At 44.7% G+C, this 116668-nt stretch overlaps 6 protein-coding genes across 7 annotated transcripts; 2 read left to right on the forward strand and 4 right to left on the reverse strand.

Moving 5' to 3' along the window:
* The first annotated feature begins 224 nt into the window (after positions 1-224).
* On the forward strand, positions 225-33253 carry LOC128298834 (delta-type opioid receptor-like). The gene is made up of 7 exons (XM_053034634.1): positions 225-315; positions 21784-22382; positions 27841-28006; positions 28097-28229; positions 29246-29453; positions 29638-29852; positions 32236-33253. The coding sequence occupies exons 2-7, from the start codon at positions 21968-21970 to the stop codon at positions 32974-32976; spliced, it is 1878 nt and encodes a 625-aa protein (XP_052890594.1). The 5' UTR covers positions 225-315; positions 21784-21967; the 3' UTR covers positions 32977-33253.
* Positions 33100-37843, reverse strand: LOC128298833 (aminopeptidase A-like). Its single transcript, XM_053034633.1, has 4 exons — positions 36088-37843; positions 34119-35661; positions 33970-34049; positions 33100-33901 (listed from the first exon to the last, which is right to left on the reverse strand). Exons 1-4 carry the CDS (start codon positions 36927-36929, stop codon positions 33256-33258), a joined length of 3111 nt encoding a protein of 1036 aa, XP_052890593.1. The 5' UTR covers positions 36930-37843; the 3' UTR covers positions 33100-33255.
* A 5191-nt stretch (positions 37844-43034) lies between these two features.
* Positions 43035-47299, reverse strand: LOC128310839 (endoplasmic reticulum metallopeptidase 1-like). Its single transcript, XM_053047572.1, has 6 exons — positions 47188-47299; positions 46903-46963; positions 45373-46778; positions 44562-45298; positions 44206-44491; positions 43035-44124 (listed from the first exon to the last, which is right to left on the reverse strand). Exons 1-6 carry the CDS (start codon positions 47194-47196, stop codon positions 43957-43959), a joined length of 2667 nt encoding a protein of 888 aa, XP_052903532.1. The 5' UTR covers positions 47197-47299; the 3' UTR covers positions 43035-43956.
* A 4133-nt stretch (positions 47300-51432) lies between these two features.
* Positions 51433-80443, forward strand: LOC128297419 (uncharacterized). Its single transcript, XM_053033053.1, has 9 exons — positions 51433-51469; positions 52474-54091; positions 66512-66650; positions 75659-76347; positions 76757-77834; positions 77912-78065; positions 78146-78309; positions 78402-78837; positions 79262-80443. The coding sequence occupies exons 2-9, from the start codon at positions 54074-54076 to the stop codon at positions 79950-79952; spliced, it is 3369 nt and encodes a 1122-aa protein (XP_052889013.1). The 5' UTR covers positions 51433-51469; positions 52474-54073; the 3' UTR covers positions 79953-80443.
* A 7619-nt stretch (positions 80444-88062) lies between these two features.
* LOC128297687 (peroxisomal membrane protein 11C) lies at positions 88063-90408 on the reverse strand. Of its 2 annotated transcripts, none has more exons than XM_053033374.1 (4): positions 90117-90408; positions 89114-89478; positions 88765-88829; positions 88063-88661 (listed from the first exon to the last, which is right to left on the reverse strand). In XM_053033374.1, the coding sequence occupies exons 1-4, from the start codon at positions 90174-90176 to the stop codon at positions 88447-88449; spliced, it is 705 nt and encodes a 234-aa protein (XP_052889334.1). In that variant the 5' UTR covers positions 90177-90408; the 3' UTR covers positions 88063-88446. The 2 variants fall into 2 exon arrangements, with proteins under 2 accessions (XP_052889334.1, XP_052889333.1); XM_053033373.1 differs by having other exon boundaries at positions 88063-88666; positions 88761-88829.
* Positions 90409-92871: 2463 nt separating this feature from the next.
* Positions 92872-94200, reverse strand: LOC128299437 (lipase 1-like). The gene is made up of 3 exons (XM_053035406.1): positions 94102-94200; positions 93330-94046; positions 92872-93264 (listed from the first exon to the last, which is right to left on the reverse strand). Exons 1-3 carry the CDS (start codon positions 94198-94200, stop codon positions 92872-92874), a joined length of 1209 nt encoding a protein of 402 aa, XP_052891366.1.
* Between the last annotated feature and the right edge of the window lie 22468 nt (positions 94201-116668).

Consider the following 116668-nt stretch of genomic DNA (forward strand, 5'->3'; position numbering starts at 1 on the left):
TGGAAAATATTGCATTCATATGAGCAAGAATACAATTGCTGAAGGCGTAGCAGTAATGTGAAAATGCTGCGATGTAGCGCTGTGTAAACTGTAAGTGTTGATACTGTGTAACAAGGTTGTGCCGCTTCGGGTGTCTGGTGATACACCGAATGAAGGTGAAATCTTCCAAAAAGTTATGCTAAACCCTTGCCGGTGTGCGGCGTACATTGAAACGTTGCGGAATCGGAAGTTGTCGGCGTATCAGTAAGCGCATTAGTGTGGCAAAAGACATACATATACATATACTGGCCAAGGTCAGCGGTTCGCACATGAGTGGTAAGTAGTATTAATAGCGAATTTCTTCCGTTTACCGCAGCGGGCTCAACCGTTCCATTAACCACTCGATTGACAAGCGGGACGCAAATCCGGCTAGACTAGCACAACTTGCATTAACCGCACTCATTAGAGTCCACCCACAACTCCAGCGACTTTGACAGCCCGAAACACATCTAGGCGCAGAGTAGGTTTATCGAAAACCGACCCAATGTAATGTCGGTGATAATCACTTGACGGCCTACGCATCAGCCCGGGACAAAACTGTTTTCGGACGAAGTATTAACCACACCTAAGCGATTTGTTTGGCAAACGTCTGCTCAATATGCTGACGCTTTACAGTGGTGCTGCAAATGATTTGTAAAGGCGGTGAGGAAAATTCTACGAAATCCTTCCCGAAATGGTGAAACAAAATCGCCGAGCAGCGAGACTAAATGAGTTTTTTTTTGTTGTCTTTCCCACGTACGCCATAAACACCAAGCGCAATGATTACGATACCCAGAAGTGGTTATTTACGCTGATTATGGTAATATTCGGTTGCCCATGGAACAAAATGGTGGCCACATCTTGACAAGAATTCCTGACGTATGCTTATATATTCTGCATAATGCTGAAGTTTATTGCGATTCCAGGTCAATTATTTTGTTCTTATATGAAACCGAAAAACAGCTATTCCAACTCATGTTCATACATTACCATCCACCATCCACATTACCACACGCGTTGTGTCTTATCGTTATGGCAGGATGAAAGGCTGAGAAAGTTTCCATTCTGAGCTACTAATTGAAACAACGTACAACCGTATCCAACCTCCAACGAACCGTGCACTCTTATCATTCCAACTCTCTTTTCCCTTGCCCATTCTTGCCCCGCCAGAAGAGTGCAGTTAATCTTGGTTAGTACTTTTTGGGCTATGTTTTAGCCTACCGTGAAGTAATACTAACTTACCGGTCTCACCGTACCTGGCACGCGTCCAATGACAGGCGTTCGCCCGTCAAGGTGCATAATTTACGTGAAACGCTTACGGTTGGTGCTAACAAAGTGAAACGAATGTCAGACTTTCGCTAGAATTCGTTAGCACTATGGCGAGGACCTTTTTCGGTGCTGCTATAATTTACATCCTCATTTATGGTTCTGCGAAATCATTTCCCTTTAGAGATGCGCTCCAGCACAGCGGAATGCAGTTAGTGCTCTGCCCCATTAAACGCAAACGGACTCTCGGTGACGCTACTTTAAAGTTGCTCAAATCGTACATTGCAATACGGAGAGGCAAATGAACTTTATGGGGGAAAAAAACAATATCCTACCACAAAAACTCTACCATTGCATGCTGGAGAAAAGTTTGCTTTGTACAAAGTTTTACATAATCAAAACAAAGCTCATCAGAAAGGATTATTCGCATGCAGCGGTGGCATTAAAATAATCTGTCTGAATTCAAATTTATGCATAATTTGCCGCTGCCCAATAGGGTGGTTTTTATTTATGCACACTTTAAGGGTTTCGTTTTTTTGTTTTGGCGCAGTCTAAAAGTTGCTGGAAATTCATTTCAACTATTGGATTGGACAACGCATCATTATCTTATTTTTAAACGTTGAACAGCGCGTTGGCGTTGGAATCATGCATCGTGGAAAACCTTTCGTGTGCTAATGCTCTTACAGTGTCAGAAGTGTGTATTTTAGACATTGTGTAACCTACACATTGATGGAAACGTTTGTTTTATGTTTGAAAAATTCAACAGTGACAATAAATAGTGTCCCAAATAGTTAATGTTGAAAAATTAAATACGTTTTAAACACACAACGGGACCAATAATTTGTTGGGAAAGGTATTACTTTTTCACGCGAACATAGCATTAATTTGGTTCTGCAAGAAAAGTTTCCAGCGTTTTACGAAAGATGACGCCACCGGTCATTATCATTTATCAACTCTACGACATGACAGATGTCAATTACGGGTAATGTCTGATTGCGTTTATATTTATTGGTCGTGCATATATTAATTAGGGGCAGTCCGCGAAATACGCTATTAAAGCGGACCGCTATAACCCGGGAAAAATCCTCTGTATATCGAATTTCCACGTCGAAAACTGGTACAATTTCGTTTATGCTTAACAAACTACGGAATCGACTTCCTCCTCTGCACTTAATTTATTCATCGGGTCAGGTGATTCTTATAAACAAATGTTTTATATGACACAGAATACTATTTTGGACCAATTTTTCTTCTTTCTCTTTCCTCTCCTGCTTAGATTTTGTGCTATAAACTAACTCAGTTTAACTCACATTTCCAAATAACCACGTGTCTCCGAATCCGCGTATAAGAGGAACCTCGTATCTCGTGCACTGCTTGTACATTAAATCATTTTATTTGAACATTTTTATCGGTGCACGATTTTTGTGTTTTATTCTAGCGAAATCATGGATAAAATTTTCTTAAAAAACATAATTTCAGCGAGAGTTATTAATTTAGTAAGAAGAATAACGCGACAGAGGTCTATTGTTTGCTCCATTAAACATATGGGACAGAATGCATGATATTGTTAAACGCTTATTAAACAAACACAATCGTTATCAAAGAGAAATACTCCCTCACAGTGTCAAATACTACAAACTACTTCTAAGTGGATCGTCACAAATCATCACAGGGTATCGATACCAACCAGCGAGTATTAAAGGAAAATTTGCCAGAATGTGAGACTAGATGCCAGCAGTAGTGCTTCTTCACGACAACGCAATGACACGCGCTGAAATTTCGATCAAAAGCGATGGAAATTTACTTGCACACCCAATATTGATTTGTTGAGCTAACGGCCTCCGATGACGAGGAACTAAAACTTCTTGCTTTGGCACATTATTAAAGCCATTATTATTTTTCCTCGCGACGACTTTTGATTCCAAGACACTTTATGACATACATAGTTAAGAAACGACATGGAACGATGGAGGAAATCCATTTAAATCAAATGCCGATGTGGCGCAATTCCGTGGACATAAATGCAAAGTCGTAAAGCTCAAGTAAATTGACAAAAATATTATTCTTCATATCGGCGATCGGTGATCGTTTCGCTTCCGCTGTAAAGAAATTTGCCATTGTTGCAATATCGCTTAAGCTGTTAATGTGGATATAACAGTCTAGCGACACAAATTGTTATTGTATTGTTTCTGGGAAAGCTCTGGGTGCCGTTTCGCCGGTACCGTAACTATTAATACACTGATTTCCACCAAGCCTTGCTCAATACGATTGGCATTGACAGTGTTTTTACTCTATTTCGATGCCAAAAAGCAATAACAGTTAACGCTCTACAACGCTCCTTCTCTCGTTCTATCATCCCAAGTACAGAGTGTGCATTTCGAAAAAAAGATAAAATAACCAGCTAGGATATCCATAAATTCTTGGTATCTACCCAAATAACGATGTCACGCGTTACGCATTACGGCGCTTCCAGGCGCACCGTTCCTTCCATTATCCGTTTTGCAAACTCACCTGCCCTTTATGATGCAAAGCAACGAAACAAAAAAATCCTGGTAGGGCTCGGCTTATATATTTCCTGCAGCTATATTCCACCCAACCAATGTCCCATCCACAGGTGGCATTCCAGAGTTTTTGTCAAATCGATGTGATTCGTTCTGCTATTCGTTCATCGCTTCGCAACGGCATTTCGACATTCCCGAGCCGGATGACATTTTTACACCACCTTGTGATGCTGCCTCACGCACACATACATGTATTGCTGTTTGTTGGTGTGTGCTTTTTTTAAAGAGACAAAAAAATCCACCCACACAACACGCCTGTCGTACCGATTCACGGTACATTAGCAAATTGCACGAAACTAGACTCCATCGAAGGGTCTTTGCTTGGACATCATTGTCTCCAGCACGATGACGATGGGGCTTCCCGGAATTGTCGCTTACCTTTGTTGGGATGTTTTATTCAGTTTGATTCTCTTCTAACGCAGAATCAAACGCAAAAGCGTTGGTATGTATCCACGTGCCTTAGGTGACTATTTTACAACGTCGCACAGAGGTTCTTTAGCGTAATGGAATATAAAATAAAAAAATCTTTATTTTTTGTATTTCCTTATCAATACAAAATTTATCCTTTAAGGCAGCTCTTAACAATAATTTCAGCAACCAAATCCATCTCAGGTGTATAATTAATAATAAAATTAAATCTCTGCTGTTGAAACTTCCCAGCGAATAGGGAGCGGTAAACCTATTAGAAAATCCATGCTTATCGTTCCATTCCAAACTACCGACACCGCCCGCGTTTTGTACCGACGGTGGCTAATTAATCCTGCAACAGATCAGCTAAATTTGCATTCCACTTCTCAGATCTGCCTTTGCTCGGTTTAGTGTCCGTCCCATTGCTATCGACACGCTGAAAAGTTGATTATAATACAAACCTCTGCCTGTCCGGGTCGGTTTCGAGCATCGGGGTACGCGTGTACATAATCAGTTCAAAGCTCACTTTCTTCGCCGTAAAACGCTCAACCATCTTATGCCGCTTACGGGACACTGAGCTGTTGGATTAATTATGTGCCTTCATTTGGGACCACCGATACGAAGTGCGTTCATTCGAGCGTAGCTTCAACAAGCGCATGAGAGAGAGTTGATAAAGCGATATTGATGAACTATCATCATTAATTCGGAGAATTCAGGCGCATACACCCCGCGCAAAAAGGGGGCGTGAAAACAACAGTTCCGTACGACTAACCGGGCGCCTCCATCGTTTTGGGGCTCGAGCTCACACGATTCCTAGCGCGGGCCAAATAATTCTTGCGAAATTTATTTCCGCCCGGGATTTAACGGATCAACAGTGGCGCGATAAATCTTCGCAACGATTGACTGCATTCGGAAACTGCGTTAAGCAGTTGCCCCCTCCTTTTCCCACCCAATGCCCCCTGCAATAACAACCAACAAGTTGGTATTGGATTTTCACACCGAAACTTTATTTTTATTCGAACCCAAACGTAGAAATCAAAGCTCGGGGGTCGTATTATTGCTGCAGATTGTGTTGACCGGTTCAAGGAAGCTCTGAAATGAAAGTTATCGTGCAAAAAAAAAACCACATTCCCTATCCCTTTTTCGTGGGTGCGAGCGATGGGTTAAGCTGGCCACCACCGGACCAAAGGCTGACCAGAAATGTTATCCTTCTTTTAATGAGATTTTTTGTTATTTGCTTTGTCGCTTTCTTTAAGCTGTTCTGGGCTTGGGGCAAGAAAAAGTCAAGAATTAAAATGCTGGGCTTTGAAGCCACAGCACCAACAAAAAAAAGGGAACACGGTGCAAGAAAGCAATACAACAGCTTATATCCGTTTGCATGCTAAACCGTAAGCTAGGCTTTCCTCCAACAAACGATTATCCACATGGTGCAAGTGTATGTTCTTCCGTTGTGGCAAATTCCTTTGCTTGTGTTCTTCCGTTGTATGTTGTCTACTTATTTTTTTATGTTTGAATGTATTGTATTTTTTTTTTTTGGTTTTATTATGCCATCTACCAAATTGGAAAGTCCTAATCCCACTCGTAGACATGTCTTGTTTTATTCCAATATTGAATGTAGCCTGCGACAGAAAAAAAAGAACAAATGTGTTTGAAATCGTCCTGGAATTTATATTATTTTTCATTACAATTGTCAAATCACTCAGCTGGGAAAGTGTACCACAATCGGCCATGGTTATTTTTATCCGATGCCCTTTCGAGACATTAATCGAAAATGACTTCCGACACCGTTTGAAGAGGATCGGCATTGTTTGCTGGCAATTAGACAGCAGGAAATACGATCAAACACTCCCCCTCCCCGCCGATTCCGGATGGATCGAATATCCTTGTCAATCAATCGTTGTTGTTTTGTTAGAAAAAAAACAGCTTCATCGCTTCCGGTTGCAGCAACAAAGGACTTCATTATTTCGGCGCACCATCCACTAGTTGTCGTTTCGTTGTTTCGATTTATGATGACGTTTATTTTTTCACCATTTTGCTGCTTTAATCCACGCGCACGTACGGCACATAAATTAATAAGTGTCAATCAGGACCAAAACCATGGCCAACGCTTTCCATTCCTTTTCTTATCGTCGGCGGCCCGTGGTGTCTGTATGCATGCAACCGATAGTATAGCTCTCGTTAACAGCAATCGTTTGTGACTTCTGATTCTGACGCCCTGCAAAGCCATCTTTGCCGTATGGCCGTACCACATGGTGCTGAAAGATATAACTTCCCTTCCAAATGGGGCGAAATTTGTCACAGCATGGCATGGTGCGATGGCGTAGTGTTTATTACCATTTTTATGATACACTAGCTTGACTCTAATCAAGTCGGCTGACTGCGGTGTTTGTGTAGTCAATTTGGCCATCGGGGCAGCAAATTGTTTAATTTTCCAACACAAATAAAATATCACTCCGCGCCACGGATCGACTGTGTAACTGCACTTTTGACAGATTTTCATGGCCGCCTGAGAGCGTATCGTTGACCTACGGAACCGATGGGTTCGCATGATATTATTTGCCCATTTTGTTATGAATTTATTCATGAGCAAAAGAATACGAAGCACAAAAAGAGAGTGAATGAAAAGAGAGAGAGAGAGAGAGTTATGGATGGGTTTGAAAGCAGTTTTCCGAACGCAACGAGCGGCCAAAGAATAAGTGCTGCGTATATTTTGTTTTTCAATTTTTTTTCCGGCCAGTGGAAGAGTGTTGTATTTTCATTTGCGCAACCCCAATTTCATCTTGCTTCCGGTAGTAAGATAAACAAAACAAAATCAACATAATGTAGTATCCATTTTGTTAGTCAAATGTTATTTGACCTCCCCCAGGACGATCTAATTGGTTTTTTTTTATTTCGGGGAAATGTCTTTCTTTAGGTCATAATGTTTCCAATTTATCTTTGTTGGGAAGAAATGGGAAGAAATAGGAAGCTTTTTATTGTTTGTAGAGCTTCTTCTGAGTATTCTGAGTTCTGAAATTTTTGCAAGTAGTTTTACACGTATAAAGCGTTAAAAACAACATGGTTTTGTGCGCTTAAGGATATAAAAGCAACGTGAACATGGATTATTGAAGTAAACAAGAAAAATCTCATACTCCCGGCGTTTAACAACAAACTTTCTCACTGCCCTCCGTTACATAAACATCTTCTTGCATACCCATGGCTTCCCTGCCACCGGTGCCTTTGTGAACTTTGCCAGGTGTGATCCAAAGTACAAACCACGACAGAAACTAATACGAAACTTCTGCCGAAAATGGTTTATACTTTATGCGCACTAAAATCGCTGCACGGGATGCGATGCAGTTTTTATAGCGGTGCAGCGTAAACTTTCGTCCACCCGTAACCACGTTGGGCCCAAAACTCTGACCTCCGATTTGGACAAGGATTTAAACTTTAACCTTTCAACAGGCACACAGTGGTCGGGATGGCACGTTGCACTATGCCACAGACTGTTCACATATTGGTGCCCAAACTATGCACCGGTGTGCGGTAATTATGTGCTGGGAAGCGTAGCGTAGTCGTGCAGGTCTGTATCTCTGTACCCTATTCCGGTGCCGATGGTGGGAAAAAAAACGAAAAACCAACCCGTTTAATGTATTTCTGAGTACCATTACAACGTCCGTTACTTACATGCTGCGGCCCGTGCTACTAATCCATCATTCAACTCGCGACAATTTAATCTTCAGCAAATCTCTTCCTAGCTCGTATCGAAATTCTGGATAAATCTCCGACACTCGGCTGCTGGTTGTATAGGCATCAACTGTAGCCCGTATATTCCAACAACCCCACCATCCCCAACCGAATATCCCGGAGAAACGCGCGAAAGCTTCTTAACGCGGCGGGCTTCACTCGTAACGTCAAATATGCTCAAGTGAGCCATTTAATGGCTATCGGGCACTAAAAAACACTCTCACCCGTTTTTCAATGGAAGGCTATAAAATGGAAGCACCCTTACACTGGCATGGTTCCGCCAAAGACCACGAAACGATCCAGGTTTACGGCAAATAGTCCTGTGGCAATTTCATATCGTGCCGGTACCATTTCCTACATGCAAAAGGTCACCACCTTCTTGGCGCACGGAAACCATGTCGGAACCCCCGTCGGAAGGAAGTGTGTGCATATGTCTGCACAAGCAACAAGCAGCACCCGTACCCGTGAATTGGGAAACCAACGGAAATTCGTCGTTCTCGAGAATTTCTCAAACGAAAATCATAATTGCTTATTTGATCCACTCGCCTTCCGGTAAGCTTCTGCTCGCCCGTGTCGTGACTAACAAATCAGCAGCACTTTTAATGGAACCACTTAAGAATATTTATCAGTACACGCAACGCGTGTCTGCCGGCCGTTTTTTGGGGACCGATCCCTTTCCGACGCTTAAGCGCTGGTTCCGTCCAATTGAGAACCTTCATCGCTCCATTGATTCGTAATAGGGTCGGGTGAGAAACGATCGACCTTCCATCGAAAAATGGGAAAAACGGTTCCGAAAAGTGTGCTCGGTTTGCATTGATCATGTAATGTGGCATGAAGGGGCCAATCAGAAGTGCTACTTTCGCTTATTTTCGTTCGCTTCGTCTTGTTGGCTTTCCGAGATGAGTTTCTTCGTGCGCTGATCTGATGATTTTAGCCATGAAGGCTGTGATCGAGCAACTAGGGAAGCAACGCGGGTTGGGTCGGTCTAATACCTTACTTACAGAAGCTGGTTCCTTGCTGGTTCCTTGCCATGTACCAAGTGTATTCATATTTTTTGTCCTTCCCCGACATCGATTGATTCATCTTTTGTTCATCTTCTTTCATTTAATCATTTATTCGTCCTGCTGGTGGAAGTAATTCTATTCAAAGTCATAGCTCTACCATAGCCGCCACAGATTCAATCAAACCCAATGATTGGTAGCTTATTTCGGTCGGTCTTGTACTCTTGGCCAAAGCACAATGCCGGAATATGACCAACCTTTGTTGCAGCATCAGCTGTAATACTTCCCTGGAAGAATAATTGCCACGGAACATATTATGAATTTCATGGCCTACCTTCAAGCGTAGATTCGTCCGTAAGGATGGTTTAGCTAATATTCTCCTTACGGTGCTCTATTTGCCCGAAATCCGAAGGTTGAATGCGTGTGTTTGCATTTTACATTTCTTCCATTATACTTTGACGTCATTCGCGATTTGGCGCTCGCATGATTGGGGCAAATCAAAATTCCTTGATGTAGCCTTACCAGTGGGAGTAACCTGTGAACAAACGCACTTGTCAACAGAGTGGGAGCTATTTTAAGCATTAAACAATTCATGATTTTTATCCAATTTAACGAATCTTTCCTTGTTTTTTTTTTTTTTTTGCGGGGAGGTGGGAGTTTTGCTTACCTCACGCAACACTCCATCATGCCATCTCATCCCAAAACCCAACAGCAGAAACAAAAGTGAGACTTTTATCGCAAATAATGGCCAAAAGATGTTCAATGAGTGTGCCGTAATTTGATGGGAAACTTTGTTTCGGTGCGCTTTTGTCTAACCGCACGCAACCGCGGCAGCCGTTAATGAGTGGAAACAATAAAGATAACCAATGGATTCCATCCACCACAGCAAACATACCCCTTAGCGTGAAAGTGCCCAACGCGCGTGGCGCCGAACTTCGGGTGGAAGGAGCGCCGTCAACCAACGGTGGTTACTTGATTGCACCACGATCAAGCAGCAAGATGACGCAGAGAAATTGGGAATTTCGGTGACACCAGGGGTACTCGATGCTGAACAAACGTCCTTCGCTTTTTTTTTGGTCGGTCTAATCTGGTTAAATCGATTGGTGGAAACGAATTTCCTTTCCCATCAGCTTTCCCATGCCGCGATGTACTCAGCGATCCCAAGACCGGATATACCCTTCAGTCAACCTGCACAGACACACACACCCACACAATTGTGGTAAATTGTCGCACAATCCTCATCCAATATCCCGAACCTCGTTAGTCATCCTTTTGATGCTGGCCCGTTGTTCCAGGTGACGCCGTGGGCAAATGATGAAACTTCTCGAGACATTCAAGGCTACCCGACCCTCAAATGGTTCTTGGAACGGGTAGCAACGGACAACGAGCAAAAAATATATGTCTTCTCACCTAGAAAAGCTCTAATCATCTGTGAAAGTTAATTACAACATCATCTTTACGAGCCTTTTGGTAGGGTGCGAGCGAGAGAAGGACAGAAAAAAACGAGTGACAGCTTCCTTGCGGATGTTTTCCAAACGTTGGACCCTTTGGGAGGGCGTTAACTACATATCAGTGCGTTGTGTGTTTGTTTCATCTTGGTTTTGTTGTTATTGGTTCCTCTGTTTCCTCTTCTTCGTGTTTTGTTGATGAAAGTTATAATTGAATTTTCCACCTTTGAATCTTTCCTCCGGCAGGACCGTCAAAAGGCCACCTAGGATGAATAATTTTGTGTACCCTACGCTTGGTTGGTACCGTGCGGAACTATCTCAACCGCTCGCACCAATATCCGCCCCTACCGCGGGGGATAACTATCGATAAGCGTCCAGCGGGGCGTAAGAAACATCTGACTTTTATTGGTTCGCTTAGGTTTTGGCGCCCACATGTGCGCGTACGTACGCATGTGTGTCGGGAATTTCGCATAACCCACCCTCCTCATCACGAGGTCCCCAACGGGAAGGAACTATTAGCCGAACGTCAATGAATTGCTTAATTAATGGTTCACCAAGGAGCGAAGGATGTTCTGGGCAACCTGCTCTACTGCCGGTGCTGATCGAATCCAGCCATCCAGCGCTATATGGTATATGGTAATTGTGCGGTGAAATAAGGGACCCTTTGGGAAGTGGTCTGGACCAGAACAAAGCTAAACAACAACAACGAAAAAAAAGGAAGCGTGTTTGTGAGCTTTAGCTCCTTTGTGCACCGATGCGGCACCGAAAAGGCGAATCTGGTGGAACCCATACTGTCATAATGGGTTCCGGTAAAGTTTTACCCACCCTGCTAAGGGGGGAGTGGGAAAAGGCAAAATAAAAGTTTTATGTTATTATAGTAAGTAAATCATATTTCTCCACTGTTTACCGGTCACTAGGTTGGTGCGCGTGGGACGCTAGCTGTTTTGGGTCGTTAGTGCCGTGGATTATCGCGGTTACATGATAGTGTTGTGTAGATAGAGTGTTGAGCAACCGCGACGAACGACGGGTTTTCGGACACGTATGCAGCTGAATACGGGTTACGGGTTAATAGAGTTTCGAATTTCCTCACCAGTAACTTTACCGTTGTTTTTGGGGTGGGGGGTGGGCGGTTAGTAATTAGGGAGGAAATTCCTTACTTACTTTTGATTTATTATTACACCGTGTGTGCCAAAATAAACTGTTTGTTATTATGTTGGGCTGTAGGTAGGATATATTTTCACATACTTGGGCGATACGTAACGTAACGGTAACGTAACGCACAACAACTTTTTGGATTATAGCACCATCAATAACACGTAGCTGCGTGGGTATTTCTCTTCATTTAATGTCGATAAAGTCGAAAATTGCACGAAAGAAACACATCACGAATGATGTGGAGAAAAAAAGCATTTTTTTTAATTTAGCACAAAATTCGATATTTATATATCAAATATTCAAATATATATATCATATATATCAAATTATATATCAAATATCAAACACTGTTTTGTTGTTCATTTCAAATTTACACTAAAGAGTTAGCTCTGAATGTTCCGTTCCCAAAAATGCAAACGAAATTTAAATTCTAAGTGCACAAGAGCGTCACCCACACGAGAGTTCCTGGGAAACTTTTCGCGTCACCCACATTTGGATGACGCGATGCGGAACGTGTTATTTATCCATATCGAACAAACAAAATAATACATAAAGAAAGGATTTTCCATCTCGGATTTGAACACTTGGCTAGCGTATAATGCCATGTAAATTTAAAACAAAAAACTCGCATGTCACTTTAGCGGGAAGCAAACAGTCCCACACAATCAACGAACATTGAACGCTCATGGGTATGCTAGGGTATGCTGGGTTATCAGCCAAACATATTGCATTCAAAAGTTAAAACGAGACGTCCCTTCATGAGCGCACCAGGAAATGGTTCCCAAACTCCATTTACCAAGTTCATTTTCATCCCTTACCATCAGGCATCGGTGGCACGTGTTTGCTAACGTATCGACGATTTCTGGCACGCATCCTTTTCGCAAAGTACGCTTGTGAGCAATTACCGTCTTGCCTCGCATTCGTATCAGACTCCTCACTTGTACTGCGAGCGCGCAACGCCGTTGATAAACATTGCATTGCACGCAAACAGGAATGCCAGCCATAACATCGGTACTCCTATGATGGGTGGCACAATTTTAATCAACGTCACCAACACAGCAACACAGGCGTGTCAGCGACATTATCCACCCGACCGACGGGTTCGTTGGCGGTTTCCGTGCTGTTGTGGTGACAGTTCAGTCAGCTTTCCACTTCCGGCGGACGGAGGCAGGTTAAAGGGCACAGTGAATGACATATTATGAATGAATTCCACGCTTCAAATGCACAACGTTTGCATTGTGACGGATGGAAGCGAGAGCGCGACGAGATGGCCAACTTCATTAGCTTGAGTAATGGAGAAACGGATAAGTTTTCACACCACACCCAGAGTGCGCAAGGAGAAAGTTGTACTTTTGCATTACCGAAGAATTAAGAATGATTTCGAATGGGTTTGGTTTCACCGTACTTACTGGAGGAGTGTTTCAATGCACTGATTGAGCACAATAGTTGAATAAATGAATTGTTCAACTTGTGTTACATTGCATTAAAAAGTGCTCAATGTAATCTTTTTTTACTGTTTTCAATCGAGAATAATGAAACTTTTGCCACAAAAGTATGGACGATGAATCATCCTTACATCGACTTTCCATTCAGCAATGATCTCATTACGCAAGCATTCAATTTCTAACCCATTTTTGCGCACCATGCAATTTTTCGCTCTGGATCGCGTAGAACAAAAACATTCCACAACGGTGGAATTGAATAAATCCCCCCATGAAATAAACGATTATCTCTCTCGGTAATTAATAAATGCTTACTGGTGCACTTGGTATCATAAATTTGTACCGCTTCCGCCGGCCGGACGGTGTAACATTGCGTTCGTTTTGCTGCAAACGTATGAATTATCATTTACGATTTAAATGGTGAGCTTTTTTATGAACTTGTCGGGTGGTCGGCAGAGCGCCGATTTCTGGAAACAATTTATGGTCACACCGCGATGGCGCATTGGGAGGAGGAAAATAAAAGCGATATGGTTGCTTTGACCAGCGTGAATAGGGTGGTTGGATTTATGGGACTGTTCATGCTCATTGTATACGTGATGGAGCTTTTTAGTGGTGGTTGCTCTGCTCACCTGCTGAATCGGAAAATGGCAACCTGCTGGATGTTGTGGCAACAAAACTTCTTAAATAACTCTAGAGTTTTTGAATATAATTTCTAATGTTTTTAATACAATTTATTATCATCCACTTAGAATAGAAAAGCATGAAAATATTTTAATCAAAAGCAATGCGAGTGTCAGCTTGTGTTGCGTCCAGCAACGATGCCCTTTTCGTCGATTAAGAAAGCTAGAAGTTTCTTTAATATCTAGCTTTATTTTAAAACATTAAAAAATGTCCGAGTGTCGGTCAGTGATTGGAAATTATCGTAAATGGCGTGAAAAAAAAACAGTACAGGGCCTAACATAACTATATAGACATTTGTTTTTGTAATTTATTTAAAACACTTTTGGAGAGCTAGAAGATTGTTAAAACTTTTTAAAATTCAGTTTCATGTGTGTCATAATTTTTCAGCCATTATTTAAGAGGTTAATGCGAAGCCACGGGGTTTTGTCACTTAACGTAATTAGGATTGTAATTAATTAACCAGAACCAGATACCCGAATAATTATTTGAAGCACTGTAATAGTAGACCGAGGGATGCCATATACCCGGAGTGCATTTTCAATGATCCATCAATCTTTCTGTCCCAAATTTACTGATCCTGTAGCTGCTCGAATAGTATACCAACACACTTTTTTCCGAATAAATACTGAAAAAGGGACATATCTATGTTGTAACAACTATCAGTACAAACAATTATTACTGCACATAATTGGCGTTGCTTTATTACCAAACAGTACGAACCATTGCATCACCAGTTGCATTTTCAGAGTTGGTGAGCTAAAGCTCTTATACAACAAAATTGCGGATTAATCTCTTGGCGAATTTTGCTTCTTGTGAACTCAGTAGCATAAAAGCTTAGGCAATCAAATTAGTAGAAGGTAAAAACAATGCTTTTATCTTACAGCTTAAAAGTAACGTTTAATGCTACTTCATTTCAACTTCTTCTCTGTTCCCAATTAAAACAATGGTACGGTAGAGGTCATAGCGTCTTCAATTCGTTCAATGGCGTCAAAAGCACAGGGTCAAAATGAAGTAAATTAGTAGAAAGAATCATCAAACCTTGTACATTGGAAATGAAGAAATCTCAAACATACCTTCAACCCACACCCACATCAAGACGATAACATATCAAAACAAGCAATTGGAAAAGTTTGCAGTGCTCTTGGTCAACGACAGAAGGGTATCCCGTGTACGGTGCGACCAAATAACCGAAGTACTAGCATTCCTTACTTCAAACGCGACTCTAATTGCACGGGTAAAAGTACAACGTCCGATCATACTAGGCCCCATCCCCGCACAAAATGCAACCACCCTTACACGGTTTGCCACTGATCAATCAATTGCTGATTCTTGTTCGGGAAAATGTAATTACGGGAATCGCCCAGATACACAGAGATCGGGTACGCCAGTGCTCGGCACGAAAAAGAAACCCAACCAATTTCCACCAGCTCCATCATCTTGGATGACATTTCACTTCGGTACGGGTTAAGACTGCAAACAGCAACAAACTGACCTCGGCAAAACAAAAACGAAAAAAAACCTAGTTCGGGCCACCACCGTTATTGTGTTTTGATGTTGCCAAGCATGTTGGGGGGCTGCTTTGCGGTACCTGACAGCAGGGCGATCACGAAGTTCGAGGTCAACTTCAAGCCGGTTTGTGGGTCCGATCCACTCATGTTCAGCGGCTCCGTAAATACGCTCACCCCAGGAATGCTGGGTCACGCTGGGCCGTTCGGAAACAAAACAAAAAACAGCAAAAACGGACTTAGAAAGAGCTGTTTGCTCTTATTCGGTCTTTATTATTGGATTTAAACATAATAAAATCATTTTATTAACGTTATCACTGTGTTTTGTGTTTCTTCTCGAAAAAAGTGTGCATATTTTTTGCCCAACTATATTAACCTTCCTGCTCTGAACAATGAACCGAATGAACCCCCCGGAATGGATCCGTTCGTTCAGAGGCATGGCTACACCACCAAAGCATGCCACACCGTTCAACATTTCTCCTGGTGAATAGAAAAAACGCAGCATTCAAATGTCAAGAGCGTCAAAACCCAATGTGGGTGTTGCTATTTGCCGCTTGACACGAAAAAAAAAACGAAAACCGAATCCCCCGAAGTGAACTGACAGCATCCGTAACCTGGTAAAGTTGCGTGTATCTGCCAAAAGGTACATTTCATCTTCCGTCCAAGATTATGGGATAGCTTTTCGGTTCAACCCCGCTCGTACAATGCTTTCGGGGCCTGGCTGGCACCATCAACGCCATGCTGACAATAAGCCATCTTTCGGAGATTTGTGCTCCGAAAAGTGATGAATAAACATTCCCACAAACCGTTCCAGGAATGAAGGTTCCGGTATTGAAACCCGAAACCCACTTGCGTATTCGTGATGCTTTTTGTTTATGTTACGCTTATATTCTGAAAGTGTTCTAGCAAGCCCTCGGTCAGAACAGGAAGTGTGAGGTTAGTATACTGGGGAATTTAGCATTTTCCACTCTAAAGATGTTTGTTTTATTTGTAAAATCAAAACTGGGATTTTATGGTTTAACGATATTCATAATTTAAGCACATTCCGCAGCAAGCATACAGAATTGCAGACAAGCGTAACGTGGATAAAGCTTCCATAATCCCACCCGGTTGACAATCAACTAATAAATTATGCATCGATTGGTCTGACACTGACCAAGCTCAACGTCCAGCAGCTCGTTTGACACCGAACGGTCATTTAGCGAGTGCCATAAAAGTTACCCATCCGGTCTGGGTCGAGTATTCGTTTCTTCGGAGCTGAAGATAATATACAAAATCTAAAATACTTCATAAAGGCTCTGAAAATTTTAACATTCTGTTGATGAATTTTATGTCTAAGCCTCTTTGCTCTGTATTAATTAGTTCTTCTTCTAGTTGAATTTACATCGTAAGGATTAATGACACTTCTTCTAGAATAAGAGAACCTAGCGTCTGTAAGTGGCTGCTCAAAATTATCAAAAGCGCAAACTGTACGAAGTCACCTCCGCCTAATCTTGCTGGTTAATCCATGCTAAAAGGTTTGATACGCCATGGTCCTTTCGATGGGCAACTTTGTTGGAATCTTAACCCAACACCTGCCCAATGAATACCTTGATGGGTAACCGGTTTTTGTAAATGATATCATCTACTTACGTCGTAGTAGAAGCCGCTTTGTATTAACAGAATGGCTTTGCGACGGTACGCAGTGCCCGAATGGGGTCCGATAGGCCTGATTGAATTTTAATTTTTTTTGGCTTCCATTTTGCACTCAAAGTTTAAAGCTCATTATCGTAACGCTTCAGCTTCAGCGGATAGTAGATAAACCGGGCTAATGCAATGTGACACTCAATGTGATATGTTATTTGCCGGCTTTAGGCGCTTCGCGTTTAGTGTGCCGATGCACCCAGCAAGCGGTCCAGATACGATCGTTATGCTAAGCATCCGAATTCTTTTCCCAATGCTTCCGATATCAATCATCTGCTGCTTCGTTTTGCCCAATCAGCTTGGAATGGCTGCTCGCTGCAGGTGAGGAGTCATTCGAATTGGGCCACCATTTCACGAGAGATGTCAAAGTCCCGGTTCGTTCCCGTTACCGACACGAGCTCGCAGTCCGCTGTACAAACCAGGCTTTCCCTTGTGACGTGCTATCGTTCGATCGGCAAAGGAGTTTCGACCCTTTTGGTTGCGTTGTTCGCTGAGATCATCGCTGCTTTGGGTGGGTTGTTGTGCGAGCAGCACGCGCTACATAAATAATTCAAGCAAGCATCTCTCAACGTGCGCTCTGCGAGTTTGGTCAAAGAAATCGAATGACCTACAAGCGAAAAATCGTAAGATAGCTTTGTTTCAGACGCGCAAAGAGTAGCAAAAAGATCTTTCGGCTTATGAATTCGTTATCGCCCGAATATTCAAATGTGTGGCAGGTTTGGTTTTTTCTTTGCCTTTTTTACAGTGTGCCACGTGTCAGATAAGACGGGACTATTGGTTTGTTCCGGTTGATCAGAACGATTTGTTAAATATTTAAAAATAAAGCTCCACAAAAACACACAGCTTATCCCTCTCTCTCTCTCTCTGTCTCTGCCTATTGCCCCAACCAATCTCTTAGCAGCTGAATAAAGCATTATGGCACGCTTAGCTGGATGCTAATTTAAATTTACTCACTTTCTGCCAACGTTACGAATAGTTTCTAGCTAATGACACGTTCGACAGCCAAAACATGACAGGGACTGATGGATTATGTGCAGCAACAAACCGGTACAATAACAGGAACATCGTAAGAACTTACCGAAACAGCACGCCTAGTGACAGTGACAAATTTCATGCAATCACATTCCCAGTTCCAGCTCTAAGCCCCTCCCAAGCGAATGATCGGGCTATCAATTTATCCCGTTCGGAGATGACATTCTAAACGCTCGTACCGGATTACTTCACCGGGATATCTGGAATTCTGGGGCAGGAAAGTGATCCTGATTCACGGGACGAGTAATACAACGTTTCTGATGCGACTTATGGGAACAAATGTCGCTTGTTTCGTCGCCTTCCGTTCCATTGTCGTTGGACACAGTCACAGTCAGTTCAAGTGGAGTGATAAACCAAGCAATTCGCAGGTGGTCGACCAAAACTGTGTTCCGTACGGGAATTAGTACATTATTTTCAATCAACAACAACAAACGATTGTTTTAATGAGCGCATGGTTAGCAATTAGTGGAAGTGCTTCTCCGCGTCTGTTGTACTGTAGCGAGCTTGTATGAATTGCGTGCTACCATAAATAATCTTAAACCGCATTAGGATAGGCCGACAGGCGACAAACATTTGCCCGAAGCAGTCGTCCGGCGCAACAAGAACGATATCTGTACATTTAACCACAGATGGGTCTGAGAAGCGCGCGACGTTAATAAATGACATACAAGTGGCTCAACTGTTCCCAATTTACTTACTTTTGCCGACCATCGTTGACCGTTTCGCTCTTTGAATTTTGTTCATTTAAAAGATTTACGTGGTCCAGCGTAAAAAACATATAAACATTTTTCTATCCATGACTTATCGCTGTTATCGCACCACCAATAAGTCACACACAATAAATCTCTCACTAGCATCAGCAACAAACGTTCCGGTCAGGGACGCAGGAACAAAACTTGGTCTTTTTCCAGGTTTTGTTTTTTGTTTTTTGATTTATCTGCTACAGCCAAACGATTCGGCAAAACTGGACCAACCCAAGCGGGACAAACAAACACTTCGTGTGTGATGCCGGTGTGAGATATGGGATCGAAATATCATTTACACAAGTAAATCAATTTGTATTACTAACGGCTAATCGCGTATTCGTGAATCGATGATTTATGTGCAACCGTGCTTTGTCTCAACACCGATAGGAATGGGCCTTTGATTGATTATGTTGCGTTGTTTTGTTCTTTGTTAAAAAAGGGGTCTTTGCTGTTTAGAAAATAGCTCAAAGTTTCACTATTGCGTTTCGCGAAACTTGCCGATTGAAGCAGATTTGTACAATCATTTCGAAGCACACAAAAATCGCACACTTTAGCAAACAAGTGGAAAAATCGTTTCCAAACAACAGTAGGAGAAAAACTTTCGCCCCGTCAATGTGTGTCTATTTTCTGGGCGTTTATTTATTGCGCCTGCAGACGACACGAACTAGCGTGGCGAAATGAAACGAACAGATCAATACAAATCACCGGAAGCAGGGCGGACGTTTCCCTTGCACAGAGGCAGCAAAGAAATGCTGGAAATAAAAAATTCCCACCTGCAAATGGAACCGGAAATTGCCAAATCCGATTGGCGAACGGTGATCGGGATGACTTCGTAGTTCCTGACGCGAACGAATGGCTCATCTGAAGAATGGCGAAATCCAAGCGCCGTTTTGAGCGTTATGGAAGTTTGTGCGGAATGTTTAGACTTTTGATTCCACGGCACAAAGCACGCTACTGATGGCACCCGCATTAGGGGAACCGCTTCAAAAGTTTGTGCTGTGCGGTGTTGTGGGAAACACAATTTAACGAATTGGCCGCCGAACCCATCGTTCAAACCCATTGGCTAACAGAATGTCATCTTGATGGGAAATTTAATAACATCACGTTTACTTTTTGGATCTTTTGCTTTTTTTTTTGAGGGTGGATTGTTTAACTTGTAACTTTTTACCATTTTGCTTCACTTCAAAACTACTTCAGGTAATGAAGAACTCGTCTCACCAATTTTTCACGCGAACCACGGTGAACGTAAACATCGACCGTCAAAAAAAAAAATAAAGGTTAAACTTTGCGGTATCGGGGACCGAAAGATCATCGTTCGAGCATTAGATACACTTTGTCAAACGTTAGCGATAAAAAAGAGCCCCATGCCACTCCAATCAAAAAACCTGGACGTTGTCTTTACCAAATCACTTATGTTGACTCTTTCGTGTCTAGCTTCGTTTCGTAAGCTACGGTTTCCACCTGCTTCATCCATATCATGTACCGAAATCCACAAACCGCAGGAAGTATCACCCTTAACCAAGTAGGCTGTGGGTAAGATTCGCGGCAGATTATAGATTTTCGCCGCGCGCTTGATTGACAGGCGCGCCCACAACGACACACTGTCATCGTTTAAGACGCGCACAATGCGTATTTGGCACATATTAAGCACGGGCGAAAAACGCACACCCCCATCGTACACCACCACGTGCTGCGGTGGGGCCACGTGTTTTGTTCGGCGCAATTCGTTCGATTGCGCCAAACCCCAAGACAGCCGACAATCTTATCGTAATTTTATTTGCCAAGATGGATGATTGCGTGATTTTATTTCTTGAATATGCTAATGAGCTCGTATGACGGCGGGGGACACTTTTCAACGATGACAGCAAGTCGGTCGTATGATGGTGTTCCGTATCCCGTTTCCGATCTCACGTTGTGTTGAAATTCATGCAGTGCAAAGCATGAAAGCGTGTGATTGCCAATAATAAATAGGCTGTGTCTTTCGGGAGGGGAGAGCTTCAAATACTTTTGATTATTATCATAACGAAGAATTTTTAGCTTGGACGGCAGTTATGAGGGAGTGGAACCAAAGGAAGATATTTTTAACGTATAACTTTCAACTTTCAGCGTTCAAATGACTTTGAATTCGCAGTACTTCCACAGCATATAAATACAGTGCGTATCGTAATTGTTGCAGGCATGCGGAAAAAAAGCCAATGTAGAAAAGATTTAATACTGAGGTCCTGGAAAATTTTGAAGATTAAGAAACACTATAATTTTGGCATATTTATTTATTTATATTTTTATATTTATTTACATTGTACAAATTGGAATAAAGTGTTTCTGTGCGGTGACAGTCAATTTTATACATCACGGTGCAGGAATTATTTTATTCCTCCACATCTTGTGGGTTTCCCTGTGGAACTCCCTGAATAATCATTTTTACTTATCTTGTAATATGATTCGTTCCTCAAAAATGTTCACATATTTATGTTACGCACTGTAGATATGATGTGCGATATTTATTCTGGTGTTTTTTTGTTTTTTGTACCATAATTTGAAATAAAAGGTCTCCGATACAATTTCAAAATGAAAGCGTGTGATTGCCAATAGTAAATAGGCAATGTCTTTGGGGGAGGCAGCTTCAAATACTTTTGATTATTATCATAACGAAGAATTTTTATCTTGGGCGGCTGTTGGATTGAGTGGAACCAAATGTACTTCAGATAAAGATATTTTTAACGTGTAACATTAAACTTTCAATATGGAACTTTCAATTCGCAGAACTTCCACAAAATATAAATGCAGTGCGTAACAAAAATCTATAGACCAGGAGGAGCCCATTGCGAATTGTAATTGCCAAGTGAATGAATTCTTTGTTATTTTTACTGTAAAGTTACGTCGCTGTACGAATATTTTATGTAGAAAGTTAGCAATCATTTTAAGTTATCTTTTAATATGTTTCATTGGTTCGTTAAAAATGTTCTCATATTTATGTTACGCACTGTAGATATTATATGCGAAATTTATTCTGGAGCTTTTTTCTTTACCATAATTCGGAATAAAAGATTTCCGAAACAATGCACCTTTCAACAACGTTTAATACTGTTCGTTTTTACGTACATTTTTCAGATTCCAAGCACAGCGCGGTCACACGTACATTGCCTCGTCCTGATACCCGTGACACCGATGCAGATCCTTTTGATCGCTCACCCATGGCGCAGCACCGCTAGTAACGAACGGCACTATTGTGCTGCTGTCCCATCCCGTGCGGCCTGATTCAAACCCCTATCAACTCTCCCGGGAGCTACCAAACATGATGGAGCTTACACAGACAGCCGGCAGCAGCCTAATCGCGGCCATCATCACCAACAGCACCGGTGAGGGATTACCGGCCGATGTGCTCGGTGGACACCGTGCCCTGCAGTACCCTTCGCAGCACCAGCAGCATCAGTCGCAACATCCACACCACCACCACCAGCAGTACCAACCGCAGTACCTGTACGCGAACGATAGCGTGGCCGGGCATGCAGCCGAATCGCAGGGTTACGCGACGAACCCGATCTGCATCCTGCTGCCGATAACGATCTTCTACTGCTTCATCTTTGTGGCCGGCATTGTTGGCAACCTGTCCATTTGCATCGTAATCGCGAAGAACAAATCGATGCACACCGCCACCAACTACTATCTGTTCAATCTGGCCGTGTCGGATTTTTTGCTGCTGCTGTTCGGTAAGTTGTCACACGGTTGTCGTCAAACGCGGTAATCTGATTTACTGCTCCCGGGAGCATCAGCGCGGTGCTAGAACCGTGGCGCGCGCCTGGGCAGTTACTGCGTGATGGGTGATGCGCATCCGGTTGCCAGGGATGTTTTTCTCATTTCATGCTCGATGCTAATGAGGTGGAATCTGCTGTGGCGCTTTGGCGAGGATGATGGGCCGGCTGAAAATGCTTATGAAGCTTTGCTGGAACGAGATTTAGCGTCGGAATCCTTCGTCTTACGGGACGCACAGCTCATTACGTTGCTGGGAGGCAGTTCGTTTGTGTTTAGAGATAATTCTTACTTTGAATGCAAAAGCGTGAGGACCTAAACCATTGCAAGCCGTCTTCGGCAAGGCAGGACTAAGCTGCCTGTCAAATAAGTCTTAAAAACTCCAATGGTGAGATTTTAAAGAATTGTTAAAACCATGGAATATGGTACTAACGTAAATCCGTGACGTTGGAAGTTTAAAGACGAAAAATTAAATATCTTTCTATTTATTATGCTCGCAAGAATTACTCAAAGTAAGTAATACTGGCATCTAAATACACCACCACCTAGCTATTTCAGGTGTGAGCAAACCTCAAATTAACAGAGCTAAACATAACATTATGTGGTTACACTATTACGGTTCATTACGCTCAAATAATTACCATTCCTTTGCGATAATTTAGTAATCTTCACCTTTCACCCCCCCATTTCGGGCTGTGGTTTCGCATCTGCAAGCGATTATCACATCAACTCCATTTGGAATTGCAAAATAAAGGTCGATACTGCTGTATGCTAGTTGAAACATCTGCTTGACATCATTTCACCAACCGTAAACCGTATGGTGGAGACAGTCCTACCATGACCACTAATGGCGAAATATGTGTCCATTCACCTTGCCACATTGGTAGCAAAAAGTCTGGGGAGCTGTAAGTACTGCAAAGGTGCGATCAATTCCTTCCGCTCGGTATGGTTGAGATGGTAAGAAAAGGTTCAACCGCCTGGTGGACACAACAATTTGCGGTCCTGAAGAATTGAGTACACTGGACTGGCCCTTTTAAAATAAGTGTCAATTTGCTCATATTGTATCAATGCGACTCAGTGATTGTCATTGGAACTGATGATATGCCAGAAAGGGGTATTTACTGAAAAGTTTGCTTGTAAGTTCCCTTTTTTTGGGTTTATTTTTCAATAGAATTACTAATCAAAAAGAACTTAAATGATAGAGCAACCATTTTCTTTTCACCTTCCTTCTCGGAATGTTTTCTTCAAATTACGATAATAGATTCTTATGAACATATGAATTTCTTACGATCCATCAGATGCAAATGTGGAACAGTATCATGACACCCTGCTTTACAGGTCTTCCATATTTAAACCACCCGAAAAAAAACGACCAGCACTAGGACATAAGGTTAAACGATACCGTCGGGGTCACCATTATCCTTTCCTACCATTTCAATGAATATCCAATTTATATGCATGTGCCACGGAGCATACTGTCCGCCCTGTAAGTATCAAGAAACCGAACCAAGCAACACAAAAAAAAGCAGGGGGGAGAACTCTTGCGTATTCTACCAACTTCTAGCCTAGCAAACATTTTGACCACCGCAAGGTCACGTCTATGATCTTCAGCATTCTTCGGAACTTCCGAATTGTTTCCGAACAAACACAGAGCGACACCTGCCTAGGGGCGAAAAGGGCGCCCGTAAAACAAAGCAAAAACGAATTTAAATATTCTGCAACACCTACTGCCGCCGGGGGTGTTTCACGGTCCTTTCATCGTTTTGTTTTCCCAAACGTCATGTTCCAATGCTTTCCCTGCACAGCCATGCGAAAGGGAAAAGTTGCAACATTGTACACCGGTATTCACTTAGCTGGGGTAGTTCATATTGCTGTAGGATTTGCACATATGGATGCCAAATATCGCGCTCACCCCCGTTGGGAATCATCTGGAGCACCAGGCACAGACGTGCGCATCTAAGCAAAGGTGCATAAAAATGCAACGCAACCCGTCATCTGCATTAGCCGTGCACGTTCTAAACAGGAGTAGGGGGGCAGATGGGAGAGAACGTTTGTAACGTAAATAAACTGTATTTGCAGCATAAGTACACTCGAAGGGTCAAAGATGCCGTGTGCCCGTGCACTAGGAGGCGGCGCTTTGCTCCATCGTTACCGTCGCAAATTTTGTGGTTTTGCTGTCAACATGTGCTGCTTTGGCAATATGAATGCAATTTCATATTTCGTTTGGTTGCGCGCTTGGGATTCCAGATAAATGGGTCATTTAGTATGCAAACTATGTGGCAGCATTTAATAGCGTTCACTTGATCGTATCAAATGGTACACTTTATTGCACTCGATGCAGTAGAATGCAAAAAAATGGAGGAAAAACACACATTTTGGTTGGAAGTAATAGAAATATATCATCACGGGCTTTCTCATCACGTATCCCAGCCATCGTATATTTCGGACCTTGGCCATCGTCAGGATGTCTGCTCTGCCAAAACTGCTCAGCAAGCTCGTACTTCATTACTCGTAAACGGTAACAGGGTACGGAATATGCTGCTTTCCGCTTCTTGTTGGAGTCTTCTGGATCGTAGAAGTTTGTGAAGCTCGTAGTAGGCACGATTCTCCATTATAATGCTCCTCAAGCGGGCTCTATCACGGTTAGAGCCTCCAGCTCAGAAAACGAGCCGTCGTCGCATTGATCTTCAATCCTTCACGGCTTCACGTTTCAGCTAGTTGTACGCTTCGCACACCGCCGCAGATGTCCATCCGATGATGTCGATGACATTCGGTTACCAAGGAATTGAAGTTACCGAGTGGAAATCGTGCACAGGATATCGAAGCCTGCACTTCTTGTGACACCTTCCAGAGCTAGAAGTTCCGTGCGATTCGAACGGTTTCGACTAGTGTTGGGTAATTGAGATTAAGATCTCAATCTTTTAACTGAACGAATGCATCTGAATCTCTATTCCAAAAATTAATGTATCCTCAAAGAACTTAAACATCAGTTATCCTATTATCCCAGGTCGTATAGGTCTGGTACTCAGATTAAAATCAAAGTGGCTCGAATACTCTTAGGTATATTCGCGCCGTGTCTTGTGGTGTGCCTAGTCTAATGTGGCATTCTCTACGATGGCGCATCAATTGTCTCTAGTATTATACGATTTAAATAACTCCTCGTTGAAGATTCATTCTTCGCAAAAGATTCATTAAACACAACAATTGTTCCGACAACATGCTCGAGATTCTGTTTTATATGGGGTGTTTTGCATTATTGCACAAATGCCCTTCATAACTTTGTTTCCTAATCGAACTACATACTAATATAAGAGTAAACTAAAGATGAAAATACTATACTGTAACCGTTTATCAACGTTAAAAACGTAGTCTGTGTCACGCGCAAGCAATGCTACGAAAGTCCATGGTTTTGGCGAAAAGCCTCTCCTTGGCAGAGGGAATCCTTTCAAGAAATTGTTTTATGTCAGATGGATTCTGGTAAAAAGCTATCAAATCCCTAAAGCCTACACCAAGTAATTTCTGGAACAGTGTCTTACCGGTACCCCCGTTTAAATCGCAATCGAAAGTGATTTATTTGCCGAAAAGTGGATCCATGTTTATTTGGCTTCCAATTGTTATCGATCCACGGCATGATTTACCCACGGGTAATCAATTCTGCGTATCGAAGGAGTGGTATGGTTTGGACGAAATTTTCACAACTTTCGGTTAAGCCGTCATTGTGATCGTTTTTCGTTCGAGCTTTTCAGGGAGTTACACCTCCCCCCAGCGTCATTCCTATAACATGACCATTTTACAAATCTTACATTGATGGAATGGGAACTAGTGTAATGGTGAGATAATTTCGATCAAAAATCCTTCTCCCTATCTACTGCTCGAAGATGCGAAGAGTGCCAAGAAAATAAAGAATCTTAATCTGCAATTCCTCAAATCTCTGCCGTCTGGTTCAAACAGTTGCATAACTCTTCTGCTTCGTAGAACTTCAAATCATAATGTTTGACCACGGCTCCATTTTTGCTCTTCTCCTCTCTCATTTAAGATCACTTTTTTTCTGCCCTTCAACAATTTCTCCCAAAGTTCGCCTTCAAGTTAAGTTATAAACCTTTCAAATCTGTTAACACCTCTAACGTTCACACTTATTATCAGGATCGTAAAGTGCTAATAAATACTACTCTCTGCGAGCAACAACTAACTGCCCTTTGGAACAAATCACGCTCCCCAACCCCGATTCCCGGTCAAATCACCCTACTTGTGGTTTATTTTTACGTTAAAAATAGGATCAATTAGTGTAACCATGGTTGTAACTGGAAAGTTAAACTCATCTCATCAAACGGTCAGCGGAATGGTGGAGATGGAAGTACCTGCAAACGGATATGAAACCCAGCACACGCCCACCACACTCGGGGTCAACAAAATACGGCCATGAAATTTCTGCACCATCTCCTACCCTTTCCCCCCCCCCCCCACCTCCCTCACATCGCATTTTTTTTTCACCCATCAACCCAAAACCCGTAAAACGTTTCCAACCACCGCCGCCGGGTACGATCGATCGTTAATACACGCCTAGTAACGTAATGTAATAAAATCGTCTTGGCTTTATCAGACACTGGCCAGATGCTTCCGAGGGCCGCATGTTACTACGGGCAAATGGTTTCCCATTGCACTTGAACCTGCGGAAAAGCCAAATCCGTCTGCCCCATCCGTCGGGCAAAGGATGCCAACCGCAACCGGTCGGCCGTTGGCGTTCCTTAGCAATCGTGTCCGGCTACTGGCAACAGTTTACGATCATCAATTGCCACCCCCCACCTTGGGCAAATGGATGAGCTGGGGTGAGGGAAAAAGGAAGAGAGAGAGAGAGAGAGAGAGAGATGTATGATATTAAAGGTCGAGTTGTGCCTTACACGAGTTGTTGTTTCATGCCCTGGGTAGGGAAAGGATCCGTGATACAATACACAATTTCCTTTTCCACCTCCGAGCGATTTTGCGCCCTTTTGAACATTCCAATGCTCTTGTACACGGTGTTCGATTGACGATGTGCGCACTACTGCCAGGCAAACGCAAATGTGCACACATCTTGTCGAACACAAATACCACAAATGTTTCACCAGGCAGAACACGCGTCTTGAGGGAATGACTTATGAATATATCTTCTTCGGTGTTTCAAATACATAACTCACTCCCCACAACCCATGGGGGGCAAATTTTATTCTAACAATTCCTTTCACACTGTGCTCTCTCACGCTGCTGGTTGCAAGTAGATCGATCGATCAAGGTTTGATTTTCTGCACCCACCGGGGAATTTAGAAGATCAATTCATATCAATGATGTTTCTTGTAGTGAAATTTAAACTATTACACGACCATCATTTTTAAAACTCTCCACAACGTTCGTAACCTTATCGTTTTTCGTGCTCATCCGCAGGAATGCCACAGGAGCTGTACGGCACCTGGAATCCGTTCGCCTATCCCTTCAACCAGATAGCGTGCATCATTACGGGGCTGCTGTCGGAAACGGCTGCCAATGCGACGGTACTCACCATTACGTCCTTCACCGTCGAGCGGTACATCGCCATCTGTCATCCGTTCCGGTAAGAAGCCCTCCCCCGCATCGCTTCCCAGCAGATTGTTCATTATTATTTCCGGTTAACAAACCGTAAACTGGCTTCCTCTTCGTGCAGGTCCCACACCATGTCGAAGCTGTCGAGGGCGATAAAGTTTGTGATCGTCATCTGGCTGGTAGCGTTCGGGTTGGCCACACCGCAGGCACTCCAGTTCGGTATCGTGGAAACCGGTGACTCTCGGTTATGTACGGTAAGTGCATCCGTAGGTGGTACACATAATGATTCGGCATCGATTGATTTCCAATGGTTCTGCATACCATTTTCCACCACAACAAAACGTTGACCGGTTCGACCGTGTGGGACGCATGCCGTACAGCCGTACAGCTCTCGCATCACAGCAAAAAGGAGCAATGGACCGATTTTAATTAGCCTAACAGGGCAGCTGCATATGCATTCTTGTGCAAAATATGGTTAAACAAGGTGTAGTGCGGTGCGTGGGTCGGAGTGACCCGTAGGTACAAGTGGGTTCAGTAGGCACATGCTGCCCTAAGCGATTCCGACCCGTGCTTACGGCAAGTTCGAGTCGGAGTTGGACCTCGACCCAGAGAGGTTGAGTAGACCCAGTAGGTGCGATGATTCCGGTAGGTTAGGGCGCTGCCATAACCGGGTTTTGGGGGGCAAATTTGGGTAGCAAAAAATGATCTTAAATTGTTGGAAAAATTCACCTTTCATGGCCTCAGAAATACGCTTTGAGGTTATGTTTTTTTTTTTCGTTTGTGGTTGTATAAATTAGGCCACCAATGTACCATAAACTGACCAACTTTTTTGAACCCGTCGAGAATCGCGCTGTTTTGTTCTGAAGTTCCATGGACTAAAGTAGGGTTTCATACAAAATTGATTTGCTAAAAATAGGAACTTATTTTACTTATGGTAATTCTTAGGTGGTCTAAGGTACATTTAGAATTTTCCCCAGTTTTTATGGAGGTGTTCCTGAATTTTACCAATTTTAAGAAGAATCGTAAGGAGAGCTGGCATTCTTACAGACAGTATGTCAGGAAATGAATCGTGTGACCCACCACTAATACACAGTATGATTATTGCTAAAGAAAAGAATGGGCGCTACTAAGAACAATTTTATTACTGCTTTATATCCTTTATTTCCATCATTCAGTTTTACTAGCACACAATTAAGTACTTCTATTTGACGTAAAAAAATCTTTAATTCCGACCACTAAATTTATTCTACTTACTTTCGCCTCCTTCTAGATCAAAGATGAACACTTTGTGCACGCGTTCGAGGTATCCAGCTTCCTGTTCTTCGTCGGTCCGATGACGCTGATAGCGGTGCTGTACGTGCTGATTGGGATTAAGCTGCGAAAGAGCAAACTGCTGCAGGGCGTAAAACGGGCGTCATCTGATTACACTACACCGCCGCGAGGTGTCAGTGCCCAGAGCAGGGTGATTCGAATGTTAGGTAAAGCGAACAACACGCTGGCAAAATAGTTAATTGTACCGCCCGAAAAGCATCCCGGCTCCGGACCGATACCTGGCACCTCGGTAACTTCATAAGCAGTTATTTTTAATTTACATTTCATTTTTCCTCTCCCTCTCCAAAAACAAAACAACACCCCATGCACGCCAAACTTGGATATTGGCAGTGGCTGTTGTTGCAACGTTTTTCATCTGCTGGGCGCCGTTCCATGCGCAGCGTCTGATGGCCGTGTACGGTGTCTTTACCAAAACGGAGAGCGTGTTCTTCTACAAGGTGTACATGGTGCTGAACTACATCTCCGGCATACTGTACTTCCTGTCCACCTGCATTAACCCGCTGCTGTACAACATCATGAGCCACAAGTTCCGCGACGCATCCCGGGTAAGCGCACCGAAGCATTCGTTGATCGCACTGGCATTGGGCCGATGGATAACGTTGTGCGAATGTAGCCGACTGATAGTGGACACAGCATCAAACAGCATAATACTGTTAACGATTGGAGCTTATTATCGGTTAATCTTTAATGATGTCTTCTTTCTGTATAAATGAGGTAGTTATCACAGTGTGTTAATCTCGTTACTAGAAGTGAATTCCACAACAAGAAAGGATACCTAATTCGGTGAGGCATAAGCATGTAGCGTCTTCCAAACGAATCATGGCTATTGCATCCTTGTGGATACATTACATTTGTCGAAATGGTTAAGGGTTTCCATTAACTAACAAGTAGGTAAGAGAGGAACATCGTTCAGCCGTAGACGTATAGGCAACGGTTTTGAGGCACAAAATACAGCCATTATCATTTGATTGGCATAAATCAGGCTAGCAGAGGCATAAGACTGCCACTGTTTTCGGTAGGGCTCGTCTGGAACCAGCCGACTGCATGCTACCCGCACGCGAAAAGCTAACCCCAGGCGACGTTTGAGAAATTGCTTCCGAACGCAGGAAAACAAAACACATGAAAGCATCTTGGTTTAACGTTCTAATCAAGCATCTGCATGTGAAGGTCCTGTGTCAGATCATACGAAGTTATTAAACAGGTGTCTTGAACTGGGCACATGGAGCATAAGCTTATACGAAAAGCCTTTAAATCTGTTCTGGACTTGGTGCGGCCCAGTGGCCGCATGACAGAATCCCGAGATCCCGCTCCTCAAATGACTGTTCTCCGGTAGCATGACCTGACTATCGAAAATATATTTTGGACATACAGTTGCTCAGTTTGAAAAGCTTGAAGATAAATTAACTGGGAGATTAAATGTGTCCGCAAAACTTCAGCTGTAACGAGATGTTAAGGCATTTAACGATATTTGATACTGGAAACTAATTGGGCCAAGTCTTCCAACTAGCATTATTCACATCATCAGCAGTTGCCAGCAGAAATAGCAAACGTATAAGGTGTATGAATGAGCAACGTTCTGTCCAAAGACGCAACTCTTGCTTCACCAGACGTCCCTCATAAATGTATGCTAGTTCCTATACAACACACCCTTTTTTGTGGACCGTCCCATAGTTTTGATATACTTTTTAAATACAACTAAATCGGAATTACGTCGCTTGAGGAGAACCTTTTTTGTTCTACTCTGAGTGCTTGGATGTTGGTTGGTGAAACGAATTTCTCGGGAACTTCCCCAATTGCATGCCTGTGATTAAAGATACATCATAAGATGCTCATTCGAGGGAATTTGTCACAAACGAGGGAATATCCAAATTGTCTTGCAGGTGTTAAGTTTTTAGAGTTGTTACAATTTATGCGTGATCTCACCAGTTCCACCAGTGTGATTCGGCTTTGTCCACCTTTAAAGCATTTAAAGGTTCAATAGATAAGGTTTTTTTTCGATATGGTATACCAGCTGGACCAGCGTCTCAATTCGATTAACAGGTAAGAAATAGGAGAAAATTTTTCACAAATTCTTCGTCTCTTCGGCTTCTGTCCCTTATTATTATTTGGAAACATACGACCCACATTGGAGCAAAATCCTTACGCGTTTTCCCCAACCCGAAGCAATTTCGGACAAGGGCCGAGGATATGAAAAGTACAGCATGGATCCGGCTACAGTCGATACAATGCTTTGCATAGATTGAAATCATACAACAACTTTCCTTTAACCGTCGTACCCGCACAATACTGACACACCCATATCCAAATTGTGCTGATTGTGCTGCTTTTGCTTCTGTTCGCTCACTGGCGCAACGACACCCAACAGTTGGTGCCATAGTTATCGCAGTTTTTGAACAGATTTGTACACCGCTGCTTTCCGGAACATCCTTCGCCAGAAGCTAGGTTTTGAGCTGGCACAAGATTGTGCATAAATCACGTGCGGCTGTGGACAGTTTTATCGGACACGTAAGCACAACGCAAATTGTTTCCCGGTAGGATGGCCTGGTCAATAGATTATGTGGCGAACCTAATTTCGCAGAACTCCATCCATCGGTTGTGCTAATGGTGCAAACATTATACACCCAGTTTGGCTGGGTATCGCATTCGCAATCGCCCATCGAACGTCACCGCCATTCATCCATTTGATGGGGAGCGTCCGGGACGAGAGAAAGCGGTGATAAACGATTTCCTGGAGAGCGAAGCTGAAACTTTATCTTCCCATACGTTTCCCAACCTAACGTTACATTTGAAAGTTTTATAAGGAATACGCAAAATAAACCACTTCCTAAGACTTTTTTTTGACGAAACTTTTTCTACAGCGGCAGATGTATGGTAACGTCCCTCATGCATCATGTAATATTTGCTTTCCATTCTTCCATGCCCTTCCAGCACACGCTTAAGATGAGCCTCTGTGGTGCAAACCGAAACAAATCTGATGGCCAACAGCACACGTACAGTGCCGTCTCGCGGTACGGCGTTACCGGTGGCGGATCGTTCCGGGTAAATTCCAACAACATGGCATGCATCGGTACCGGCATCCCGATTGGTGGAGCGGCAGGAAACGGTACCGGGAAGCAGCCGGGAAATGAAAGCACCGGTAACCAACACCAACAGGAATCCAACCTTTCGCTGCTGACGAACGACCGGTCTAACCGCAGCACGATGCCCCCAATATCGATCCGGCCAACCTACACCCGTGCGGATTCGCACTGCATCTCGATCAGCAGTAGTCAATCGACTACCGGCACTAACATTAGCAGCAATGGCAAGCTAAGCCGTAGCTCGAACGGTTCACTCCGGCTCAGTGGCAATCCGCTCGAAGCGCACGAACCCACCAGTGGCCGTTTGTCGACGATCGCCGAAAAGCTTCGGCGGGGCACCAAGAAGGTGCTAGCGTTCAGCAAATCACCCAACAGTACGCCGTGCAAATCGAACTCACCGCCGGCTGGCAATGGGACCGGGGCGGATGTGGCCAGCGAGCGGCGAAAGGCGTACCGTAAGCGTAACAGTTGCGACAGTGTCGACACCAACACGATCAGCAACTCGAGCCTGAAGGAGTTCGACGAGGATGAGTTCAGTAGTGCCGAATTAGCACGCTTTATGGGCGAGGTTAATAGTGAGATACGCTAGTGGACATCAGAAGCAGGTGTCGGCCTAGACGGACTACCAACAGTACAAACAAAAAAAACCTAACCACTCAGCGATAGTGACTCGATGACCTCAAACCAGCCCAACAAAAAACCCCCAAAGAAAGCAGTGTACAAATGAGGAAATGACTGGGTAGACGCATGATACGGTGTACCTGCGATTTGATCTCCTAGAGCACAAATCGAGGAAGAAACTTTAATTCACTTACACGCCCCGACCTATCGGGGCTGGTAAATCCTCTCCCGGACAAAGCATCGAACTCTATACTCTATTTTCATTCAGCCAGTTGGCCACGTTCGCTTCGTTAAGCTGCAGCCAACGGATGTTGTTCTGGATGGTTTCGAGCGCTTGGCGGCGGGCGGCCGCACCAGCACCCGCTTCCGGATAGCGGGCGAAGAAGTCTTCCAGCTCGTTCAGTCGCGCCAGTGTCGTAAAGCGCCCGGTAATCGATGGAATCATCCGGCCGAGGTTACGCTCACCAATACCGAACCGTTCCACCAGACGGGGCCAGTTTTCGCGCACATGCTCCCAGGCCGCCTGTTCGCCGTGCCGATTCGCGGCAATGTACTGGATGCAGCTAAGCTGATCCTGCGTGCGGACCAACGCCGGCTCCCAGGACAGTTCCAAAAAGCGACGCATCGTGCGCTGATCGGGATAGGACGCTAAGGCAACCATAAGTTTCGTCTTCTCATTCGCATCGTTCTCCTGCCGGAAACGGTTCAGCACTTCGTCCCAGTCGGCCACGGATACGCCCGTCTGTATGCCGTACGTGTAGACAACGGAGCGTAAATCGGGATGAATAGTTTCGCCATTGTTCAACCAACCAAGGAAGAGACGGCTCGCTTCCGTCAGACAGCCAGGATGCCCGAAGGAACAGGCTAGATCGAGGATCGTCGTACGCAGTAGGCTGTGTAAGTGGAAAATTGAACACATTAAAGCACCATCCACGGGATCAAACTACAGAGAATGTCTTACTTTTTCATGTGTTCACCATCATCCGGTACAACCCAGCCGACAGATTGGACCGCTTCGCTAACTAACGTTCGGGTGTAGTTCTGCAATTGGAGAAAACACGACCGGGGGTCAGTACAACATTGGACGAGTACCAATAGCGCCCAACTTACCGTAATCTCATCGTACGAGTTGAAATTGTACAGCAGATTGCGGATCGTCTTCAGCTTGCTCGCAATGGCCGACCACGGCACATACTCACTTTCGTTGCTCAAGTAGCGCGTCAAGTCGAGCGCATTGTTGTACGGCAGCAATGTAGCATCCGCCAAAGCAAACGCATCGTTCAACAGTCCGGTACGATCACCGATCGTGAACGTGTTTACATCCTTGAGCAAAGCTTCACCAAACTGTTCCCACATTTCCACCGGATAGTTCACCCGATAGTACCCAATCTGGCGATAGTTCAGCTTAATCCAGTTGCTACCTGCCGGCTTATCGATCGTCACCATGTTTTGATCGTTCGGGAACCAAATCCGTTGCGGCTCAGCACCCGGAGCGGCGTTACTGGCTACGTATGTGATCGGTATGTACCAGCGATAACTGAACGGTGATTCTTCCGTCTCATTCGCGTCCTTATCGGCCAGGAAGCGTTGTTGCTGTAGCACGTACTGCAATGCGTTCACCGTGACCGTCACAACCGGGAAACCTTTCTGCTTCGTGAACGTATCCATCACGGTTGTAACGCTCACCGTATCCACCAGCTCGTCCAGCTCGCGCATCAGATCCTCCGATACACTGTTCGAGAAGGCCAGCTTCGTTAGGTAGCTCGTCACACCCTGCTGAAAGACGGCCGGTGTCACAAAGTCCTCCAGCATGCGTATAACCGATGCACCCTTGGAGTAGGTGATGGTGTCGAAAATTTCCGTGATTTGGTTCGGATTTTCCACCGACATTACGATCGGATGCGAACCGAGCGTTGCATCGAGCGTGAGCACACCGTGCAGATCGTCGATGATAAACTGCTCCTCGATGCCCCAATCCGGGGACGCCTCGTGCATGCCCTTGTATTCGATGTAGCTCGCGAAACCCTCGTTTAGCCACAGCTCGTTCCACCACTGCATCGTTACCAGGTTGCCGAACCACATGTGGGCCAGCTCGTGCGCAATCACGCCCGCCACCCGCTGCTTGTTGGCCGTACTGCTCGTGTCCTTGTTGTACAGGATTGACGTTTCACGGTACGTGACCAATCCCCACGTTTCCATCGCACCCGATACAAAGTCCGGTATAGCGGCCATATCCAGCTTGGGCAGTGGGTATGCGATACCGAAATATTTTACATAATACTGAATGATGGTACGTGCGGTGGCAAGCGCGAAGTCAACGTTCTCCTGCTGGAACCGGGTGGCGTATACGCGCAAAGGAAACGGATTGCCATGTTCCGGTGTGATCAGTACCTCCTTATAAAGGAAATCGCTCACGATAAACACCACGAGGTAGGTGCTCATCTTAACGCTTCGCTCGAACTTTGTTGTGCTTAACCCGGTCGAAGGATCGTTCGCTACCGTTTCGGCGATGTTCATGTTGGACAGTGCCTCGTAACCATCGCCGGACGGGTGAACCAAATGGATCGTATATTCGGCCTTCAGATGCGGCTCGTCGAAGCATGGGAACGCTTGCCGAGCGAACGTTGGCTCAAACTTGGATGTTGCAATTTTTCTGCAAATAATGGGGAAAGAAACAGAAAATGTAGCGTTAGATGCGTACGTTGCAAAATATTTAACTCTCGTTGATCTTGAAGTAAAATCGTTGCCGTTGCTAGAAGTAAAATAAAAATATAGTTTATTTTTACAAAAAGAAAAAAAACAAACACGTAAACAGTATTAAGATTTGGTTCTTTTCCTTTGCTAAAAATGCCGAAATATTTGGTTGGCGTTTGCTCGTCTTCGCTTGGAAGTATGAGGCAGCATTGTCTGTATCTGCGGAGATAAGCTAGATAGAGTCGTCCCCTATTGCGGTACACAAAGCTCTCCTCATCCATCATCGTGACACGTGGCTAATCGCAGCAAGGTATCACCAAGTACAATACAATCACCAATTTACTCATCCTCCCCATCCAACTACCCCATTGCAACCGGCATTTACCTCGTTTGGTTCGTGGTCTTGTCGAGGTACTTGCTGCTGTAGAACCCGATGATACGGTCCGCCAAGCTGCCATTAAATTGCACACTTAACCGATAAGCACCGGCCCCTATTTCGCTCTGCGTTTCGATGATCCAGTAATCATGCTCCGGTATTTCATACGCCCGGGATATGTTGATTTCACGCTCCGGTCGCTCATTGCTGCTCCTCAGCTCACGCAGCACCGTTTCCGTGATGGTTAGCAGCTTGCTGTGCAGCACAATATAGTTCGTCGACTCGGACACATTCAGCTCGATGCCAACGCGCCCGGCGAATGTTTCACGCTGCAAATCCGGATGTAACCACAGCTCGTAATGCACCGGTGCAATGTGCCGCGGTAACCGGAAGCCTAACTTGTCCACCACCTGCGTACCCATCTTAAACACCCGATTCATTCGACCGGCCGCCTCTGACCGAGTTGCTGTTGGTGTCACTGTAGAAAATACCGAGTTCGGTAGGAAGATAGTGCTACGGTTGTACTGGCCACCGGTGCCGTTATCACTGGACGCCGTTTCACCGTCGTGCGATACAATGTTGTTGTTGACAAATAAATGCGTATCATCGGTAGCAGCTGTCAGATCGGAATGACTGCCAGCATCGGATGACAGATTGCGCCCGACCATCACCAGTGCTGTCAGTAGGCAGAGTGACAGCACGAACAGGAACGCACAAGCGGCCAGTAGCGAAAGTATCACGATCGAGCGGCGCCGCTGTTCGCGTTCGGATGCATTTTGCGCGAAATGTGCAGCCGGTCGGACGGTCATCCCGGAACCAATTACAACCGCCGTTACCGGTTTCACCGTCATCCGGAGATAAAGATACTACGTGTGTTGTGTGGTTTACTAACGTCTAATCTTACAATGCTGCTGCTGAGCTTGCCGGTCAAACCGTACAAGCGAAGATCCACTTTTGGAACCGTGTACTATGGTGAACTATTTTGCTTTGCAGCGTTTCTCTATCAGCAACCGTTTCATATACAATCAGCTCGCAACTAAATGGTTACAGCGGTGTATGCGCAGCATGCCCAATTTGCTACCCGTCGTCACTTGCCTATTGCGATTGCCTTGCACCACACCTCCACCGAAGCGGGACAGTAAAAGCTAGAAATAAGTAAGCACAAGGTCGTCTAGTCACGCGATTGCAGCATCGTAACAGGTGATAGCTTAATTTATCACTAGAACCAGCAAGGTGCCGCACTTGATCAAATGTCGTCTGCACACAGAGTCAACAATTCATGCTGGTTCCAAAAGCGCGTATCGAATGCTACTCCACAATTAGTCACACCACGGCTCACACCAACTCTTTTTTCTTGTGCTTTTAGGAACGAAAGCTATTACACACTTGACCAAACTTGATGGTGGATCGTCATCGTAGTGATGATTTTCAATGAGAACACAATGCTAATAACACGCGACCGTAAGCAGGTTTGGGAATTGTTTCACTCACTGCAAGTGGCAACACCAACAACGGGACAGGGTAATAGAAACCGAAGGGGGAGGAAACCTTGGTCGGTTGAATTTGGAAAATGAACCCTCGTACGCATGCTACGCACGTACCAGCCAAAGACGAGCCCTTTCGATACAGGCTTTGCGAGCGCGCCAAACTGTGCCATCTCCACCGTTTCCATGCCACAGAGCTAGTACTCGACTAGGGGGGGAAATTGGTGGCGATTTTGTGTGGGCATTTTTTCGTTTGCTTTGGATTTTGATTGTTTGTTATTTTTGGGAGAACTTTCCAAAACAAAACAGCGCCAAACCTCCCCGCTAGGCGGTACGATGTATCGAAGTATGTCATGGGAGAAACGATGACGGTATTGAACAGCATGGGCCTATTTGGCGCGTGCTAAGCTGGCTAAAACTGGATTATATTTCCATTTGAACGCACAACAGTAGTTAAGTTATGGTAACGATTACGCAACTATAGCACCCACAACACGCACTAAAACGCTGGCATTTAGTATCTATAAGCAGTTGCGCGCCAAAATGAGTACCCCGTTCACTATAAAAGCGTATAATAACACGATTGACCTTTTGGGAAGAAGATTTTGCCCAATACTTTCCATTGCACCCACGCATATTCGCGTTTGTCACAGTGGGTACGCGACACCAGATTTGATTCAAAATTGCAACACTCCTTCATTGACCTTTCTTCAATTCAAGGCTTTGATTGAATGATGTCTCGCGAGCTTTTTGCCTTACATTTTGTGCATTCTACGCAAAACTAGCAATAGACAGTTGTCGTAAAATCGCTAATAGTTAGACTAACTGGTTTCGGAAGTAATTCCATATCCAGATACACATTACGTAGGTAATTTGAAGGGAAACAAAGCGAAACCTTTCTAACCATCACGCAAAACTGCTACCGCATTGCCAAACAGTATGTGATTTATCAAATTATACCGATATCTCTGGTTCTTTCTCTTCACGATCGACGAGACAATTGAACAAAATTGGCATGCAAACCGAACCGTACCATTTTGGTGCTGCTCTCTGTTCGGTTTGCGATCGTATCGAGCGATCCACCAAAAACTGGTGTTAAAGCGTGCTGTTGGTTTGAGCGTTTCTTTTCAGCTGCTGGGGTTCTTCCTGTTCTCCCCGTTTCATCAAGGGAAGAAGTTCTGCTCTTTTTGCTCCCAAAAAAAAGAAAACCTGTTTTTGGCCAAAAAATTAAAAATTCCTTTACTCCCAGATCTGGTTCGCGAGAAGGGGGCTTCCTTGTTCTGAAGGCATCTCGTTTTTTCCTCTAATAATTTGGAACTTTCTAGTTTTGTGTCCCGTTTTCTTCGTCCTGCACGCAGTGACACAGTTTGAAGGGGGATAATATAATTCCCGTTCTTCACAGGACACCATGTTTTATTTTGCGTTACACACTGCAACACCGGTGCCCACTTGTACTGGGGATATTGATAAATGGCGCACACTGCTGGCAGTTGATGTTCGCTTGCTTGTATTTCAATTAAGTTTACACAGAGAACGGTTTGTACGAAGTTTTGCAGTATTTGCACACTTGTCACTAACGTTGCACAGGAATAATTTATCGTACTAAACACAATCACAACCACACATCGAATTACGCTGTATCCGTTGACAAATTGTCGCTTTGCCTATTTGGAGCTTGTGTTACGCACGCCCGCCCTAAACACGCAGTCCGAACCGAACGAAGGCAAACATTCGTCTGTATCGCGTACGATCGTCTCATAAATGTATGCGCCACTAGTCAGGCAAGGGAACGCACAGTGGAACACTTGAGCAAATTGAGCTAAGAAAGGTACTTTTTGAATTTAACATAAATTATTTCCCTTTTTATTTTTCAACAATAACCGGAACGATCTTTCATAGATTTGCTTCTTTCAGTATATTTTTTTAAAAATAAGATATTTAATCTTTCATACTGCCCATAGTGTGTGTAAATTTGTTGCTTTCATATATTAGATATCGTGTCAAGGAAGGAAAGGGTGGCAAAGGTAAGGCAAGAAACCATAACCAACAGCTTCAGCAGCATCCATCATCGCCCATCATTCACAGGCACCTTGAGTTTGGTCAGTTCGCACGCTCAATAGATCATCACCGATCGCTTAAGTGGCGTTGTAAAGCACTATACGCACTTACTTAGAAAGGCCTGGAGATAGTGTATGCGAGACACACGCGGCTGGTAGCTTATTACCTTGATGAAGCAAAATTAGCCACACACATACATTTTCAATACAAAACGCTTCCCTGCTGTTGTACATAGCAGCACAAATGCTGACGGTGTACTCCACAACACCATACGAGACAAATCTGGGAGGACCACCCGAAACAGAGTTGTCATCTTCCGTTGGGTTACTACACTAAAGTGCGCACCATTAAACGGCCTGGCTAGTAGCTGTGAAGATCATCACGCTGTGCGAATTTCCAATCGGTGACATCTTAATGACACTCGAGTTTAACTATACTCTTCAACACGAGCGTTAGCTTTGGATGCACCCCACCACAATCATCGATTGCACTTCAACGTAGCTTTGACATAAAAAATCAAATTCATTAATTACCGACTTTGTGAATCACGTGTTGTGTTTGCGCAACAACAAAAAAACACACACACACACAGAAATGTTTCCACCGGCAAAAAGGGTGATCAATGACTGTTCCATACACCCGGAGACAGAGCCAGTTTTGCAACCAGCATAATCTACATTCCATTCGGTTACGTTGGATAGCCCTCATCACCTGGTTTACGCTAGATCCGAACCGCTGTAGGCTCTCTCGTCACCCGGGACGAAAGCGAAAGCGAAGAAGAAACGTGAGTAAGGTTTGCATCAGCAGTACGACGTTTCGTCTGGGTCTTTCGGAAGTAACCGAAGTACTTCTGGTAAAGCAGAGCATTCGCCTCCAGCACACATCCGCATCCCGTGCAGACAAAACCGGTTGACGGTGGCGCCAACGGTGTAATAGATGGCAGCAAAATTAATGTTAGTGTGTATCTCGTCCAGTGTGGACATATTGGGTAAGAAAGTAGGAAAACGGATATTTATAGCTAGTGCATTGCACGACTCCGCTTACAATGCCGCTTTCATCAGCGGTGGGTATATGCACCTGTTAGTTGTAAGTGCGCCGCACTAGCGTATAGGAAGCACTTTTACTTACGTGTTCACACCAGCTGCGTCCGTGTACGAGCTGCCGTAGAATCCAACAATTCCTGCATCCAGCCTGCCACTGAAGTTGATCGTTACCTCCGACACGTAGTCCTGCGGTATCGCTTTGTTGAGGTTTAGCTTCAGGAAGTCCAGCTTGTCATCGTAGTTACTATTCTGTCATGATGGCAGGTGGAAAGTAGACAATTTGACGATCACGAGATCATGCGGATGCGGATAACAGGTCAATACTTACGATGTATGTGTAGGAGGAATCATTCAGACATCTGAACCTTATCTGATCCAATTGCAGCAGATGGCTGTGCAGTACAACCTGCTCGTTGGCACGTACCGTCTGTATGGTGATCGTAACCGTACCAGAAAACGTGTCCTTCTCCAAATCTGGATGCAGTTTCAAGTCATAGTGCAGCGGTATATTGTCCCCGGGAAGGCGATAGTTGATGACTCCCGGCTCTGCGGTAGTGGTCGGCACAATGGTGGTAGTCGTCACCTCGGGAAGCTGCGATGTTTCCATCGAAATCTGAGTGGTTGTGGTACCGTCCTCCGTTTCGGTGCTTGCCGTTTGCTGCTGGGTTGTGTCGGTCGTCGTTGCCTGCGTACTGGTTAAGCCCATCAGCACGTCGACTTCCGCTACGCATTCTTCCAGATCGCTGGCATTGTTGTTGTTCGATACGGCTAGTGCAATCGTGGTGATGACCATAGCGAACAGTGCCACGGAAAGGAAGGTGGCGACTTTGTTCGCTAAAATCCAGTCTGGAAAACAGAACGGCCCCGAACAGGCAGATAACATGTGAAGCAGTTGTAGACATGCGCCCAAACAACGGTATAGCATCATGATTCGTCAGGTTAATCTGACCACGCACAAACCGGCGAAGAAGTGGGTGTATGGTTGCTGCCCTTCCAACCGATCGGTTTCACTGCTAATATCTCTTTCACTGATAAACGTATTTTCATTATTGCCTGTCACAATGTCGTGCCACTATTATCGATCATCGGGAAGTGCGCTTCTATCTCTATTGAAGACGAAACCCTGAATCTCACCGTATCTCACCTATTGTACTGCTGCACACGCAACATGATTCGCTCAATAGGAGTGATGTTACCGCTTACCTTTCGACTGTTGTAACATTTGATTGACCATGTTTATTATCGCGTTCAATGACACTCTCGCTCGCACTAGTCACTGCTGCTATCAATGAATTCTGCCGCAACCGTGCCTAAAATGCACGCCGGGAAGGTAGTTTTGAAGTTCCGTCTCGCGCGACGGATGAGAGTGAACTGTCGGGGTGTTAGGCCGTGCTATAGCTATTACAAAGGGACATCCAGAAATACGGAGCGATACGAGTCACCTATCGCTGAGATAAGTCTTCTTAATGTCTCGAGCATTTTTTTTTGTTATTCCCCACAAAACGACGATAAGGATGACGTCGAGTAGCTGGTTGTGTCAATTGATTATTGTTGGACGGTTAGTTTATTGCTGTGTGGAATGAGATGGGTTTTTTGCTATCGTTTTACCTTCCAAATGCATTAAGAATGTCCGCAGAGAGTTGATACAACTTGAGAATTCGGAAAATGTGTATATGCGCTAGCCACTGTTTCGTTTCCCCTGTTCTTGTCGTTTAACGAACAGATAACAACACTTTATCGCTGTAACTCTTCAGTTACAGTGTAATTAGTGTTGTGGAAGCATTTATCACCTTTTACGCTTTGTGCACGCCGTGCTCCACAAGAATTGTACTGAAATATAGTTACACGATTGGTAGTCCCATGATTCTGCAATAGATGGCGCCACAGTAAACAGCAAGGAACTTCACGACCGCACAGCCAATTCAAATATTTCCGTATCAACACTGCAACTATCGAAATTTTGGCACGTGTTTATTGGAAGCTACTTCCAAGGCAGTAAATACAAATTGGGATTACGTTATGATGATGTTTAACGTTCGTACTATAGCAAAGATGTGTGTGAAAAGATGATCCCCCAAAATGCATATGATGGAATGGAAAGTACCTTGGTACGATAGTTCCAATGTTATTACGAAAAATGTAAGGTTGTTGCGAATAAAACATTAAGAATAAACTCCGAACTACAACGTATTCTACGATTCCTTAAAAAAATACTGACATTAATTAATTAGTTAATTGTTCAACGGGCAAGTACAAAATGACCAATGAATATTTTCGGTTGGCTGAGGCATAAACTTCGTTTCAGATGTAATTGTAAGCGTCAACCACGGGGTACACTCGTTATGTATTTAAAGCGTTTTGTTTATTGGTTCTATTGCTTTTATGAAAGAAACAATTCAATTAACGTTACCATTCGCAATCGCACCAACTAATCAACTGAAGGTAACTCGATAACTTGCATGCACGCGATTTTAAAGCTTTGTTGTTGTTGTTTTTTTTTGTTTTATCGCTCAAATTAACCAATCGTCGCATACCAAAAATTCCATCTAGCGTAAGCGTAAGGAAGAGATAAAATTCTCCATAAAACTGTTTGATGTTCTAACTCTCATTTGTGCTGTATTTAGAACTTCCTGCACAGCGTACACTGCTGCAGAAGGAACATTATGTACTATCATTTACTGAGCAGGGGTAAATGTTGTTTTTAAGATTCGTCCATACAATTCGCGAGTTTTATTATTGCTTAAACCCTTCACCTATGCTTGGATTCTGACTGGGTGTATAATTGTGAGAATCGAAACCCCCCTACCGTCAAATGGTAAGTCGAACGATAAACTAAGTCTTTTCCGCTTCTAATATCATCGATGTACGATAGATAGTTTTATATTACTAAGATCGAAAGTTCAGTAATAGAGAGCAACTGGTAACAGAAAACACACACTCACACACAGTGGAAGAAATATCTTTGGTATCAATAAAATGTTCAAGAAACCCACCACAGTCGTAGTACAATTGTAATGATTAATAATGAGAAACTGTAGAGTTACTTGCTGTGCAACAACTTTCTACAAGCGTGAGAATCGTCTAATATCTAATTATTGCTTTCGCCAAAACGAATTGGAGGGGGCGTTGTAGATTCGTAACAGTATTATAAGGCAATAGTATGTAGAAGTAGCTAGAATGTGTTCAAAGTGAGAAAGCTTTACGTTTTGCCGTAATATCATTTGGTAAGAGTGAAACGCGCAACGCGTGCAGGGCTCCAGCTAGCGCGGAGCAGAACAGAACAAGCGCTAATTCTAGTAGGTATAACTATTGACGGCAGCTACGGAGGGAACGACGTGTGCCCAGCTTGGTACACGCGCCAGAAGGCGATTGAACACAGGCGTGTGTTCCTTTTGGTACTCCCAATGTGTCGTTGTAACAAGTAGATCGACCAGCGGACCGTCGTATTTCTTCAGCTCGTGCTAAGGCGATAAATAGAATGGATATAATGCTTTGAACCGATGCTTAAACGATGGTATGTGCCCCGTAAAACAAACACTTACGCGTACATCTAACGTGATGTTCATTGGTTCACTCTCAACACCGGCCGTCAGCAGCACAAAATGTCCTCGCTGACCGTTAAATTCGATCGGAGCCGGTATTTCACTCAATAAGCTCCAGCGCTTTAAGGTTGTGCCCGCTTTCGGTCCAATTATAAGTGACGATTGAAAGCTTCCCTTCAGCACGAGATGCAACCGATGTTCGTGTTCGTTCAATTGTTCCTTTTCCCTGAGTGAAACGGTAACCGACTGTCGCACCACCGGTGCCGGTCCAGGCAGCCAATAGTTCCTAAAACATTAAGCGAGATGAATTTAGTCACAGTACACCAAACATGAAAATCCGCTTGAAATATTCTTACTCGAATAAAACCTGATGCCATATCGAGTAGAAAGGTATGGCGCAGAACAGTTCCTTCTCGCAGGCCGGTATCTCGCGCATCGGCGTCACCACGTCCGGCATCGCAATACCCTCGATCGTTTTTTTCGCATTGCGATCGAGTTCTTGCAGCAGGAAGCCCGAATCCGTGTACCGCTCGCCGCCATTATAATCGTAGAACTTACGCACCGTGTGTGTGATGTAGTGGCGCTGGACGGCCGGCACCTTGACGGCATCATCACGGTACGGGAAGCCAACGTGTGTGGACGATGCAAGCACCAGCGCAATCAGCGTTATGGCCACCAGCTCCCCAATAAGCTTATCGGTTTTTTTGAGCAAAAACAGCAACGGGGTCAGATAGCTGCAGCTAAACAGCGTAGTAAAGGTGGCCAGCGTGCCGATAATGACGTCCGGATTAATGGACGAACCGATACGACCAGTAATGGGGACGAACATATTCATCAGAATGTGGTAGAATTGAGTGCTCCAGGCGAGGGCAACAATTTGGAAGAACATATGCATGAGCAACCATTTGTGGACTGTGTTTTGTAGCCCAAGCATCGAAATCAGTGTGCTAGAGCAGAGCGAGCACAGGATCAGTACCATGAAGATGTACGCTAGCCGATAGCCGGTGAACGTTATGCCGAGCGTTATCATGCCCCAGAAGAGGTTCACACCATTTAGCCGCGCTTGTACTTTGAGTGCGAGACTCAGAGGTGTCTGGAAGCGATCGTAAGGATATATATTACATTTGGTACAGCGTAACAGGAATTGAACTATAACAAAATACTAACCGTTTTGCTACCAAACAAACGATCGCACAGCAAATGTACTATGCACTGGCACAGCAAAGCCGGACAACAGTAAACACCAAGGATAAGGTTGGTCGATGAGTACCACGACATGGACCGGCCAATCGTATCGAGCTGCAAACCGACGAAGAAGCAGAGCACACCGCTCGCTCCGGCGCCAAGAAACGTTGCCAGAAACCCGGTCATCGTCTCCGAACGGATCTGCTTCCCATGCGTACCGCTAGTGGAGCGAGCTAGCGAAAGGAATGGTATGATGATGGACAGCAGCACCACGGACAAATTGATCATCAGCCCTACATCGGCCGAGTAGGATACGAAGAATAGGCCAAGAAAATCGTAAAACACCATGTAACCTTGTGCGTACCGTTCCGTACTACCCAGCTCGTCCCCATTTGCAATTTCCTTTGTCAGCGCAAGAATATTATCACCCGTACGCTGGAGCACCGGCAACGGAATATAATCGATCGAATCGTACCGCGTATGGTAACGGTATCCGTTAGCTGTGTGAGCAAAATCCATCCCTGGAATGCGACCAACATCACGAAACACCCGAAAATCAGTATCCGAAGGTATGACACCAGACTGAAAGATTTCTTCCGCAGCCGCTTGTGCGTACGGGTAAGGAACGGCCTTCGCGTACGCTTCTATCAGCCACGGATGTTTCGGGCCGCTTTGAAATAACATTTCTTTGCCGCCGGAACCGGCCGACTCCAGATTGATAAACGCCCGTACATCCCCAGCCCACGGATGCTTCGTGATGAAGCCGTGCGACGCCTGCAGCGGTGTTTCCTCAGCCCCATTAAACAGAAAGATGATCGAATACCGGTTCACCTCCGATTGGCGGGATAGTACGCGCAAAATTTCCAACATCACCGCACAACTGCCAGAATCATCGCTTGCACCCGGTGATCCGGCCACCGAGTCGAAGTGACAGTTCAGTAGCAGTGCATACCGATTGGAGGTTTCGCTCCGGCCTACCAGCTTTACAACGACGTTCTGCACGTTACGGTACACGTTGGCGGCCGATTTGTTCATGTACACACCGACGTACCCACCCGATACGATCTGATTTTGCACGATCAGCTGCTGGTTGCGGTTTTTTAGCTGGTCGATGTAGGATATTTCGCGATTGAGAAAATCGACCGCTAGCACCTCGTTCGTGTACGTGCCGGTAGGTTTCGGTCCGAAATCGTTCAAAATCTTCAGATCCTTCCAGGCGCGTTCGGCTATGAAGGCGTTCGGGAAATGGGTGAGGTGCGCATTCCGAAGTCCATCCGGGAGGTGTGAATTGGTGTAGTTAGTGATGTTGCCGATGAAGAGGACAATAAATATACCACCAATTCCCCACCATGACGATATGCTATGGACGCTTTTCACCTTCGAATAATCTGGCGCACGAAAGAAATGAAGAGTAATCAGTCGAAAGTTGTGTTACTTAATAGATATTCTCTTCTCCATATTTTTCTGCTTTCGTTTCCCAAGGAGAATAAACTGTTTTCCTCCGTAACATACCTATGTCCGGATCTAGCACCTTCACTTTCGGGTGCTTCTGTTTCGACGATTGACCGGATGGCTAATGGGGGTTGGTAAACAGCAGCGCGAACCCCATGGGAAGCATGAAAGCAAAACGTTAATAAATAAAAAATGAACTTTCCAACCAGAAACATGCATGCATGAAAACTTTATCGATATCCTGGCAACCGGCACTTCGGCTAGCGCGCACCACCCGCTGGAATATTTATGTAACCCCTCCACATTTAAACCCTGAACTCCGAACGCACATGTGTGGTTGCTTACCTGAAACATTGCCTCAATTTATTGATTGATTTCCGTCGGCTATGGCACTGGCTGTTTCATTTATCGTTCGTCGACCAAAAACCGAGAACCAAGTTTTGTTGCAGATTTGACGCTAAATATTGCTTCACTTTTATAACCGGCTACAGCACTTGTCCACCGCAATTTATATAAAAAATGCCCTTTGCCTATTAGGGTCTCCGCAGTATCGATTGAGGTCACTAACCGGCTAAACTCATCATGGGTCACTGATGTGTTGTAGAACGAAAACAACACCGCGTAACAAAATACTGCTTCAATTGCACTTGTTTATCTATTACTAATCATCCGCTGTGTATTTCAATAGATTCGCACAGATAATAGTGTCCATTTTACTGCCTATATCCCGCAACAAAAGCTACTCCGTTGCAGCTGTACGGTGCCACGAAATAGAACATCAAAATTTGGGCAGTAATGCGATTGCTTCGAATGCACTGATGGAGTTGGGCGGTGTTGTTATCAGCGTATTTACGTTGTTGCCACTACCGTTATTGTGCTACCAGTACAGCCATGCGGTAAAGGGGCCGTTTTTCACCTGTCGACATGCCGAAACATCCGGACAACCCGAAATTAGCAACCAGATTGCACCGTGAAGAAGAATGTTTTTGCGTCAAAAGTCTTCTATTGCGGTAAATAAACAAACGTACACAAGAACATTTTGACAGCCAGCGAACAGTGGAACTGCCTCGTACCAAACGCATGCTTATTTTATGTCTATAACTTTTTTATATCTGTCGCAAGAAAAAGATAACAAAATTCAAATTTTCTCGCTAAGAAATGCTTTCAACAATAGAGTTGTAACAATAAATTAGCTATGAGAAAATTCAACTGCTCTACGATACCGCGTAATTCAAACGCCACCTGTATTTGAAGTGACGGTTTGTGATTACTCAATTTCATCTTAAATCAAAATTACCTTATTTTCTCGTGATTTGGTGCCCTTGTTTGCCTATTTTCTGCGTTTCTCATGCAAGTCTCTTATTCTCAACGATAAAACTTTCTGTACATCTTATTAATCACATCGGAATACGGGTATCCATCCAATGCAATGGGTGGACAGACGACAATACTATTTTTGATGATGATGATGATGATAGAGTGCCTAGAGTGTTTTCATGATTTATATGACGAATAAAGTTATTTTCTTACTGAATTTTTGGTTTGTTTTATTACGAAGAACATTTATTTAACACTGCACAGAATTAGTACAAATAGTTACAATAAAAGAGAAAATTTCACTAAAAGATTTGTTAATGAGTATCCAGCTTTTTTAAACTAAAAGCTTATTATTGTTGTATAAGCATTAAGCGTTTAGTTAAGTGCACATCAAATCCTTATGTTTCGGTATCATAATGAAAAAAACTATACTACGTTAAGTTCACACAAATCTGAAGACATTTTCACAAGAACAACCTTCCTGGTGTAGCACGCTCACAGTTCTAAACATACGGAGGACTGTTGGAAAGAAAACTACATCGTTAGCGATCGAAATCGGGGCGCTTAATGAGCATAACAGACGGTGAGACATGTGGTTACAAACAGACCTTCGTCAGAAGTGGTTGCTCGTCGATCAGCTGGAATTGTGACCGAGGCTGCTGGTTATGAACTTTTGCACCGTACAATCAAGCACGATTTTTTTTTTCCCATAATTAATTTCACAATCTTTTCAAACAGGTTTTCAAAACATTGTCTAAACTCTTTCTTTACAAAAAAACAACAGGAGCAAATAAAACGATACACAAAGAGCACGTGCTAGATAAGATAAAAAACAAAAGGTCGCCACGTGGTTGACGATGCGAGATGTTCTGTCTCGAAATAAAGCAAAACTTACTCTCGATACGCATCTCACTTTCGTGAGAGTTTTACATTCTCATATCGAAAAAATAGTACCACAATCTCGCTGGAAATGTTTTGAAGAGAGTAAAAAAAACATTGCGGTCAAGACTTTTGCTATTGGGCCTCCCACTTGCTGGAGCGAAAAGGGTATCCTTTCCGTATGACTTCACACGCCACAGTGCGCGAGAGTCTCTCCGCTTGCATGCGCGTGTGTGCTGGTCGTGTTAGTGCACGAAAGCACACAAAAGAAAGAACGAACGCGGCAGAGGTGGGATGTGAGTCAAACGGCACACACTAGTCAGCTGTGGGGTGATGCGGTTATAGCTTTCTGATAATTCGTTGCTGGCGTGTGTATGCGCCGGCTTTTTCGTAGCATGTATTTTACCGGTTGGCCGATGTGTGAGTGAAATGTGTGATGAACAGAAATGGAAGATAGAGCCATATTTTGATTCGCAAGGATGGTTATACGGTTTAAAATCAGTAATCAGTAAGTCACTCTCGCTCTCTCGTATTTTTTGTTCTGCACATTGACCCCGAGCACGTAAAACATATGATTTCTGGAACATTAACAAACGATTTAGTTCGTAAATTCTTCTTTTAAGATATCCTGTTCCATCATTTGACGAGAAATTACCATCATTTTTTTAAATAGCAAAGGGTATTTGTTTCTGAAATAATGTATCCACGTTAAAAAAAATGCCAATTAATGACCAATTAATCCAATTAGTTACTAATTGTATCCACCTCAATTGATTTTGACCAAATTCCCATCATCTTATTCCACTGTGCATCACTCCAACCCGGCACGTTCTGGGTGTGCGTTCACTGGATGGATGCGGATATATCACAGCGTGCATGGGCACGCTATCGTAGTGTGCGGTGGCGATGGCGTAGTGTGCTGCTACATGTGGTGTAACTGTATTGTACAGCAGCAGCAGCCTGATCAAACTCGTCGTTAGTTCGTCCTCCCGCAGTGAAATAGTCGTGCAGATTGTTTCAGTACCTCCGGAAGGTAACATCGCAAACGTTGACGAGCGCTGAATATCGTGTGACTTCCGGTTAAAGTGCCTACTATTCATGTATGATAGTGCTATTATTTTTCATTGTGTGTATCTCTGTTCACTACCACTTCCGGATGGATGATCCTCCGAAATTCGCGTTTGTGTCACTGCAGATCGTGAAGGTTGGGAACAATTCGTCGCATTAACAATAGGAACGTGACGGTTTTGTAGTGAAACACCTACCGGATGCAGTGTTCGCTCTTGTGTAGGTAGAAAGTGAAGAAGATAGTGTGTGATGTGTGATAACTTTGCATTAGAATGTATGCTTAGTGAGGTTTACCACTAAAGCTTGGAACGCCCTTTCACTTGGTGAATAATGTCCAATATCTGCTTTGATTCGAAGCAAGATTTTTTAGTTGCCATTCTGTACTAACTAAGCAAGGGATTGCGTTGAGAAAATGTGAATGCGTTGTTCTGCTATTCATCCTTGTTATATGATTATGCTCGCTAATGCTGGAAATGCTAAAGCGTACACAAGTCAACTGATGAATAATATTCCCAATTTGTCCCCCCTGAGGTGATTGTGCTGAGTGAAAGAGGCCTACCTACATTATGCCCATTTGAGGACTTTCTTCCTATTCTTCACAGGGTGTGGTGCATCCAGGATAATACTCTTATCGGTGTGTTGTGTCGGCATCCCGGCATGTGCAGTGTGTGTTCGGGTTTTCGTTGCGAATCCTTCCTACCGGTGTGCATCAGCATCATCGAAGTTCGTTCCCTCATACTCCAGCATACATCGTTCCTTCTTCTCTCTTGTTGGTAATATTGCGGCAAAGTGAAGGACCTTTTCATCCGATTTTATTTTCCACCAAATGCCTGTTGAAATTGTATCCCCAGGCTCTGTAAAGCAAAGCTCTATATGCTGCCATTTTACGTAGCAAAGGGATACGACTAACGTCCTATATGTTGGTGCGTTTTCTAACCTTATAAAATATATTTATGTAAAAGGTTTGAACTGAACTATTCTCGAAGATCTAGAATTTCCTCGACCTTCCGAGAATAAATCTACTGTCCGAGAAAAGCATGGATGGAGTAAAATGTGTGGCGCGTTTAATACAACACCCATACGATCACAGTGATCAACGAAGGCGGCCTGAAGCTAACATCGAACTGAAGCAAACGCATACTTATACGAATTAGCTAGAAAAGTAGGCTTTGTATGCGGTTCGATCGGAACGCGCCCGTACATAGTTTCCTTTTGTTTCGTTCGGGTTGGTGTGTTAGTGATCGTTGGAAAATGGTAGTCCCGTTATCCCCGTCGTCACCGGCAACTGGTTGGACGTTGGACTCCGCCAGTCGAACTATCTGTCTCGTTGTAGCTGCATGGTACTGTCGTCGTTCGAAAAGTTGTAAGATTACTGTAATTCTATTGCTTTGTTAGTGTTTTCTATAATTCTAACAGTTGGAAAATGAGTTCATCTCATAAATGTTCTACCGAAAATTTGTTTTCTGGCACGATCAAGCTCTTATGGCTTGTGGGACGAAGTTCTGATCGTCTCGCTGTGGTTCCTTTTTTTGATCGTCCTCCATTTTGTTTGTAATCTAGAACAAATAGGCGCGCGTGTGTGATAAATATCATCGTTAAAGTGCTTAATTAATGTTATAATTTTTGGATGTGCGTTGGGTGCTTTGCAGTAGCAAAAAATATTGAATAATAATCGTAATAATTGCTCCTTTTTCCACTTTTAATATAATGGCAGTTCATGTTTGGTTTTCCATTGGTTTTTATTTTAAGTACTCATGATTTGTATGAAGTAAAATTCGTATTCCTACAAGTAATTGAATATTTATTGGCGAATGTAAAAAAAGTTAGCTAAGCCTATATATCTCCCCGTTAACACGTTTGCACAGCTGAAACCATTTTGTCTCATGCAGATTCTCTCTCTCTCTCAAAGTTTTTTTTGGTTCTCGTTTTAACAAACCGGCATTTGTGCTGCTGCTCCTGTGTTCTGCACACGCAAACTCGGTGAGTTGGTGGGGAAAGCACATCCTTGCTGTGTGTGATTTCGGTGTAGTATTTATCGAATCGCACCGAGTCCGAAAGGCAATCCTTATTGCCGTGCTGTGCGTCGCCTGCTTCGGTTCGTTGGTGATGATGGTAAAGTTTCGGTAGAAAATTGTCTGTGGTTAGGCTTCATTCGAAGGACAACAGCACTCGCGCGGCACACAAATTAGGTACATACTTCTGCATGTGCACACAGTTTATTCAACGTAATATTTTTTATTTTTTAAATGGGCTTAACATATTATTTAATGATTTGTTTGTGTTAAATTTTACCTCGTTGGGTTTTGTGTACTAGTTTTTTGTCCTTATAAATGTTTTCTTTATTTTATTTTCATGTCATCAACAAAGATACATCATTAGCCGGTAGTTCCTGAATCGTGGATGCATTATCGTTTCGTGTTTCAGCCTTCCTATTCTCGGTGCGTGCCAAAAATTGTCGGTTAATCCGTTGAATTCAGCGTATGCCGCTTACGGAAGAGGCGATTCGGTGTGTACACCACGACCCATGATACACCAGAATATGCTGTGCTAGCTGGAAAGTGCTACGTGATATTAGCGCCAAATAGAGGAGGTTTCATCCCAGCAACGATTGAAAATAAGTTGAAGTAGGCTGCGAAGAAAAAAAATATTACAAAAGTGTGAAAAAAGGACACAATCGACAAAAAGCAATATCGCGAATGTTCAATGCGTTTGCTGTGTTAGCAGCCGTGAATCCGAATGCGCGGGATAGGACGATAGAAGAGACGACGGTCACACGAACTATGAATACTTAATTCCTGGTACGCCCCATTTGTCGTACTCACCAGCCTCTGCCGATTGTGTGTAACGGACAGTAATACCAGAGTCAGTAGCCAGTTTTAAAAGTAATTTTTCTCATCTCTTTTGGTAGCCATACGTATTGATTGAAAGATGTACACTTCTTGTCTTGTGCGTTTATCGTTTTTTTTCATAAGTGCATGTTTTTTTTTTATTATCTCTTCTGTTCCGTAAGTGGACATTACGTGAGTGCGTACTTTTTTGAGCCAGTGGTGTTTGTTTTTATGTGTTTGCGAAAAAGAAGCAAATATTAGTGAAACTTATGATACGAAAGATCTATTCGTAGCGAAGAACTGTACGAGATACATGATTAGCATCTGTTGTCATCATGTACTTCTGAATTGTGCGATTTTCCGTATTTCAAACGTAAGCTGGTAAACGTTAATTTATTTATTTATTTTGTTTTGAACGTACAATTGCGCCACGTTACAAAAGTAAGATTCGTATAAAAAGGTATACCGGCAATCACAAACTGCTTCCGTAAAGCTTGACGAGCTTTTTTTAAGCTTGGCCCGCTCGATAGAAAGATCCCCTTGGTTGTCATCATCATCTGGTTTCCGGCTGCTGCTGCCTGTGCTAACAACGGGAGAGTGGGGGAGTATTTCGCAACGAAAAATACTACCAAATTTGCTGTGCAAAGGGCAAACCCGAAAAACGAACGCTAGGTTATTTCTTTCCGCGAGTGTCAGAGAAAGGAACGCACGCTTCATTACGACCCCATAGGCGTTTTGTTCTTTCGACCGCATTGTTCGTATGAGTGTGTGTGATTGGCGATAGGCAGCGGTCATGACTTATACCACTACTACCACGCCCAAGCACTACTAAAATCGACTACATCCAACGGATCTGTTCAACACCACACCGGGTTTTGTGTGCAGAGTATACAGACGACGACGCCGCATGCTCTTGGTGTGCTATCTACGGAAAAAACGGAATATTCATCTCCCCTGCATGCATTGATTCTATCGTTTTCACTCTCGTGTGCGAGCAAAAGTTTCTATCGAACACACAGAAGCACAAAGCAGCGCACATCGCAGCTTCATTGAAGGGACCAAAAGCGACAAACCGAACAGAAAAAGCAAGGACCGATTCCGATTTCTCTCCCGAGAGTGTGCAACAAACCGACGAAGGGATGCCTTCCCTGCAACAGGTGAGTGTTTACTCATGCTCTTCCCCGAGTCTCGGATTATCCGTTTCCGGAAATGGCATTAGATCGTAACGCCGGTATGTTTTCCACAGTAATACTGTGGTTTGATTTTGTTTTTTTTTTTAGCTAACCTCGTGTATCCGCCCTGAAGTGTCCTTACATGTTTACCTTCGTCCTGCGTATATTTCATAAAACCCTAGTTGGTGTTTTAGTTTGATGTTAAGTTTCAGGTAATAAACAATTTGTGGGGTCTCAACACGTCCGATTGAATGTCAAAACATATTCCAATGTCCTGAAATCCTCCAGATCCTCTGGTATCTGAATATATGTAAGCCTTGAATCAAAAAATTAGTTTAATAATCCATTTAATGACACACATGACGCAGTAACATTGTTTACTGCCAAGAAGAGGCTGCCATTAAAAACATTTTACATGAAAGTTGAAAAAAATGTTTCTAGTTTGAGGATTGTTGTTGATTGATTTGTTGATTGTTGATTGATTTTTTCGCCTTATAATGCCTCTAACTAAAAAGAAAGAGAGCTTTTTAGTTTGTAGATAATTTTCTTGACGATGCACACATTGCACGATTGTTATACTAAGTTGCAAATTCATCATTTCTGAAATATTAGAACGCATGTCAATCATAAATGCGATGTGATTAATGCGTTTTTTCTTGGTCCGGTCATAATGTGTTACACCAGGAGGGAGGAAACATATGGTTTGAAATGAATTGGTTTGATGAAATCAAACTTTGTTTACGCTCCATTGATAAGGAATTGTTTAATGCAGAGTTAAATGGTTTTGAGGAGAACAGATGGGTGGGGTATTATTGGTAATTTAAAAAAAAATACAATTCTTGTAAATCATGTCTAGGAAATTTGATTTGTTTAGAGCATATAGGCTATTTTCTGAACAATTGGTACAGTAAATGAAAATGTGACATAAACAGGTGTGATAGGCTTTTCTGTAGCGTTAACTTCTTGTTTTGCTCGTTGGTTTCATTCACCTTTCGCGCATACATTACCATAATACGCCATCACTGATTCCGAGCACTAATGAAATCATTTTGGAAGCAGCCTTACGTATTGATATAAATGAAGCACACACACCCCGTGTAAGAGAATGTGTTGACGTCGGTCGGCCACAATACACGACCAACTGTGACGTATTGTTATCGCTTGTATGAGGGTTTTTCCAAATGTTGCACCAAATTGTTAATCTTTTTTTTATAAAATACAAGATTTGTATCTTACTGCTACGTTGTGCGTATTGATACGACTGCTGTTGATTTGTTCCAGCATATATATTGTTATTGAGATGCATTCGTTATTATTAAAAAGAATTTCATTAAATTTCAACTAAGTTTAGCCTCTTCCAAAAATGTAACGTAGCAGATGTTTGAAAATATTGGCTTAATAGTGTTGAAAAAGGGAATCAATTCTTGTTGAATATATTTCGAATTGGTATGCGTTGTGTCGAGCTTCCAAATGTATACTTTCCCTTAGAAAAAAATGCCATAACCAGATTTGAAGGTGCAGATTACAACAGATTTCGTATGATGCGTTACTACCGGCGTCACAGATCCCTTTCCGTATGTGTGTATATTTCATTTAATTGGGGGTGAAATGAAATTGTAGAAAACTTTGGGCATGGGTTTTTTGTGCCTGCCTGGCTTACGGTAATTTTTCCCAATTTTCACCTCGCTTCGCGCACTATTTCCCACTATTTGTTAAACTTTTGCGTCGCGAAAAATTTACCGTGTTTCGTTCGTCTTTGTCTCTACCCTGTAAGGGGGGAGGTGTGTGCCATATGTGTGTGGAAGGGCGATCAACTTCGACATCATCCCGACCCAACGGCAACGAACCACGGAGTAAAGTAAAAGTGTGTGTACACTTAATGCGTGCTCTGGTCGACGCAACAGCGTGTGAATTATAGCGTCCTCCTCCGATTTAATGATATGGGATCTAGGGGTAGATAGTGAGTACGAGTGAGTGAGTGAGTTGAAACGTACTAGTGAATGAGTTGCACTCATTCGCAACGGGGAGTTTTAAAGAAAGTTTTCTTCGTTTTATAAAATACTTCATAAGTTATAGATACCACTTATATGATATTTTCATATGTCCTCTTCGAAATCGTATTGAAATTATTTAAGAGCAAGCATTGCAAGTTGTGTCCAAGTATTTACAAAATTTTGCTGCAAAACGCTGGTATTGAGTGAGTAAAATAAATGACCCACTTCTTATTTGTTTGTGCTGTAAGGCTTGTGCTGTACCATTTTTTATATGACTCCCAAGTGAGTCGTTAAACGAGTTGGATCATTATAACGACTCATCCATTTTGAGTCAACTCACCAAACATAGTCGTTATTATCAACTTTAGTTAGATCGCGCGAGTCTTAATGGCAGAGCGGCGAAAAGTGTCTCTTTATTAAGTCAGCAGCGCCAAGAGAGAGGTGGGACCATTAAAAAAAGCACGTCAAAATAAATTAATAAAAAGCTAGTAAAGTGCGCGTGGGTGATTCGGTCAAGATACGGATGAGAAGACCGCTAGAGTGAGGTTTTTTTGTGTTGTATATTATGGTACACACGGAACACATTCACCTAACGGTGGTTTAACTTTCTTCAAGTTTGGGAATTACACATGGCAGAAAAACGTGTTTTCGATGTTAGTAAAACAATGATTGCAGCCAGCGGCAGTTCCGGGTCAGATAAGAAATGGCGAAACAAAAATGCTGGAGAAAGCTATTTTAGTAACGCCAGGGCGTGATCAAATCGTGATCAAATGTGAAAAGTAATTGATGCGCTAAATGCTGTAATTATTTCGGGATGAACGAAAAGTTTGAAAGCTCAATTGTATTAACAAATAATTGAAACGCAACTTATGTAAAATGTAAAGCAAAGAGTTGTTGCTTACCTGTATCATTGCACTGGAGTAGTGAAGATTTGCGACCCCATTCAATATGTCAATTTATTTCAATCATGTTTTCATGTATTTTCCAAAGTAACTATCAGAGCGTGAAAATCCTCCGGTAGTTCTAGTGTAAAAGGATATTTCGCAACAGGTGAGAGGCAACGGTTATGTATGCGTCAGTAGCATAAAGTTATTATCAATGCATGTGCAGCATCAATTACCAGTGCACCGTTTGTTATCATCCCACATGCGTTACCATTCTGCACGGAAGTGTTCGTCATTTGGCGAGAGTCATCCTGACATTACAGTAACAACCTTCATGAACGGGGTAAACCCCATCTAACCGGTGGCAGAAGATATTCGTTCACATTCTTGGATGATTTTTCCCTGTAGAAATCGGTCGAAAATGCATGCATATCATCTTTCTGCCTGGTGGAAAACATGTAAATGTCATGAAATCAGTAGCTTCACTACACTCTAGCGAATCGGTAATGTCCCACTCCTTCTTTCAATTCCTCTTCTTTAGTCCTTCTCGTTTCCGTCACACGTGTACGTGTGGGATGATGCAGTTTTATGTGCAGCAAGTTCCCCATTACCATCCCTCGCCAGTAAGTTCCAAAGGATGGCACTTCTCACCACACTTATTAAGTTAATAGAAATATTCTCACCTGTCAGCTAACAGTGTCGAGCAGCGCAGCGCGCGCCGTGTTGGAAGCGAGTAACCAGCCGTGATGATGGCGTGTTTGTTGGATATTGTTGCAATGCAGACATTCATTTCCCCTCCTGTGTGTTCGGCTTACATTTCTGACACTACTGGGACTCTATATGCTATGTGTACGTATGTGTTCCATCGTTTGGACTTTGCATTGCCGGGAATCAAATGCCACGGCATTCATCTAACAATGTGGCCGCAACAGGACGATGTAAGAGTGGGTTTTGCTAAACGGGATATGCACTTCCTGCGTCTTTAAGTGACCGCCATTTAAAACAGCAACACCTTCCTTATCCATCACTTGGGTGGGGAGTGTGTGTGTGTGTGTGTTTGTATTAAAAAAATGGGGTGAAATGTTTGACATGCTGCAATTGATTGACCGATAGTTGACGCTGACCTTTTCTACGATGGTTACATCACACTAACAATGTATGATGCGTAGTTTTGTTTGAGTGTTTTTATAACATTAATATGTTGAGAGGATTTATTTTATGTTTAATAATATTAAAGGATGATTGAGATGCGCATTATATAGCATTTCAATTTCTGTTTTACTTTTTTATTTGTTTAAAAGAAATGCAATAAACAAATTTAATTTTTAAACGAAACAACGAACGACACAACCATTCTTCCATATGATAGGAAATGCATGTTGATGATTGTTGGTTGCCTTTTCTCTGTTGGGATGTGTGTATTAAAGCTTTGGCCTGGCCTACTCTCTATTCGACACACACTCGCTGCTCGAGTGAAGGTTCACCTCAAAGCCGCCATAGATGCAGTTTCCTCTTTAATCACGCTGATACAACAGCGCACCATTATTCGTTGTTCGTTTCTACCCCCGTCTTTGGCGATCGTTAGTTTTCGTTCGTTGTTTTTATCCCGAAAGCGTGTCTCGGGCGCCGCGGTTAGACAGCAGTGTGTGTATATATATATTGACGGTATCATCATCGTCATCGTCATCCTACATCCAACAGGATGCAAACGGGAAAGAAGCACTTCCGACTGTTGAACATCCTGTTGCACATCCTTCGAAGCGATGCTCTTCGTGTGCTCTGTTTTGCTTTGTTTTAAGCGTGTCGGACCCTGGCTTGGGTGTTGGTGGTGGTATCTCTCACTCGACATTACGGCAACGCGGCGGCAACTGTTCTGTGTGTGCTCGTCCCTCTACATTCCTGTCCCCCATTCTATCGTAAAACGGCTGACAGGAATTGTTTCTGCGCCTACTACTGGGGGAAAAGACACAAAGCTATCAGTTGAGGTGGATGCTCTCGTGTGTATTTTCCGTTCGTTGTTGCTGTGCGTGGGTTAGTTTAGGCGTGTATGTATGTACAGACGGCATGATAGGCATTTTACGATTCGAGAACAATCAGTATGTTCCACTTGTCAGTAATGCGAGTGATAGCTCCATGAATGTAAGGACGCAAGCAGGAGGACCCAGGAGCAAGGCATTCGTGTCCTTAAAGCCTTTTTGCCACCATTATGAATAGTATAGTTCGGCAAGTTGGCAGTCGCTTACGGGGTTGAAAGAACAAATAAATCGCATATACGCGAGCGCCACAGTGTGCTACAACTTTTACCTGCGTAGAAAGGGTAGAATAGATACGGTAATAGAAGCACTCGCAGGCGTCGGCGGTTAACTAGTGAATTGCTTAGACAGAAAGGCGAAGTGTTCTCTCGATTTATGTGTCCTTCACTAGTCTGTGTTATCTAGGCTGAAAGACAGATTATGTGAAGAAACCATAAAGAGAAAAGAAGTACTGGTAATGCTGTTACCGCACAGAAACCGGAAGTGTTGGGCGTGGCAGATGCTTCTATTTTAATCACATTAATACGGTAGATAAGCAATCAAAATAATCAGACATAAAGAGAGCTAGGAAAGATACATAAGCAGTATAGTACATGTGAAAAGAAAGTACAATTCGATTTCCTTCAAAATAACTATGAAAATCTCAACAGAAAAGATGTTTTTTTTGTTGGTATTGGAATTTAAACAATCACATCCCAACTAGATTAATCGTTGTTTTATAAACAACATGACACAGTTTATTTAATTCATTATTGCATTTTATGTTCTGTTTTATATGTCCAATACACATAAGCCGTTTATTACTTGCATGATTTTACCATGCAATCGTGAATAAGCCACCAGGCGCCTCCATTGTAGGGAGTTTTTCTTACGCGGACACGGCTTGATGTAAATTAATCATACATATTAGTCTGTATTCTTTCGAAAGTCAGTAACAAATATAAACATTGTGAGCACATGATTTGCCCTTTATTCTCATCTACGTCAGAACTGCGTCGTTTTACATTTAGGTTGTTTTCCCTTCTAGCTGCACTTTAATCAGCATCCGGTTTGTGCGTTAAAAGCATCTTGTTAAGTTAATTTGACGTCCATTTTACTACATCCTTGGTTTGTCAATTTCCAACGTGTATCGTTTCAATTCTCGAGTCTTGGGTGTGTTCAGTCTTGTTCAACGAGACTTTTGGATCGAAGCTTCTTTAAACGTTGTAGTAAGTCTATTCGACTTCAAATTAATAGGTCTATTAAGTTTTGTAATTGGTATTTAAAAAAACGATGCACTATGTTTTGAAATCCTAAAATTTTTGCCTGATGAAGTTTTACAATACGAATCCTAATTCCGTTGCGAATGCTATTTATTTGTTCGATTATACAAAATTGAGTGCTCTTTACATACATTGTGCTATTTACTTGTTTTACTGGTAGTTTGCAGTTACAACATTGGGTTCATATGAAATAGAAAATCTTCCTTGTTAGGACATTAAACAAGTTTTCAAGATTCACCGTGAAATATTCCATTGTCATTTAGCTGTGCCCCCGGAGAGAAGTTCTGCATGTGGTATGAGACAAGACGAAAAATCCACACTACAGACAACGAACTATTTGTGGAAAGGAAAGCAGAGAAACTTACCCTAACAGCGATAGAAAAAATCGTGTGGAGGTTGAACTTTTACGACATTCAGAACTCTACGGACAGCATCTTAACACGTATGAGTGGATGTCTCTGCATTCGTGTACACCGACGGAGCTTCCATATCCTTCTCTCTACTCTGTCCAGACGTCATGGTAATTTTCCATAGCATTTTAGTGTGTTTCGCGTGTTCTATCAGTAAGCAAAAGTTTTCTCTTGCGCTGTTTACAATGATGAAATGATAATCAAGTTCTTAAATTTTCTGCAATCGTGTAGAAATTGTTAGGCTTTATTGGTTATTAAGACAAATTCTGTCCGTTTGAATAGCAGACATTGCTTTCTATTTTGTTGTTAGTGCAGGTTGAAAACAATTTAATATTGTCGTTTATTCTGTGTTGAGCCAACTCTTGAAGGGATTTTTTTTGACAACCGGTGAATATTTGTGATATAGTCACGCATCCGGATTGCGTACAAGAGTTTGAAGAGAAAGAGAGGTGTGATTGTCGAGTATCTACCAGTGATAGAAATCCGGGTGAACGATGCGGTGATATCTGGGCGATAAGGAAAGCGTGGAAGAAGCGGGGTAAGGTTATGTGGAAAACATTGGAATGACATTGTGGCGCCTCATTTGATGCTGCGTTGTTGTGTTGTTGCTGCTGCTGCTCTGCTGCGTATGTTCACTTGCGTTTACATACAAACAACGCATGAGGGAGCGAGGTACTTCACCACTATTGGGGAACAATGTAGGCTTCTATGGTGCCCCCTGGCCACTGGCGGTAGTACTGTGTAAGCAAGAGCTTTCGAGAAAAGAATAAATGCAATCGGTAGCCAAACAGAGCGAGAAAAAGCTTTGCATAACACACGCTACACCGGGGAATACAAACAAAAGCGAGATGCCAAACCTGCGCTATAGAACAACTGTCTCTCCGACGGGTTCACTTCCGCCGTTGTTACTGCGCCCCATGCTTCGAGTCCGTTCAGTTTTTGCAGCCTTTACAGCACTTGTGGTTTTTGTTTTTGGTTCCATTCTACTTTCGTGTCCTTTAATCATCCCTGTAATCAGGCTCCAGCACTTCGGGCCAATATCGTTACACAGACCTCAACACCAAAGAGTTGTTCTCGGTGGCAAACCGCCGCAGTGTGTTCGCATCTCACACACGCGCTTAGCACACGAGTGTGTGTGGTGTGTAGTACGAAAGCAAGTGAGACGAGAGGGATACATATGAAGGTCGACTCGAAAGATATATCCGTGATTTTGCTTGTTCGCTTGCTGGCAGCAATCTCTATTTGATGTTCTATTTGTATGTTGAACATTTGATGGAATTGTGGAACGTACAGTAATATCAACTGGAATGAGTGGCTGATATGATAGTTGGCTGTCAGGTCTGTGAACTTTCGCATAATTTGAATGTTTAGTTTTGTGAAAATAAACACACTCGTACTTTTATGTATTAAAGTAATATCTTAAGCTTTAAAGACACCAGAGCAACGTTTCCAAGGGTTTTAGTTTATCTATTTCCCTTTCTCCATTGTTGTGACCGTTCCCGAACGCGTTCTGTTCCCTTTACCATCCAAGTTGTCTAATTCAATTCGTTCATCGTCCTCAAAGGAATGCTGATTCGAAATCAAGCACAAAAAGGTACGACACATTTCCCGCGAGTTCACTCACTATCTCTCCACCTGTTGCGCGCATACATCCCGACGGGATAGGACCACAGCCGGCATGAATGAGAAGAGAACCCCCTTAGAAAAAGGGAGTTTGTGGCACAGGGATGCGAATGGGGAAAAGCTCTCGTCCGTCTTCTCCATCAACACTGTATTTGCTCTGTCCCCATCGGTTTCATCGGTGGCAGTAACTTTAGCTACTATTTACCACCACAATCGCACCGGTATCCTTTTATCCTTTCCCAATATACATACACGCGTGCACCGGGAACGCTATCACACACATTCGCATATCCGGTTGTCGTCAGGATTCCCTTTGGTAGGTAGTGGCTGTTGATTATAGGAGCCGTACAGTTTTGCAATGCATGTATCCTGCTGGTTAACGGCGATGGAGTGGGGTGGTGTTCGTTCGTTCGTTCGTTCCTATCCCAATGGAACGTTGGCCCATAGCACAAGGCAAGCTGTCAATGGCCGTGTTCTGAAGTTATCCCACCACTATAGGAGGACTGCTTAGTACACTACTACGGTGATGAAAAAAAAGAAGAATAAACGTATATTAAACGCATTTGTTTTCGTGTGTGTGAGTGTCGGCCCGGCTGCTGGGAAATGTATGGTTTGTTTTTCATTTTATATTTAAAGCAATTCGGGCTTGAAAAGGCCGTGCGCTTGTGCGCCTTCCTTTTGAGTTTTTAAAGCTGGCTTCGCTTGTTTTGTGTGTGGGACCATTTAATGTGCTGCTGTTTTTCCATCATTGGGGAAATTTTGGGTCATGACGACGTGGGAAAATCCTGATAAGAGGGAAAACCCATTCAGTGGAAGGCTAATGCGTGACGACACGTAAAAAGCCCTTAACCCTCTGATCGTTGGGTGGAGAGTGATTCGGCAAGGGAAGGGTTGGTCTCTTGCGTCATTTCAGTCGTATTTTTACTCCATAGTATATTACGTGTTAGTGAGTGATTAACTGTGGATGAACAGATAAAAGTCCCCTTCTCGTTCCCTCCACGCACTTCGTGCTCCCGATGGGAAAATGAGTGGAAAAGGATGCTTTTTCTGGAAGGGCAGAGGGGAGGGTTTCCATTGCCAGGAAAGGCTTGTTATTGTGACCAAAGAGGCGACAGGATCGTCTGTTATTGGGTTTGCTAAATACAACAAACCTTTTCGTGTGATATTTCGTCCATTCATCCATTCAAGCGTGTAGCGGGGCGGTTTTCATCAAAGCGCGCTTTGCATCATTTTTGAAATGTAAAAGACGTTTATTTTTTATGCATATCGGTAAGAGTGAGTTTTGAGTTAATTATATTTTAACAATGAATTTAGGGATACGATTGTTATCGTATGCATTGTATAAAGTTGTCGTCTAATGTCACGAATCAATGCTTATTGAAGTATTTGATTTAAGAAAACTTATTTTAGATAAATAGAGATAATGCATGTCGCGATCTGTTTTCTTAATAGTTCGTCGTTATGTCTTTTGGAGATACCTCCTAATATGGACTTGGTTTATGCTGAGATTCAATTCGAGGTCTTCGTTGTACTAAGAACTTTTGACTCCAAAACTTATCTATAATCATTTACATTGGAAGTTACGGAATTCACGGTAAGTCAGCTACACACACTCGCTTGCATTGGAGTATCCAGCTGCTAGTTACCATGAAGATGACGTTATTTTTTTCTTCCAATTCACCCACCACCCCGGGTGCACATGCAAATATGGCCCAATTTTGTGAAATACTTGCCTATTGTTTTCTCCCAGCAGGAAAAGGAGAAAACAGCTCTTTCGGGTTTTGCAGCAGTTATTGTGTTCCTACCATTTTTGTGTTATTCAAGAGTCCGGCAATGTTGACGTCTTCTCGCGGTCGACGTCGTCATAGCCATCGAACGTTCAGCAGCGCAGCCCCCGACATTCCAAACAACTGCCGTAACAAATCTTTCGGACATTTGCTCTCAAGCTGTTCGGTTCTGTCTAGTGGAAGTTTTTATTTGTCTTTCTTCTAGCTTACGGTTTTTCTTCATGTAAAAATCGTTTCGCGCTTTTCTACGATTTCAATGCAATCAGAAAAAAAGGAAACGAGACCATCATCCATCGCCGCCCCCCTACTCGTTAGGCGGAGGAGTATCTTGTTCAGTTCAGTTCGTGTCAGAAGTTATGACTTCACGGGACGATCAGCCCATTCATTCTGCTTACGCCTTAATGGTGGAATTCGTTCATTCTGAGGGTGAAAAGAGAAACTATCAACCCATTTTTTTTCTCAAGTCTGTCCACCCTAGGTCCATCAAGGGGGAAGAGAAAAGCATGGTTAAATGCTAGATAAAGAACCAGTTCGAACGCATACCAAATCCAGAAATTTTAAGCTACGATAATCACAAAAATCATATTCTCCTGTGGCCGTGACGTCGAGTCCGGCTGCACCTTTCTTGGACATGATTTGCATTGTTGGGGGAGATGGCTATTTGCAGTCTATTTTTTATATTATTTTTTTTTTGTTAAACTCAATCCCCCCTCCCCTCCCCCCCCCCTCCGTCCCTCGACATAGTGTCACGTTTTGCTTCCTGCTGCGGCTCTTATCAGAAGGAGGCAGGCGGCACTGCAACAATGTCAGCGATGCTCGCATAATTGTCGTTGGGTCAGTGCAACTGCGCGAATACTTCAGCTCTGTAGGCCGGAAACGATTGTTAGTCGATGCATAAATTCAGAAGCAAACGCATGGAACATTCATTTCTTGTTTAAAAAGAATAAAACTAAAGAACGAAACAGTTTATTGACAATAATACGACAAAAGCCGTCTTATTGGAATAATAAATATAAACTAAAAATATATTGATTCATTCGTCCCCATTCAGACTTTTTGTGCCAGCTTATGAAGGACTAATTTCTGTTGCGTGGTATAATTTGTGTTTGTATTTTAAGTATGAAACCTTTCTGGTTTCTTATGAAAATTTGTTTCCATCCGTTAGGTAGTAACATTCTCCAGCGTCTACGGGTTGGTGGTTAAGTGTACAGGTTGATTTGGTTGGGTACTGCTGAGGCACCTTCATTAGTTAAAACGAGCAAATTGCATTTCATTCTTGTGCGGGGTAGAGATGAGTTACGAGTTTACTGGAGCCATTCATCCGGTCGCACAGCTTCCAATTGCATTTTCCCAATGCGACGTAAACGGACGTCGACGTCATTGTGACAGTGACCGGGGAAATGACTCACGTACGCGGAGTTTGTGTGTGGTGGGCGCTGCCATAAATGAGTGATTTGCTACGAAACGTACTTTTTTTTCCTCGTGTATTTTCTCTACTCCCGCTTTCAAGCGCCCATCACACGAACGTTCGTTAGTGTGAACATCCGCCGGAACATCCTTCGGTATTTCCTTTCGGGAAATTAAAATAACAAATAGAGTGAAACCGCACTGTGCACTTGTGGGGGGAAAGCTTGAATGCCTGGAAAGAGGTCTTTAGCGGGTAAGGCTTTTGAGTGCTCTCATTTCTCGTCACACTGGAGGCAATGTGGAATGAAACAAAGCAAACAAAAACAAATCCGAAAAGACTGCTAAAGGTTGTGTCGATGATCCTGCATATGAAAGGTTGAGCGCTATCCTCTAGCGCGTAATTGCTCTGCGGTAATGAAAAAAAAAGGACCAACCGCCCCGGTCGAAAGCTTCCGGATCGGAAAGAAGGAAAACTCTTCAGAGCTTTGGAGAATTTTTCACTTCCGCGCTATAGTGCGTATCAAAGGGCGCCCATCATCGCTAATTTCTTCGACGTTTTTCATGCAAACCTCGTTGATATCACTTATCATCATCTCGACTGCTTGAGGCTTTTTTTTTATTATACTGCCTGGCAGACAACGTTGATTGTGTGAAGGTGTGAATGAATGGATGGATAAAAGAATATCATTAGCGGATGAATAGGCTTTGTTTTATTTTATTGCTTTCATTTGCAAAGCTCCTGTTCGTAACAAGGAAGGGTCGCGAATCCTTATTTCGCATTTGCCAATTAAAAAATCATCAGTTTTGCGAAGTATATGTGGTCTGAAAATATGTTTATTTTTTTTTTTAAGACGTATGCAGATTGTACAAAACAAATATTTTTATATCTCTATAAATTGATAACCTTGTACGGTAGGAAAATCCCTCCGAGTGTCAGTATTCGACATGCTTGTTTCTTCGTTATTTTTTCTTACGTTTCTATACTTAAATTCTTCCCACCCACAGACCACCTTCAAGGATTTTCCCAGCCCGGACATCGCCAGATCACTGACGGGGCCAGACATCCTGCAGAAGCATTCCATCAACTCGTTGCTGCTGGAGCACAATGAGATCATTTCCCGGGGATTGCCGTCACCGATCGAAGGTAAATGTTATACATTGAAATATGTACGTATGGCAAAAGAAAGGCTTTCTTGGAATTTCCTTTTCCAGCCCTGGATGCGTTGGGGGGAGCGTGTTCAATGCGTGTGATGGCTTGATTTTTCGAGAATGGACAATTGTTTTGTACGTATTGTTTATTGCAAGCACTGAAACAGTTGGGGTAGAGTGTGTTTGAATGCTAAAAATTGTTCTGTTTTCACCTGCATCATCCACGCACGCTTCCAGCATTCATGTTTCGTCCTTGCGTGTTGGTAACAGCGTGTGACAATGCTGCTTCCTGCGTTGGACTGCGATTATTAAAACAAAAGCCTAGTGCATCGTGGGACTCACAATCCTACCCCTCTCCCCCAGTCATGTGCAGTTTACGCGAAGTAGGCCTTTTTAAGAGTGCAATTGTGTGCCACCATCAACAATTGTGCATGCGCTGGGGAAGAGAAAGCCAAACGAAAAGGAAAACTCCGTCATACGCGCGCAATATTGTTTCCAGAATGTAAAGGATTCCCAGATTCCCATGGGGAAAAGCTAACTGACAGTCAAATAATAGCTTTGAACACAACGAGAATATGTGTGGAGAGTTAAGTGTGGAGCAGAGCACACGGGTGGTCGATGTTTGCAGATGAAAAAAGGTGCCTTTTTTTAAAGACTTGACTCTATGTCTCACAACGTTCTCGCCATAAAAAGAAAGACGCGCGATGGTGGTGTCCGACGGTAGAATTGTCTTTCTTTTCTTTCTTCACCGCGCACGGTCTGCCGCGGAATTGTGTAGTGTGCCGCGCTTGGGGGGACGAGTCGATTTTATTATTCATGAAAATGCCTGTGCCACCACATTTATCTCCGTTTAGCGACGAACGATATTCTAAGCTGCCAGTGATGTGTTAGAAGACTGCTGCACTGCTATATGTGTGTGCACCCAAGTGTCTCGCAAAGCCCCTACATCCGTGGAAAGGATCTTGCGCAGGACAAAAGAGGAAGGAAAGAGGATACACATGACACCCTCCTCTTTACGTCCGCATTATTTTGCAGGAATGAGTATGTGACTTAGTGCTTTAGCGTTCTAACGCCGCTCTGGTTTTCACTGTACTCGACGAATACGCAAGATGTTACAAAAGGAGTTTGGAAAAATACGCCAAGGATACAAGCGGTCGGCAGCAGGACGATTTCTTCGGCAATCGTCGTCGGGCCGAAACGAGTTCGATCTTTTGGCGTTCCAAAATGCTCTGATGGTTTCCGTCCGTCCGTCAAGGTCGAGAAAAAATAATACAGAGTTGTGTGAAGTTCTAGCGGGCAGAAAGTTGAGCCATTCCTGAATGTCAAAATGTTTGAAGCCTGTGTTAAATCTTCAACAATTACGTCAAGGAGTAGTTTTTTAGTGTATTAAGAAAAAGCTCGTACTTGATTCTGGTCTAGTCTGATCATTTAGTAATTAGTATGTATTCCATCAGTACTGATCAGTACGATTAGAATTTGAGACAATTTTTTCCAACTATCGGTTGTATTCACGTACTTTCTTCGGTTTGTAGGAGAAAGTATGAGATTAAGAAACTCTAAATATGTGGTGGTAGCTATGCGAAGAATTATCGAAATTATAAAATGAATAAGAATGTGTCGACACGCAGACGCGACACCCCGAAAGGCTAAAAGCGACGTGACGTTGTGAATTGTCTTGCTAGCGATTTCTGTAGTTTTATGCATCCACAGCAGCAATTTCTGTGCTTAGTAGCTGTTTGTGTGTTATTTAATTTTCGCTAATGAAATGCAGCAAGTCATTAACAGTTTGGTCTTCTTCCGATAGTTCCACCAGCCATAAGCTGGGTCATGTGGTGAGGTTTTTCTCTGTCTTTAATGTAAAAGTATCAATGCATTCGGCAAAGGCCGTTGTGTTTATGTACATCAAGAGACGAATGTGATAAAACAAGGATTCACGATGCGGCATGATGTACATATGTCGGTGTAGTATTTAATTATTTAACTATTTAATATAAAGATATACTAAGACTGTGTTACTTATCAGCAGGCTGTAAATTAATAACTTGATTCTGCTTTCTCGAAAACTCGTAATAAAGTTTTAAAGTATCTTTCTTACAACTTTGGGAATAATCTCATTTTCGGTATTCGATACCAAGTTAAAGCCATTTGGCAATAGTTTTAGTATATTTTTCGTTAATTTTGGCTGAAGTAAAGCAATGTTATGTTACGTTTTGTTAGTTAAAGCATGCATTAGTATAATAAAGCATACTCGAGCACGTTGTTGTGTGTTTGCATGTCTAATAGAGGCTTTGATTCCAAGCGAATTATTTCATCCGCTTACAGTCGCAGCACGTGCTACACCTTATATGCCGTATATTTATGCGCACACGACACACGACGCATGCATCGCCAGTAAGCCATTCATTGAGCTTAAAGTATGCCACAATATTTCATCTTTGCGATGCGAAGCACTTTTCACACATCTTCCTCCAGCAGCAGTGCATGAAGTCATCGGACTGGGTGAACACTGCTGGTCAAAACAATCTTTATCCACGGCAGTGGACCGGCACATTTGTAACTGTTACTAGTAAAGCATAATAATAGCCTATGCGAGACTATGCGAATCGAACTTCTAAGCGAAATAATAGGGTTAACAGTTGTTTACAAGAATCGGCTGTTCTAGTACTAAGCAATGAATGTTTTTTTAGTAGAAAATATAGAATTATCTGTCGCAATACAGAATTCGTATGATGTAAGAAGAGGAAATTATTATGAAATAGGAAAGTATCTCAAAACTGCAAATCAAACGTTGCAGGCGCTGTTTTGCGCTCATTTTTCTATTAGAAACGGGAATTGTGCTTCCTTCCCGCCAGTGCCCTGTTCGTTCCCTGCACTACTTAAGACACTTATTCACCCAGTTAAAGGGGGAAGAGAATAAAAAGTGCGTTAATTGGTCCGAGAGCATAAGTTACGCTTCGTCGCATTAGCGCAATAATTGAGTCTTGCTGAAGTAGCATCGATTTGAAAAAGGTAGGAAAGCATTAAAATAATGCTTACGCGGATCACAAACCAAAGTTTTGTATAATTTGTTAAATTTCTTTTCTCTACAAACATCACCCCCCCTTTTTTATAGGTATGGATAGTGATATTAGGTAGTGTGTGGTATGCTCTTATCTTCAAGATCAATTTGTAACCAAGCCTGTGACCGTTCGGTCCACAATTCCCCTGCAGTGGCACCTGGTTCAAAGATTTATAACGCTTGACTGCTGCCAAAGGGCAAAAAGCGAAAGAGAGTCAATGAAATATAGTGAAACATATGAAGATAGTTGGGGTTGGGATCCCCGTGGACGTTGAGAAGAAACCGTACCGTTGTTGGAGCGAAAATCTCACTGGTGATGGATTTCACGCGTTGTTGATTATTCATATCAACACACTGCGTAAAAGGTTAATTCGCCTACGAAAAATGTCTTTTATAATGTACGCGAAGCAGAAAGAGGAGAGGGATGTGGGGTGTCTGTCGGCCCCAATCCCCCCCAAGGTGTGTGGTAAGTGAGGTTGGGCGTTGATGAAGGTGTTTTCTTGAAGGAAAAAAAATCCCTCCAAAAGAGAGGTCGGTTTTTATATGTTATAATTTGGTTCGTTTCTTTTTTCCCGTTTTCTAACGCCCAAATTTACAGTTGTTTCATAAATATTTGTGAAAGCTTGACACGGGGCCATGATCTTCCGCGATCAAGATTTTCACGTGCTTCGGCTAACGAGAGAAAATGGTATTTTTTGTGCTATGTTTGCTGGTGTTGTATGGGTGGGTGAAACGGGCTTTGCTCTGTACAGTTTTTCAATTTTTCTATGTGCCATTTATATGTAGTAATTGTTCAAAATTTTTCAAACTTCCTTATTCTGTATTCCAAAGTTTTGGTATATTCATATACCACCACAACGACTAGTTTTTGAAAACCACTAGCAAAAGTGTCTATGGTTGTGGTACAACAATTAAACTCTTTAAAAACGATTATTATTTTTTTGGTTTTATGATGTACCGGATGTATCGAAAATAGCCTTTCCCTGACTGGGAAGCAATGTTGCAGGCGAAAAATGACAATAAAATGTTATGGAGCAAAACAAAAAAGAACTACATTGATGGATTCCACAAAAAAATCATGATAATTAATTGATATTTGCTAATATTATTGAAGTAATGCTACAGATCTTTTATTGCATTGATAACGTTTCTTCTTTCAACGTTGAATGGTGTAACCAGTAAAAATCGAACATGTTTCGATGCAGTAGTTTTAAGAATGGCGGTATGTTCTACCCATCCCGTTGCATCTCGTGTATGAAATTGAAGAAGTTGAATATCTACCCAAGTGCGCCTTAATGAGCCCTCTTGAATGTTTGTATTTGCTGTTGAAGGCCAAACACCGGCCAGGCCGGGCGAGGGAAATATAATCAGGAAGTGACAGCGGAATGGGGCACAATCGACAGGGAAAACTTGCATGTAAGAATTTCTTTGCATCGAGTGTGGTGGGATCACGTGTATGTTCTGGTGAACGGTGGAAACTAGCAATATTGAGCCGTCTAGTCGAACGTTGAAGCGGGATAATGTTTACTTCGTTTTGTGCCCACTCTCCTTTCTTCGATGAGTTCCGGATGAACCGTCCCGTATCAGATTGTGAACGGCGGTGAAAACGAGGAAGCTATATGAAGGGGGGGGGGGGGGGGAAGCATTGTAGAACAAGCTTTTCATTTCCATTGCTCTGTTTGGATGTGTTTGTTGGGTTGTTTAAGGGAAGGTAAAAGGATGGGGAAGGGATCGCTTTTGCGCTTGCCGCTAGTTTTCTTTTCGTCACAGTGCTTGGCTGATAAAGTTTTGTGGAAAAAACTCATCGATAATATGGAATCTATCCGCCGCTGCTGTGGTGTGGTATCTTACGGAACGAGAACAGGAAGTGGCAACGCAGACAAAATTGAAGTTCAAGTACATTTACGAGACACAAGAGTTGTGTGTTAAAGAGCGGGAAGAAATGGAAGTTACCGTGTGAGCTCACTGGCGGGTCTGCACATTGCAACTTGCATGCTTGCATGCTCGAGAATGAGCTAAGTAGAAGTAAGTGATAGTAGCATAGAGCGAAAGAATGTAGCGTGTGTGTATGGTGGAAATGTACAACCAGTGGTCAATGGCACATAATCAACGCTCAACTAACCGTAAATAAGCGAGAAGTATGTTTGATTGAGTTTTGCCTGTCCCCACCAATATAGGATCCAGAAGGGGGGGCAGTATTCCGTTCGTTTCTGTGGAGCGTCTGGAAGGGACAGCCTGCGATGATATGGTGAATGTTGTTACAGTCGTGTTTGTATGCAACAGTTTGTAATTACTTACTATTACTACTGGTCCCAGCTACAGCAGTTTATAAGTTCTTTAGTTGGTTGAACATGTTTAAATGTCTACTAAATATGAAAAATACTATATGATCCTGTTACAAATGGCAGAATTTCTATATTAGATGCTGACTGGTTTGTTTGTGTTACGTTATTTAATGCTACAGAACATCGGAATTTCAGGACGATTCAATATTCAATTTGTTAACGCTTGTTTAAACCTCAAGACTGTAAAAACTCTAGTTCGAAGATTTTGAAATCTTCCATCTGACGGGTACGTGACAGTCGACAACGCGCGAAAGATCGTAGACATCTTCTCCAACGTCATATTGCGAATGGTGATTATATTCATGGAATATACATGAAATAAATTTGTTTAAAATTATCTTATGACCGACGAATTGCATCACTTTCTCTGTTCGAGGTTTGGAAAAGTATTCTCAAAAGTTATATCCGCCGCAACTGAGTATTACTGGCTAATTATTGGTGAATTTTGATAAATCGTTTTCATTCTTCGTAATTCTCGGCACGAAGTAATTACGGCGTGCAATTTCCGGCTTTCTTTGATCTTATTTACTCGTAGCTGGATAGTCGATTCCTGCGTAGGGAGGATTAGTCTGCATGGGATTTTGTCACGGTCTTTTCATGTGAAGACCGGCGCCGCTATCAAATACATTGTAGCATCATAGTGTATGAGGTGTAAGATTCACTGTCGTCAACATTATTTCCTTCCAATTTTCTGTGAAGCTGTACGCTAAGTTTATGTACCAAGAATGGTTATTTCGAGTGGCTAGTGTAATGGAGCGAAACAAAGTATAAGTGGCCCGATTGAAGATAACTCCTACAGCGTGTAATCTGTACGAAGATATTATTTGTTTTGCATTGCTTGCTTCCAATGTGCGGGCTTCATGTGTTGCAAAATGCTGCTGTGCCACAAGCGCTGTATGTAACGTGTACGGAGGAAACATTTACCCAGCTACACCCCTCTGAACGATGCCAATCTATTAGGATAGTTTATTTTTTAGGTACGCATTTCCCAAGCTAATCGCACCGTTAACTCGCAGAAAGCCCCCACGATATTTCGATGGTTAAGTATTGTAAAAGGGAAGCGCACAACCCTATTGACTTGGAATGAGGTTCAGGTCACGCATGAACTGATTTGCTTGGCTAGCTCGTGCAATTCACCTACCTTCCTCCCTACAAATCCTGCTATTCCCCGATATCATCCCCACACTGGTGCTTACCTATCAGAGTCATGTTTTGGCGTTAAAAAATCCCTTTCCGGAACCCCGACTGGAACAGAAAAGTAAACACATGAAGGGAGAGAAGCGGACAACATCTATCCACCATTCCCAGATCATCGCGTTACGGATACGCGAGGTGATTTCCGCATCAAAACGCGGGTGAGCCCAGCGGCAGTGGCGCGCGTCTCCAGTCAAGCGCTTCGACAAGCCACTTCTCGAGCTTGTGGTGCGCGGAGCTCTGGCACGCGTTGGTCGGTGTAAATCACCGTATGGTGCAACAGGTGGTGGAACACACAACCTGTGTGTATGAGTGTGTTGCGTGGTCATCATTCGGTACCACAGCCACAGGAGCAGGCGCCGACACAGCAGCACCTAATTACGTTGAACCTCATAACGTCTTCGAGCGGTTGGATTGCTTTCTTGGTCGGAATGAATGCTCTCCTAGGGTGAGATGTGCTGTTGACCGTAGTCAACCCATCCACACCTGCTTCGCTCGTGTCCGGCTTGCACACGACGCTCAGTGGCCAGGGCGGTGTTATGATGGTTGCGTTATTAGGATACACGCATCGTTGGACACGACATCATCTTCGCGGACCCCTGGTGTATGCCGAAGGAGCAGGGTGGTAAGGTTTCTGTTCGAAGTGCAGCGAAGAAGTCGGGAAGATAATAGTAAAAGAAGAATTGGGTACAACTTACAGAAGGCGCACGTAAGTGTGAGCGTGGAGGGAAGTGGCCAGTGAGTCTGGCACTCTCATATCGTTACGTGACGTTTACTGGTGAAATAGATTTCAATCGCGTAGCTAATTTCTGATGAAGACTTACGCATCGACAATGTTTTTTTGTTTTGCTTTATTTTAGCTACAATATTTGGACACTGTGCAATGAACCACTTCCCAGACGCATCTCTCGAACAAAAGCCCCTCCCGACCTCCAGGAATATGGCCATTATAAAAGACATGAGTCCCCCATCTTGATGGTAGTAGTTCCAGTTGTTCGACGGGAGGAAGTGTGGAAGCCAGCTCTGCTGTTCGTCTAATTTATTACGAATTATATTACTTGGAACGCAGACAAATTGAGGCACGCTCATAAGTCTTTACTACCGCAAACCGCGCCCTCTCCTCTCCAATACTGTTACTGTCCGTATTGGTAGTTCTTACTTGCGCCTAACAATATCTTACGACGGAATGGTGTAATTTATGTTTAAAATATAAACACGTATTATTTTGTGGCACTCTGTGTTTGTGTGTTCCAAAAGCACCACCCATTTCCTTCAGATGTCCGATAGATGCGGCCATAATTTGCAGCTTTCCTCCTATACATCATTTAATCGTTGAGACAAACATCAAATGTGAAGGGATATAAAGAGGGATGATTTTTCGCGTTTCGTATTTGGCGCAACAATTGTCCAACAGCAGCAACTGAGCGGCAAAAAGAAATAAAAAAGGAGTGCAAACTGTCAGGACCGCCAAGCTTCCGATTGTACTTTTTATAGTTATTAGGGAAAAGTTTAACATTCGCCAAGGACATTCCACGTTATAATGTGGATCCTTGGTTTCACCCAATGTGTTATTTAATGAACTCTCCATCGAACTGCTCTGGATCTACACCAGAAGAAGCATGAGCAATACGTCGTGCTCTACAGAGGAGGACAGTACATCCGAGGATAGTGTTTTTTTTCTGATAGTATCATTATTATTTTGCGCTTGAATTGGAGCCAAATAAGTTAAAACTAGTGACGCTTCCAGCCAATTTTGTCCTGCATAAGCTTCTAGCTGCTAGTGTTTTCCGTTCCATATGGTGTCCTGCACTGTTTGGAATGTAGCAAATGATACAATGTTATGTGCCTAACCGCGCTTAATGACAAAGGAATAGAACATTTGTGGACCAATGATGTACACTTAATATGTATCTGTAGTTCCCAAAAATGGCACAGTGATCTTGACCCCTAAATCGCGTACCAATAGCATGATATTTGTAACATGTATGTTGTAGCCGGAAATTTTTATATTGGCCTTCAAGAAATGGATTAATTATTTGAATGTACCACAACATTATGTATCTGCAGGTTTGTCTTTTGAACAGCATTCCTGTGTCTTATTTATTTTGGAAGCATTCCTTAGTGTGGTTATATTATATTCTTAGCGTTACGTTCATTACAACAGTTTCATAAAAATACTATTAAAGTCAAACAGATTTCTATTTTAAACGTTTGGCTCTATGCTTTACTATTTTCATCAACGATCAGATGAATAACGATATAGAGTCTATCTTGTTTTATGTACAGTACTCTTAACGGTGAAGTCTTATTTTTAACTTTGAAAATCACATCGCAACTATTTCTACAGTCAATTATCAAACTTACCGGATCATTTTTTCTCCCACTTCTCTTTTCGACATGTGCTAGATAACATGTCTTTGGCAGATCTTCTAGGTGGTTCACAGCCATCCTCACCGACGTCGGCGTCTGCTTCGCTGGTAACAAACTCCTCCTCCGGTATGACGGGTAAAGGTAGCGGAGGTACAAGTCACCATCAGAACAGTATTGCCCTAGTGCAGCACTCCCATCACCACTCGCTCCTCGGCAGTCAGCATCAACAACAGCGACAGAACCACCAACAACATCATGCCTCGCTTGGGTCATTCGCGACGCTTGGTTCGTCCCTAGGGAGCAACGCCGTGGTGGGAACGACAATATGCGATGACAGTGCAAGCAGCATCCTTAGCTCAGGTGGTGGAAATAGTGCGACGAGTGGCAGTGGATCCGTTTCGTCGAATCCGTTTAACTTCGCCAGTTTGCGAATTCCGAGCCCGTCGCTCAATTCGCCAGATTTACTGATGAGCGGTGGTTTGATAGGCGGTGGTATCGTCGGTAGTAGCAGTAGCAGCAGCAGCAGCAGCAGTGGAATCAGTTGTGGAGAGGTAGGAAGTGCCGGTAGTGGCCAATCGCCTACCTCTACACACTCGTTTTATTCGAGCTTGCTGCCTCAGATGCTGCATCAGCCGGGAAGCAGCGGAAGCTCCGGAACCACAACCGATGCCTTAATGTCAGCTTCAACAAACAGCAGTGCTGGTGGCGCGTACGATAGATTTCGGGTGAGAAACATGTCTATTATTTAGCAATCATTTTCATCCGTATTATCGTTTACGAATCAATGAAGAAATAATCAATTAAACCAGCTGAAAATAGTATTGCTCCTTGGTCAGAGATTAGCGGTAAGGTGTTGGTATATGAACAAGTGTTTAATTGAGTGAAGTCATAACTTGTTTTTTGGCACAAAACATACATCCAAGTCGAAATAGGGGATGAAGTAGCAACAGCAACTGGACTCTCGGAGCAGCGATCCTATCGACATTTTTTTATCGCTTTACGAATAAGTTTGGCTAAATGCCAGGTGGTCATGCTTCATACTGTTTAGTTGAGCCTTGGTTGTTAACTGTTTCCGCGTTTACAAATTTATTTTTGTCCAAATTCTATTTTCGTTTTCATTATGTCATCTTCCAGTTTGATTTGATGCTTGGTTGCGGAAGCGAGGGAATCACGTCCCAAAATGGATTGACCACAGAAACGTTGAAACAAAGACGACGAAACATTAGTTTTGACTGTTCCTCGCCGACTAATGGTCCTTCTTCATCCGGCGAAGTAACGTCTCCCTCTCTTACTCTTCTGTGTCCCAATAACGGACGGAATTACCGGAACGGTAGCTTTTCGCAACCTCAACAAAGCACCATATCTCATCCTCATCAGCAACAATCAACGAGCGTACAGCAGTACGAAATTCTATCTGGGAGCAATGGTGGAACGAGCGGCAACAGCGGAGGGATTATCACACCCAATAATGCAAGCGTGGCGATGGGCGATTTCGATTCCATCGGTGCCAACAACAGTTCGCTGTTACCGTTTGATACCGGAAGCGTGGCAATGTCCCGTTCGCATACTCCGCCAGATCATTCGGACACCAGCACCCTGCTGACGACTTTGGAAACCACCAGCATCATGGATATGCTTAACCTATTTCAGAGTACGAATTCATTGACAGGACATCTTCTTAGTCAAACGCAACAACAACAGCAGTCCCAAAATCAGTTTACGCCGTACACGTCGTCTCCAACATCGACGTATCAACAATCTACTGCATCGGGAACGTACGGTGGTGTCAACAGCAGCAACAATGGCAGCTTAGCTAGCCTTGCGTCTTTAAGGCTTGGCAGCTCCGAATTCGATAGCGATTATGACCGTATGCAAAAAATTCAAGTCTATAACAACACGTTGCGGATTTTGCAACAACATTCCCAGCAAAAGTCTCTACTACTACAAGAGCTTCAGTACAACCAGTCGCTGCTATCGGCATTTGGAAGTGGTAGTAATATTTCAACGAATACCACCGGTGGTGCTATGGGCAGCAACAACAGTAACAACTACAGTGGTAGTGGCTTACAAGGGAGAAATTGGTTCTCATCGTCACATCAGCAACATCACCAGGGCTCCTCATCTCCTTCACTGAACGTTGGTTCTGGTGGTGGTAATGGATACACCGATGTAAATCTCGATCGTATTGCAAAGATTTATCGATCCTCTGCAGGTATGTTATTAGAAACAATTATATTGTTCCCATTTTTTTTTAATTCCAAAATGTATGTATCACCCTGTATTACACAGCCCATTACGATGCTACTTGCACGTGGAGTGGCGTTTTGCCACCTCGTTCAAATCGTTTGGTGACGTATTCGTCGAAAATATTCCTCGGTGGCATGCCGTGGGATATTAGCGAACAATCGTTGGTCCAAATTTTCAAACCATTCGGCACGATAAAGTAAGTCTTGGAGGAAAAAAGAAACTTGATAAAGATTATAATCTCCAATTCATGTTAATTATCCTCGGTCCGTCATATAGGGTCGAATGGCCTGGCAAGGAACAACAAGCGACACAACCTAAAGGCTATGTATACATAATTTTCGAATCGGACAAACAGGTCAAGGCACTGTTGCAGGCATGTACTTATACTTCCTCTACCAACAATGGTAGCATCCACGGTAATCATGGTGGAATAAGCGCAGGTAAATAACAATTCTTACCGAGATATACGTCCCGTGTGTTTTTTCTAAGATGATGTTGCTAATTCACTACATCGCTGGAAATTCCGATACAGGTACGAAGATTAACTTCAAGATATCTTCGAAGCGCATCAAATCGAAGGATGTCGAAGTGATTCCGTGGAACATTGCAGATTCCAACTACGTAAAGTCCTCTTCGCAAAAATTAGACCCGACGAAAACAGTGTTTGTAGGAGCACTGCACGGTCAATTGACAGCCGAGGGCTTAGCGATAATTATGAACGATCTCTTCGAAGGCGTCGTGTATGTAGGCATCGATACAGACAAGTACAAGTATCCGCTCGGATCGGCTCGCGTAACGTTCAGCAACGCTCGATCGTACATGAAGGCGGTATCGGCTGCATTCATCGAAATTCGTACCTCGAAATTCACCAAGAAACTGCAGGTGGATCCCTATCTGGAGGATTCTCTTTGTTCAATATGCACTCTACAACACGGACCATACTTTTGCCGCGAAAGCATATGCTTCAGGTATGTTTTATTCATATATTCATAGCCGGTTTATTGTTATTTACGATTTCATGCTCGGGAGCTATGGCACATTTGGGATATTATTTATTTATTATTGTACGGCACTTAAAACTCTTCGCTTTATTATCAGCATTATGTAGGCTAAAGAGAGAACAATTTTCTCAAGGCATTTCCTTGGAATTTTCCTTGTATATTTGGGGTGTTATTACAGAAAAAAAAACAAATCATATACATTCATTTTATCTGATTCCTTTAGAGGGATTGTTATGATACACCTAAAATAATGTAAACATTCGGAATTAAGATTCTTCACTGTGTTTGAGACATACGAACTTATAATATTGAGCTGGAATGGAAAGACTGTTTTATATGAGAACGCGAAGCACTGGAGTTAAATTGTGATTTTACTTATGCCGCTCTTTAGATATTATTGTCGTTCCTGCTGGCAAGATCAACACAGCCGAGGAGTATATCTTCAAAATCATAAACCCCTTACGCGGAATTCCAAGTTCACTGCAATTATCGGCGTTGGTCCTCAACAGCAGCCACAGCATGCTGCAACCGGTAGCAACAGCAGCAACCATCACATGCAGCAACACTCGTATGACCACAGCTCATACTACAATGGGCATCAACATCATCACCATCACCATAACGGGTCTGGCAGTCATACGTACAATCAATATCATCACCACAACAACAATACCCATCATCATCAACAATCGGGTAATCGTTTAGGCCAGCTACAGCAGCAACAGCAGCAGTATCGTGTCCTCGCAAAGTCTCCATCACCGTCGACATGCAGTGGTACTGAAAGTTCTAGTATTGCAAGCAATGGCAACATGAGCTACCCTAGCAGCAATAGTTCTAGCCCTGTTGGTGGTGGAAATAACACCCGTAACAATAATTCAACCAACTGCATCAACAATAATAGCCTTAATGGCAATAATAACGTCAACAGCAACAATACTGGCAACAACAACAGTGTCAATAGTGGTGAGCACGCGTCCTCTTGTATTGGATCGTCGTTGAACTTACAACAACATAACTATGTTGCTGGGAGTGTTGGTAATGGTAGTGGTAACGGTAGCGGTGGTAGTGGTTTGCACATTTAATTATTGAAGTTTTTTTGTTTTGCAATTCCATATCACATTTTGACTAAATGAGGGAATTCAAATTATTTATATTTTTTCTTTTGATACTGATCAATATTGTTTTTCTTTTCAATTGCGATGTTTACGCTCCTGGCCTTCTCATCACTAGAGTTTATTTCAGTAGCGTATTGTTTTTTTCTTTTCTTTTTGATTAATTCTAACTTTACTCGAGGCTGGTTTTTTATATTATTTTGTGTTGTTTTTGGTGTTCTTTGTACGAATCTTGCTTTGCTTCCTTGTTTCGATTTCAATTTTGCCGGCTTGTATTGTTTTTATTTCAAAATATCCAACCCTCAACCGATGCTAAACTAAACAGGGACGTTGGAAACGAATTTCCTAGATTGAAATTTACAGTTTACCTTACGTCGTAGAAAATTCTCCTGTTTTGTTAGCAATCGGTAAAGCAATGAACGAAACATGCAGAGATCGCCTCTTCTCGTGTGCGAATTTTTGTTGCTTGTTTGTTGTATCAAAATGGATACTTTTGAAAAGAGTGGAGGATCGCTTATGTAACGTGTTTAATTCGTTAATTTTACCCAATAGTATTTTAGTTTTTCATTTTCCGCTTTTTGAAACTATTGCCGTGTTTAAGTTAGCGCACAGAACTGGGGGATAGATACTTCGTGAAGCAGATGTTATTCTAGCTAGTTACACGCACTAGCGAATTAGAATTGATGCAGCTATGTATGGAACTATCATCCATTATAAAAGAGAGTTTGCAAACGGGTGATTTTTGCACACTTTTTGGTGGCCATGGCAAAGCGATCCTCCATTTTTGAAGCAAACACACAGTTGATTTTTTGTCCTTTTTTCTGGGTGATTTTATAATGTGCAATGCCGAACGGATCAAAATCGATAACATTGAGGAATCAGATGCCAATATGGTCTTAATTTCTCTAAAGTGAAGCAAGATTTGTAAAAAAAAACTCCACTGTTTTCGATAATTTTGCTTAAGATTGTTAAATGTTATTAAATTATTAGCACGAGCATCGGTGCCCTACCATTATCATTACTCCTACACCATTACACATCTCCTAGCACACTGGCTACGATTAGCTAGTCTAGAGCCTTACGATCGATCGCATGCGATCAACATCATGTGTGTTGTAGTTATGATTCCATTTTTTTAAAACGCACATCACACAATTTTGTGTTGCTATTTTGAATCATAATTCCTATATCGAATCAGAAATCAAAACTCCCCATTTGCACAGGCGCACGTCAAAGTTGCCTAAAAAACTAATGGCGATGAAATGATGTGAGAAGTCGCGAAGTTTTGGTGTTTTATTGGAAAGCGTATGAAGCAGATCTACAATTGGTAGATTACATAAGATTTTCGAGCATTAAGCGAGACATCCATTGTTGGTAGTTGGTGCCCAGGGGTAATAGACTTTCATTAAATTATTTTTTAATGGCAGAAATGCTTTTCTTTTGCGATGCAATGCGAGTTTTAGGTAAAAGCTAATATCTAGAGAGAGACACATTCCTCGGTAGAAAGCGCAAGGTTTAATATGTTTATTTAATGGATTGTTGTTAAAGCACGTATTGAGGCAGGGGGAGTTACCGGTAGGTTGAAAGCACAAAAACACTAAGGACGAGGAATTCTTAACGGATTTGTTTATACTGAATTTCAAAATTGTTATCTATTTATGCCGTTATTTATTTGGCGCAATCGTTCTTAAATGTTTATTTATTCGTATTTATATCAGGGCGTATATCATATATTGTCATCATTTTCTGCGTTATAACTTTACACTATTTGGTGTTTACTTTCGATACAATGATTGAACTGTACACAAACTAATGTTAAGTATATCTTTCAGCGATACTTGAAACAACACGTGTATTAATTTACAAGCATATTTTTTCTGTTTAATATCGAATTGCAATTCCGTGTATTTTCTATTGTTTGTTTATTTTTTGGATCACTAATCATAGTTTTTTTTTGCATTATTTTACTAACTGATTTTAAAATTTGCATAAGCTTTCTTAGTAACGTACATAATTTTTATACAAACATTAAGCAATATTTGAAAAACATGATATCGACCAAAATCATTAACACAGTTTTAAAGGGAACAGTAAAACATAATTATACTTTTGCACCGGGTTTAATACATTGCCGTATCAAAATCGTGCAAGTCGTTTTTCAATTGCCCGAATTCGATGCTATGTTGCTGCGGCGTTGAACGTTTTACTCATATAGAACGTCACCAATTTTTACTCAATTTTGACATTAGTACATTATGCGTTTGCAATTGCTGAATTATTTTATTTCCAATCAAATTTAATATAAACCATTAAAATATTGTTTTATAAAATCGCATTAATTTGAAAAACACCCTAACCGAGGGTTTGATGTTCGATACGCGATGTTTTGATAACAATGAGTTCATTACACTGAAGCTTGAAACAAACGCGATCTTAGATTACTTTAAAGGCGTCTAGGATCGACAATGACTCCTGTTGAAAGCGTTGAGTGTAAACTGAAGTATATTTTAAAATGTAACTAACTAACCACGCTAACTAAGCAAAAAGAAATCTGCTCACACGCATGCTGGTGCAGGGGAGGGGACCGCAAAACCGCAAAAAATGCAGAAAGAAATCACAACCACACGTTCATATGCCAAATCAACTTAAAATTCATAATTTTAAGAACATTATGCGAATATGAACGTTATTTAGAGGCATATAAACGATATACAAATGTCTATATTTTTTTACAAAACAATTGTGGAAGCGTTACAAACCATAACTCGCAAAACAATTGTACGATAATGTTTACAATTTACAATGCATGCAAAGCAAACAAACATATAAATCGAATACAAATGCGGTATCTTAATAAAATAATTGAATTTGTTACAAACCGCTGAGCAGCTGGTAATATGAATATAGTTACTTATGGTGAGACAATAATTGTGTGGAATCCCAACATACAAACTTTATTTGGTTTATCCTCCAATAACGGCTAATTTTCTTCCGAAGATTTTCAACGTACTCTGCGTAGTATTTAGTTGTAAATCTCGGCACATCCACACGGCCCAATCTGTCGTTCGACTTGAATCATTGAATTCAATTTTTTAGTCATGAATTATATTGATATGTTGTACTGTTTTTTTTTGTCATGCACTAATCTTTTAAACTAAGACCAATTACACCAGAAATGAGCTGAACATAATTGTCGTAAAAAATAAATACAATACTAATCGTTCATAGGCTACTGAAAAATGTATAAGGTAAAATATCGAGCTTCAATTATTTAATGGACGATTTAATGCATGGTTAATACCGTATTTTGAAAACTGTTGATTGTTTGGTAGAATTTGTATCTACCCCGATGAATATAACGAAGAAAAGAGGGCAAGAGTACACAAAAACAATTCACATAATAATGTGGAACTATTATTATAAATTTCGCAGAAACGCATGGACGCACCTTTTATTGTGAATGTAATAATAACATTTATAATTTTGTCCTTATTATCTCTAGACAGCAAATTGAATTTATTCCCGCAACAGGATTTCATTCACATTCGGAAGCATTTTTATGCCTGTGTGCGTGTTTTTGTGGTCGGTTTTAAATATGGGCTGCATAGGTTACACATTCAATCAAATTGGGCATTATCTTAACTGAACTTCTCAAGATACTTGATAAATGGAAGGTGCGTTATACATGCGGAAAAATAGTTTTTAGTCATCAATTTGCAAAAAGTTTATCAAATATATAACAAAATGTGCCTGGCAATGTTAGAAGCTATTTCATTAACATCAAGCGTATGTTAAAGCATAGTGTGATTAAAATCCGCATACGGTTCGTAAAAAGAAAGACAACTACGTCGATTTAATAAACGTATAGATAAGGAGTTGTTTCGAGTTGTTTGAACGAAGAGAGAATGGGTTTTACGATTGAAACATTGATACACACTACTTTAGCACAAGAAAGCAAAAATTTACAATTGTTTTCAAATTCTCTTCTTTTGTTAATGAAAATTGTTTGATCCTTCCCCGATCGGAAAATCCTCTCTGTACGGTTCGCGAAATTATTAATGCTATTTAATCCTTACATAAGTAAGAATATTAAAATCGTCGTTAATCCTTTACGTTAGATGAATATAGATTCAGCAGTTTTTACTCGCTGGTTAATCATAATTGTTTTTAAATACAACAAATGTAATATTCACAGACCGCGCATAACTTTAATTTGTACGTAGAAAATGAACTTTTCTACTTTAACAGCACTTCGGGAAATATGCAGAAAACATAAAAGCATGCCAGATTGGTGTGGCGTAAACTGAGTAGCTTAGTAATGACGAAAATAGTAACTTAATTTGACTGACTCCATATTATTCACGCTGATTGCACTTGGAAAGTAAAGCTGGTAATGAGATGAATTAATTGAACCGTTTAAAATTCTACGTTGAGTGTCAGAACGACATTTCAGTTCGAAATATTTAATTTTTATTTAATTTCGTTGTATTATTCTTTACGTACAGTCTCATAACTCTATTTCTGCGAGGTAATTATTACTTTCGTGTGGTGTTGTGTAGTATGATTATTCAGTTTGAAAATAATTTAAAAAAGTTTTTGACGTTGGTGTTCAGATTGTCTCTCTCACTTGTCACCCGGTGACGTGGTTTCAGGTGTGTTTGAGTTGTATACCTTTATAATATTACCTCCTAGAAAATGCGCATTTTAACTTTATCTAAAATATTAAATAATCGGCTGACATGTTGCTTTTTATGGAATGATGCCAAAATAAAAAAAAATACGAGGAAGCTGCATGCGCCACATGATCGTTAAAAACAAAGCATGTGAACATATTACACCACTTTGGGAAGTTGGTTAATTTTTGAATCGTGTACTAATTTATGGCCAAATTACGGTGCAACATTTTAACTAAAATGCAACCTGTGGTTGTGTACATTTTAAAAAAACGTTTCATTTTCGATTGGTAAGCAATGGTGTGCAATTTGCTAGAAACATAAGAAACAACCTTTCTAAGAAGCGAGAAAGGAAGGAACGCTTAAATGATACAGTATATTCGAAAACCCCCTCACTACACGATGCAAGTGAGAGTTGTCAATATTTTCATTAATTTGTGTTTTATTGCCTAAACATGTGCACGATTTGTAAACTCAAGTGCACGACACACACGCACACGTACACGCTTTGTTGTAGTATTGGACATTGCACCGGATTGATAGTGTTTTAAAAATCAAACCTTGTTTTAATATTGCTGTTTTATTCTAATTCTCAAATCTTTCACTATATATTCATGGAAACGGGAGCACCCAGTAATTAGCAAACCCATATATAAAACGGTGCAAACGTGTATCTGACTTTTGATGGATGTTTTTAAAAAGCGGTGCTCACAAAATTGAGCAGTTGACACGTGCATGGCGGCAGAACGAGGTCGTGTATGCAGTTTGATCGTCAGTTTTATATATTTTATCCAACTGCCTCGTGTGTGTGTGTGTGCTTTATGTAGGTAAATAATTTTTAACAGTTGCATTTCAATTCTTCATTTTGTCTCGTTATTTACTAATTTAAAAGGAAAAATTTGTGAGTTTTGAAAACGGTGTGCGAAAGTGTTTTTAAATGTAATGTATGTGTTTTTATCTACCTTATATATTAGTGTTGTTTTTGTTTGTTATTCATGCATGATGGTGCTACAAAAAAACGAAGAAATGTTGTTTTGTTTTACAAAAACGGACATAAAAACGAAAGAGAAAGAGAGAACATGGAGGAAACAATTTTTATAATACGGTAATTTGTGCTCAATTTTAATTACAACAAATCTAATGAGAGCGGGTTCTTGATGTTAATCAATCAATACACACACCACTATGGGGATACGAAGCAGAAGGAGGCATGAAATTTTATTTCAAATCAAGGAACTGAATGCGCTAGCAAAGCAAAGAAACAAAATCGGGACTGAAGCGAACAGTGCGAATTATAGTTCGATGGGGATGTGCAAAGTGTTACACACACGCGCGTGCACGGCACCTAAACAAGCAATAAGTAATTTAATGATAATGGTGCATTATGTGAATCGTGCGATCATAACATATACGCTTTGACTTCATATAGGCCCCAGCTATCGTGGTACACACATTGCACAGAAAGAGCGTACGTGGAAAGCCATGAATAAGAAGTTATGCCTTCATTGAGAAAACAAATATCGGTAACAATCATTTAAACATATACGATGCAGAACAGAACAGTGTCGCGATAAAAGCAAATAGATTGATTCACTGAGTAAGAAATAAATCCTTTGCTGCATCTGGCACAGAGGCAAATCCGTAGGACCAAACTATATTAATCCATGATACATTTAGCACATCCTAACCTCCGCTGCTGCTTAAATAATCTGATCATCTATAACAAACCTAAGATATTGACCTTTTTCGCAACAGCGCATATTAATGGCCCCCCGTCAAATAGTGGAAAATATCTTCCTTATTTCGATGCAATTTACTGCATTCGAATATAAACAATGCTTGGATAATCATTATACTCTTACAAATGAAAGAAGCAAATAAAAACATCAAAACAAAATTAAAATTAAATATTAAAACTGAAACTGCTTGGTCACACGAAATCTACTTACTGCAAGATTGTAACCACAGAGGTTAGGAATAGTTTTAAATTTTAGCTAAACCTTATTCGGTTCGGTTGAGATATTTACATACGTTCTGACTAGTTTCGAAATTTTGCATAGAAAATGGGTGTAACAGTATTGAACATGTCTACTTTTGATGATAGGATGACAGGTCATTATAATTACATGCTGCAAATGTTACTACGTAAAGGTTAAAAACACAAAAAGTACATTTTATCAACTATTAAATCATGCTAGGTATAGAACGTAATAATGTAAACCTGAATGCTCTTTCCGATACACGGTACTGCGATCGTTTGAACAGGTACTTTGGCACGTAACAATCGTTAGCACAGTTTATCACATTAATACAAAACTTACGTTTGAATACTTGTACGGAATAGTGAGTATTATCGAAAATACTACACTACTGATCGCGATTATTCACTATATTGTTCAACGAGCAGTAAATAAAGCCTGTAAAACGGTTAAATTTTGTAATCATTTGCATCTGGCAGGCTACATACAGAACGGAGCGCGAAATACACCAATGACCTCCGCTGATCCAACCAATACAGTTAGTGTAGTAACCTTAATGCGATCCAATCAAATGCTACCCTTGCTTCTTCTGCAGAAGGTGGGAATGAAAAATTCAAACCAAAAACTAAACAATAGCAATCCATGTGCTAACCAAACACCCTTACAGTGATCACCCGCCAGATAAATGGACAATATGAAAGACATACAGAAAGGAAAGCTTATGCAGAAATAAAGGTAGTAACGGTGGTGGCAGGAAAAAGAATACGAAGCGCCAACCCAGCGGGATGCATTGCAGATATACATTACTCAATGCAATCGATCTCGAGCGGAAGAACATTAGCAAAAGAAGTACACGATAGGCTTCCAGGTGTAGGTTTGCGTATGAAAAGTTACTAGCCGCCACGAAGTTAAGGGATTATTAAAAATGTATGCTTTGCCAGGCAGTTCGAAATCGATAAGACCAAAAGCCATTAAGGGCGCGCACAATAGTTGATGGGAACAGAAGAATAGACCATGCATCATTGCAATGGATGATTTTTAGACATGAATGTAACGCAAAACACTGTCATCAACTGCCCTCTTTTTGTGCAGGTGACACTACAAACTGTTTGTGAATTGATGAACGCTCTAGTAGAAGGAGAAGAAGTGTAAGGAGGAGGAGGAGTATACGCAGAACTGATCAAAATGGACTTTATATTAACGCAAAACAATAATAACATAAACAATAACAAACTACAAAACTACTATTTACTCCAACAAACAAGAAGCCTCCCTCCCTTACCGAAAAACGTTTCAGTGCCCCAAACATGTAAAAGAAAATCAATAAAAACATACAGATTTCATCGAATATACTGGTGGTGATAATGGTTGTCTGCTTTTTGGATCTATTGGATAATTAAGAGAAATTGTTATTTAACTTGTTTTATATTGTGTGACGTTTATCACATTTACTTCAGAAACAATTTATTTACATGTCAAATTATTGACTAGATGATTTTGTGACATTTTTTTTACAAAAACCATTTAACATAGGAAAGAATACAACAAATCGTAACGAATATCAACTTTCAATTGACCCGTGTGCGAACTGCATCTCGAACGGCGCGTTATATGCTAAGCTAAATGATCCGTGATCAACCAAATAGAGTAATGGGGCTACTCTCTAATCGCTTTTCGATAGAATTTACTTCTAGAGTAAATCTCGCGAGCAACCCGATTTATTTATGCAAATAAACCAAAATATATGCTAACTATTGTGCTGCGGAAATTTGCAATTGAGTCGAATAAGTGGGCGTACGATTTTGTATTGCACTAGGAACTCTGCTTAACGATTCGCTTCTTAGCGACGTATTGGTAGAGACCCAGCAGTGACGAAATGCTTCCAATCAGTCCTACGTGCCAAGTCTGGAAACGACCACCCCAAAGCATGCCCTTCGGCAGTGTGCTGCCGGCATGGATCAAATCCAGGGACAACCGCAATATCGATATGGCCTCCATGCGCTGCTTAATCAGCAACATACGGAACGCTTGGCTAAAATCACGCAAACAGAGATCCAAATGTTGTTTGTTATCATGAGTTTATCATTTCTTAGTAACAACAGCAATGTCTCCAGTGTAGAAATTACCTGCTTTCGTTTTCCTGTTTGTCGATGCATGATTTATGCTGTTCCATCACAGTGAAGCTCCGGATGGTTCTGCAATGGGGACGAAAATAAAACCATAAATCAAATTAGTATGAAGCGGATCCAGATCGGAGCGGATATGGACCCAGTTAATCCAATGCCGATGGAATGTGATTAGGCTATGCGGGGGTAGCAAAACCGAAACGGCAATATCTTCGGTTTTTTAATAGCTAAAATCCGACTTAAGATACGATAGGATAACGAAACGTGACACCGGAACACGTTGCCCAAATTTTCTATAACCTACTATTCCGGGGTGTGCAAATGGTTGCCTCCAGGTGTATCAGTATACTTACTTCATCAGATTAAGATAAATCGATGCAACCCAAAGCAGTGAATTGATCGTGTCCCAACGAGTAGGGTTCTCAACATTCAGCAGATTGTGCTCGATCAGCCAACAGATCTTGTCCACTGGATAGTATGCATGATCGATCAAATTGGTGACGAAGCCAATCAACCCCATCCAGCGGTCCGGTTCTTTGCTGCCGTACCCGTAGCTCAGACTGTACGCCAGCATAGGCAAATCGTCAAATAGACGCAGCGTAGCACGTGTTTGGGACATCTTCGAACTAAATATAGCCAGTTTTTTCGACCTTTTGGGATCCGATTGAGCGTAAAGTCCAGACGCCAGCTTGGTAGTGTAACATAGTGTGCGAATTATCTAGGAAAGAAAATAAAAATAAGGAGTACAAGATAGCAAATGATTCCCTATTTAGTCATTTTATAAAACAACTTCAAAACATAATTATGTAGCTCATAGTGTCCTTGCGAGAACGATAAGAACCAATTGTTCCTATTTGTTCAATAAAAATGTGAAATGATCTATCAATTTTACATGATCACGAATAGGAAGAATGAATTTCTGTTATAGTACGCCAAATCCCGTGCACTGAAACACCTCTTTTATTGTGCCGCGTAGAAGTAAACAAACCGGTCTGGCGTTTAAAATGTGCCTTGTTTTTGAATAGCTATTCTTGTGTCGCCATATCGATCGCGTGTTTCTAGCTTTGAGAAACGTGTTTTAAATACGTTTATATACACTTTTTAAACCCTCGCACTTTGCAACCCATACGTACGCTTTTATCGTATGCTCTACAATCGCGCCACAACAGCAACCGTAGAAACAACATAACGCATTGTTGCATGAGCCAGAATAAAAGTGAAAGTTGTTTCCAATACACAACGCTAACGGCACAGCTGTACAATTTATTCGACGTGGAACTTTGGGTGCTCCGTCTTCCGGCTTTCGACGGTCGATCGGTGTTCGCCAATTCCGGTGGGTATTCGTATCATACGCACCTTATCCCTGCCGGTGTATCCATCCAGCATATCACAGATTTCGTTTAGCATTTTGCTCATCTCGTACAGACACCTGTGCTGGCCTGCACTAGCAGAGAATATACAACTTGTCTGATAAAATGATATTTGTCCACTGATTTAGGATTCGCGAACTCAGGAAGGTGTTTCTTATCAAAGAAGCATACTTATCACTTTGAACAACTGCTTAGTAATCTTATCACCTAATCCTACTACGGTGGCAAATGAAGATAGGTCGAATAGGTTAAAAATAAGGACAATTATACACTGGAACTGGAAGGGTTTCGTTGCCTATCGCGATCAAAACTGTTTTGGATGTTGCTGCCGCTGCAAACAAATTTCAATAAACAGTGCCGCTGTAAACACGCTGTCACTGTTCGACGATACCCAAGCAACACGCAATGTCAAATGTTACTTGGATTATAGCAAAATAAAAGAATCACAAAACTGATTACAGGCAGTCCCCGAGATACGCTATTATAGCGGACCGCTATAACCCGGGAAAAATCCGCGCAACTCGAATTTCCGCGTAAGTCGAATGCTGGTGCAATTTCGTTTATACTTCAAAATCACAGAGTCGACTTCCTGCTCTGGACCTAATTTATTCAACGATTCAGTCGGTTTTAAGAAAGTTTACATTAAAATAAGCTAGAAAGAAATGTTTTATGTGAGAAAAAAAGTTGAGCTTTTTGCTTAGATTTTGTGCTATAAACATGCTCATCTGTCAAATTTGCAAAAACTGCGTAACTCCGAATTCGCGAATAAGAGGAACCGCGTATCTCGGGAACTGCCTGTATAAGTGGAACCGCGTGTCTCGGGAACTGCTTGTACATTAAAAAACCCTACGTATATCTGTTATTCGATTAGTCAGCGCGCTGTCAGTCCTCGAACAAGATAAAACAGACCACACGACAAGACCAAACCCGTGTAATCATATGGAGGTGCGCTGTCAACTTGTATCGAACATCCCACACAAACAATACATAAAAAAACTCGCTTGGTTTTGTCTGGGATGTTTTTGTCATACCCTAAGACTATCTATGCCTTGGCAATCCGCATGGAACAGGCACAGTGGGCGAATGCAGGTTGCTTTTTCCGTGTCAATCGAGCCAGAAAACTCGCCAAAAATGACCAGTTTTTCAAGCTCCTGATACCAGGAGAGCATCCCTCGCAGGAGGATGCATTTTCTGTGTCGATCGAGACAGAAAACGCGCCAAAAATGACCAGTTTTTCAAGCTGCTGATACCAGGAGCGAATCGAACGCAGGAGGATGCATTTTCTGTGTCGATCGAGACAGAAAACGCGCCAAAAATGACCAGTTTTTCAAGCTGCTGATACCAGGAGCGAATCGAACGCAGGAGGATGCTTTTCCGTGTCAATCGAGCCAGAAAACGCGCCAAAAATGACCAGTTTTTCAAGCTCTGATACCAGGAGAGCATTCAATGCAGGAGGATGCTTTTTTCGTGTCAATCGAGCCAGAAAACGCGCCAAAACTGACCAGTTTTTCAAGCTGCTGATACCAGGAGAGCATCCAACGCAGAAGGATGCTTTTTCCGTGTCGATCGAGCCAGAAAACTCGCCAAAAATGACCAGTTTTTCAAGCTGCTGATACCAGGAGAGCATCCAACGCAGAAGAATGCTTTTTCCGCCCTGGTGAACGTCGAGAATAGCATTGCCCGCTACGCTGCGCCAGCGTGGGGACGGAAGCTTCTACAAAGGAACACTCACCGCACCACAGTCCAGAGGTCTCATCGCACCGGAGTGCTTCGAGTGGCCAGCGCATTCCAAACGGTTTCATACGACGCCGTCTGCGTGGTTGCAAGCATCATCCAGTTAGTTCTCCTCCTAGAGGAGGACATCCGCTGCCACGACGAAAAGGCAGCGCGGGGAGGTCCAGCACCAGACATACGGAAGCGGCAGCGAGAAGAGACCATGGAGTGCTGGCAACGCCAGTGAGCAGCCGGCGCAGAGCAGCAGAGTTCGCCAGGTTTGAAGACAAGGAGGCTGATCCCGAACATCAGTTCATGGGTTGGCCGCAAGCACGGGGAAATAGATTTCTATCTTACCCAAGTCCTAACGGGACACGGACCCACCCGAGAGTGGCGGCCACGGACGGGTGGATTCGGAACAACAGCAGCAGCAGCAGACCGAAGACACGAAGCGGCAGCAGCAGCGAGGACAACCAGGAAGGACGACGCAGCAGTGCGCAAAAGCAAGGGTGCTACGCACACACGACCCCGCATGGAGTACTATGCACATCAGCGCTAGATCGAGCCAGAAAACTCGCCAAAAATAACCAGTTTTTCAAGCTCCTAATACCAGGAGAGCATGCAACGCAGGAGGATGCTTTTTCGTGTCAATCGAGCCAGAAAACTCGCCAAAAATGACCAGTTTTTCAAGCTCTTGATACCAGGAGAGCATCCCTCGCAGGAGGATGCTTTTTCCGTGTCGATCGAGACAGAAAACGCGCCAAAAATGACCAGTTTCAAGCTCTGATACCAGGAGAGCATCCAACGCAGGAGGATGTATTTTCCGTGTCGATCGAGCCAGAAAACTCGCCAAAAATGACCAGTTTGTCAAGCTCTTTGGTTTTCTCTAGGCGTGTTATTTGGTCCTGGTACTTTTTTGATTTTCGGGTTAAAATTTCCGTCCGATCGAAGTGTTTGATCACGGGTGATAAACATGCTAAAGTTGGTTTGAAAATTAAAAAAATGTCCACTTTATTTTCAAATAAGAGTTAACTAACGTTTTCGAATTTTTCCGGAAGTGCACGTGTATCGTTCTGCAGGTTGGTAATAATTTTACTATAAACTATTGCCTTGACGCGTTTAGCAATTATAAAATCTATGTGTGTAAATTTCTTACCACCAACAGCACGAATCTCGCGAACGTTTGGTAACAGTGTTGCAAATTGTCGCACATTCCGCGGATGAACAATCCAGTCGTTCACGCCGTAGTAAATGTGCACCGGCACGTTGGATGCGCTGAGATTGTACGGTTTCACGATACGGGCCGTGTAGTCCTCTTGGTATGGTCGAAAGATACCGCTCTGTATAATCTGGTTGAAATGCTTTAGCTCCTTCAGGGAAGCTCCGGCCGGTAAGTGGCCCATGAGTGCTTGTAGTGCATTCTAGGGTTAGGGGAATGGACGTTAATTTTAAAATTTTAATTCTACAGCAAGGCATGCAAACTCACCATGTCAATCGCTTGCGGATTGGGTCCAAATAGGTTTTCAAACATCACGATGCATGGATTCCTTCTTGCGTACGGGGGACACAAGCTTTGAACGAAACCATTTTGCTGCTCCGACCATTTAAACATCTCGCCCATATTAGCGCTTTGTGCAACGGGAAGCAGCAACGCTGAGTTATCGGCCAATGTAAGTATCAGTGGACTGCGCACGCCATCTAACAGAACCGCTGGCGCCAATGCATGGGCCAACCGGATCTTGGCGTTTTGCTTCGGTAGATTGCTGGTCATTGTGAAGTACGCCGTAGTGCCTTCGGAATACCCTATGTAGTAGATCTGCTGGGAGGGATGCTGCGTTTGGTTCAATACAAAGTCGATCATGGCCGGTAAATCGTGCATGCCCTTTTCGTGCCAGGTAAAGTTCCAAAATTCTACATCGTCCGGTGACATGCGCTCATGCTCACGAGAGTAGCGATTCCCGCGGGTATTACCAAGCCACACGTCATAGCCAACGTTGGCCAGCTGATAGGCGAGCGCATCGTCCGGTCCGAGCAGAACCCATTCCGCCGAACTGCCCAACAAACCGTGCACAATTAGTATTGGCAGCAGCTTTGGATCAGCGCCTTGCTTTCGTCCCAATCGATGCACTCCTAGTCGGTATCCATCGGACGTCGTTACCGTGTAGGTTTGACCACGGTAACCGTACTTGTTTATAAGTTCCATCTAGAAATAGGCAACACTGATTAACAGAAGTTTCGTGTGCAGATGTTATACTTACCGTAGTAAGCTGCCCATCGATTTTGTCTATGGAAAATTTGCCCACGGCAATACTGGTTAGCATCCAAAGCTTAAGTAACAGGTTGTACATTTGAGCCATTTCAAATACGTCTGAGAATTTCGTTAGGCTGAAATTCCGTCAAAACACGCACGGGAATGATGAAGACATTTTCACTCTTATCGTTCTCTGCATCGGTAATTAAACCGAGACTGTAACAATGATTTCGATTTAATTGTCGAACCACAGTAATTAACTATGTGGGTAGTGGTAAATTTCGTTATAAAATGTTGATTATGACTAGACTATTAATTTTCATCAACCTTGGATTCTGTAGTTCCATGCTGTACATCATAGTAGAAGTCAGTGGAGGATCAATCCCCTTGGAGGCCCAGGGCGGAATTATAGTTGGGGCCTCTAATTTTGAAAACGATGCAGGAGGGAAGGGGAACATTGAGGGGACTTGAAATGAGACAAGGCGAAAAGCGCAGTAAGAAAGGGCCTACTCCGCCTACCGTTTTATTCGCCGCTGGGCCACCCCTAATCATCTTCTTCAAATGGTCCGCCAGGGCCATCACCATCTTCGAATACAATAACGGAACCGGCTATATCACCACCAACACCAGTTACCACTGTATCTGTACTCTTCTAAATGGAGCTACAATCATACGTGCGCCAATTTCGAGAAGCAGCACGTGGTGGAATTCACAACTACAGCATTCAAGGAGCACTTTGCCATCGAATTGGTTCGCTCGCAGTGCTTCCGGGATATTCGCCATGCAGCGGCGGATCAAACGGTAGGCGGAGTAGGCGGTCGCCTAGGGCCTCGCCGTGTTGGGGGCCCCAAACAACTTGTGCCGATTGTGCGATTTTTGGAAATATAGCAGCAGAGTAATTTTTTGCACAAATTCTAATTAAAAAGGTAGAAAATTGATCGGAAATATCCTTAGATTTTATATATCCTTGGTTAGATTTTTTTTTATTTGATTAGCTATATCGGCCCGGTTACACGGCTACGCAAGTGAAGTATGCAGTGTATTCAAACTCCTTCTTCGTTATCGGCACGACATCTTGTTTAAGCCTACCATTTCTATTTTTATTTTTATTTTATTTACCCGTAGGATAGTCAGTGCTGCATACGGAGGTATGGTGGTCCAAATGAAATTTTTCCGTGGTCCTGTCTTGTGCAGACCGACTGCGCTACGAATACACCATCTGGCCGCCCCGTGAACCCTTATAATCCCTTTGACTTCAACCTATTCATGAATTCTATTTCTTGAACAGGATTTTTTCATCTGTTCGTAAATGATCCTACCGTTAGATGCTAGAATAGAAACGATGCGCTGTTTTCACTTACGTAATATTTGCCAGCTATTGCCATTGCGATACTCGTGGTGTGGTATTGTTTTCTCTCCCCGATTGAACCGTGAAAATTTCTAGCCTACGTGTTTCGGAACAGTATTGTGGTGGAGTATTGTGTTTAGTATTTTGATCGTCACAATTTCTGCAAGTTTGCAAGCCGGTAATGATGTTATAACCGACACAATCTGCCAGTGTATTACGAAATAGCTAGCATTGTCATAGAATATGAATAAAATCATATTGCAATCATTAGAACTCTCTTTTCCGTTTGATATTTCATACCTCATGGTTTTTGGAATACCATTTCTGTCTTTCTTGATTATTACTTAATCGAAGCTGGATTGTAGGTCCAGCTTAAGTCCACCCATCCCAAACTGTCCAAACACTTCATCATATCCCCTTGTAGAATACTGTTCAAACTATATTGTTGTAATCTCGGTAACATTTGCATCGTTGTTAGACTGAAATTGTTTTAAATTTTCCAATTCTAATCATCACCGCGAAAACGTTGATCTAAATTTAAAAAAGAACACGAAAAAAGATACTTGAAGAATTGTTTTGTTTTCAGATTTCCGATACCAGGAGAGCATGGTTTCCCAGAGGTGACATCTGCAGCTTGGGACAAATTTGCCCATCACAATTGCTATTGCATACTATCAAACCCGTGAGAACGATCGCTAATAAGAAAGATCAATAAAACGGAAAGCATCCTTCATCTCGCTCAAACTTTCCGTCGGCTGGTACTAAATTCCATACAAAACCAGCTGTTTTCAGATTTCCGATACCAGGAGAGCATCCACGGAAGAGGTAGCACCTTGTACAGCATTTTTGGTCGAAAACCGCCGAAAGGTATGCAATATTTAAACACTAACTTTCCCGTTGGTCGTGAAAAATTTCTTCGAAAACTACCAGTTTTTGAATTTATAATACCAGGAGAGCATCCACAAAAGAGGTAGCTCCTGGTACTGCGCCGGAAGGTATGCAATCAACTTGCAATGCAATGCGCCGTAAGGTATGCAATGTTTATACACTAACTTTTCATACAAACCAGCTGTTTTCAAATTTCCGATACCAGGAGAGCATGTACTTCAAGAGGTGACATCTTCCATCCCCCTCCCCCCCATCACCCTCCAAGATGGCGCGCAAGATGGCGGCCAAGATGGAGGACAAGATGGCGGACAAGATGGCGGCCAAGATGGCGGACAAGATGGCGGACAACATGGCGGACATAAGATGGCGAACAAGATGGCGGACAAGATGGCGGACAAGATGGCGGACAAGATGGCGGACACAATATGGCGGACACAAGATGGCGGACAAGATGGCGGCCAAGATGGCGGCCAAGATGGCGGCCAAGATGGCGGCCAAGATGGCGGCCAAGATGGCGGACACAAGATGGCGGACAAGATGGCGGACAAGATGGCGGAAAAGATGGCGGACAAGATGGTGGACAAGATGGCGGACAAGATGGTAGACAAGATGGCGGACACAAGATGGCGAATAATATGGCGGACAAGATGGCGGACAAGATGGCGGACAATATGGCGGACAAGATGGCGGACAAGATGGCGGACAAGATGGCGAACAAGATGGCGGACAAGATGGCGGACAAGATGGCGGACAAGATGGCGGACAAGATGGCGGACAAGATGGCGGCCAAGATGGCGGCCAAGATGGCGGACAAGATGGCGGACAAGATGGCGGACAAGACGGCGGACAAGATGGCGGACACAAGATGGCGGACAATATGACGGCCAAGATGGCGGACAAGATGGCGGACAAGATGGCGGACAAAAGATGGTGGCCAAGATGGTGGACACAAGATGGCGGCCAAGATGGCGGACAAGATGGCGGACAAGATGGCGGACAAGATGGCGGACAAGATGGCGGCCAAGATGGCGGCCAAGATGGCGGACACAAGATGACGGACAAGATGGCGGACAAGATGGCGGACAAGATGGCGGACACAACATGGCGGACAAGATGGCGGACAAGATGGCGGACAAGATGGCGGACAAGATGGCGGACAAGATGGCGGACAAGATGGCGGACAAGATGGCGGACAAGATGGCGGACAAGATGGCGGACAAGATGACGAACAAGATGGCGGACAAGATGGTGGCCAAGATGGCGGCCAAGATGGCGGACAAGATGGCGGACAAGATGGTGGCCAAGATGGTGGACACAAGATGGCGGCCAAGATGGCGGACAAGATGGCGGCCAAGATGGCGGACAAGATGGCGGCCAAGATGGCGGACACAAGATGACGGACAAGATGGCGGACAAGATGGCGGACAAGATGGCGGACAAGATGGCGGACACAACATGGCGGCCAAGATGGCGGACAAGATGGCGGACAAGATGGCGGACACAACATGGCGGCCAAGATGGCGGACAAGATGGCGGACAAGATGGCGGACAAGATGGCGGACAAGATGGCGGACACAACATGGCGGACAAGATGGCGGACAAGATGGCGGACAAGATGGCGGACAAGATGGCGGACAAGATGGCGGACAAGATGGCGGACAAGATGGCGGACAAGATGACGAACAAGATGGCGGACAAGATGGTGGCTAAGATGGCGGCCAAGATGGCGGACAAGATGGCGGACAAGATGGTGGCCAAGATGGTGGACACAAGATGGCGGCCAAGATGGCGGCCAAGATGGCGGCCAAGATGGCGGACAAGATGGCGGCCAAGAGGGCGGACACAAGATGACGGACAAGATGGCGGCCAAGATGGCGGACAAGATGGCGAACAAGATGGCGGACACAACATGGCGGCCAAGATGGCGGACAAGATGGCGGACAAGATGGCGGACAAGATGGCGGACAAGATGGCGGACAAGATGGCGGACAAGATGGCGGACAAGATGGCGGACAAGATGGCGGACAAGATGGCGGACACAACATGGCGGCCAAGATGGCGGACAAGATGGCGGACAAGATGGCGGACAAGATGGCGGACAAGATGGCGGACAAGATGGCGGACAAGATGGCGGACAAGATGGCGGACACAACATGGCGGCCAAGATGGCGGACAAGATGGCGGACAAGATGGCGGACAAGATGGCGGACAAGATGGCGGACAAGATGGCGGACAAGATGGCGGACAAGATGGCGGACAAGATGGCGGACACAACATGGCGGCCAAGATGGCGGACAAGATGGCGGACAAGATGGCGGACAAGATGGCGGACAAGATGGCGGACACAAGATGACGGACAAGATGGCGGACAAGATGGCGGACAAGATGGCGGACAAGACGGCGGACAAGATGGCGGACACAAGATGGCGGACAATATGACGGCCAAGATGGCGGACAAGATGGCGGACAAGATGGCGGACAAAAGATGGTGGCCAAGATGGTGGACAAGATGGCGGACAAGATGGTGGCCAATATGGCGGACAAGATGGCGGACAAGATGGCGGACAAGATGGCGGACAAGATGGCGGACAAGATGGCGGACAAGACGGCGGACAAGATGGCGGACACAAGATGGCGGACAATATGACGGCCAAGATGGCGGACAACATGGCGGACAAGATGGCGGACAAAAGATGGTGGCCAAGATGGTGGACAAGATGGCGGACAAGATGGTGGCCAATATGGCGGCAAAGATGGCGGACACAAGATGGCGGACAAGATGGCGGACAAGATGGCGGACAAGATGGCGGACAAGATGGCGGACAAGATGGCGGACAAGATGGCGGACAAGATGGCGGACAAGATGGCGGACAAGATGGCGGACACAAGATGACGGACAAGATGGCGGACAAGATGGCGGACAAGATGGCGGACAAGACGGCGGACAAGATGGCGGACACAAGATGGCGGACAATATGACGGCCAAGATGGCGGACAACATGGCGGACAAGATGGCGGACAAAAGATGGCGGACAAGATGGCGGACAAGATGGCGGACAAGATGGCGGACAAGATGGCGGACAAGATGGCGGACAAGATGGCGGACAAGATGGCGGACAAGATGGCGGACAAGACGGCGGACAAGATGGCGGACACAAGATGGCGGACAATATGACGGCCAAGATGGCGGACAACATGGCGGACAAGATGGCGGACAAAAGATGGTGGCCAAGATGGTGGACAAGATGGCGGACAAGATGGTGGCCAATATGGCGGCAAAGATGGCGGACACAAGATGGCGGACAAGATGGCGGACAAGATGGCGGACAAGATGGCGGACAAGATGGCGGACAAGATGGCGGACAAGATGGCGGACAAGATGGTGGACAAGATGGCGGACAAGATGGTAGACAAGATGGCGGACACAAGATGGCGAATAATATGGCGGACACAAGATGGCGGACAAGATGGCGGACAAGATGGCGGACAAGATGGCGGACAAGATGGCGGACAAGATGGCGGACACAACATGGCGGCCAAGATGGCGGAAAAGATGGCGGACAAGATGGCGGACAAGATGGCGGACAAGATGGCGGACAAGATGGCGGACACAACATGGCGGCCAAGATGGCGGACAAGATGGCGGACAAGATGGCGGACAAGATGGCGGACAAGATGGCGGACAAGATGGCGGACAAGATGGCGGACAAGATGGCGGACAAGATGGCGGACAAGATGGCGGACAAGATGGCGGACACAACATGGCGGCCAAGATGGCGGACAAGATGGCGGACAAGATGGCGGACAAGATGGCGGACAAGATGGCGGACAAGATGGCGGACAAGATGGCGGACACAACATGGCGGCCAAGATGGCGGACAAGATGGCGGACAAGATGGCGGACAAGATGGCGGACAAGATGGCGGACAAGATGGCGGCCAAGATGGCGGACAAGATGGCGGACAAGATGGCGGACAAGATGGCGGACAAGATGGCGGACAAGATGGCGGACAAGATGGCGGACAAGATGGCGGCCAAGATGGCGGCCAAGATGGCGGCCAAGATGGCGGACAAGATGGCGGACAAGATGGCGGACAAGATGGCGGACAAGATGGCGGACAAGATGGCGGACACAACATGGCGGCCAAGATGGCGGACAAGATGGCGGACAAGATGGCGGACAAGATGGCGGACAAAACATGGCGGCCAAGATGGCGGACAAGATGGCGGACAAGATGGCGGACAAGATGGCGGACAAGATGGCGGACAAGATGGCGGACAAGATGACGAACAAGATGGCGGACAAGATGGCGGACAAGATGGCGGACAAGATGGCGGACAAGATGGTGGCCAAGATGGTGGACACAAGATGGCGGCCAAGATGGCGGCCAAGATGGCGGCCAAGATGGCGGCCAAGATGGCGGACAAGATGGCGGCCAAGATGGCGGACACAAGATGACGGACAAGATGGCGGACAAGATGGCGGACAAGATGGCGGACAAGATGGCGGACACAACATGGCGGCCAAGATGGCGGACAAGATGGCGGACAAGATGGCGGACAAGATGGCGGACAAGATGGCGGACAAGATGGCGGACAAGATGGCGGACAAGATGGCGGACACAACATGGCGGCCAAGATGGCGGACAAGATGGCGGACAAGATGGCGGACAAGATGGCGGACAAGATGGCGGACAAGATGGCGGACAAGATGGCGGACACAACATGGCGGCCAAGATGGCGGACAAGATGGCGGACAAGATGGCGGACAAGATGGCGGCCAAGATGGCGGACAAGATGGCGGACAAGATGGCGGACAAGATGGCGGACAAGATGGCGGACAAGATGGCGGACACAACATGGCGGCCAAGATGGCGGACAAGATGGCGGACAAGATGGCGGACAAGATGGCGGACAAGATGGCGGACAAGATGGCGGACAAGATGGCGGACACAAGATGACGGACAAGATGGCGGACAAGATGGCGGACACAACATGGCGGCCAAGATGGCGGACAAGATGGCGGACAAGATGGCGGACAAGATGAAGGACAAGATGGCGGACAAGATGGAGGACAAGATGGCGGACAAGATGGCGGACAAGATGGCGGACAAGATGGCGGACAAGATGGCGGACAAGATGGCGGACAAGATGGCGGACAAGATGGCGGACAAGATAGCGGACAAGATGGAGGACAAGATGGCGGACAAGATGGAGGACAAGATGGCGGACAAGATGGCGGACAAGATGGCGGACAAGATGGAGGACAAGATGGCGGACAAGATGGCGGACAAGATGGTGGACAAGATGGCGGACAAGATGGCGGACAAGATGGAGGACAAGATGGCGGACAAGATGGAGGACAAGATGGCGGACAAGATGGAAGACAAGATGGCGGACAAGATGGCGGACAAGATGGAGGACAAGATGGCGGACAAGATGGAGGACAAGATGGCGGACAAGATGGCGGACAAGATGAAGGACAAGATGGCGGACAAGATGGAGGACAAGATGGCGGACAAGATGGCGGACAAGATGGCGGACAAGATGGCGGACAAGATGGCGGACAAGATGGCGGACAAGATGGCGGCCAAGATGGCGGACAAGATGGCGGACAAGACGGCGGACAAGATGGCGGACAAGATGGCGGCCAAGATGGCGGACAAGATGGCGGACAAGATGGCGGACAAGATGGCGGACAAGATGGCGGACAAGATGGCGGACAAGATGGCGGACAAGATGGCGGACAAGATGGCGGCCAAGATGGCGGCCAAGATGGCGGCCAAGATGGCGGACAAGATGGCGGTCAAGATGGCGGACACAAGATGACGGACAAGATGGCGGACAAGATGGCGGACAAGATGGCGGACACAACATGGCGGCCAAGATGGCGGACAAGATGGCGGACAAGATGGCGGACAAGATGGTGGCCAAGATGGTGGACACAAGATGGCGGCCAAGATGGCGGCCAAGATGGCGGCCAAGATGGCGGCCAAGATGGCGGACAAGATGGCGGACAAGATGGCGGACAAGATGGCGGACAAGATGGCGGACAAGATGGCGGACAAGATGGCGGACAAGATGGCGGACAAGATGGCGGACAAGATGGCGGACAAGATGGCGGACAAGATGGCGGCCAAGATGGCGGACAAGATGGCGGCCAAGATGGCGGACACAAGATGACGGACAAGATGGCGGACAAGATGGCGGACAAGATGGCGGACACAACATGGCGGCCAAGATGGCGGCCAAGATGGCGGCCAAGATGGCGGACAAGATGGCGGACACAACATGGCGGCCAAGATGGCGGACAAGATGGCGGACAAGATGGCGGACAAGATGGCGGACAAGATGGCGGACAAGATGACGAACAAGATGGCGGACAAGATGGTGGCCAAGATGGCGGCCAAGATGGCGGACAAGATGGCGGACAAGATGGTGGCCAAGATGGTGGACACAAGATGGCGGCCAAGATGGCGGACAAGATGGCGGCCAAGATGGCGGACACAAGATGACGGACAAGATGGCGGACAAGATGGCGGACACAACATGGCGGCCAAGATGGCGGACAAGATGGCGGACAAGATGGCGGACAAGATGGCGGACAAGATGGCGGACAAGATGGCGGACAAGATGGCGGACAAGATGGCGGACAAGACGGCGGACAAGATGGCGGACACAAGATGGCGGACAATATGACGGCCAAGATGGCGGACAAGATGGCGGACAAGATGGCGGACAAAAGATGGTGGCCAAGATGATGGACAAGATGGCGGACAAGATGGTGGCCAATATGGCGGACACAAGATGGCGGACAAGATGGCGGACAAGATGGCGGACAAGATGGCGGACAAGATGGCGGACAAGATGGCGGACAAGATGGCGGACAAGATGGCGGACAAGATGGCGGACAAGATGGTGGACAAGATGGCGGACAAGATGGTAGACAAGATGGCGGACACAAGATGGCGAATAATATGGCGGACACAAGATGGCGGACAAGATGGCGGACAAGATGGCGGACAAGATGGCGGACAAGATGGCGGACAAGATGGCGGACAAGATGGCGGACAAGATGGCGGACAAGATGGCGGACAAGATGGCGGACACAACATGGCGGACACAACATGGCGGCCAAGATGGCGGACAAGATGGCGGACAAGATGGCGGACAAGATGGCGGACACAACATGGCGGCCAAGATGGCGGACAAGATGGCGGACAAGATGGCGGACAAGATGGCGGACAAGATGGCGGACAAGATGGCGGACAAGATGGCGGACAAGATGGCGGACACAACATGGCGGCCAAGATGGCGGACAAGATGGCGGACAAGATGGCGGACAAGATGGCGGACAAGATGGCGGACAAGATGGCGGACAAGATGGCGGACAAGATGGCGGACACAAGATGACGGACAAGATGGCGGACAAGATGGCGGACAAGATGGCGGACACAACATGGCGGCCAAGATGGCGGCCAAGATGGCGGACAAGATGGCGGACAAGATGGCGGACAAGATGGCGGACAAGATGGCGGACAAGATGGCGGACAAGATGGCGGACACAACATGGCGGCCAAGATGGCGGACAAGATGGCGGACAAGATGGCGGACAAGATGGCGGACAAGATGGCGGACAAGATGGCGGACAAGATGGCGGACAAGATGGCGGCCAAGATGGCGGACAAGATGGCGGACAAGATGGCGGCCAAGATGGCGGACACAAGATGACGGACAAGATGGCGGACAAGATGGCGGACAAGATGGCGGACACAACATGGCGGCCAAGATGGCGGACAAGATGGCGGCCAAGATGGCGGACAAGATGGCGGACACAACATGGCGGCCAAGATGGCGGACAAGATGGCGGACAAGATGGCGGACAAGATGGCGGACAAGATGGCGGACAAGATGACGAACAAGATGGCGGACAAGATGGTGGCCAAGATGGCGGCCAAGATGGCGGCCAAGATGGCGGACAAGATGGCGGACAAGATGGTGGCCAAGATGGTGGACACAAGATGGCGGCCAAGATGGCGGCCAAGATGGCGGACACAACATGGCGGCCAAGATGGCGGACAAGATGGCGGACAAGATGGCGGACAAGATGGCGGACAAGATGGCGGACAAGATGGCGGACAAGATGGCGGACAAGATGGCGGACAAGATGGCGGACAAGATGGCGGACAAGATGGCGGACAAGATGCCGGCCAAGATGGCGGACAAGATGGCGGCCAAGATGGCGGACAAGATGGCGGACAAGATGGCGGACAAGATGGCGGACAAGATGGCGGACAAGATGGCGGACAAGATGGCGGACAAGATGGTGGCCAAGATGGCGGCCAAGATGGCGGACAAGATGGCGGTCAAGATGGCGGACACAAGATGACGGACAAGATGGCGGACAAGATGGCGGACAAGATGGCGGACACAACATGGCGGCCAAGATGGCGGACAAGATGGCGGACAAGATGGCGGACAAGATGGTGGCCAAGATGGTGGACACAAGATGGCGGCCAAGATGGCGGCCAAGATGGCGGACACAACATGGCGGCCAAGATGGCGGACAAGATGGCGGACAAGATGGCGGACAAGATGGCGGACAAGATGGCGGCCAAGATGGCGGACAAGATGGCGGACAAGATGGCGGACAAGATGGCGGACAAGATGGCGGACAAGATGGCGGACAAGATGGCGGACAAGATGGCGGACAAGATGGCGGACAAGATGGCGGACAAGATGGCGGACAAGATGGCGGCCAAGATGGCGGCCAAGATGGCGGACAAGATGGCGGCCAAGATGGCGGACACAAGATGACGGACAAGATGGCGGACAAGATGGCGGACAAGACGGCGGACAAGATGGCGGACACAAGATGGCGGACAAGATGGCGGACAAGATGGCGGACAAGATGGCGGACAAGATGGCGGACAAGATGGCGGCCAAGATGGCGGACAAGATGGCGGACAAGATGGCGGACAAGATGGCGGACAAGATGGCGGACAAGATGGCGGACAAGATGGCGGACAAGATGGCGGACACAACATGGCGGACACAACATGGCGGCCAAGATGGCGGACAAGATGGCGGCCAAGATGGCGGACAAGATGACGGACAAGATGGCGGACAAGATGGCGGACAAGATGGCGGACACAACATGGCGGCCAAGATGGCGGACAAGATGGCGGACAAGATGGCGGACAAGATGGCGGACAAGATGGCGGACAAGATGGCGGACACAACATGGCGGCCAAGATGGCGGACAAGATGGCGGACAAGATGGCGGACAAGATGGCGGACAAGATGGCGGACAAGATGGCGGACAAGATGGCGGACAAGATGGCGGACAAGATGGCGGCCAAGATGGCGGACAAGATGGCGGCCAAGATGGCGGACAAGATGGCGGACAAGATGGCGGACAAGATGGCGGACAAGATGGCGGACACAACATGGCGGACAAGATGGCGGACACAACATGGCGGACAAGATGGCGGACAAGATGGCGGACAAGATGGCGGACAAGATGGCGGACAAGATGGCGGACAAGATGGCGGACAAGATGGCGGCCAAGATGGCGGCCAAGATGGCGGCCAAGATGGCGGACAAGATGGCGGACAAGATGGCGGACAAGATGGCGGACACAAGATGACGGACAAGATGGCGGACAAGATGGCGGACAAGATGGCGGACACAACATGGCGGCCAAGATGGCGGACAAGATGGCGGACAAGATGGCGGACAAGATGGCGGACAAGATGGCGGACAAGATGGCGGACAAGATGGCGGACAAGATGACGAACAAGATGGCGGACAAGATGGTGGCCAAGATGGCGGCCAAGATGGCGGACAAGATGGCGGACAAGATGGCGGCCAAGATGGCGGCCAAGATGGCGGCCAAGATGGCGGACAAGATGGCGGCCAAGATGGCGGACACAAGATGACGGACAAGATGGCGGACAAGATGGCGGACAAGATGGCGGACACAACATGGCGGCCAAGATGGCGGACAAGATGGCGGACAAGATGGCGGACACAAGATGGCGGCCAAGATGGCGGCCAAGATGGCGGCCAAGATGGCGGACAAGATGGCGGCCAAGATGGCGGACACAAGATGACGGACAAGATGGCGGACAAGATGGCGGACAAGATGGCGGACAAGATGGCGGACAAGATGGCGGACACAACATGGCGGCCAAGATGGCGGACAAGATGGCGGACAAGATGGCGGACAAGATGGCGGACAAGATGGCGGACAAGATGGCGGACACAACATGGCGGCCAAGATGGCGGACAAGATGGCGGACAAGATGGCGGACAAGATGGCGGACAAGATGGCGGACAAGATGGCGGACAAGATGGCGGACAAGATGGCGGACAAGATGGCGGACAAGATGGCGGACAAGATGGCGGACACAACATGGCGGCCAAGATGGCGGACAAGATGGCGGACAAGATGGCGGACAAGATGGCGGACAAGATGGCGGACAAGATGGCGGACAAGATGGCGGACAAGATGGCGGACACAAGATGACGGACAAGATGGCGGACAAGATGGCGGACACAACATGGCGGCCAAGATGGCGGACAAGATGGCGGACACAAGATGACGGACAAGATGGCGGAAAAGATGGCGGACAAGATGGCGGACACAACATGGCGGCCAAGATGGCGGACAAGATGGCGGCCAAGATGGCGGACAAGATGGTGGACAAGATGGCGGACAAGATGGTAGACAAGATGGCGGACACAAGATGGCGAATAATATGGCGGACAAGATGGCGGACACAAGATGGCGGACAAGATGGCGGACAATATGGCGGACAAGATGGCGGACAAGATGGCGGACAAGATGGCGGACAAGATGGCGGACAAGATGGCGGACAAGATGGCGGACAAGATGGTGGACAAGATGGCGGACAAGATGGCGGACAAGATGGTGGACAAGATGGCGGACAAGATGGCGGACAAGATGGCGGACAAGATGGCCGACAAGATGGCGGACAAGATGGCGGACAAGATGGCGGACAAGATGGCGGACAAGATGATGGCCAAGATGGCGGACACAAGATGGCGGCCAAGATGGTGGACAAGATGGCGGACAAGATGGCGGACACAAGATGGCGGATAATATGGCGGACAAAAGATGGCGGACAAGAAGGCGGACAAGATGGCGGACAAGATGGCGGACAAGATGGTGGACAAGATGGCGGACAAGATGGCGGACAAGATGGTGGACAAGATGGCGGACAAGATGGCGGACAAGATGGCGGACAAGATGGCGGACAAGATGGCGGACAAGATGGCGGACACAACATGGCGGCCAAGATGGCGGACAAGATGGCGGACAAGATGGCGGACAAGATGGCGGACAAGATGGCGGACAAGATGGCGGACAAGATGGCGGACAAGATGGCGGACAAGATGGCGGACAAGATGGCGGACAAGATGGCGGACACAACATGGCGGCCAAGATGGCGGACAAGATGGCGGACAAGATGGCGGACAAGATGGCGGACAAGATGGCGGACAAGATGGCGGACAAGATGGCGGACAAGATGGCGGACACAAGATGACGGACAAGATGGCGGACAAGATGGCGGACACAACATGGCGGCCAAGATGGCGGACAAGATGGCGGACACAAGATGACGGACAAGATGGCGGAAAAGATGGCGGACAAGATGGCGGACACAACATGGCGGCCAAGATGGCGGACAAGATGGCGGACAAGATGGCGGACAAGATGGTGGACAAGATGGCGGACAAGATGGTAGACAAGATGGCGGACACAAGATGGCGAATAATATGGCGGACAAGATGGCGGACACAAGATGGCGGACAAGATGGCGGACAATATGGCGGACAAGATGGCGGACAAGATGGCGGACAAGATGGCGGACAAGATGGCGGACAAGATGGCGGACAAGATGGCGGACAAGATGGTGGACAAGATGGCGGACAAGATGGCGGACAAGATGGTGGACAAGATGGCGGACAAGATGGCGGACAAGATGGCGGACAAGATGGCCGACAAGATGGCGGACAAGATGGCGGACAAGATGGCGGACAAGATGGCGGACAAGATGATGGCCAAGATGGCGGACACAAGATGGCGGCCAAGATGGTGGACAAGATGGCGGACAAGATGGCGGACACAAGATGGCGGATAATATGGCGGACAAAAGATGGCGGACAAGAAGGCGGACAAGATGGCGGACAAGATGGCGGACAAGATGGTGGACAAGATGGCGGACAAGATGGCGGACAAGATGGTGGACAAGATGGCGGACAAGATGGCGGACAAGATGGCGGACAAGATGGCGGACAAGATGGTGGACAAGATGGCGGAGGGTGGGTGGTGACACGTGGGAGGTGGGTGGTGACCCGTGGGAGGTGGGTGGTGATCCGTTGGAGGTGGGTGGTGACCCGTGGGAGCAACCCACCAACGGGAAAGTTAGTGTTTAAACATTGCATACCTTTCGGCGGTTTCAAGCAAAATTGCTGTACTAGGTGCTCTTCCGTGGATGCTCTCCTGGTATCGGAATCCTTAAACTAGTGAACGCTCTTATGGGTTTGATAGTAGGCAATGCAATAGTGATGGGCAAATTATTTATTGCAATAGTGATGGGCAGGTTATTTCACCTGCAGCGAAAATTTATTCCACCTCTTGAAAAACATGCTCTCCTGGTATCGGAAATCTGAAAACAATTGTGTGCGCGGTAACGGTATAGTGGTTTTCACAGTTGAACAGCTGATTTGGTTATGGGACAAATTTGTCAGCATGTTGTCAACCCTTGTGGCCCTGCACCTAATGGATCAATGAATGCTATAAAACATGATCAATTGTTGAAAAAGTTCAGTAAGTAGAAGCTCACCACTGAAATCAACCGTTAATTTTTGTTCATCGCCTAAAACATCTACATGAGCGGAACAGGTTGCTAAGAAATTTCGCTGATTGATTGTAAACCGATTGGAAACTGTACCTTGGGCGAAAAAATCGTAGAAGGCGATGGACTAATCAGGAATCATAAATGTACGTAAATCGTAGAAACTGTGATCCAAGTAGTGGCGTTATGGTTCTCCTTAGCTCATACTAACGTTTATATATAGACTAGCTTAACGGCCCGGTTTCAGGGCTACGCAATAGAACTCTGAGTTGTACGCAAGGGAACTTTGTTTTCGATACTTTGCTGATGTTTGTTTGATCATGGAGGTAGTCTTTCAACTCAAAAACTTGACTTGATTTTAGTTATCAAATGCTAAAAGCTATGCAAATCTAACCGGCTGTGCATAACACAAATTACTATTATTATTAAATAAAATTTGCGTTGTTTGCTTAATGGGATACACAATGTTAAACAATCCACTAAATAACAAATAAATAAAAGAATCGAAATTCACAATTTAGTAACTCGTTAATTCTGTATTGCAAATCGTACTGGACTATATTCCTGTTATCAAGACTCGGATTACAAGTCACGGTGATGAACAGATCTGGTTTGCCCAAAAGCACAAACAATGATCATTGAATTTTGATACTATGCCCTCATGTATCCGCTGCAACTGAGTGTTGCATGGCGACAGTGGAGGATCAATCCCCATGAAGGCCCAGGGCGGAATTATAGTTGGGGCCTCTAATTTTGAAAACGATGCAGGAGGGAAGGGGAACATTGAGGGGACTTGAAATGAGACAAGGCGAAAAGCGCAGTAAGAAAGGACCTACTCCGCCTACCGTTTTATTCGCCGCTGGGCCACCCCTAATCATCTTCTTCAAATGGTCCGCCAGGGCCATCACCATCTTCGAATACAATAACGGAACCGGCTATATCACCACCAACACCAGTTACCACTGTATCTGTACTCTTCTAAATGGAGCTACAATCATACGTGCGCCAATTTCGAGAAGCAGCACGTGGTGGAATTCACAACTACAGCATTCAAGGAGCACTTTGCCATCGAATTGGTTCGCTCGCAGTGCTTCCGGGATATTCGCCATGCAGCGGCGGATCAAACGGTAGGCGGAGTAGGCGGTCGCCTAGGGCCTCGCCGTGTTGGGGGCCCCAAACAACTTGTGCCGATTGTGCGATTTTTGGAAATATAGCAGCAGAGTAATTTTTTGCACAAATTCTAATTAAAAAGGTAGAAAATTGATCGGAAATATCCTTAGATTTTATATATCCTTGGTTAGATTTTTTTTTATTTGATTAGCTATATCGGCCCGGTTACACGGCTACGCAAGTGAAGTATGCAGTGTATTCAAACTCCTTCTTCGTTATCGGCACGACATCTTGTTTAAGCCTACCATTTCTATTTTTATTTTTATTTTATTTACCCGTAGGATAGTCAGTGCTGCATACGGAGGTATGGTGGTCCAAATGAAATTTTTCCGTGGTCCTGTCTTGTGCAGACCGACTGCGCTACGAATACACCATCTGGCCGCCCCGTGAACCCTTATAATCCCTTTGACTTCAACCTATTCATGAATTCTGTTTCTTGAACAGGATTTTTTCATCTGTTCGTAAATGATCCTACCGTTAGATGCTAGAATAGAAACGATGCGCTGTTTTCACTTACGTAATATTTGCCAGCTATTGCCATTGCGATACTCGTGGTGTGGTATTGTTTTCTCTCCCCGATTGAACCGTGAAAATTTCTAGCCTACGTGTTTCGGAACAGTATTGTGGTGGAGTATTGTGTTTAGTATTTTGATCGTCACAATTTCTGCAAGTTTGCAAGCCGGTAATGATGTTATAACCGACACAATCTGCCAGTGTATTACGAAATAGCTAGCATTGTCATAGAATATGAATAAAATCATATTGCAATCATTAGAACTCTCTTTTCCGTTTGATATTTCATACCTCATGGTTTTTGGAATACCATTTCTGTCTTTCTTGATTATTACTTAATCGAAGCTGGATTGTAGGTCCAGCTTAAGTCCACCCATCCCAAACTGTCCAAACACTTCATCATATCCCCTTGTAGAATACTGTTCAAACTATATTGTTGTAATCTCGGTAACATTTGCATCGTTGTTAGACTGAAATTGTTTTAAATTTTCCAATTCTAATCATCACCGCGAAAACGTTGATCTAAATTTAAAAAAGAACACGAAAAAAGATACTTGAAGAATTGTTTTGTTTTCAGATTTCCGATACCAGGAGAGCATGGTTTCCCAGAGGTGACATCTGCAGCTTGGGACAAATTTGCCCATCACAATTGCTATTGCATACTATCAAACCCGTGAGAACGATCGCTAATAAGAAAGATCAATAAAACGGAAAGCATCCTTCATCTCGCTCAAACTTTCCGTCGGCTGGTACTAAATTCCATACAAAACCAGCTGTTTTCAGATTTCCGATACCAGGAGAGCATCCACGGAAGAGGTAGCACCTTGTACAGCATTTTTGGTCGAAAACCGCCGAAAGGTATGCAATATTTAAACACTAACTTTCCCGTTGGTCGTGAAAAATTTCTTCGAAAACTACCAGTTTTTGAATTTATAATACCAGGAGAGCATCCACAAAAGAGGTAGCTCCTGGTACTGCGCCGGAAGGTATGCAATCAACTTGCAATGCAATGCGCCGTAAGGTATGCAATGTTTATACACTAACTTTTCATACAAACCAGCTGTTTTCAAATTTCCGATACCAGGAGAGCATGTACTTCAAGAGGTGACATCTTCCATCCCCCTCCCCCCCATCACCCTCCAAGATGGCGCGCAAGATGGCGGCCAAGATGGAGGACAAGATGGCGGACAAGATGGCGGCCAAGATGGCGGACAAGATGGCGGACAACATGGCGGACATAAGATGGCGAACAAGATGGCGGACAAGATGGCGGACAAGATGGCGGACAAGATGGCGGACACAATATGGCGGACACAAGATGGCGGACAAGATGGCGGCCAAGATGGCGGCCAAGATGGCGGCCAAGATGGCGGCCAAGATGGCGGCCAAGATGGCGGCCAAGATGGCGGACACAAGATGGCGGACAAGATGGCGGACAAGATGGCGGAAAAGATGGCGGACAAGATGGTGGACAAGATGGCGGACAAGATGGTAGACAAGATGGCGGACACAAGATGGCGAATAATATGGCGGACACAAGATGGCGGACAAGATGGCGGACAATATGGCGGACAAGATGGCGGACAAGATGGCGGACAAGATGGCGAACAAGATGGCGGACAAGATGGCGGACAAGATGGCGGACAAGATGGCGGCCAAGATGGCGGCCAAGATGGCGGCCAAGATGGCGGCCAAGATGGCGGACAAGATGGCGGACAAGATGGCGGACAAGACGGCGGACAAGATGGCGGACACAAGATGGCGGACAATATGACGGCCAAGATGGCGGACAAGATGGCGGACAAGATGGCGGACAAGATGGCGGACAAAAGATGGTGGCCAAGATGGTGGACACAAGATGGCGGCCAAGATGGCGGACAAGATGGCGGACAAGATGGCGGACAAGATGGCGGACAAGATGGCGGCCAAGATGGCGGACAAGATGGCGGACACAAGATGACGGACAAGATGGCGGACAAGATGGCGGACAAGATGGCGGACACAACATGGCGGACAAGATGGCGGACAAGATGGCGGACAAGATGGCGGACAAGATGGCGGACAAGATGGCGGACAAGATGGCGGACAAGATGGCGGACAAGATGGCGGACAAGATGGCGGACAAGATGGCGGACAAGATGACGAACAAGATGGCGGACAAGATGGTGGCCAAGATGGCGGCCAAGATGGCGGACAAGATGGCGGACAAGATGGTGGCCAAGATGGTGGACACAAGATGGCGGCCAAGATGGCGGACAAGATGGCGGCCAAGATGGCGGACAAGATGGCGGCCAAGATGGCGGACACAAGATGACGGACAAGATGGCGGACAAGATGGCGGACAAGATGGCGGACAAGATGGCGGACACAACATGGCGGCCAAGATGGCGGACAAGATGGCGGACAAGATGGCGGACACAACATGGCGGCCAAGATGGCGGACAAGATGGCGGACAAGATGGCGGACAAGATGGCGGACAAGATGGCGGACAAGATGGCGGACAAGATGGCGGACACAACATGGCGGCCAAGATGGCGGACAAGATGGCGGACAAGATGGCGGACAAGATGGCGGACAAGATGGCGGACAAGATGGCGGACAAGATGGCGGACAAGATGGCGGACAAGATGGCGGACAAGATGGCGGACACAACATGGCGGCCAAGATGGCGGACAAGATGGCGGACAAGATGGCGGACAAGATGGCGGACAAGATGGCGGACAAGATGGCGGACACAAGATGACGGACAAGATGGCGGACAAGATGGCGGACACAACATGGCGGCCAAGATGGCGGACAAGATGGCGGACAAGATGGCGGACAAGATGGCGGACAAGATGGCGGACAAGATGGCGGACAAGATGGCGGACAAGATGGCGGACAAGATGGCGGACAAGACGGCGGACAAGATGGCGGACACAAGATGGCGGACAATATGACGGCCAAGATGGCGGACAACATGGCGGACAAGATGGCGGACAAAAGATGGTGGCCAAGATGGTGGACAAGATGGCGGACAAGATGGTGGCCAATATGGCGGCAAAGATGGCGGACACAAAATGGCGGACAAGATGGCGGACAAGATGGCGGACAAGATGGCGGACAAGATGGCGGACAAGATGGCGGACAAGATGGCGGACAAGATGGCGGACAAGATGGTGGACAAGATGGCGGACAAGATGGTAGACAAGATGGCGGACACAAGATGGCGAATAATATGGCGGACACAAGATGGCGGACAAGATGGCGGACAAGATGGCGGACAAGATGGCGGGCAAGATGGCGGACAAGATGGCGGACAAGATGGCGGACAAGATGGCGGACAAGATGGCGGACAAGATGGCGGACAAGATGGCGGACAAGATGGCGGACACAACATGGCGGCCAAGATGGCGGACAAGATGGCGGACAAGATGGCGGACAAGATGGCGGACAAGATGGCGGACAAGACGGCGGACAAGATGGCGGACACAACATGGCGGCCAAGATGGCGGACAAGATGGCGGACAAGATGGCGGACAAGATGGCGGACAAGATGGCGGACAAGATGGCGGACAAGATGGCGGACAAGATGGCGGACAAGATGGCGGACAAGATGGCGGACAAGATGGCGGCCAAGATGGCGGCCAAGATGGCGGACAAGATGGCGGCCAAGATGGCGGACACAAGATGACGGACAAGATGGCGGACAAGATGGCGGACAAGATGGCGGACACAACATGGCGGCCAAGATGGCGGACAAGATGGCGGACAAGATGGCGGACAAGATGGCGGACAAGATGGCGGACACAACATGGCGGCCAAGATGGCGGACAAGATGGCGGACAAGATGGCGGACAAGATGGCGGACAAGATGGCGGACAAGATGACGAACAAGATGGAGGACAAGATGGTGGCCAAGATGGCGGCCAAGATGGCGGCCAAGATGGCGGACAAGATGGCGGACAAGATGGTGGCCAAGATGGTGGACACAAGATGGCGGCCAAGATGGCGGCCAAGATGGCGGCCAAGATGGCGGCCAAGATGGCGGCCAAGATGGCGGACAAGATGGCGGACAAGATGGCGGACACAAGATGACGGACAAGATGGCGGACAAGATGGCGGACAAGATGGCGGACAAGATGGCGGACACAACATGGCGGCCAAGATGGCGGACAAGATGGCGGACAAGATGGCGGACAAGATGGCGGACAAGATGGCGGACAAGATGGCGGACAAGATGGCGGACACAACATGGCGGCCAAGATGGCGGACAAGATGGCGGACAAGATGGCGGACAAGATGGCGGACAAGATGGCGGACAAGATGGCGGACAAGATGGCGGACACAACATGGCGGCCAAGATGGCGGACAAGATGGCGGACAAGATGGCGGACAAGATGGCGGACAAGATGGTGGACAAGATGGCGGACAAGATGGCGGACAAGATGGCGGACAAGATGGCGGACACAAGATGGCGGACAAGATGGCGGACAAGATGGTGGCCAATATGGCGGACAAGATGGCGGACAAGATGGCGGACAAGATGGCGGACAAGATGACGGACAAGATGGCGGACAAGACGGCGGACAAGATGGCGGACACAAGATGGCGGACAATATGACGGCCAAGATGGCGGACAACATGGCGGTTAAGATGGCGGACAAAAGATGGTGGCCAAGATGGTGGACAAGATGGCGGACAAGATGGTGGCCAATATGGCGGCAAAGATGGCGGACACAAGATGGCGGACAAGATGGCGGACAAGATGGCGGACAAGATGGCGGACAAGATGGCGGACAAGATGGCGGACAAGATGGCGGACAAGATGGCGGACACAAGATGACGGACAAGATGGCGGACAAGATGGCGGACAAGATGGCGGACAAGACGGCGGACAAGATGGCGGACACAAGATGGCGGACAATATGACGGCCAAGATGGCGGACAACATGGCGGACAAGATGGCGGACAAAAGATGGCGGACAAGATGGCGGACAAGATGGAGGACAAGATGGCGGACAAGATGGCGGACAAGATGGCGGACAAGATGGCGGACAAGATGGCGGACAAGATGGCGGACAAGATGGCGGACAAGACGGCGGACAAGATGGCGGACACAAGATGGCGGACAATATGACGGCCAAGATGGCGGACAACATGGCGGACAAGATGGCGGACAAAAGATGGTGGCCAAGATGGTGGACAAGATGGCGGACAAGATGGTGGCCAATATGGCGGCAAAGATGGCGGACACAAGATGGCGGACAAGATGGCGGACAAGATGGCGGACAACATGGCGGACAAGATGGCGGACAAAAGATGGTGGCCAAGATGGTGGACAAGATGGCGGACAAGATGGTGGCCAATATGGCGGCAAAGATGGCGGACACAAGATGGCGGACAAGATGGCGGACAAGATGGCGGACAAGATGGCGGACAAGATGGCGGACAAGACGGCGGACAAGATGGCGGACACAAGATGGCGGACAATATGACGGCCAAGATGGCGGACAAGATGGCGGACACAAGATGGCGGACAATATGACGGCCAAGATGGCGGACAACATGGCGGACAAGATGGCGGACAAAAGATGGTGGCCAAGATGGTGGACAAGATGGCGGACAAGATGGTGGCCAATATGGCGGACACAAGATGGCGGACAAGATGGCGGACAAGATGGCGGACAAGATGGCGGACAAGATGGCGGACAAGATGGCGGACAAGATGGCGGACAAGATGGCGGACACAAGATGACGGACAAGATGGCGGACAAGATGGCGGCCA

Source organism: Anopheles moucheti, chromosome 2 (genome assembly GCF_943734755.1).
Source record: "Anopheles moucheti chromosome 2, idAnoMoucSN_F20_07, whole genome shotgun sequence".
Taxonomy (NCBI): Eukaryota; Metazoa; Arthropoda; class Insecta; order Diptera; family Culicidae; genus Anopheles; species Anopheles moucheti.

Coding starts and splice junctions, on each gene's coding strand:
- LOC128298834 (XM_053034634.1), top strand. CDS start 21,968: ATGATGGAGCTTACACAGACAGCCGGCAGCAGCCTAATCGCGGCCATC. Junction 29,454..29,637: donor CAGGGTGATTCGAATGTTAG/GTAAAGCGAACA, acceptor GGATATTGGCAG/TGGCTGTTGTTGCAACGTTT. Junction 29,853..32,235: donor AGTTCCGCGACGCATCCCGG/GTAAGCGCACCG, acceptor ATGCCCTTCCAG/CACACGCTTAAGATGAGCCT.
- LOC128298833 (XM_053034633.1), bottom strand. CDS start 36,929: ATGACGGTGAAACCGGTAACGGCGGTTGTAATTGGTTCCGGGATGACC. Junction 35,662..36,087: donor AAGACCACGAACCAAACGAG/GTAAATGCCGGT, acceptor CATTATTTGCAG/AAAAATTGCAACATCCAAGT. Junction 33,902..33,969: donor GATGGTGAACACATGAAAAA/GTAAGACATTCT, acceptor CCACTTACACAG/CCTACTGCGTACGACGATCC.
- LOC128310839 (XM_053047572.1), bottom strand. Junction 45,299..45,372: donor GTTTGTTTGGTAGCAAAACG/GTTAGTATTTTG, acceptor GATCGCTTCCAG/ACACCTCTGAGTCTCGCACT. Junction 44,125..44,205: donor ACATCACGTTAGATGTACGC/GTAAGTGTTTGT, acceptor TTATCGCCTTAG/CACGAGCTGAAGAAATACGA.
- LOC128297419 (XM_053033053.1), top strand. Junction 66,651..75,658: donor ATTGCCGTCACCGATCGAAG/GTAAATGTTATA, acceptor GACATGTGCTAG/ATAACATGTCTTTGGCAGAT. Junction 76,348..76,756: donor GCGCGTACGATAGATTTCGG/GTGAGAAACATG, acceptor GTCATCTTCCAG/TTTGATTTGATGCTTGGTTG.
- LOC128297687 (XM_053033373.1), bottom strand. CDS start 90,176: ATGAGCAAAATGCTAAACGAAATCTGTGATATGCTGGATGGATACACC. Junction 89,479..90,116: donor GATACACCGGCAGGGATAAG/GTGCGTATGATA, acceptor TTTCTTTCCTAG/ATAATTCGCACACTATGTTA. Junction 88,830..89,113: donor ATTTATCTTAATCTGATGAA/GTAAGTATACTG, acceptor TCCCCATTGCAG/AACCATCCGGAGCTTCACTG.
- LOC128299437 (XM_053035406.1), bottom strand. CDS start 94,200: ATGGCTCAAATGTACAACCTGTTACTTAAGCTTTGGATGCTAACCAGT. Junction 94,047..94,101: donor TCGATGGGCAGCTTACTACG/GTAAGTATAACA, acceptor GCCTATTTCTAG/ATGGAACTTATAAACAAGTA. Junction 93,265..93,329: donor ATCCGCAAGCGATTGACATG/GTGAGTTTGCAT, acceptor CCCTAACCCTAG/AATGCACTACAAGCACTCAT.